The sequence below is a fragment of the Triturus cristatus genome, chromosome 12 (genome assembly GCF_964204655.1).
Source record: "Triturus cristatus chromosome 12, aTriCri1.1, whole genome shotgun sequence".
Classification (NCBI taxonomy): Eukaryota; Metazoa; Chordata; class Amphibia; order Caudata; family Salamandridae; genus Triturus; species Triturus cristatus.
Window position 1 is genome coordinate 89,091,484 of NC_140595.1, and position 121,896 is coordinate 89,213,379.

General features: G+C 46.0%; 1 protein-coding gene across 2 annotated transcripts; it reads left to right on the forward strand.

The window, feature by feature from the left end:
- Positions 1-28,249: 28,249 nt before the first annotated feature.
- Positions 28,250-116,917, forward strand: MTX1 (metaxin 1). Of its 2 annotated transcripts, none has more exons than XM_085637072.1 (8): positions 28,250-28,609; positions 88,086-88,155; positions 88,520-88,599; positions 107,910-108,002; positions 109,136-109,318; positions 110,755-110,831; positions 113,418-113,572; positions 113,983-116,917. In XM_085637072.1, exons 1-8 carry the CDS (start codon positions 28,490-28,492, stop codon positions 114,210-114,212), a joined length of 1,008 nt encoding a protein of 335 aa, XP_085493198.1. In that variant the 5' UTR covers positions 28,250-28,489; the 3' UTR covers positions 114,213-116,917. The 2 variants fall into 2 exon arrangements, with proteins under 2 accessions (XP_085493198.1, XP_085493199.1); XM_085637073.1 differs by lacking the exon at positions 28,250-28,609 and adding an exon at positions 82,222-82,251.
- The last annotated feature ends 4,979 nt before the right edge of the window (positions 116,918-121,896 follow it).

A 121,896-nucleotide genomic window follows, 5' to 3' on the forward strand; every position in this document is an offset into this window, starting at 1 on the left:
GGGGTTTACTAAGAGATTGGGGGGGAAACCAATGGAGGCTATCCTGGCCGTCTACAAAGCCAAGACAGTCGCGATCGCTAGATACGGGGCTGCAGTCTGGGGTTATGTTAATTCAAAATGCATCCAGATAGAGGAAAACAAATTTCTTCGTTCTCTGTTGGGACTACCCCAGTCAACTGCCACTCACTCTTTACATCTTGAGCTGGGTTTGGGCTATATTCTAGATATAATCAATCTAGCTCCACTCTTGATGTAGATTAAGCTCTGGCTTAACCCGAACCTCAGCCTTAACCATCGGATAATCAAAGATTGTCTTATACTAGATCACAGGAGGGATATTCAGTGGCTGTCTTATATTGAATCTACGGCCGCACATTTGGGACGCCCTGAAATCTTTAACAGCCCAGAATCCCTGTGTAAAGCTGATTTGCTGTGGGTGAAGACCAATTTCACCAGATTACGTATGGCCGAGCGTGAAGCGGATGATTTATGTAAACCCTCTGTGAGGGCTCATGTACTGATAACCCCATCTTTTGAGTTGGCTCCTTATTTGTCAGTGGTCACTAATTCTTTTCATAGGTGGCTACTATCCAAATTCCGTTTTAATCAAATCTATATGGTGCTGCGGGACGAGAAAGATTGGTGCAAGCTCGAGGAATCGTCCCCATGCAAATGCGATGGTTTCTCTACCCAGGATAATGCCCATTTTCTGTTCTTCTGTTCTTTTTATCACGAACCTCGTACCCGATATTTAAAATCAATTTTGAAGGAGCTGGGTTTTATGCAGTACAAGCCTGCGTTGTTATACTTACAGATGTTGCTTTCTCCTGTAATCATGTATTGCACTGCTAGCTTTTTGGCTGCATCTGTTAGATGTAAGAGATCAAGGTTAAGATTGGAATCACAGATGAGGACAGACACTTGAAATCATGTTTATTGTAGTGTTGAGTGCAAATTGTAATGAATTTTGTGTAAATAATGCCTTTTTAACGTGCTTTTTAAATCTACTTACTGTTTAATACTGTTTTAATCTGTTTCTTAAATCATATGAACGTAAGATATTTGTTGTAGAATACTTTTATGATTTTAATTAATCGAATAAAGTGGACTTTGACTTGACTTGACTTGACTTGACTTGACTTGATAAATCAAGAAATGATTAAGACTTTTAAACAACATGTTTAACTTGATGTAGTCTGAATTTCCAAATTTCCAGTCATTATTTTAGATCTAATACAAGTAACTGCAACGCATTTCGCAATAATATATTCATGGAGTCCACTGGGTTCAGTAGCCTTGAAGATATTTTCTAATTTAAAATGGTATTCTTATTATTTGCTATCCAATGTATTACAATTGTTTATTAAATTGTTGCTGCTGTTAATGGCGTAGTGTCCTGCCTCGATTGCTTTTGATGGTACCCTGGATCGAGAAAGGATGCTATGCCATTGGCAACAGTAAGAAATATCCTGTAACAATACAGAAAATATATTACAGGTGAATGTGGATCAGCTTGTTCTAACAATTTTATATCAGATAATAAGAACACAGCTTTGAATCAGGAAAACATAGTTAAGACTATTGAACCATGTGAAATCCTTAAATATTTGAAAAGTTTGTTGCTTATGGTCCTCAGGAAGCAATAAGCATTTACGCAAAACACATTTTGGCCTCAGTAGCAAATAATTGCATTAGGTTCAAGATATCAAAATCAAATGGAAATTTGTAAACGCAAAATAGATTGAGGAAAAATAATTGTGCGTCTATCTTTGTATTTTATTTGTCTATCTACTAAGGGCTTGTTAAGAATTACTATTATGACCCTCAACATTCAAGGTGGGTTGTTTCTCAAGCACCGACTAGATTAGAGGGTAGCGCAGCACCCGTAAAAGAACTGCTATAGCTTAAACAACTGAATCCATTTAGGATATGGTTTTAAGTATGGAGGTTCTACCAACTCCCTTGCCATAGATGCACATTCACCTCAAACATAACCAATCAGATCACTGCTTAGCATCCAACTAACTTCCAGATGTTTCTACCTGTTCCCTTATAAGCACTCTCTTCCTTGGTGAGGCATTTTTCTTCTTGGTATAGGGCACTACCCCAAAAGTTGTATGGCAACTCTCCTCTTAAGGTACTTGTTTTTGTGTGCCGCCACACACACAAAAAGTAAAGGGTTCTCTGTGCGTGATCTTATTTGCTCGCTTGGGCAGTTCAACGGAATGGCTACTTTCATGTGAAAAGATCTTGCTTGCAACATCTCCAATAAGCTGTCAAAGACTTGCAACTTGATCCTGGTTTTTGCGGGAATTACTGTATCTGCTTAGATAACCTTAAGGCCATGATTACTCACATGCTCAGCTCCTTAAGTCATCATTACTTTGCAAAGCCGCAAACAGAAGGTGTCCAGGTTCTTGCTGGTTTACCCATACAGTAGACATGGGGGGAACAGCTTCTAGTCAGGGCAAAAACTAGCATTCAGGACATTAGTCACAACATGCTTTTCACTGCAAATGCCTGTGATGACGTGGTAAACTAATATCTTCAGGTACTCCTCCCAGCGACATTATCACTTTGACCATTATACTGCATCATTGGTTGCTTTAGCTGTCCTCAGCCATGAGCTCAAAATACTAACCCATAATTTCTACTTCCAAGGCTCAAGGTTCTAAAGGCTACACAGTTGGACTCACCATGCTAGCACGTGTCCTTGCAGCTACATCAGCAACCTAGACTTCAAATGAGGAGTGAGAGGAAACAAAAAATCATTGCATAGGCTTACTTTTGATACAATAGTTCACTATGAATGCCACAATTCAACATGATACCCTTAATAAAAAGAAATATATTTGGGTTTGTCTTGAGGTAGTTTGAATAATCGTGCTCCTATCCCTGAGGGATACAGGGTCACCCCTTTAGCTTGAATGGCCCTTTCTATATCCAGCATTTTCTTTCAAAACACCATCAAAAACAAGCTCAGTCTATCCTGGTAGCACCGTCTTACATGCATGGGGTAAGGTCACCATTGAGGAACCATGCTACACAAATACCAGTGAGATTTCCTTATCCAGAAACACCAGTTACGTTGGGTAATTCCTTGTGCGGTTAAAGCTAGGCCATCACCTTGTTCGATGTTATTGTCGCTCAATGACCCACAACCTATGAAGATGCACACAGCTCAATAACATACATGCCAATAGAGCTGATTCAGGTGGGAGCCTCATGATTTTTTGAGCCAAACTGTCTTTCTTTTAGCTGTCTCCACCCTCTGCTTCATAGAAGTCACGGGGGAAAATTTGTTCCCCTGATTTTTTCAAAATCTCCCTCTCTCATTCTAAAAGGTTGGCATGTATGCAATAATAAATAAGTCTGACACACCTGGTGCACAACCCAGACTTGCCACTGGGCATGAACCCCCTTTTCCAGCTGAGATGGTAGGCAAAAATAGTTTCCTGGGATTGTGCATACTGATGAAAGAAGCCTGCATGATGACCAAGCATATTCTAGTTGTGGAGCAATCAGTCAATGTTTCTAGAGCTCTCTGGTGTGTTGACTCAAGTTTATAAAAATTCCCCCTTGGTTGTGCCAACATAGACCATGCATAGCTCCTTTATGGATTCTCTTCTCTGGAATTCAGTGGCATGTCTGCCCCTGACTTTACTAAATGTTTGCTTGCAAAGCCTCTCTTTTGGTTGTGAAACCCATGGTGTTTCGCCTGTCACTTATTTCGTATATTTCTTTCCGGTTTTAGCACTCTACTCGACCCTGTTTCTATTGTCTAACCTTTGGCTAAGGTACCATATGCCATAAACATCCTCTACTGTCACGTCAGACTGCCCAACAGTTTCTAGAAGCCTCTCTTGGTTTTAAGGCATTAGGGTCGGTGTTTCACCCCTCTTTTACTCCCTTAACTCTCCTTCTGGCATTAGCGTCATGTTCTTTCTAGAACGTTTCTTTGAGATACCAACAACGCCTAATGATTCCATAAGCTTCTTTCTTACTGTGGCGCCCAGGTACTCTCCCTTATAGGTCTTGGTCAGACAGCGCATGCCTTGTCTCAAACACACATATAAACAATCTGTGGGCTTCAGCCCACCTGTAAGCTTACCATGTGTTTCGTCACTCTTGCATCCTTCCTTCCCGTTGGTCCATGGCATGAAAGGGTCATGCCTCTGCTTTTGTTAAGCCCTCCTCTAGAGCATGGACCAAGTACTTCTATACGACTTGTATCCGTCCACTGCTTCCGTTGTAGGAGCTACTTTGTTCTTTGTTTTTGATCACTTCACACGAGTCCTCGTATTTTCACTTGCTCCTTTTGCTGTTGACTCTTTACCCCAAGGCTGCTGCTCCCTCCGTATCGCTTTATTTTCCTTGATTAAGCACTCTTCCGAGAGTGCATGTGTTTTACAACTTTCATTTCAAGTTTACGTCTAGCCTGCAACAGTGCACTTTTTCTTTCACTTTGTTGCCTTTTTCTCCTCCTACCAACACTTTATTTTTTACAGTTGCTTATAGCGGGAACTCTGCTAGAAAGTATTGGAGTGCTTTATACAAGCGCCAGTAAAATTATTTGGATCGATTATACAAGTCGTACATTTTGGGATTTTTAGGCCTAAGGAAATCGAATGATTTGCTCAGAATCACAGAATGTTGAGTCGAGACCGAGACTTGAACCCTTGAACGCCACATGCTCTCCCCTTCTTTTGTTGCTGCTTTTCAAATCACCTCCCACCCACCATTTCTCAGTGTTGCAACCCCCGTTCCCTTCCAAACTTAATTCATCCCAGGATATGGACCCCACACTGCTCGTGGTCACTGGCAGTGCATCATCTTGCTGCTGCCAGGGGAGTATGTGCTGTGCCCCCGATCCCCCCCAAGGGGACCACCGAAGCACCTGCCGCTGGGGATGGACTGCCTTTCAGCCTAGGCATCCGCCTGCTGAAGACGGCTTGCAAGTCTGTGAGTGCACAGTCCATGCCACCGGGACTAACTTTAGTCATAAATCAGTAATGTTCCGCAATATGTAATAGACAGCATTCTTTTACTTTATATCTAACCCCTATGCTGAGAGCCAATGACCATAGAGGTGCACCAGTCCAGTCCCTTCGCCATCTTCATAATAAACAATGTATAGCCCAGCCCTCAATCTACAGAAGCCTGTTTAAAGCGTGTAGCTGCTGCTGCAGACTCCCCCGAGCAAGGCTTTGATCTTCTTCTCAACCCCCCTTCCATTTCTCCACAAGGCTCCGCTCTGAACAAAGTCCTGCTTCTTCTTTATATATTCAACAAGGTATTTTGCGCATCACAAAAGTTATGTAGCCTAAATCATACATTAATGAATGTTTTTTCTTTTACGGAGTTTTATATAGCGCACACTTGACCCGGTATCGGGTATCAGGGCGCTTCACATAGCACCAGTTGCGTTACATGAGGACACATTCCTTTTTTTTGTTTAGGCACGGGAAGATTAAGTGATTTGCCCAGAATCCCATGATGTTCAGCGTCATTGCCGAGACTCGAACCCGGTTCCCCAGATTCGAGGTCGACCATCCTAGCCGTTTTGCCAACTCCTCTCCCCAATACAAAGACGCCTTAACAAGGAAACATTTTTATTTTAGAATGTCTGTTAATTTTATTAGAAAAGTTATACATCATATTTTATATTGCCACAGTGCTTTGCATGCTGAGATTTGTCAGCGCTCCCAAGTTTCCAGTGTAAATGCATGAGTAACAGGTTACTGCTTTGCATTCTGGTACTTATTCCTGATTGTATAATGGCATAGAAAGTGTAGTGACCTGGGTCAAGGGGCGCTAGGACCCTGCACCCGAGCATGGGGAGGGGCCAGGAGCCAGATACCACATCCGGTCACTGAGTGGGGAGGGCACTACTGGACACGAGGGCAAGGAGAACAGACGTGCATGTGGGCACGGCCAAGAAGCGAAATAAACAAGGCCATAATCAATAACCTACTAACCTGTCTCAGCGAGTATTCTTTAAAGACATTGAAGACACGACAGAAAGGACTAGAGGTCCCAGAATGCATAGCAAACACACAACTCGATGAGCTAATCAGGCACAGTCATCGAAACTTGAGAGTTCTGATGTTCATCCTATACTCAGCTTAAATCAAACCTTGAAGACCCGTGATGCAATCTACGGTTGGTTAAAAGTCAAAAATGTTTTAAGGTGTTGTATGTGGCACTCTTACAGAGAGCACTAGCATTTAGTTTACAATCAGCAATGACAGACATTTCAAAGAAAGAGAGAATGGGGCTTTAAGGCCAGAGCTGCCAAACTATACAATGACTGACCAACTCAACCTTCCTTTCCTTCCCCCTTCTCCTCATCCCTTTCCGCTCTTCCCCATCCCTCGCACCCTAAATTCTTCTCTTACACCTCCCATCTCTCTTCAACCTCCCCTTCCTCCTCCTATGCTTCACAACCCTGTCTCCCCTCTCGGTTAACTTACTGAGGTGTCGGCACCCGGATTGGAGCCAACAAGCCGTGGCAACAGCAAGTCTTGTGGAAAGTGAATAAAGTCAGTGGTGCAGACCAGCAAGGTCTGAGGGACTCACCCAGCGAGGGAGAGTGAGGGCAGGCCTGAAGCAACCAGGGGAGCCCTTTGGTTCGATAAGAAAGTCTTCAGGGGACCCACAAGCCAACGGGCAAGGGATCGCAAAGACACCTCGTTAGGAAATGCTTTACAGGAGCCCACGGTCACTCGGGACGGGGTAGGCCTCTGATTTTCGGTGCACAACCTGCTGGAGGCTTGGGCCACAAATGGTCAAATGCACAAGTTCGTAGAACGTCGTGAAGGGGTTGCACTCGACAATAGCGCACGGTACCCCGGTATTGCTGTTCCTCGTCACTCGTGGGGTCCACTCGCCTCAGCTCTGCTAGAGACTCACAATGATTGTCGAGAATTCAGGAAATCCACTTCCGGGGCTGCAGGGACTTCGGAATCCGGTGGGAGCGGGAAAGTTTGCGACCGTTGATTCAAGGTTTTGGTGCCTGCCAAGCAGGAGAGTCACTCCTTGAACCCAAGGGAGATTCTTCCGTCTTCCAAAGGTAGTGGAACGTCGAAGGACCAGGATTCTTCTTGTAAAGCGTCATCCAGAGATATCTAGTTTGCAATGGCAAGGGTTCCCTATCTTATACTAAAAGACAGGGAGGGACTAGCTCTATGACCACTCCTCTGGGAGGGTCAGGGTAGGGGGTGGTTACACCCACTTCCCTTTGTCCAGTTTCGCGCCAGAGCAGGGACAGGTAGCCCCTGAACTGGTTTGAGCTGGCATATGCACAGAGGAGCCTAGTGCTCCCCCAGTGCAGGACTTCAAAGCACTCGGAGTGCACCCACCCAGCCCCAATACACTAAATCCTGTCTGGAAAGTGGTGACACCTCCCTGTGACAGGATGCCTATTGTTTGGCCTCCTCCACTGCGAGTTTCAGTCAGTAGCAGGAGGGCAGCCCAGTGTCTGTGCTGGTGGCATCCATTTTGTGATGCCAGGGCTCTTTCAGATTTCTACCGTGTTTCCACAGTGGGTACATGTCGTCCCCTCTAGAAGGGTAGGATCATACTCCCACACCAGTTACTGGTGTGGGGGTATGATTCCAAGTTGTTTGACACCAAACACGACATGTTTTGATGCAGTCATTCCAGAGTTAGCATTTACCGGTAGGTTATAATGCAATTAAGAGTATATGGTTTAACCGCATCCACAAACAGCCACAGAGAATAGACTCTGCCAGCTGCAGAGGGGTCCTGCTCATGAAGAGGCACCCCCTCACATTGTAAACCAAGCACCCTGCCCTCAGGATTGATAGGGCCTGCCTTAGGGGTGACTGATAGGTTTATATGTGTGTGTATGGTGAGATATAGGAACCTATACCTCAGTGAGGAGTGCAAACACTACGTCACCCAGGCTGCAGTAGCAGGCCTGTGGTGTCAGATTTAGTCTGCTTCCCAGGGGTGGCATAATACATGCTTCAGCCCCTGGTAGGCCTGTGAAGTACCTATGCCCTTGGTACCTAAGGTACCATATACTAGGGGCTCATAAGGTACCACAGTATCCAATCACTAGTGCATCTAGTATGCACTCCAAGTTGTTTAGAGAGAACCGAGAGACTGGGGTTCTGATTAGCAGGGACCCAGCCAGACTATAGCCAGAAACCAGTGTTAACATCTGAAAAGAAGTGGGGGCAACATAAGTGCAGATTCTACTCTCCTACACCTCCCATTGCCTCTCAGTCCTAGGAGTCGAAATAGATAATGTCGCTCCACTCCAAAGCAAAAGGAAAAGACACACCCCCTCAGCACCTTGGTTTAATAAAGCTCTCTATGATGAAAGGAAGAACCTTAGAATCTTGGCGAAACATTGGAGACAATCTCCATCCACCTCCAATCTCTCTCATTTACGTTCAGCAAGATCCAAATACCACAAGCACATCTTCCATGAAAAAGCATCACATTTCAGATCCCTCCTCGACTCAGCCAAAAACAGACCCAAAAAACGTTTTGACTTTATCAAAAACCCAAACTGCTCTCCCCAAACCCTCAAGCCTGAGGATTCTTCAAAGAAAGCAGCAAAATTCGCAATATTCTTTGATGAAAAGGTCAAATCACTGAAGGATCAGGTCACCCACCCCCTTTGAGGAGGGAAAATCCTTAGTCACTTTTTCCCCTCGTTACCTGACGAATAAACTGAAAATGTCTGGAGGCTCGAGACCTTCTCGGAATGCGGAAAAGTTTCTGCTTGAGCCCCCCTCCTTCAAAAGGGAAAGATCGATGGCTCAATCGTTCTCAGATAATGCGGTGAGAATCTGGAACTCGCTTCCTCCATTGCTCAGCGCCACAACCTCTATCCAGATCTTCAAAGCTGACCTCAAATCTCTTCTCTTCCAAAGACACTTTCAGTACTAATACCTTCATTCTCAGATCCCTCTAGGAAGTTTGTTCATCATTGTAAATTTGTAATATTTTCTTGTACATTCCTCACCTTTGCTTGCTGTGTTTGATATTGTGTTCTTGCCTTCTGGTGCTTCTCGATATGTCGGCAGCGTTCGACACGGTGAGCCATCCAGTCCCATTGGAGAGACTGAAACAGATAGGTGTCAAAGGTAGAGCGCTGCAATGGCTCCAATCATACCTGGAGGGCAGACAGCAGGTAGTCACCATGACCCCTTTTTCATCCAGCAGGTCTCCAGTTGCGCACGGGGTGCCGCAGGGATCGGCTATCAGCCCCATCCTTTTCAACATCTACCTACGGCCCCTGTTTCCTCTAATTAAATCCTTTGGAGTCAGCCTGGTGAACTACGCCAGTGGTTCCCAATCTGTGCGCCGCGGCACCCGGGTGCGCCGTTAAAACTAGCCAGGGGCGCCGCAAATGGATGCGCACCAGTCTGGGAACCACTGACATTCTCTGTTCCTTCAGTGTTGCTGTTAGTTTGCATCGTAAGTTGAAGCTCTTGCTGATGTGGACAGTTCCGTTCCGGCTGAACTTTTCCTTCCGGTGTGCTCACCTCATTGGTAGGTTACAGCAGCACATCCAGGCAAAGAGCTGCCACTCCCACCCGCTCTTGGTCTTGCGCTACAGATGACATCATCAAAGAGACAGTGCAAGGCGCAAGGAAAGTAGGCAGTGCTGACGCTGCAGTGTAGCTCTTGCGCCTGCAGGAAAGCCACCGCCAGCATCATTCACAGGCAGTGAACAAAGATCGGATTAGTGGCCGTGGCAAGCATGGAAAGCACGGCCAGGGCACCTGACTTGCAAAGGTAAGCATGCGTGTGGTGAAAGATGTTTCATTAATCCAGAGGAAAGGACCAGAGTGGAAGCCCTTCCCGTGGCACGGCCTTTCAGTTACCTTGCATACAAGCGATTTCATCTCATCCCCTGTTATTAATTAATTTAATTGAACTAGATATTTAGTACTTTCTGAAGAGTTGTGCACTTGCCCTGCAGTCCTAAAGAGAAGAAATCCTAGGAGCGAAATTCCAGAGAGTTAGAATAAACATTGTTCCAAGTGCTAGCATTAACAGTTTCTTGCATCAGTGGAGTGCTTCAACTCAGCATATGACCCGTTTGTAAGCTGGCTGGTATTTGCAGCCACCCCTTGAAACCAACCACCTGAAGCAATCTAAATGTTAGATTCTCGTAATTAAAATACATTTTTATGGCAGTGGTTGTCAGTTGTCTGGCGGGATTTTAGTGCACACGCAGTTGGGGTCGTACAGACTATCCCAGAGTGAGACTGCGCTCCAAGATGTTAGACTTGCTCCCAGTCAGTGACACAACGTATCTTTGTATGCTGTTGCTTATAGGTTTTTTATAGCACAAAATCACATTGCCCTGCTCAGACTGAAGAGCATGCATTGAACCTGCTATTAATAACGAACATATTCTAAGTTAATTGGTTCTGACCTGTTTTTTTAATGCATTTTATGTAAAAGGTGAAGTGGTTTGGGATTTCTTTTTGTATGTCTGCATTTGTATGGAATTTTGAGTACGTAACTGGCATATTGCTTCATCCGTGTAATATATATACATAGTTTTAATTTTACACTGATAATAATACAGTTTTCATTTTATCAACATAAAACAAGCTAGAATCATAACAGCTGTTAGAAGAAAGTTGGAGCTGATAGTTTACTAGTCTTATGGAATAGTAGCAGAGGGGAGAGGGACAAAGGACCCAATGTAAGCCTCTCCTGCTGCAGCATTGAGAGAGTGCGACTGGCACTGTGAGGGGGAAAGACTGAACACAAGGCAGCAGTTCCAAGGTGAGGACCTCCTTTCCTGGACAAATTGATGGGGCTTGAGGTAAGAAGGAGCAACAGGCACAAGGGGAATACTTCCACACTGGGGTGTAGAATGAGGGCTGCTGGCATACGACAATAGCCTTACTGGGGAAGCAAGAGCAGGCCCAGCAAGGCGACTGCTCTACGTGCGCACAGTGTGCGCCCTGTGCACATACTGAGAGGAGGCCAAAGGTAAATACCTTGTCTGAGATGCTGTAGAAACACCACTGGGCACACAGTGTTCAGCAAAGGCTGGAGGGTAGGGCCTCACACCTGCATCTGTGAATGTGCACACTGCTGCCACTGTGGGGGCACTATGATTATAATACCTTCATCAGCTTCATCCCAATTATTTACAGGGAGAAAAATGGAAGTACTCCCGAGGCCAGGTGTCCATTCCCCCACCTGCAAAAAAACTAAAACATAACGGGGAGCCGCGGCCCACGGCCAATAGGTCAAGGGAGCCAGGGGTCGAAAAAGTTTGGGAACCACTGAACTACGCTGATGACACGCAGCTGGCCTTCTCTCTAGAAGGGGCTGATGCGCTATCCATGGACCGGTTCCAGCAATGAATGAAGCAGACCACGGACTGGCTTAGAAGGAACTCCCTCCAGTTCAATAGTGGTAAAACCGAGGTGGTCTTCTGCTCCCCATCCAGGGTCCCAAAACATCTAACTCCTGAATTAAGACTCTCTCCAGAGGAGGACCCCCTGATACCAGTCAGCAAGGTACGCAATCTTGGGGTAATTTTTGACGACGATCTCCCGATGGTATCCCAGGCTAGTAAGACCGTTTCGGTCTGCTTTGCCCTGCTACGACTACTGAGAAGCATCCTACCTTTACTCCCTAGGGAATTGCGAGCCACGGTAGTACGTAGCACGGTATTAAGCAGGCTCGACTACTGCAACTCCCTCTATCTGGGGGCTCCGCAGTATATTTTCCAGGGACTGCAGAGGATACAGTCAGCAGCAGCTAAACTAGTGCTTGATCGACGACGCAGCTCCTCGGCTACCAGAGCTTTGAGGGACCTACACTGGCTTCCGGTCAAGGAGAGGGTTTCCTTTAAGTCTCTGTGTCTGACATTCAAAGCAGTGCATGGACTAGGTCCTGCTCCTTTGCAGGATAAATTTGCTCGCCATTTACCAACTAGGCAGCTCCGTTCCTCCACAGCAGGCCTACTGGTAGTCCCGAGATTCAAACGCTCTCGGTTAGGTGGGAGGGCCTTCAGGATAGTAGCCCCCGGCATGTGGAATAAGCTCCCTATGAATTTGAGACAGTGTAGCTCTCTACTTGAATTCCGCAAGGGACTTAAAACCTGGCTCTAGGGGAGGAGCCTAGCGCGCAACCAAGATGGCCGCGTAGGTGCGAGGCTCCCGAGGACCTCCGCGACCTCCTATGACTATCCTGAGCATATCCTGTCCCAGATGAGGGGACTGTGTTGGTGAGCCTGAGCTGAGGTGGCGCCCGTTTTCCGCTTCCAAATCGGACCTCAGACACCGACTTTAGCACCGATTGAGGTTTGCGGCCTTCTCCTAGCCGAACCCCGGATTTGCGTTGTGGGGCGATCCTGTGACGAAGTGAACAACTGCGGCGGGCAGGGCTTGGTGGCTCGCGTAACCCGCACTTTCACTTTCGCTTTCGCACCCTCCTTGCTGTCTATGCGAGGTTGGGTCGCGGGGCTTTGTGTGTTGGTGTGGCCTCGCCCGGGGACCCTGCCTGCCCGCCGGCTGTGATCCGCCCCGCAGATCTGGGGTGGCACCCCCCCCGGAGCCCGTGGACCGGCTTACCCGCCCTTCACGACGTGGCTGGTGCGGCCGGGAGACTGGGACCATGGCCACGAAACAAGATGGTGATCGGGCAAAGGTAAAATCGACCCGGCGTGGCGCAGCCCATCAGTCCAACAGCATGGATCGCTATACCCTCCAGAAGGGATCTCCCGAGGTGCCACGCAGGTCCCCTGAGGGCCCTACTGATGCCCCCGATCTGCCCACGGACCTGACTCTGCGGGATGTCATGGGCGCCATCGCCGAGATGAAGGCCTCTGTGGGCCAGCGTTTTGATACACTGGCGCAGAAGATCGACTCGGTCCTCGTGGATGTTGGCCTGGTAAGGGCCGATCTCTCCAAGACCAACGACCGAGTCGATTCTTTGGCCCACACCGCATCGGGCCTTACGACAGATGTGGCGGCCCTACAAACGGAGGTGCGCCGGCTTGCTCGGGCGAGTGCGCTGATGGATCGCCGCCTGGAGGACTCCGAGAGTCGGGCCCGGAGGAACAACATCCGTATCATAGGGGTGCTTGAGGGACGTGAGGAGGCGGCGGCGGACCTTTTCGTGGAAGACCTGATTCTTACCCATCTCCAGCCACGGGGGCTGAGTAAATTCTTCGCTGTAGAGAGGGCCCACAGAGTTCCCGGGGGAAGGCCTAAGGTCGGAGCCGCTCCGAGACCTCTCATTGCCCGGATTTTTAATTTTCGGGACAGAGACGCTATCCTGCAATCTTCCAGACTACAGGGACCGATTAGACTTGACAATATGGACATCAATTTCTATCCTGATTTCACCCCTGCAGTCCAGAAGCAGAGACTGGGCTTCCTTGGTGTCAAGCGTCGTCTTCGGGACCTAAATTTCAAATACGCCATGCTTTTCCCAGCTAAGCTGCGAGTGGAGGTGGATGGTCGCACACACTTTTTTGATCGTCCCGAAGCGGCCGGGGACTGGCTGGATACTCTGTCTCGGGATCGGGATCGGGGTGGCGGGGGGGGAGCGGCCGGGGGAGAGGGCTCGCCGGATCAAGACTGAGGGACTAATATTAGGCCTCGCTCGGGACAAACATGATGCCACTTTTTGACCATACGTCGGATTGCTTAAGTTCCCCTCCTATGGAGGTTGTGTGGGGTCTCTTGGGGGTTCTCCCTCCTCCTCTGGGGGTTTAGTTAGTTTAACTATCTATGGGGCGACAGGCACACTGCACGTTGGGGGGGCTGTCTGGGCTCATGCAGGGGTGCAGGGAGGGGGGAGTTTTGTTGGGGTGGGTGGGCAGGGATGGGGTGTTGTTAGTTATTATCACAAGGCAACCCTTTTTTTGTGTTGGTTCTACTGTGCTCTCGGGGGGACGAATGATGGTTTCTGTGTATGATGGGGGGTAGGGAATTAACTTTGTTGTCTTGGAACGTTAATGGTCTGGGGGACAGGATCAAACGAGGTGTGGTCCTACAGTATCTGAAGCGACTCTCGCCCGATGTAGTTTTCCTGCAGGAGACACACCTTATTGGTAATTCCTTTTGCGCCATGAATCGGCGTGGCTACCGCCTCGTGGCCCACTCGGGCTTCACGTCAGGCTCGAGGGGTGTGGGTATCATGGTAAAGAACTCGCTCCCGTTAGAAATTGATGAGGTGCTCCACGACGACAGGGGACGTTACACTGTCTTGGTGGGGAGAATGGAGGGCAAAGTGGTTGTTTTTGTGTCAGTGTACGTCCCACCGGGGTTGCAGTCGACCACCTTTGCAGACCTGGGGCGCCTCCTCCTTGGCCTTCCGGGGGGGCTTCTGGTGGTGGGGGGGGATTTCAACGCGGTGGTTTCTGGGACTGTGGATCGTCACCCCCCTAGGGACCTCCCGCGGGCACAGGCGTGGCTATCCGGCCTCTTGGACACACTGGGATTGGTGGACTGCTGGCGCTTAAAGCATCCCACGCAGCTGCAATACACTTTCCACTCGGGGGCCCATGGTAGTCTCTCACGGCTTGATTATGTCCTTGTCCCGGCGGCCTATGTCGGGAGGGTGGGGGAGGTGCGCCATTTGGCACGGGGTATCTCGGACCACTCCCCGCTTCTGCTGCATTTCGATGTCTTTCCGAGGGGTGAGAGCAGGGTGGTCCCAATCAATTCCTGGTACCTGCGTGACCCCACCATTCGCGCTGACTTGATTAAATCCCTCCAGCGCTATTTTGATGAGAATGTGGGGTCAGTGCCTTCAGCTATCTCTCTGTGGGAGGCCTTCAAAACAGTGCTTAGAGGGGAGGCCCTATCCCTTATTTCCCACGCCCGGAGGCGCGAGCGGGAGGAGGTGACCCGGGTGGAGGCTGAAATAGCTGAGCTGGAGGGTAATCTAGAAGATGGGGTGACGGATGCTGCACTACATGTCCTCCAGCTCAAACAAGCGGCTTATAGGGCCCTCGTTACGGAGGCGGCCAGGGGCCTTAGTAGAGAGCAACAGGGGCGACTGTATGATGTGGGTGATAAGGCTGGTAAACTGATAGCGTGGTTGGATAAAAAGGAGAGAGCGAATCGTGTGGTCCCGCTGATTGAGAAAACGAATGGTGTGTGTGTAACTGAGCCAGAAGAAATTGTCTCCTGTTTCGCGGATTACTTCCGCGAGGTGTATTCCCCGGTCTCTTCTTGCTCGGAAGAGGATTCCCGTGCCTTGCTTAGGGATATCGCGCTGCCTTCCCTTTCTGGGGAGGACAGGGTGTCGATGGACGCCGCTCCCACCTCCGACGAAATCGCCCTCGCCATACGCTCGGTCGCTTCTGGCAAGGCCATGGGCCCGAATGGTATCCCTATCGAGTTGTATAAGCTGCGACCGGATACATTGGCGCCTCACCTCCGCGCAATGTTCCTCGCGGCCCACTCGCTGGGCTCCCTCCCGCTTGACCAGCGTCTGGCTACAATCGTGGTGATTCACAAGGAGGGGAGACCTCGGGATCGGGTTACTTCTTATCGGCCTATCTCACTATTGAATGCGGAGCCCAAAATTCTCGCCAAGGTACTCGCCAATCGGCTGGTCGGTGTGGTGGGAGATCTGGTTCATCAGGACCAGTCTGGCTTTATTCCCCATCGCAACACAGCCCTTAACCTGCGGCGTTTGCATGGGGTGCTCGCGCGCGTCCCATTTATACGGGAACCGGCCATTTTGGCGTCCTTAGACGCCACCATGGTGTTTGACACGCTTGAGTGGCCATACATCTGGGCGATGCTTGCGAAGTTCGGATTTGGCCCAGGATTCATCAGTTGGGTCAAATTGTTGTATGCGGGCCCCTTGGCGCAGGTGGTCGTGAACGGAAGAGTATCGGCCCCGTTTGAGCTGGGCCGGGGCACGCGACAGGGCTGTCCCTTGTCGCCGCTTCTTTTTGCGCTTGCCTTGGAGCCCCTGGCGGAGTGGCTGCGGTGGGAGCCTTCCATCCGTGGTCTCCGTTGGACCCCCGAGTATGAGGACCGCGTATCCCTATACGCTGATGACATCCTTCTGTACCTAGCCTCCCCACGTAAATCACTTATAGTGCTAGTTGATGTTTTACAATCGTTTGGTCGTAACTCCGGTCTCGTCATCAACTGGGCTAAATCGTGTGTGTATGTTCTCTCTGGGGAGGCTCCTATTCTCCCGCGGGGCTGTCCGATTCAGATCGCCCCGCAGGGATTTCGGTACCTGGGTGTCTTCATTACTCTGGACCCGGAGGCCCGGTATGAACGTAATCTGCTTCCCCCCCTCCAGCGTCTGCGGGTAGATGTCGCACGCTGGCGGCGCCTGCCGCTTTCGCCGCTCGGCCGGGCGGCATTGTTCAAGATGATGTCTCTGCCGCGTTTCCTGTACGCTTTGCAGAACACTATGGACTTAGTCCCGGCGCGCTACTTCCGTGAGGTGGAGAGTCTGCAACTCCGCCTGTTCTGGGACGGGAGGCCGCGCATTGCCCTGGCGAAGCTGACGCTCCCATGGTTTGACGGGGGGATTGCCCTCCCAGATATTAAACGGTACTATTGGGCCTCCCAGCTCGCTGCCATTAACCATGGCCTATACGGGCCCGCCTTAAACCCGGCATTTGAAATGGACAAGATGCTCCTGCCAGGTGGCGACTACAATCGAGCGCTCTACTCTGGCGCGCCCGATGCTCGTCTGACGGGCCCCACGCGTGTCATGGTGCAAGTCTGGCACGCGGCCAATGCAGCTATGGGGTGGAAGGACCGCTTGACCCGGGCGTCACCACTATACGCGTCTGAGCGGTTAGGCTCCCTGTGGACCTCTAAGGGCTTTGAGAAGTGGGACATAATAGGTATCAGTACAGTGGGGGATCTCTGGACGAGGGGAGGATTTAAAACGTTCGATATGTTGCAGACGGAATTTCAGCTGCAGGGCAGTGAATACTTTCGGTATTTGCAGGTCCGTCATGCGCTGGGCTCCGTCTTCTCGGACGTTGCCTCCATCCCAGAATATTCCCCCCTGGAGGATAGAGTGCTGGATGGACACGTCCCGGACAGCACGATCTCACTGATCTACAAAAAGCTGATAAACGACCGCTCGGGCCTGCTGACTGCCCTTCGTGCGGCTTGGGTTGCTGACGGGCTGGAGTTGGACGACGAGGACTGGACCTCCGCGGTGGCCTCCCCGAAGGAGGTGGCCATACCGGCTCGCCTTCGCTTCGTCCAGCTCAAGATACTCCACCGGGTCTACATGACGGGGCCAAAGCTTCTGCGTATGGGCTATGCTGGAGATGGGTTGTGTAAGCGTAGGTGTGGTGCTTTGGGGACCTTTCTGCATATTTTGTGGGAGTGCCCGGAGGTGGAAGGGTTCTGGCGTGGTGTACATGAGGTGCTGCGACTGGTTACGCATGTGGCGCTGTTGCCTGAAGCGAGAAGATGCCTGTTGAATGTGTGGGAACCGACTGATTACTCGGCGCCGCAGACGTGGTGGGTGACTCTGGGATACATGATAGCCAAGCGTGATATTGCTCAACTGTGGGGGTCCCAGAGGCCCCCGACGGTCTCGGCCTGGAAAGAACACATGGACTGGTGCATGTTTCGAGAAAAGGTGGTGTATGTGGCGAGGGGTAAGCCTGGGACATGGGTGAAAGTATGGGGCCCCTGGAACGCCTACCGAGGGGGTATCTGTGCACCACCGCTGCTGCCTGATGCCTCGCCAGCCCCGTCCCCTTAGCCGACTCATTCCCCCACTGCCGGGCATTGGGTTCCCCCAGTCCTCGCTCTGTTCTCTTCCCCCTCTTTATACTTCTGTGTATAGTTGGGATCCCCCCTCTAGGGGAGCACGTGCTGCTATTTTCGATTGTGGGTTGCCTTGTGGGTGTGGTTTTAATTTTTGTTGTTCTTAAGTTAAAATGAAACCGCATAATGGGGTCTGGACGATGTGGCCTTTGACATTGTTACCTACTGAGAAATGCTCATCCGTAATACCACGTGTTCCATAAATGTATGTCGTATGTTCCTACCATTGCTAGCGGCCGGCCGGAAGGTTGTGGGCCCATACTTGTATACTTTTAAGACCTGTAATAAACGGTTTAAAAAAAAAAAAAAAAAAAACCTGGCTCTACTGAAGAATACAGGTCCCAGCTAGGCCCGCAGAATACAAGGGTTCGCTCTTCTGTAACAAAAGTTAGAAGGAAGTTGGCACGGAAGCTGCAAATACAAAGACAAAGTTTATTAACCCTTAAGGGTGGTCCTACAACCTATACAACACTCTTCAGTATTGCATAGAGTAGCACAAAGAACTTGCGTACGCGGTCCCCTTTTATACACAACAGAGGGGCTCATAAGTGGGTGGATACAACATGAGGCAAAGTTCTTTACCTTTTATGGACATTTTCGATACAGAATCAATATGTGGGCGGAGACAGCGATGTCCTGAGCCCGCGAAAACATGGTCAAGCAAGGACTAACTGATAACAGATGTGGTCAAGTCTGGGCATGCGCCAGACGGACAAAGGAGCTATTTATAGACTGTTACTAGGCAGATTACAAGAGCAACTAGCGAGAAGGTAGGACTCTTCTCGTGCACAGCACGTGGAGACATGACGATACAAAATGGAGTCCAGACATTAGTCAACATAAGACAGGAAACGTTTTCTAAGGAAGGAGAATTCATGTCTTCATTTTAGTTTTCAACAGACGACCCTTTCAGCATTTACTGAAGACATTCGGCTTACTAGGATAATCATCATAGATATCAATTTTCATCATCTCTTCCACCTCTTTGGTTAAATATTTCTGATGGGTGACATTGGCAATAGCTTTCTTATCAGGAATACAAAATGACACACATAAAGAACAAAGTAAAGGACCGCATTGGACACAGATGCAACAGGAAAACAGAACTGCTACAATAATGCAGAGGCCAGTTAAAACCTTCCATCCCCATGTAGTGATCAATGCCCAGAACCATCCAGAAAAGGTCCAAGTACCATTTTCTGTATGAATCTCAGCTGCGATTTTATGCAATTTATTGATAGCGTTGTAAACTGATGGCGTATGATCAGGAATAAACACACACAACAACTACTTCCGATAATTTTACATGCTCCGCCTCTATCAGCTAACATAACATCTAGTACCATACGATTCTGTAATGCAACAATTCTAGTAATTTGTAATTCTTCCGTAAGATTCCCAAGAGCAGCAGCGGTTTGATTCGTCACAGCCTCTACGACTCTTGTCAACCTTCAAACCTTCCTACTATTTAGGGCAGCTCCAACAAAGAAAAACAATCCTAAGTTAAAATCAATATACTGCTGTAGGCTAGTGCCAGTTTGATCAACATCATCAATAGATAGAGTACGTTTATACCTATTTACAGTCACATTATTCAACAACTTCAAATCTTTATGATAGGATGCGGGTGCTAAGAATACAGGAGGTAATAAAAACGCTACATAACATACTCCGGACCAGCCGGCTGGTAAACGATAATAACCCTTATTCCCACATACAAAGTATGTATTATGGGAGGCTAAGAAAGTACTATTATTTAGCCCATCTATATTCAGGACAATAATACAATCACTAACACCAACAGGAATATGACCCACACTCTGGACACACAGGTCCGCTTGAGCTTGTGCCACTTGAATCACAAAGCGCTCTTCTTCTGTAGTGTCTCTGGTGTTCGTGAAGATGTAGGGGATCGATTCATTGTCTGGTCGATATTCTTCCCATTCCCATATTGTCCCATTCGCTTGTGGATAGCCATCTTTATCTTGATGACATTCCCTATTAAGTCTGAAAAGTAATCGTCCCACTGTGGGTTTCCGTGTGGCAAAAAGCAAAGTATACCATGCTCTACAAGAGCCGTTATGAGAGAAAGGAAGAGGTATGAATGGCGTTCCTCCTTTCTTCTGATGAGCTGGCATCATACCACATATCCAACAGTTCGTAGCATTCGTAGCAACATGGGTATGATGCAACATCTGGATGAAAGTGTTATTCAAATAAGACTGACGATGCTTCAATTCTTGATACGGAAGGGTATAAAAGTAGTGCTCCTCAGGCACTGGAGTAGTCAAAACAAGCAACTTACGGGCAGGAGTCACATCCTCAACAAACCATTGGTTATACCAACAATAGCTACAATGATGATAAAGCTTGTCGCACAAAGAATCTTCTTCTTTTCCATCTTGCAGTAAAAAGTCAATATCTTCCTGAAACTAAAAGTTGTCAGAACTCTTCCCCTTAGGCAGCCGTTGATTTCTTCACCAGCGGGCCAAGACGGGTGTCACTACACTAATGCAGGGCTGATCCCCCCCCCCTTGCCTCATTGGCTCTCCGTTTCACTAACCTAAGGGCCGTTCTGACAACGTATCTGAATACAGAAAAAGAGAAATCACTTCCTCGGTCGAAGATGATATCTCCCTCCTCCAGGGATCGCTTGGTCCGGGAAGAGCTCCTCAGTGTCGCTCGGTTCCACAGCACGGCCTTTCTCCGCAGTCAGGATTTCTCGATGGTCGGTCAGCACAGCAGGGTCCACCAATCCAGGCGGCACTTTACGACAGTGCAAGGAGTGGATCCAGTTCTTCCGGTTGGAAACTCGCACAGCTGTCCTCGTTGCGAGCAAGACTTGCTCAGGACCAACCCATCTCGGTTCCAGACTGTTCGTCCTTTCAAATACCTTTATCATGACATGATCGCCAGGTCGGAGGTTATGACCTTCACCTGTGGACCGATCAGGGAGCGCTTCTCGAACCTGTTGATGAATAGAAACCAAATTATCCGTTAGCTGTGCCAGATAATCACTCATCATTACACAAGGTACATCATACATTGTCTGCGGTTTTGGTGGACCCCAAATATTCATTGGGCGTCCAAACACAATCTCGTAGGGTGTGAGACCGGTCCGAGAATGCGGTATTGATCTAATTGACAATAATGCCAGCGGTAAAGCATCTGGCCAAGTCAAAGAAATTGAAGCTTGAATCTTAGCAATTTTAAGCTTCAGAGTACCGTTATATTTCTCAACCAATCCCGCAGACTGGGGGTGAAACACTGCATGAAACTTCTGCGTAATGCCTAGGCCTTTCAGGACATACTTGATAACGTCTGCTATAAAATGAGGTCCGTTATCACTCCACAACAATCTGCAAACCCCATATCGAGGGAAAAACTCCTTCAATAGCATCTTCGCTGTAGTCATTGCAGTATTGTCTTTCGTAGGGTATGCCTCCACCCATTTACTGAAGGCACAAACCACTACTAGAACATACTTCAGATTGTTACAGCGCTCAAGCTGAATGTAATCCATCTGCAGAACCTCAAAGGGTGCAGTGGGTGTTGCAAATCCTCCTGCTGGAGTTCGTGTACCCTTTCCTGGGTTATACCTTAGGCAAATCATGCAGGTCTGCACTACCCTCTTTGCCGTACTAGCGATCTCCGGATGCTCCCAAACTCGTGTGAGTAATTTGACAATTGCGGAAGCTCCGACATGCGCTAGTCCATGTGCCATCTGAACCATAGGTTGTACGAAAGCTGTGGGTAACTTCCATTTATCCATCTGCTTACTTCTCCAACACCCTTCATCATCTAATTCTCCATCATTGGACCATTGCTCCCGTTCCTTATCGGAAGCGGTCCTCTGTATCTCCAACACTTCTCTCCTGGCATCATGCCATTTCTCTGTCTGCAATTTCACAACATACATTGCAGTAGCCCCAGGCTGCATCGCAGTCTCTCGTGCCACCCGGTCTGCTAAAGCATTCCCTTCTCCCACTTTATCAACCACCTTCTTATGGGCACTACATTTAACTATAGCAATCTTCTTTGGATATGTTAATGCAGTCAAAAAGTTGTGAACTAACTCCCCATACATTATCTGGGTTCCATGTGACGTTAGAAACCCTCTCTCCTTCCATAGTAGGCCGAAATCGTGCGCTACTCCGAAGGCATAGCGGCTATCTGTATAAACATTCACACACAATCCTGCACTGAGCTCACATGCTCGTGTTAATGCTATCAGTTCCGCTGCTTGAGCTGATTTCTGCGGTATGCGTGCTGTCTCCACTATTGTTTGTAATGTGGTAATTGCATACGCTGCTGTAGTCGTACCATCTGGTAGCTTCAGGCATGATCCGTCCACCCACAGTTCTCCATCCACATTTGTAAAGGGCGTATCCTGGAGATCAATACGACCCTTTGTCTGTTCCTCAGTCACAAGAATACAGTCATGTGTTTTTCGTGCTTCAGACTGAGTTTCCGGAAATGGCAACAATGTGGCTGGATTTAACGTTGCACACCTCTTTAACGTAATATGAGGAGCCAAGAGCGTCAACTCATATCCCGTTAAACGAGCACTGGTCAAATGCTGCGTCTTTGTCTGATTAAGCAGGGCATCCACAGCATGGGGAACTAATACTAACAGCTTGTGAGATAACACAATTCCCTCGCTTTGGCGTATTGACACAGCTGTCGCCGCAACCGAGCGAAAACACCCTGGTAATGCTCGGGCAACAGGATCAAGTACAGCCGAAAAATATGCACAAGGGCGCTGCTTGTCGCCGTGCATCTGCACTAAAACTGATAATGCACATCCGTCTTTCTCATGCACATACAGTGAAAAGGGCTTCGTATAATCAGGGGTACCTAACACTGGTGCTGAACAAAGGGCTTGGCGTAATTGCTGGAAAGCAATTTCACACTCATTTGACCAGGGAAGAGGAATCGGAGTGTCTTTTGTCAAAAGTGCTAACAATGGCTTAGCTATGTGTGAGAACCCCAATATCCATTGCCTACAGAAAGAGGCCAAACCCAAGAATGCACGCACATCCTTCTGTGTGGAAGGTACTGGTGTGTCCAAAATAGCTTGAATACGATCTGGTGTAAGTGCACGCCCCTCCTTAGACAAAAGGTGACCCAAATAAGTCACCTTTGGTCTACAGAATTGCAATTTCTTCCTCGACACTTTGTGATTGTGAGATGCCAAAAAGGAAAGCAAGGATAACGTACACTTCTCACACAGCTCAGGAGTGTCGGCCGCCAACAAGATGTCATCGACATATTGTATGAGGGCGACACCCTCAGGCAGAACAAAAGAATCCAATTGCCTTTTCAATGCTTGACTGTAAATACTAGGGCTCTCTGTATAGCCCTGAGGAACTCTGCAAAACCTATAAGACCTATTATTCAAAGTGAAGCCGAAAAGATATCGGCTATCAGAATGAATAGGAATCGAAAAGAAGGCATTTTTCAAATCAATGACTGAAAACGTGGTCGCCGTTGGCGGGACCAAAGTGAGTAACGTAGTGATATCAGAAACCACTGGATACTGAGGTATCACTATCTTATTCACTTCTCTTAAGTCAATGATAAAACGATAAACCCTGGCGTCAGTATCTTTCTTCAAAATGGGTAAAATAGGACTGTTGCAAACATTATAGGGAACTTCCTCCACTACTCCCACCTTAATCAAATCCTGCACAATCTGTATGAGTGCCTCCTCCCCCTCCTGGGAAATACGATACTGAGGGAGGCGCGGTAACACCGCACCCTCCTGGACACTAATGTGGACAGGCGGAATCACCATCTGTCCCACATCAGTATCCGAAGTGGCCCACAAAGAACGAGGGAGGGAAGCTAATGCAGTATCCTCCGCAACCACACACATCCGGTCTGTCAGGGGGTGATTATCGTTTAAGATCACACGTACTCCCGTAGGGGAGCAGCGAATCATAGCTCTGAAGTGCTTAAGCATATCAAGACCCATAATGTTGTCGGGCGTGTTCGGAGCGAGCAAAAACGGACAAGGTGCAGAAAAGTGATCAACGTGGAAGACAAGGGGTCGAGAAAGAGGGCTGCGGGCGAGTGTACCATCAAACCCTACCGATGTAACCATTAAGCCAGATGGGGGAGCCCTCGGAACCAATTGTTTGGACAGTGCACTGCGAGTAGCTCCGGTATCAACTAGGAACCGATCAGTAGAACCCAAAACGCTTGCTGAAACATAAGGACCCGTCTGATCAACCGGTACTTCAACTGATTCCAACCCCCATCCAACGCAATCCTATGCATGCTGCGAATCATAGTACCCAGGGCGGTCATTCCCAGACATTTGATACTGATTTTGTCGATCAAATACATTAGGTCTATCTCGTTGCTGCACGTTAGAGTCAAATCGAGCACGATCATTGGAATTCCCTCTGAAATTCGAAAAGCCCCCTCTACCTCTCGGTGGTCCCTGACCACGTCCCTGACGAGATGCGTATAATACCGGACAATCTCTAACCCAATGACCCGACTGTTTACAATACGCACATTGATTTCTGTTAACATCTGACCGAACGGAAGGGGGACCATAAGATCCTCCTCTATCTCTGTCGACACCCCGACGAGGCGGACCATATACTTGTGCTAACATCACCTTAGTTTTCAAATCTTTCGATTTCTTCTCCTCATGCCCCTTCGCTTCTTGTTCCTGACGCTCATAATACTGAGCCATAGTCAGGAGGGATGCCGGAGATGAGGTAGACCAGGAGCTTTCACTCGCTTTTAAACGAGCTGCTATTCCCGGCAATAAATTCGCCACGTATTTATCGACAAAAAGATGTCGACCCGTATCATCCGTAAGTGACTGACCACTAAAATCATGAAATGTCTCCTCAAAACGTGTAAAGAAGTCGGAAACTGATTCGTCAACCTTCTGTTTACACGATGCTAACATATTCCAATCAATCTTTTTAGGGGGGATAATTGTTTTCAATTTAGTCAAGATAGCAGCAGGAAGATCTAAAATAAGCTGGGGTGGTTTTTGCGCGGGTTTTCTTTCCCTATCCACATCCTCAATCTCAGACCATTTGGCCGTAAAAACGGCTTGATCATCCACCTTCCGCACAGATCGCCACATATCCGGTGGTAAAATAAGGCCAAAGAACAAGTCTATATCTGCTAAAGTCATCGTACAAGAATTCAAGGCCCCTTCGACCTCTTCATAAAAGGCCGCTGGATTCTTGCGGGGGTCAGGCAACGCATTCTTTAATGCCATAACATCAGCCCTATGCCAGGGAGTATAAACCCAATTATACACAAAATATCCCTTAGCATTGGGGGAAGATATATCTGAACTAGTTCCTGCTCCTTTAGGAGGAACATACAAAGGTGCCGCCTCTCGCATCGGTTTAGCATGCACTAGTTCACTCTTATCTGAATGGGAGGTAGATGATTGGTCGCCGCCGGTACGGGAATCCGATTGCTCCATCTCCCCTGCCGTTAGGCGCGCTCTCTCTCTAAGTTCAGACGCCGCGTCCCGCAATGCAAACAGCCGCGGAACCGCATCGGGTACCTTAGAGTGAGAAAAAGTACCGTTACGTAATGCTTTAGCATCCGATACTACCTCATCAGGCTCAAAAACATCAGAATATTTCCGAAAGGCAGTAATCACATCATAAGAAAAGGTTTCAAGAAAATACAGCTGCTCTCTATCCCGCCAATGTTCCAAAGATTCCAATAATTCAGAAAGATATATCTTGCCCTTAAGCACACGAAGAGAAATTTTCCGAAGCTCACCCATACGGTCAGTTGATAACATGGACCGCGTGTCTACCTTATCCGAAACCGATCCAGAATCCTGCGATCTCGGGGCGGACGCGCCAACATAAGGGGGCGGAGAGCGATCTAATAAATAAAAATCATCTTCAAGATTAGTAAGGACAGGATAAAGTGGCTGGCGGACAGCATATTGACCCGAAACTTGCAACCTACGCTCTTTCTCTTGCCTCTCCGCCAGTTCTCTTTCTTTCCGACGCTTCGCTTCCTGCGCTCTCACATGATCATTTTTCCGTTGCTCTTTATCAAACAGCGCTTTCTCACGTTTCTCTCGTTCACGCACTTCCTTCACCCATAACCGTACACATTCAAACATGTCTTGCCGAGCACACCGTTTACACATACACTGTTCCACATACTCAATCTTACGCATATCAAACGATCCATACAAAGGCCATCGCAACTCAGGATCCTTTTTGGTGTATTTCCTCCACACTGTGCTGTACATTATAGAGGAAAGACCATGCTTCACATACATATCCCTATTAGGAGTCCCCTCTGGGGGGGCTGGAGCAGATTCCTCGAGATTTAACCGGTTTCCAAAACAGCAGCACCACTTACGGAGTGCGCTAAAAGCAGGCATGCTCAAAAATAATGCAAAATATGCAGTATTATCAAAAAGTGGCACTTAAACTTTGTGCCGTTCAAATTTTCACAGTTCCGGAGAAATATCTCCACATTACCTGCCTATATGTGTTGCAACGCATATATTCTCACAGTAATCAATACAAAATATGACCGGTCATCACAAATCAAAGTCAAATAGCCAACCCAGGCTTCAAAACTCGGAGCAAGTACCGTACAACGGTTCTTACCAATCAAGAGTGTCCAGATTCCAACTGCCAAGTTCCAAAATTCGCCCAAACGGCTGTCGCGGCAAACCGACAGAAGAGGTCTCAGTCGAGGACCGGCGCCACCCAGAAGGTCAGTTCGGAAGGGAAGGAAGAAACCTCGGGATGCCAGGACTAAAAATGCCGCTGGCAGTGATCACATCCCCGGCCAAATTCCTCACCTTCGTCACGACCAGTCCTTCGAGCATCCGAGTCGCCGATGAGCCCCACGTGACGGGCGCCAATTGAAGAATACAGGCCACAGCTAGGCCCACAGAATACAAGGGTTCGCTCTCCTGTAACAAAAGTTAGAAGGAAGTTGGCACGGAAGCTGCAAATACAAAGACAAAGTTTATTAACCCTTAAGGGTGGTCCTACAACCTATACAACACTCTTCAGTATTGCATAGAGTAGCACAAAGAACTTGCGTACGCGGTCCCCTTTTATACACAACAGAGGGGCTCATAAGTGGGTGGATACAACATGAGGCAAAGTTCTTTACCTTTTATGGACATTTTCGATACAGAATCAATATGTGGGCGGAGACAGCGATGTCCTGAGCCCGCGAAAACATGGTCAAGCAAGGACTAACTGATAACAGATGTGGTCAAGTCTGGGCATGCGCCAGACGGACAAAGGAGCTATTTATAGACTGTTACTAGGCAGATTATAAGAGCAACTAGCGAGAAGGTAGGACTCTTCTCGTGCACAGCACGTGGAGACATGACGATACAAAATGGAGTCCAGACATTAGTCAACATAAGACAGGAAACGTTTTCTAAGGAAGGAGAATTCATGTCTTCAGTAAATGCTTAATCATATCGCCATTTTAGTTTTCAACACTACCCCAAAGTATAATCCAGATTCGCTCTCCCTGTCCCCTTATCTGCCTTCCAGTATGGCTCCCTCAGTCTTAAGCGCCAAAATGCCCGTAGGGTGATAGCCGCGCTCTATAAGTATCCAATCAATCAATCAATCAACCATGGTTTTACCCTACCTCTTCCAGTCTCATGTTTATTTTTGTAACGTTCTATTTTGTAACATTTCTCTCATGTAACGTAACTGGTTCCATTGCACAACGCTCTGACACTTCATTGTAAAATTGTAATATTTTCTTGTACATTCCTCACCCTTGCTTGCTGTGTTTGATATTGTGTTCTTGCCTTCTATGGTTTTACCCTACCTCTTCTAGTCTCCTGTTTATTTTTGTAACGTTCTATTTTGTAACATTTCTCTCATGTAACGTAACTGGTTGTATTGTTCAGCGCTCTGACACCTTCGGGTAAAGTCCGCGCTATATAAAAATGCATTAAATATTTATTTTTTTAAATAAACATCATACTATACAGTGACTGGCCATACTATTTATACGACAGACCATACGCTAGCATACCGTACTATACCATCCCATCCTACAGGCATACCGTACCATACTATACAACATTTCTAAAAATAACTGACAAGACAAGGGATCTCGCATAAGCGAGGCCTATGCTTTGCCAATGCTTGTTTTCTTTACATGCGTCTATTCAGCCCCACTCAAGAACCATGGAAAGAGTTGGAACGACTAATTTTAAGAAGGCCCTAGACTCCCTAAACACATTTTAAAAAATCAAGAATTCTGCTCAACCGCCATTAATCCAAATATCGGTGCCAATTAACGAACTACGACGCACGTGCCTTAAGAATTGTCTGCGCCAGAAAAGTCAGTGGCGATACCTTTCTTAAGCATATCATTGGTCACCATAGAAAGAGGCTTTCCGTATAGGTCCCCTACCATTGGCTAAAAGCTGCCGAGGCAGGTTTCGTGATTCGGAAATCCTGGATGTGATTGGTTAAGCGCAAGTAGAACCTTTCCTGCCTTCGATTTGTTAACCGTTGGAAATGCGAGCCTTGTGCCTTTCGTTGTGACCTATGAGTGATATCGCAGCTAAGGCAGGCTTGTGGATTCTGTCTTTCCTGAAGTCAGCGGCGTAAGAGGCGGGCCTCTGGTGCTTGTGATTTGTTAATGCTTTACGTTTTAGTCTGTGATTGGTCACCCACTAAGTCGGGATGCCGGTGCTGTCAGAGTGCGGAAGAGGTAGTGGGAAGATGGCGGCGCCCATGGAGCTGTACTGCTGGGTTGGTGCCTGGGGACTGCCGAGTGTGGAGCCCGAGAGCTTGGCCGTGCTGGTGAGAGACTGAATAGGCGTTTAGGAGTTTTCACCTGCGAAGTGGCAAACCAAATATAGGGTCACCCAAACCAGACACAGTGTATGAGATCCACTACTCGTCAGTAGGGGACGGGGTCACCCAGCCAGAGAAGTTATGAATGTGCCACCATTGCCTATACAGCAGAGGAGTGGAATAATGATAGAGGGTATTAATACTTGTTGAAGCAGAACAGCCAACACGTGGAACTGGGTGTGGGTGGGTTTGTATCCTCCTTATATTTTTAGCATTGTTTATATCACTATCCGTAGCATTGGAGAGCTAAACAACAGCAGCATCTCAACAATTTGTATTCTGTCAAATGCAAAAAAGGATATGGGATAAAATATATTTGCAGCGAGTCCAAGTGTCTGGGTTTTTATAAGCAAAACTGATTGTCCATAAGTAACATATTCACCGAAAAAAAAGATTAAAGTAGCGTTATAGGTGTTGAAATAGGCTAAAAATGAAATCTAAAAAAATTGCCAGTTATAGTTCACTGAACTAACTATAATTTGGGCAGTCCTGCCAAGTACCCCTCATCAGGCGTTAGACTAACGCATTTCAGTGTGGTGATCTGCATCACTGCCCTGAAATGCATTGTCAGTCATATGCATGTGTCTCAGCTGTCACTGAAGTGCTGCAAACTGAGTGTGTTGTGGCAGCTTGCAGCATGCCGCCCGTGGCCTTCACGAGCTGCTCCCACAGGCTTGGGGCCCTTTTTACATAGCTGAGCTAAGGCGCTGGCAGGCTCACTGCTGCTAGTGCTAGAATGTATCTTTTCTATCAATAATTGTGATTCCTGCGGCGTAGCGTGCCTCTGAGTCACAGAGCCTGATGTCACAAGGTACTGCCCAATGGCTACTTCCGGGACAGCTGTGCCCAGTTGGTTTTGTGATACGTAAGGCTACCTATCATTTTTGTTCCCAGTTTTATAATTATTTGTAGACAAGATGTGGCCTAACGACCAGATCTGCAGACTTTGGAACCAGGGAGCCGTGTTCGAAATGCTGACATTTTCACAGCCACTGTCAGACATAGACCTTGATTACATCATAAGCAATGAAAAACTTCCTTCATTCTCCCCGAAAACGCAAAGGAGCTAATTTTTGATGTATCATAAAAATGATATTGTTCATAGCAACGTGGCATGCAAACAGTAAACTCGTATTTTACATTGAAATGTGAACGTTTTCGTGAGAACGCTGTAAGCTTGCCTGCATGTTTAACATTATAATAGGTATATTTAGCACCCCTGGTTTATTAAGGGCTAGGAGTCATCCTTTATTGAGTATGAGTAGGGGACAAAGAGAGAAGTGGAGAGAAAAGGAGCAGTGAGTGGGACAAAAAAGATAGGAATACGTGTGGACAAAGAAAAAAAAAGGATGACGAGAGAGGGGAGGTAGGAGGAAAAGAAGAGGAAAGACAGCAAGCAAAAGGAGGAAAGGAGACTAAGAGAACCCGAGAGATGGAGAGTGAGGGAATGTAAAGTCGACAGAGGAAAGGTAGGAGGAGAGATCAAGATTGCGAAAGAAGGGTGGGGAAGCAAAATGTACTGCTCTTTAACAATAAGGGAAGTGTGGATATTGTGACTAGGGCACTATCTCAGATCACATGCGACCCCACAGTCTATGGAACCTGACTTCAGGATAGGTTTTAACACAGAATATTCAGTTTTCTAAAAGTGGTTCAAAATCTGGAGGAAAATCCACCGGTGAAATGTCCCTTTTATAGGCATAGTACTGCAACGGACATACTACTGGTAGATTCTCCTCTGGTTTGATCACTTCCTGCAGAAATGGGATTTTTAGGTCTCGCCTAGGCAGCGCGCATACGCTGCTCTGGGAGATGACCTTTAGAAATTGGTCGGCTCTTTTGAAGTGCTTGTGCTGGCATTCACCTTGCGGGAGCGAGCATCGGCGCGCGTGGCCACGCTAATTGAAAACAGATGGCCCGCGCACCGCTACTCGTTCCTGCAAGGTAGATGCCAGCACGAGTACTTGAAAAGAGCTGTTTGCATTTGCCTGCTCCGAGAGCGTGCAGGGTGCCATCTGTTTCCAATTAGAGTGGTCACTTTCACCACGGTAATTCGAAACAGATGGCACCCTGCGCGCCGCGGCCGTGCTCGGGGTGCCAGGAACGGTGTGTGACCAGCGCTTGTTTTCTACAGGGGATGCACTGCTCTGCTGGCTCCAAGTGGAGCCTCTCCTGCCCTTCCTTAGCAGCTTTTCACACACGGCCTCGTCATGCTCACAGTCACCCTTGTTGGGCCTGTAGCCACGCCCCTTTTTCTTTCGACCGGGCCTCCAGCTCTACTCCATGCTGCCACTCGGCTCTTGAACTGGGTGCAAATGCCTTTCCAATTACTGCACACAAAATAACTGTGTTTTACCCAGCAAAATGCACAAGTCGAGATTGTTTTATTTTCTTATTTTTTTTTTTTTTAACTCTATGTTCCAACAGGAGGGACCGTGTGCTCTTTTCTAACTGTTTTTCTTCGTTTAACTTGGTGCCCAATTTGGGGGGAAAAAAGTAAAAATGCCTAGATTTGACTTTGCCTCCCGTCTGGTTTTTTTTTTTTCCCACCATTCCACACATCATATTTCTTGATATGTCTGCCTTGCAGGTTCTTTTTCCTCTCGGCTTTCCCTCTTTATCACTGTTGTCTTATCTTTCTTTTGTTCATCTTTCCTCCGTTCATCTTTCCTCCCTTTCCTGCCTGTCCCTTGTTATTGGTCAAAGTCGGGAGATGAAAAGCCATGGTCCCAAAAATTGAATGCCGGTGCCCACCTGAAACCACAGGAACAAATTAAACGCTAGTTTAAATGTATTGTTAAATGACGTTGCGAGAACCGAAAGTCGATCTTTCCCCGGCATCCTGTCCAAACTCTTTTTCATGCACTGAGTATTTTTAAATGAACTGTTTTGGGAAGTTGTCGTGGCAAAAATCCTGTCTCGGTTAGTGGTCCGCAAGTCCTTACTCTTTCTCCTTTAACAGAGGCTCACTGGCGTGGTTCCTGTTAGTGACACCTGTTGCCAAGTTGCAGTATCTGTGCTCCTGCTGCTAAGCTGAGCTGCGGCAGCTTCAGTCTCGCCACCTAGCCTGTGATCGGTATTTCAGTTATCTGCAGTATTTCCAGTCCTCTCTTTAGGTCTGGCATTAGCAAAGATCTTTAGATTTTTCTAAAATTATATGCATAATATACTTGGGTATAGAGACTCTCAGTTCGCCATGTAAATGTAAATTGATACTTGTATAGTGCACTACTCACCCGCAAGGGTCTCAAGGCGCTTGTACGATCAATAGCTGTCACTCAAATCCTGGCTGGGAGTAGATGTCAAGGGTGGAGGGGTTCTAAATTATTCTTACAGTGTGCTTTTGGATTCTTTTACAATTTAGGAAAGCCATGCCCCTAGCATGTTGACAATCCTGTATTTGATTGCAATTTTTATAATTGATAAATGCACAGAACTGCAGTGTTTAAATTGTTAAATCTGTTTTTAGAGCTGCCAATTTCACAGAATAATTATTAAAATGTTATTCTAAGGGGCCCCATTAATTATTTTTATGAAGGGTGACTCGTCATAAAAAGTTTGATAACCACTGCTCTAGATGCACACAAACATTTGCAAAGCCAGTGGGTGTGACTTAAAAATCACACAATGCAAACCAGACTTTTTGGCTCTATCAGTGTTTTTTTAGAGCAAATTTGGCCTACATGAAGCTTCTTGGAGTACCATTTTTGCTGTTTTTCAGTGAGCATGGTGGTAATGCATTTATTAATTAATTTTGCTATTATAGTGGACTTAACTGAAGAGGGCAGCGCAGCATGTCTCAAAGCCACTGATGAATTCTAATAGGTTATTCCTATGTAGAACTAATTCAAAAATATTGAGTTCTGTACATGGATGAAGGCTTTAACTAGAAGGCAACAACCCTAAGGGATATTTTTGTATAAAAACGGGGAAGGCTCAGAGTGTGAATATTTTGGGGGATTTTTTAAAGAGAAAGTTGTGAGAATTAAAGAGTGGTTCTGTTAAAATGAAAGAATACTGGTCTTCTCAAAATAATAAATGTTGTTGAGAATACATCTGGCCCGTTTCTGCGGCAAAGCAAGGCCTGCACCAGCCGTCACCCTCTGATGCGGCTCCAGTTCCCGCACCTCTCAACCTTCGGGACATGCGCGTGCCCTCCGGCGCGGCTCCCTCTCCATCATGGCTCGCTCGACACTGGGTAGGTACCCCTTCGTCGCAAATGCTCTGGAACTCTGTAGGTTGCACCTGTGTCTGTGTGTGAGTAAAGTTTGTACTCCCAGTGTCTGTGTTGCACTCAGCATGTTTGCCAGGAAAATGGCTACAGCTGCATCCCAGGCTATGTCTGTTTTGTATAAGTGTGACTATTGCTGTACCTGATTTGTATGTGTGAAGAAAGAGTGCACTGTTGTATCCCCTCTTTATCCGTGAGGGAAGCTTTCACTGTTATGCTGGTCATGTAAGTGCATATTTGTGTGTGTGATGGAAGGTTGGACTGATGTCTGTGTTGTTTCTCTTTTTTGTGCAAAGGAACTTGCACTGCTTCTCGCCTGTTTTTTCAAAGTGGCTCTGGACCTTGCAAACTTTTCTATTGTGGTCGCGTAGAGTTTTTGTCTCTTTCTGTTCCGATTATGGATGTGTCTATTTTTCCGGTTTGTTTTGGGGTTGTCTATTTGTATTCGTTATGCTTTTTATAGCACTCTCCTAACTCTTTCAAAGCTAATTTGCATTTTCGTTGTCTGTCCATGCTGAGCAGGATTCTAGATTGTATATCCTATGCTGTGTGCTCTGTATATTCTGTGTTTGCTTCTTGTGTTTGTTTCTAGCTTGTATCTTCCTTCCAACAGTGGTTATGGGTTCCTGACTGTTTTAAATGAACTACTGTTCTGTGAAAACGTCATAGTTACCAACAATTTGTAGTAAGATCAGATCACAAATCTTTCTCCAGAGCTCTGATTTACCCAGCTTAGTTGCTTATGGTGCGCTTAAGGAGGCATTACTTCTTTTTAGTGCTGCTAATCTACATAATTTTTATGTCCTGGAAGGAAACCACTCCAATAGGGAGTCTGTAAAATTATCACTCTATACATTGTTCTGTCTAGTTGGCCCCAATTACATAATCACCTGGTTTCCTGTCGAAGATCCTTTTTAATATCAACCTTGTGAGCAACACCCACAGCTACAACCTAGGTAACATATAAACACAGATGAAATACAGTTGCACTCCAGGGTACGCAAGCAAACATATATTCAGTGCCACACCATCGCTTTAGCACCCAGGATAATGTACTGCATGGCTAAATACTTATAAGGTCCCAAAGGCGAGACCTATTGGCTATGCCAATGCTTGTTAATTACATGCAGAAGAGGGGTCATTCCAGTTATTTACCTCATTACATGAACTTGACTGCTGTCTTCTCCTTAAGGTGTCACTCTTCTCACATATATGACACTGAATGTTATACATAAATGCACTGAAAATATCACCAATCTGTGAAGTGAAAACTTGCTAGCTATGTTAATTAATTTAGGACAGCGCAAATGACATTGGTTACTTCACTGGTGATATTGCCAGTAATATCATGGTTGTGCTGTTATTCACGTTACTCTTTTACCCCTACATCATTATTAAAAGAATGTTGTTAGTAGCCATGTGCAGCATAGAGTCACTGTGTGTACACTTGTTGGTGCATAGAATGGAAAAAATGTAAACCATGGAGGCAAGTGTGGTTGTGTTGAAAGTTATTTGGTGAGCGGTTTTTAACCAGTCAAGTTTGTGTTCAAGTAGTACTCCATGTTCAACAAGGTAAAGGCTGAGTGCACCAGATGTGGGTTGCAGAGGCATTCTTCATTGTAGTTTGTGGCGTAAAGCCAGTTGCAAAAAAATCTTTCAGAAAAGCCAAGGTCTTTGTTGACAATAGATTATCTATTAGTGGATGTCTGAGCAAATGGCTAAGTTATATATTTGTAATAGAGTGCTGTAGACCAGTTCTGTGTAACAAGGATGTTTATATGGTTTGGATGTTTATTCCCAGAACTTTTCTGAAGATTTTAAGGCACTGCAGATTGTAGAATATTGTAGTTTGTGTGGGTGACCCACTCGGAGGTGGTTTAACTCAGATTGGGGTTGTTCACATGGTTCTGAAGTTGTATGCTATTGTGCAGCTCTCAGAAATGGGTGTAGTGTATTTTGCCAAACTATGGAGTTCTGTACATGGGGCCTGGCTGAAGGTGTCTTATTAGTGACAAATGGACCATGTAAAAAATTGGATTATTAGGTGAGACGGGTGCCTAGCCACCTTAACTAATACAATCCTTTTCATGATGAGCTCACAAAGTCACTAGATTAACCTGAGCTCAAATCCCTTGGAGCTGTAGCGCAGAGCAGACAAACGTAACTTAGGGCAATGTGTAAAACATCTATGCAGTATCAAAACAGTAATAAAATCAAAAATGCAAAACAATAAAAATCCTGGATTAGAAAAATAGAGTAAAATGTAAACACAATGACATTGAAATGACAAATATAATTAGAGGAACCAGAGAAAGGAATGTGTAAGTATTGAGTAGAAATAGCTCAAAAAAGCACAAAGTGACGATGATGGTCAATGGTCGTTGTAGACTGGGACCTAGGCACAATTTGAGGCTGACAGCAATGGAGCACGGGTCGGATACACCAATCTGTTCTTCCTGGTCAAATAGTCTAGTTTCTGACTTACTCTTTTAAGTCCCAACCCACCTCAGGAGTACTCTTATAAAGGCCCCAGGACCGCAGGCGAGGCATTAGAAACTCACAGGGCTCAGAAAGCAGCCAGCAGCAGGGTCCAGTCCAGGTGCAGCAGGACAGCTGGGCAGTTGCAGGAAAGGCCTCTTGTAGCTTCCTGTAGCTTGAACAGAGTCAGCCTTATGACCCTTGGGGTCAACTTATTTGTCCTGGGTTTACGATGTGACTCGACCCTACTGCTGGCTGTGGTCTGAACCCTGTGAATTTCTAAGTGCCTCCTTCAGCAACTAGAATGTCCTTCAGCAACCAGACAGTATGTCCACAGGAATTGTCCTGGCATACTGTTCTCTTCCTTCTCAAATATGCTCCACGTCGGACCTAATTTGGGGGAAAAAAAATAAGTGCCATGGCACTTGTCAGGTCGTCACTGTAGCTTGCACCAACCATTGCCCCGTCTGCGCTGCCAATGACAGTACCAACATACCTACTAAACCTCACACTCCTCCAAGTGTAACAATTCCGACTATTCCAGGCCCCCAAAGCTATAAGAATTGGTTGGGAGGCAGTTATTAGACATTTTAGGGAATATTAAATTAGCAAACAACTGTTGTGCTCGACAAACAGTGCCACCATGTGGCAGACTTTCATACGTACCGACATTGACAATTAAAAGCCGGTGCAGAGCACCGGAAACCACTGGCACAAATTAAGCACTTCCCCACGTGTTATATTGGAACCCAGCAGGTATGTCAAGCTGGAATTGACACAGTAGTGTCAAAAAGGATGCCCACAGACACACCTCTTTCTGCTGAGCTCATAGGAGTCATCCCTTCAGATCAATCTGTCGATCACAGTAACCTATTATGTAGCTCCTGTGAGGAATTTCACACCTTAATCAGGCCAAGTAGAGGCTGAGAGAAGTTGGAGAATTAATGTAAATTAACCTCCAGGAACTTCTGGCAGGGAAAAGGTAACTTTCTAAAAGTTACTTTTCCTTAATATTTATTACGAATCCGACGTCACCATTGAATAGGGTTTTTAATAAGTAATAAAAATTATTATTTTTCTAGTTGGTCTGTTTCCCGGGAAACAATATTCGTTTTTAAAAATTGCTTTCTAGTGTTTCTCTATGGGCCAGCCAGCCTTCCTACAGTAAAAATAGCTTTTGGTTGCTAGTCACTGTAATTAAATGTTTACATTACATTTGTACATGCTGGCAGAAGCCCCTTGGAGCTTACTAATGTCAATGGTGCAGTTCAAGAATGTGCTAAAAAAGCAAAGGAAAACGGTTTCTTACCAGCAGACTTGGATTCCTTTCAATGCAAAACCCTTCTTCCAACATGGCCATTTCCTTTGTTGAGAATGTAACTCCGGGTTATCTGATCTGCAGCATGACTAAATAGGTGAGGCACGCCTTTATTCGTCTAAGGTTTTTTTTTATTTATATCAATATTGGAAATCTGTCATGCCTTGACTAGTCCTAACCACTCCACAATTAGTTGCCTTTTATGTGGTTACAAATTTTAATAATTGCCTCACATTGTATGTTTATGCCCCCATTTATTAAGGGGAATGAATGAAAAGCTTAGACCATCCTTTTTGAAAGGTGGCTGCCATAATGGGAATGAGGCTGTATCGCATGGGGAAAATGTGCAAGTGTCGTGCCCTCTGGCCAAATGTATGAATGTGGCCACCAAATTGTTGGCCACAAAGGAAGAAGGACCCTGTTCCAAAAGAGTTACCATTTGGTGTCCTGTTTCTTTAATTGTGGAAAGGTCTGCAACATATGTGATATCTAGACTTATTTAAAAATAAGTTTAATTTCAATTTGGGCTTCTTTCCAGAACAGGCATTTTAAATTGAATGCTCTAGACCCACATATGTATTAAGGTCCTACTATTTCTGATTATCCAGTTTTATCAAGCACTGCCTTTAAAATGTTTAGGATTTTAAATCTACACTTAAGGATGACTTACCTGTTTCTTACCCTTTTATTATTTTAATCTTTTTGCTGTGCACTGTATTCATATGTACTGTACCAATGTATCCTGGTTTTAATTAACTAAAAATTAAGATTTTATTCACTCAATTTCCACAGGGCCTACTTTTAAATAACATGCAGCTTGCCCTGTGGGCTGCAAGACCTACATTGGGGTGACTTATTAATATTTGAAAGGAAGGTTTTTACCTGTCAAAAAGGTTTATTTTGCCAGTTAGAATTGCAGTTTTTTTTACTGCTACAGCCAGGCTATAAAGGTAGGCATGAGGCTATGTTTGCAATGACACTGTAGTAGATGGCACAACAGGTGCTGCAATCCACCAGGGACATTTCATTTCCAGACCCTGGTACACCCTGTACCATATACTGGGGACCTAGAGATAAGTTAAATATGCTGATTAGCACTATATACCAAGTCAACCATGTTTAAAGTGGGAGTGTAGGCACTTTACTACAGGTTAGTAGGGGTAAAGGTCACATAGTTCTGTAGCCAGCCAAAATATGGCATCAAGTAAAAGGCAAACAAATCTGGGGTGACAGCAGAAAAGGCAGATTTCGTACTCGTACCCATCCATCTCTTGCCTTAAAATTGCAGATCATGTGAAGTGTTTAAGAGGGTGGTCCTGTTAAGGTGAATATAGTGTGCACAGTTTTTTGTAGGTTGTTCAAGGTTTAACCACATTAAAGTCTATTGATGCCTTTTGTTCGGCAGATGAATACCAGTAAAAACAGGGTAACCTCCACCAAATGTGGGTGACTGGATGGATATGATATGTGCCCACTATGTGGTCAAAGGTTATGTTCAGTATCATTAGATGAACAATAGAAAATTGGGAACAGGCACAGCTTGTTCAATTATTTCAAGTCAACAAACTCTATTCTGTGCTGTCACAATGAATGGATGATGTCATCAGTAATGTCATTTGAAATATCATCAATGATGTCATTTAACATGTAATTAATGATGTAATATGTGAGGTTATAAACAGTGCACAAAGGGGCCCAAATTATAGCTAGTTTACCAAACTAAATTTAGCAAATTTCAGTCCTTTTTCTTTTTTTAAATGTTCTTATGTCATTTTAACACCCAACTATTGCATTACTTTGGCCGTGCGCTGCTGGGAGTTGGACGTAAGAGCCTGGCATCTTGCTGGGCACTGCACCCAACCACCTGCGGGAACCCAGCGCCCGCTTTGCACAACCTCTGTGGGCGGCTAGGCTATTCTCCCAACTCCCCTTGGGTAGCCAACCCCCGCTGCCCATGGTTGTTGGCAATGGTCAATGGGGTGTTTGCGGAAGGCCTGACCTGAGATCAGGCCCTGCACTATACTACCCATGGGCATACAATCTTATCACAAATCATGGCCTTTGGCAGTGTACAGCCGGGATCAGTTGCAGGGCCTGCGCCCTGCCTCTGAAGGTGCCTATCCCCTGGTGCGCATTGCTTTTGAACAAGTGCAGCTGGGGGTAATCCCAGGGCTTGGCTGCCGGCAAGGCACTACATTCTACCTGCTGCGAGTGGCTGGTGTGGCCAAGCCCACTATGGTGGTGATAAAGAATTCTTAATACATTATTGTTTATGTCAAAAGGCTATGGTGATACTAAAGAATTCTCATTATTGCTTATGCCCAACAGACTAGGGTGATGCTGAAGAATTCTAATTAAACCACATCGAATTGCCCACGCACATATGCGTTACAAAACCATACAATTTCAGATAATGAGGTCTGTGTTTAAGATACGCGCAATATTCTGCTTTACCTGCACTCAAAAGTGCTTGCATCTTGTATTTGAACATGCAATTTAATTTCTTAAATCTTTCGATAAAATGAATGTGGGTGGACATACTTTGGGCAGATCTGAAATTTGAATATTGTGGAAATTGGCACGAAGTTAATGGAAATTGATACATGAACCTATTGGTATTGCCCCAGTCTGGTCTTCTTGCACCTTGCAACACACACTGATTTAATTTTACCCAGGAGGCTGCATTCATCCAGGGTTCATAAATTTGAGAATTTTGAAATCGGGAAATGCGTTCAACAGTAAAGCAGTTTAAAAGTGCCAAGAATTGTAACAATCATGAGTTGTTCATACAACCTTTTCTCACTTTTTTGTGAAACCCCCGTGGTGATGACACTCCAGTTTCCATTTTATATAACCATGTGAAGAATGAAAATAGTCATGGGCTTACTGCTGCTAGCATTGAGTGGGGAGGTGGCCTTTTTATGTCGAGCCTGGGCAGCGCATGTTCTGCGAGGCATGCTGTATTCAAGCATGGACTTGAAGCTCTGCCCACTCTCCGCCCATATTTCTCATTGGCTTCTGTCCTTTTCCTTTGGAAACTGTGACTTTTTTTTTTTAAACAGATTGTATTCGTTAAATAGCACATTTGTGTCAGAGCTCTGTAACCCAAAGACTTCTGTATAATAAACGTAAGGCATTATGGCTAGGGCTCCCGGTTTTATGGTATTTATCTTTTTGTTATTTCTGTCTGTATTTATCCATATTTATTATGGGTATTGTGAAAAAAATAACGCTGAAACTGGTATATTTCCACATTTATTCACCCAATAAATATGCAGTCATGCTTGAATGCCAGCCAGGTTTCAGTGATATGAACACCCGCAGAAGATAAATCAATGCAGTTATATGAAAATATGCACATTTTCAGTACCCGCATTGTGCATATCTCCTCCTGTTTAAGCTTCTTTACTAAAATACCTTTCAGTTTTAACCACCTTACCTATCAATCCACACAGTTAATGGCCTGGCAGTCATGGCAAAGTGTATTTAGAATCGCTCAAAAAGCACCCTATTTCGGTTTTTATCCACATTTAAAAATAAATACAGGCAAGAAAATAAATGGTTTTCTGTCTGTATTTATCTGTAAAAATCAGTACGGAAAACAGGGAGCCTTAATTATGACTTTGACATTTTCATAACAAGATCAAGGAAAAATGAAGAGCAATGCAGATGAAAAAAACAGGGATGTAGAATTCCTATAGCCCGACGCCCAGAACATATTGTTTGGGGTCAAGGGCAACAAGTTTTCATGTGTATTTTGCCCTTGGGACAAGTAGGCCCAACCCTCTGCATCATAAACCCTTTGGCTGCTAGTTTGCAGTACCACATTATGGATCAGGGAAAGGCACGACCTGAAGTAAAGGTAATATTTTTGTCCATATGTTAATGCTGTTCAAACTTGTATTTATGGTTCATTAATTGAAAGCCTTTATTATTAGGGTGAGAGCTCTAAGTAAATGTTGTAATCTCTGACTGCTCTACTGACAGTGGTTCCGGTATAAAAATGTGTACACAGATTTTCAAAGTTTAGCAATATGATGCTATGTATAATGCTTCCAGAACGCTCTCTGGTTTTATGCAAATATTTGCAGAAGCTTGAAAGCAAGATTGATAATTCTTTGTTTTCAAAATAGAATGTTGATAAAAAAATGAAAGCAGAAAAAAAAACATTTTGCTAAACTACTGCAAAACTTCAGGTACCATTTCTTTGCAGCATCATTTAGTAACATGAGTTGATGCATGCTAGTATTTCCCCAAATATTCATAATGGAAAATCAGTGTAACCAGTTTCAATAAGATTATGGGAAACAAAACAAAACGGGCATTGGCAGAGCCAGTAGGTCTGAAATTGGTGGTCAGCTTTTTAGGTTTTTTTTTTTTTTTTTTTTTTTTTTTTACTCCTCATTTAACCAAAATATGCTCCAACTCATAGATAGATTTCTCTGACCCAATTTTGGAACATTTAAAGGCAAGTTTTTACCGGTCTGGTCATACCCCGAGGGGAGGAAAAGGGTGCCTTATAACTCCAGAACCGAACCTTCAAATACTCATATGGGCCTCAACCTTTATCTTGAGAGTATGACAGAGCCACAATTCCCTCCTCAGGGAGAATTTTTTTTCTTCCTTCCCTAGGGTTTTTGTGGGGCATATTTTTAATCATTGGACCCAAAGATCACAAACAAGAAAGGATATCGTGAAAATACAATAAGATTGCAAAAAGAGAAATAAAAAAAAAAAAAAAAAAGTACTTTATATATATCTAGCTTCTGTCTCTATCCATTTATCCCAAATTTCCCAATATTTTGTTTTTTTTGTACTTTTACTAGCTTGATCTAAGGATGATACCCTCTGAATGGAATGAATCCATTCCTCCTTCGTGGGAGGGCAGGGCAAAATCCATTTAATACAAAGCTCCCTTCGAGCTAGTAGAGTCAAAGTAAAAAACAAGGTTGTTTGACTTTTTGTTAATACCCCTCCAACTACTTCCCTTGGGAGTAGCCCAAAAATGACCGACATAGTTGTTAATTTTATATCCAAGCCCATAATATCTGATATGATCTTACCCACATTATTCCAAAAGACGTGTATTACTGGGCAGCTCCAGAACATGTGTACCTCATTTGCCCTCTCTTCTCCACACTTAGGGCATTTCTTGATTTCACGGCTTCCCATTTTCGATAATCTCCGAGGAGTCCAGTAAGCCTTATGGACTGTAAAGAGATGGTTCTTTTTTAAGGGCGCAGCATTTATACAAGACCATAAAAGAGACATAGATACTTGCCCACTATTTTCGAGGTCTTTATCCGGTAGGTCTTTCCTCCATGTCTCCATGAATAAGACCTGCTCCTCTTCCCCATTTTGGACAAGTAGCCAATACCATTCTGCCACTTCTTTTACTTGTGTTTGTCGAGTGGATATCTTTAAGGCCAAGTTCGAATTTCCTTCCAATTCTTTTCTAGAAGATTTTGTCCAGCTTGACAGTTGATAGTATTTGAACTTTGATATCTGATCTTCGCAAATTACAGATATATGGGACCAGGATATAAGTTCCGCCTCAAATAAAAGTTGACCCCAGGTATTAATTCCATATCTTCTCAAAGGTGTTGCAAGAGCATCCTCTAGACATAAAAGCGTCCCTGGAGAGTCCCAGACTGGTGTGATATCATTGTAGTAGGGAATTTTTAAAAGACGGCTCACCTGCGACCAAAGCTTTACTGCAGATAGCAGAATCTTCAATCTAACTTTTAAAAAAAATTTTGGGTGACCAAATTTTAAAAGGAAACATCCAGCTTGTTGGGAGAAATCAAAAGTTGGCGCTTTGTAGAGGGGCGAGAACATAGAGCTTTCAATCATCAATTGTCGGAAATTTTTTAACTGGAACGCACACAGATAAAGATATAAATCAGGGGTTGCAATACCTCCATATTCTTTTTTTTTTTTCTCAGTTTTTTCAGGGCTATTCTCGGACTTTTATTTCCCCATATGAAGCTTGAGAAAAGTCCTTGTACCTTCCTAAACCAGGCTCTTGGGAACTCTAAGGGAATGGTGTTAAATAGGAATGTATATTGGGGAAGGATTGACATTTTTATTAGGTTAGATTTGCCCAGAAAGGAAATAGGCAGCGCTCCCCAGGTTTGTAGTTGGGAGCTTACTTTTTTTTGTCACTTTTTCGAAGTTTATCTGTGCAATCTTATCAATATTTTGAGCTATCTGTATCCCCAAATACCTTATTTCTTTTTTTGTGTAGATACTTTTGAAATTTGTGTTCCATTTCATTAATTCAGTTTTTTGTTGATTGAGTGAATATCCTGAAACCCTGCCAAATTTTCTAATTCAGACCAAATTCCTGTATATGATGTTTCTAAGTCACCTGAAAAGATGATCAGGTCATCCGCATATAGACCTATTTTTTTTCTCCCATCCATTACATCTAAATGGAATAATATTCTGGCTAGTTCTCAGTTTATATGCCAGTGGTTCCATATACATATTAAAAAGTAACGGGGAGAGAGGGCAGCCTTGTCTAGTCCCTCTTCCAATTTGTATGGATCTAGTTAATTTCCCATTCACCAAAATTTTTGCTGAGGGGTTTTTATAGATGGCTTTAATTGCTGTCATACATGTTTCACCCAGATCAAAACGTTGTATCACTTTAAATAAAAAAGTCCAGTGGACCCGATCGAAAGCTTTGGCAGCATCAAAAGTCATTACTGCCAAGGGGGTCTTGTATGTTTGGGTCATATCTATAGCTCCGATAAGGTCCTGTACTAATTTGCTGAGCTGTCTCCCTATCATGAAGCCCTTTTGGTCTGGGTGTATGATCGAACCCATCACTTTATTTAGGCGTTTGGTGATAATCTGTGTGTAGATCTTATGATCACAATTTAGGAGGGAGATAGGCCTATATGATTCGCATATTCGTGGGTTTTTGTTTGGTTTTAACAGGATTGTGATAGTCGCCTCTTCCCATGACGCGGGGGGGGGGTATTACCTTTTAAAAAAGAGGAGTTGAAAAGTTGGAAAAGAATAGGTGTCAGTTCTTTTTTTAATATACTGTATATCTCATTTGGAATGGAGTCCGGGCCTGCCGCGTTACCCTTTTTTAAAGACTTAATGGTTTGAGTTATTTCTTCCACAACTATGGGGCAGTTTATTTGTTCTTTTTCATTTTGTTGAAGTGAGGGAAGAGTCAGCTCCGATAAAAATTCATTAATACCATTTTCCTCAATTATTTTTTCCTCCGTATATAAGTTTTCAAAAAAGTGGGCGAAGGCTTCTTCAATTTCAGTATCGTTTGTTATTATGTTGCCAGTATCTACATTTCGAAGGTCCTTTATCCGATTTCTCGTATGGTCAGTTTTTGTCTTCCATGCGAGAAGTTTGCTACACCCCTCTCCATATTCGTGGTGAGCTAGTTTACTAGCATCCCACTTTTTTTTGATTATGATCTCTAGGTAGTCAGCAAGTTTATGTTTTGCATTCAATACATTTTCCAGAATGTTTGGATTTCCCTGTTCCTTTTCAAGGTTTTCTTGACATCCTTGTATCTTATTTTCTAATTTCTTAATATCTTCTTTTGTTTTCTTAGCCTGTGAGCAGGATATAGCTATTAACCCCTTCGCTGCTAGGCCTTTTCCCCTCCTGTGCTAAGCCTTTTTTGGGCTATTTGGGGTAGTGCGCGCTTAGGCCCCTGTAACTTTTTGACCACATTAGGTATCCATGCCAAATTTGCGTCCTTTTCTTCCAACATCTTGGGGATTCTAAAGGTACCCAGGGTTTGTGGATTCTCCTACAGGGTTCCCAGAAATTAGTCAAAATACAGCAAAATTTGTTTTTTTTTGTGAAAAATTGGAAAAACGGGCTGCAAATGAAAGCTTTTGGGTTTTTCTCTGCAAATGGTATCAAAAAAGGGTTTGTGGGGCTGAAATCACCATTTCTCCAGCTTTTAGGGAATGACAGAATTTTGTCAGAAAACCAACATTTTTCACACAGTTTTGGCATTTTTCTGGGACATACCCTATTTTTGCTATTTTTTGTGCTTTCAACCTCCTTCCAGTTAACGGTAGAAATGGGTACAAAAACAATAATGGATCCTGGAAAGCTATACATTTTTGAAAAGTAGACAAAATTCTGAATTCAGCAAGGGGTCATTTGTGTAGATCCATCAAGTTTTCTTTATAGAAACTTACAGGTAAATATAGGAAAAATTAAAAATTTGTTGAAAAAAGCAGCATTTTGAGTCAACGTTTTCACCTGTAACTTCTTCGAATTATGACATCTCTTTGAAAGCAATGTACCGTTACATCCGGTGGACCTTCCTGGTTGTGGGGACATATAGGACTTGTAGGTTCACCTAGAGCCCAACGAACCCAGAGTAGAAAACTGAGCAGCATTTTGTAATGTGTTTTTTTTTTGTTCCGGGTATATAGCAATTATTGTGGGAAAATGTATACATGGAAAAATCGGTATGAAAGTCACCTATGTATTTCTGAAATGGGAACAAATTACAGAGTTTAGAAACAGTGCATATTTGCACATTTTCGAAATTGGGAATACTCATATTTGCATGACAATTATTGGTCATTTTTCAAAATGACTTTTTTTTTACACAATGTCTTTCATTTGGAAGGGAGAAATGCATCAAAAATCAATAGGTAATAACAGTTGCTTTACAAATTTGAACTACCCTAAGTCTCCCGATAAAAATGGTACCTCACTTGTGTGGGTAGGCATAGTGCCCACGACAGGAAGTGGCTCAAAACCTAAGGTGAACGCACCACATTTTCACACTGAAAATTTACACTTTATTTGCGAAGAGTCTAGCTGTAGTTTTTGAACCCTAGCCCTGCCGGCACCTAGGGAAACCTAGCAAACCTATACATTTTTGATGGGGTGACTTGACTGCCTCCCACCATGGTCTGTTACCCAGAATCCCTTGTAAACGTAAAAAATTGACAAAAAAAACACATTTTCCCCACATTTCTGTGATGGAAAGTTCTGGAATCTGCGTGGATCCACAAATTTCCACCCACCCCGCGTTCCCCAAAGTCCTACGAGAAAAATGGTACCTCACTTGTGCGGGTCGGCCTAGTGCCCGCGACAGGAAACGGCGCAAAACACTTGTGTGGGAGGCCCAAGTACCCGCGGCAGGCAAGGGCCCAAAACGTAGTGAGGCGACATTTGGGATAGGCAATGTTGATGTCGCCTCACTACGTTTTGGGCCCTTGCCTGCCGCGGGTACTTGGGCCTCCCACACAAGTGAGGCACCATTTTTACCGGGAGACCTGGGGGAACGCTGGGTGGTGGTAAATTTGTGTGAGCCCGGTGATGCCAATACTTTCCCACCCCAAAATGTGTGAAAAAAGTGATTTTTTTGAGCAAAAATTGAGGTTTGCTGGGGATTCTGGGTAAGGAAACGTTGGGGGATCCACGCAAGCCATACCTCCCTGGAAGCCGCCGGGTGTCTAGTTTTCAGAAATGCGTGGGTTTGGTAGGTTTCCCTAGATGGCCGCCGAGCACCGGGCCAAAAACCAAAGTGACCCCCCTTGCAAAACCAGGTGGTTTTGCGATAGGCCATTTTGATGTCGCCTCACTACGTTTTGGGCCCTTGCCTGCCGCGGGTACTTGGGCCTCCCACACAAGTGAGGCACCATTTTTACCGGGAGACCTGGGGGAACGCTGGGTGGTGGTAAATTTTTGTGAGCCCGGTGATGCCACTACTTTCCCACCCCAAAATGTGTGAAAAAAGTGATTTTTTGAGCAAAAATTGAGGTTTGCAGGGGATTCTGGGTAAGGAAACGTTGGGGATCCACGCAAGCCATACCTCCCTGGAAGCCGCCGGGTGTCTAGTTTTCAGAAATGCGTGGGTTTGGTAGGTTTCCCTAGATGGCCGCCGAGCACCGGGCAAAAAACCAGAGTAACCCCCCTTGCAAAACCAGAATAACTATTGTTACTACAGCGTGAGAATTTTGGAATAATACTGCAAAGAAAATGTGGCAGACAGTTTGAGGTTTACAGGACAATGGGGATAAAAAATATTTTTCAATTCACTAGAGAGACATCACCATGAACTCCCAAGGGTTTTCGACAATATCTACAGTTGGTGGGTTATTCTTGCATGGAAAGTGTACCTTGGCAGAGAAACTAAAGACAAAGATTCCTGCACAACCATCTATTCCTCAAACACACACACATACTGGTTGGATTTGGCACGAGGGCGAGTCATGGTTCAGTGTATTAAATTTTATTAACAAGAGATTTCACAAAAATGAAATGCACTGTCAATAATTAAATTCACAAAAAACCAAACCAATGACTCGTAGCTCGTGAGCTGTAAAGCCACGTCAAGGCACCAACCACTTTACAGGCCATTCACACACCTTTCATACGTGATACAAACAAGACCATTCGCACCACCAGGCACAAAAGCAACACAGTACAAAAATCACCAAAAAGGGACAAGGTACAACCTGCTTCAGAAAGACAAATATTACTGCACAGCCATCTAATCCGCAAGCACACACACATACTGGTTGGATTTGGCACGAGGGTGAGTGATGGTTCAGTAGATAAAATTGTATTAGCAAGTGATTTCACAAAACATGAAATGCACTGGTAATAATTGAAAGGGCGAGAAACTGAACCATTGACTCACAGCTCGTGAGCTGTAAAGCCACGACAAGGCACCAATCTCTTTACAGGCTGTAGTGGGTTCGGGGTGACAGACACGCTGCACAAGAAGGTAAGGGGTTTCAAAGTAGGTGTTTATTGCCAAGTGTAACAGTCTTTCTCATCCAGTGAACCGGGGCTCCTCTGACGTGTTCAGGGTAGGTCGAATCACTGCAGGTGTTCCCGTCGTCCCTCTCTCCCTGTTAGTCGTTCTGGACAGGTTTCTCTTCCCCGGTATAACCCAAAAGAAAACAAAAGGAAATCACGTGTTAGGCGATGTCGCCCAGCGAAGCAATGAAGGGTCCAGGAGTGAGGGACACCGTGCAGCGAGAGTCTAATTGGTGTCTAAGTGCTCAGGGGAGGGGATTTGGGAATAGGGGGTGATGGCGGGTTTTTCGAGGTTATCAGTGCTTTAAGAGGATTTTCCCTTCCCCACCCAGCCTGCGACTTTCCCCCGTACCTGCTCCAGCCACGCTCCTCCCCTGGGAACGTGGCAGGGCGCCTCGCGGAATCGGTGGCCTCCTGGCTTGTCGTTCTCGGCTCCCGTAGGCTCTTCGGTCTCGGCTCTCGGCTCCGCCGTCCGCTCCAGTCTGCTCCTCTTCCGCCACTCCAACTCGTTCTCCTCCGATGTCCCGTACTCCTCCGCTCACCGTCGCTCTTCTCCTCCACTCCAGCTCACTCTCCAACTCCGGGGAAACGCCGTCCGCCAACTTCCTGTTCCTGTTCTCCTTTGAAGTCCCGCTACAGGACGCGTCATCCAGGGGAGGAGTCTCGTCGCATGGGATCTCCCTCTTAAAGGCACCCGGTACCTCTTTCTGAGTCCAGTCTGGCTGAGGGCTGTAAATCCAGTCCTGCGGTTGCTCTCGCTCCTCGCCAGCCTGTGTATGAACATAAAGTGATATAGAGGGGTCATGTGACCAATATGGCCAAACAGGTGAGTCCTCCTCAGTCATGTCCCCTGCCCCGTCACACAGGCCATTCATACACCTTTCATACATGTGAGACATACAAAACCATTCACACCGCCAGCCGCGGGCCCATCACATAACAAAACTCACACCAGCACACCGCGCCATTCAAGGGCCCATCACTTTCACACGCCCACAATCCAGACACAGCAACTACACAGGCTGATGGATTGCGTGGAGTGGCACTCAGCTAGCAGTGTGTGTAGTGACCAGCAGAAAGTCACTACTCACACACAGCCAGCCGAGCACCAGTCCACACACACCGCAAGCCAAACGCCAGTCCAGGCACACCGCTAGCCAAGCGCCAGTCCAGGCACACCGCCAGCCAATCGCCAGTCCAGGCACACCGGCAGCCAATCGCCAATCCACCTACACCGCCAGCCAAGCTCCAGTCCACGGACACCACCAGCCAAGCACCAGTCCGCACACACCACCAGTCCACGCACACCGCCAGCCAAGTACCAGTCCACGCACACCGCCAGCCAAGCACCATTCCACGCACACCGCCAGCCAAGCTCCAGTCCACGCACACCACCAGCCAAGCTCCAGTCCACGGACACCACCAGCCAAACACCAGTCCGCACACACCACCAGTCCACGCACACCGCCAGCCAAGTACCAGTCCACGCACACCGCCAGCCAAGCACCATTCCACGCACACCGCCAGCCAAGCACCATTCCACGCACACCGCCAGCCAAGCACCATTCCACGCACACCGCCAGCCAAGCACCATTCCACGCACACCACCAGCCACGCACCAGTCCACGCACACCGCCAGTCCATGCACACCGCCAGTCCACGCGCACCGCCAGCCAAGCACCATTCCACGCACACCACCAACCAAGTGCCAGACCACACACGCCAACAGCCAAGCGCAAGCCTACACACACCGCCATCACATTTAGGATTTTTTTTAGAAAAAAATAAAAACACAAACAAATTGCAAATAGATACAAATCTTCTAACAGAAAATCAGCAACTAAATACATTGCACTAACACCAACCTTGAAACAGAATCATATTTTCCAAAGAATACAGACCAGCCAGTTCACTTTACCACTCATGAATGTTCCCAAAAGTTTTTTCGCGTGTGGTACGCTCTGAAACAAGCAGGGAGACACAGTGCAGGATGAGAGGGACAATCGGGGCAGTACATACGACTCTCCTTCCGCAAACCTCTTCGCCAACAGACTCTACATCTCCTACTGGGAAAATCTTTTGCGGGTGTGGGAGGAATGTGATCTGGAAAGTGGCGTTCTTTCAATCTAGCAACATCCTCCACCACTCCAACTCTAGGAACACTTGCCTGTTCCACTACAACAAGGCTGCCTATTACAGACTCCTGAAACTTAGCAAAAGTCATCTTTGACTCAGGGCAAGAATCCTGGAACACAACAAAAGCATTAAACATTGCCAAGTGGAAAAGATGGATAGCCAACTTCTTGTACCAAATGTAAGCCTTACGAAGAGCAGTGTAAGGTTCCAACCTCTGATCTACTCTGTCAACACCACCCATGTGCCTATTATAGTCTAAAATGCACACAGGTTTGCGCGCTTCAGCGACCTGACCCCAAACAGTCACAGGTGCAGTGCTTTCATCATGGATGGAAGTCAGCATGTAGACATCTCTCCTGTCTGTAAACTTCACAGCAAGAAGCTCCTGGCAACGCAACGCACTGCACTGTCCCCGCACCAGCTTTCGACAAACAAGTTCTTTCGGGAAACCTTTACGGTTAGAGCGGATTGTGCCACAAGCAACAGTGTCCACTTTGGCCAATTCCCTGAACAACCGCACACCAGTGTAGAAGTTATCTACATATAAATGGTGGCCTTTGTTAAAAATTCCTCTACCAAGTTCCCAAACAATTTTCTCAGTCACTCCAAAAGTGGACGGACAACCAGGGAGGTTAAACCTAGATTCCTTACCGGTGTACACCCTGAAATTAGAGACATATCCAGTCCTACTGTCACACAGCATATACAGCTTTATTCCATAGCGTGCCCTCTTACTAGGAATGTATTGCCTAAAAACCAAGCAGCCCTTGAACAACACCAAAGACTCATCCACTGCAATTTCTCTACCAGGGGCATAAATCTCAGAAAATCGATCAACAAAGTGATCAAGGACAGGCCTAATCTTAAAAAGACGGTCACAATCAGGGTGATCTCGTGGCAACGCTAAACCATTATCAACAAAATGCATCATCCGAAGCAGAAGCAAATACCTGTCACGAGTCATGACTGCCGGAAAAATAGACGTTGCCATCAAGGGACTGCTAGACCAATATGAAGACATTGAGGGCTTCCTTAGCAAGCCCATCAAAAAAGTTAAACCCAAGAACTTCTTCATCTCTTCAACATTTGTGGGAGTCCACCGGGTAGCTCTAGAGTGTGGCTTAAGACTGGCACTGTTGTCCCTCAAAAACTGTTCGGCATACAAATTAGTCTGCTCAACAATCTCTGCCAAAAACACATCGTCCATAAACAACTGAAAAAAATTTCCCGGCAAAAAGTTTTCAGTATTCACTCTAGACCCTGGAACACCAGTAAACTCTGGCAATGCCGGCTGCACCATGCCAGGGGCAACCCAGAGGTCATCACTTTCAACGGGAAGCCTTGCAGCCCCAGCCTGCAGCCCAGATGCCTCTTGCCGCACTACACCAACGGGAAGCCTTTGAGCCGCAGGCTGCAGCCCAGAAGCCTCTTGCCGCACTACACCAACGGGAAGCCTTGCAGCCGCGGGAAGCCTTGCAGCCGCGGGAAGCCTTGCAGCCGCAGGCTGCAGCCCAGAAGCCTCTTGCCGCACTACACCAACGGGAAGCCTTGCAGCCGCAGGCTGCAGCCCAGATGCCTCTTGCCGCACTATCGGCACATCAGTCTCCTCCTCTAACACAGGCACTTCATCCGCACTAAGAGTATCTTCATCATCCGATGACCCCATACGGAGAGAAAACTCACTGCCAGAATCGTCCCCTGCCTCCTCTCCCTCAGATGCAGAGTCAGTCTCTGAACCATGGTCAGAGGAAGACTCAAACAGCAAACCAACAACCTGCTGAGCAGTAATCCTGCGGCTAGCCATTATACTTACTAAGATAGAAGACTGCACAAACAAGTCCACAACAACCAACAATGTGCAAACCAAGTAAGTAAAGAAATGTGTACCTTTATCACAAAGATCAATGTACTCAAACTATACAATCCAATTACAAGAGACAGCTGCACTCACCAGAAACAAACTCTGCAGTGACACAGCAAAAACCAACGATATCAAACTAGAAAGAAGAAAAAAAAACAAATTACTCACAAGACAACAAAATACACATCGAGCACCAATGCAAAAAGTTTTTGACACTCAAAAACCAAACATACTGCTATTATTACACCATTTGCAAAAAAAAAAAACAGGCAGAGAAATCAAACACATTTACATTGTACAAAAATAAGTCTCTTACCAAGCTACACAAACAGCAGAACCACCAGTCACAAAACGGCAATGTGAAAAGAAGAAAAGCCTTCACCTAGAACAAAAAAGTAAACAAAAAAAAAACATTACAATTGGAATTCACAAAAAATATAACAATAAACATTATAACATGCTATGTCACTACCCAAATGGTCAATCGGGTTGTGTGCCAGAAAACAAATTGCACCCTGGAAGCGAGGGGTCACTTCTATTTTTATTTGAACTAATTCCCTGGTGTCTAGTGGGCTTTTCTGCCCCCCCTGGGAGCAGACACGGCGAAAAAATAAAACCGATCTGCCCCCAGAGGGGGCAGAAAAGTCTACAAAAAAATTAGGGGCCCAAGGAAGCGACCCTTGCCCAAGGGGTCGCTTCCTACAACAAAAATTAGATCCCTGGTGTCTAGTGGGCTTTTCTGCCCCCCCTGGGAGCAGAAACGGCAAAATAATGACACCGATCTGCCCCCAGAGGGGGCAGAAAAGTCTTCCAAAAATTTGTGGGCCCAAGGAAGCGACCCTTGCCCAAGGGGTCGCTTCCTACAATAATAATAAGATCCCTGGTGTCTAGTGGGCTTTTCTGCCCCCCCTGGGAGCAGAAACGGCAAAACAAATGACACCGATCTGCCCCCAGAGGGGGCAGAAAAGTCTTCAACAATTTAGGGGCCCAAGGAAGCGACCCTTGCCCAAGGGGTCGCTTCCTACATAAATACTGATATCCCTGGTGTCTAGTGGGCTTTTCTGCCCCCCCTGAGAGCAGAAAGGGCGAAAAAAAACCACCGATCTGCCACCAGAGGGGGCAGAAAAGTCTTCTAATGATATATGGCCCCAGGAAGCGACCCTTACCCAAGGGGTCGCTTCCAAAATAAAAAAAACACACATCCCTGGTGTCTAGTGGGGCATCCCTGCTCCACGATCGCGAAGCTGTGCGCGATCGTGGAGCAGGAATGCCCTGTACTGAGACATCAGGGGAGAGGAAATACTCTTTCCTCTTCCCCCGATGCCTCAATACACTCTGAAAGGACCCCGCCGCCCCACCGGAGCAAACAAGACTCACCTTGCCTCTGTGGACGCCTGGAAGCAAATGGCTTCCAGGCGTCCGAGCACTTCCTGATGACGCCGGCGTGCGCTGTGCGCGCTGACGTCACCAGGAAGCGTGGGGGGGCTCGGGGGTGGCAGCGGAAACTCTTCCGCTGCCATCCCCGTCTGTGGGGGCACGATCGATGCCACAGGGGGGGAGCGCCAGCGCTTCCCCCAGGGGCTGTCCTCATGACGGAGCGGTTCCGTCATGAGCACAGCCCAACTGATGCTCATGACGGAACCGCTCCGTCATGAGCATCCAAGGGGTTAATAAACCCCTCAAGAAAGCCTTATATGTGTCCCAGACTGTTTGTATTGGGGCAGAGTTAAGGTTTATATCAAAAAACTCTTTAGTCTCTGCTTTTAGTTTTTCGACTATAGTGCTTTCTGATAGTAGTGTCCTGTTAATAGTCCACCTCCGTGTTAATTGAGCATTATGTGTAGCTATTTTTAAAATAACTGCTGAATGGTCTGACATATGCTCAGGAGCATGACTTATTTGAATAACATTCCTACTCACTACAGTATCCACTAAGAAAAAGTCAATTCTTGACCGGTGTCCACATTTTTTATTATGAAATGTAAATTTCCCTCCATTTATTTTATATTTATTAGCCATCTCCCTCCAAATGTCGACCAATCCTATATCAGCCATTAGTTGTCTTATAGCAGTTCTCATTTTTTGTGTTTTGGAGGCTCCTCTACGAGAGGTGGAGTCTTGGCCTGGATCTAGAACCAAATAAAATCACCCCCTAATACTATAGAGTCACTGACTCCAGTTAACTGAAAAAGTAGAGTATACAAGGGGGCCGGATCATCCACATTTGGTCCATAGTAACTTACAAAGGTTATCCACACCTCATTAATTTTCAATTTGGCAATAGCCCACCTCCCCTGCGTATCAACTATACATTCCCCTAATATTGCTGATGCTGTTTTTTTTAACTAGAATGGCTACACCTTTCACTGTGCAAGATTGTGTTGTGCAGATGCAGTATTCAATCCATTTCTGTTGTTTTAACATCATAGTCCATTCCTCTTTCAATAAATGGGATTCTTGGACAAGGAAAATCTTGCAATCTGATAGCTTCATATATTCTAATATTTTTTTCCTTCTCGAGGGAACCCTCAATCCATTTACATTCCATGACATGATCCCCAGGTCTTTAACTCCATCTTTTTTAGGCATAGATTTTTAGTTTTGTCAAAGTGTGACTTGTTTTGGTATGGTTTTTGTAAAACCTTATTGGCGTGGGAGTTGCCAGGCCCTCACCATTATAACAAACATAGGCAAAAGCAAAAATTGTTTTTGGTCTCAAAAAGCACACACTGCCACAGTAGTTACTGGCACTGAACAAAACTACTTTGTTCCGATATGCTCCTTGTGAAAGAGTAGAATACTGTCACTCGGAGTGATGCCAGCCGATACAGAGAGAGAGCACTTTAATAAACGCAAAAGGTCATGGTCCACGCCAGACCAAATTAGGGGCCCAATTATTAAAAAAAGTCTCAAAAGTGCACCCACGGTTTACGTCCTTGCATTAAGTGCAGCTATATGGCTTTCTTGAATTCCCAAGAATTTACAGAAGTAGGACAAGAAATAGTACTCCTAGAAAAATATCTCGAATTGCATTTTAGCATGAGCAAATATGCAGGTGTAGATTTGCTCAAGCGAATATCTGAGTGTCTGCAAGTTCACCTTCCCTCCAACCACTTTTTTTCCCCAACTCTGGAAGAAGATTTAGGTCTGTCATTGTCTGGAGTAAATTTCCAACATTTCTCAGTATGGGAAAAGATTAGAGAAGAGTTGTTAAAACCCTTAAAACATGCAAGTTAGTGGGTTTGCACGGACTCAAAAGGGCATTCTAACCCTGGAACTATTGCTTACCAGTACCTTCAGCCCCAGTATGTAGATCTGCCTGCGGAAACGTGGCAAAATTAGGGGATTGCAAGTATTCAAACACTACTATGGTATGAGCCATGGCATAATCAGAGAGGCTATATCAGAGCTCTTATAGAATGAGATTGCTGCGAAAATTCGTCGCCGCACTACATGGCACCAAAGAGACAAGTGGCTTTTGTTACAGGACAAGTAGATTTATGAAGAAATCTGCCCCATGGACAAGTACATATTTTATTAAATTCCACACCCCTGAAAAAACAATATAAAAACCCCATCCCAACAATTCCCCCCCCCCCCCCCCCCCCAAAATCGGGAAACTGACTTTTCATTGGTCAATAAGCTTAGTAGTCCCTCCTTATTACCGCCCTGTCTCATTTCATAACCTCCCATCAGAACACCCCCTGTAACATGTGTTATTACTTGGTAGGCTTCAATTACAGCCTCCCAGCAGTATTTGCTTATGTTTTTATCCTGCCTGCTGTTTCAGGCAGGACACGCTCTTCCCCCAAGGCTTTATTTCTTTTCATAGCTGGGCACTTGTTTCGGATTACAAGCGCCCCCATATGGTGCTTTCACTTTAATGTCGGCCACGCCCCTTTCTTTAGATGAGCCTGCTTTTCCAAAAATTGCATTTGCAATGCAATAGGTCTCACATTTGCGAGAGTTTAAGCTATTGGCACTGTCATGTACAATGCCAATAGCTCAAACTCTTGTATATGTGAGAACTGTTGCTATTGCAAATGCTTGTTTGTTTCTAATGGAGCAACAAGCAAGACTAAGGACGGTTCCTGTCGGAGGTGGCATGGTAGGCAAAAAAAAAACACAACACCGTCCTGAGTAATTTACCAGTTGCTGTGAATAACTCAAGTATTCCACCCATGACTTTTTTTTTCAGTGGAGTAGTGTCCTAGACTGGGATGGCATAGAGTGGAGTAGTGTGTCGTAGAGAAGAGTGGAGTGGTGCAGAGTAGAGTAAATGGTGTGGAGTAGTGTTGTGGAGTGGCATAGAGTGGAGTAGTGTCGTGGAGGGGCATAGAGTGGAGTAGTGTCGTGGAGGGGCATAGAGTGGAGTAGTGTCGTGGAGGGGCATAGAGTGGAGTAGTGTCGTGGAGGGGCATAGAGTGGAGTAGTGTCGTGGAGGGGCATAGAGTGGAGTAGTGTCGTGGAGGGGCATAGAGTGGAGTACTGTGTCGAGGAGGGGCATAGTGTGGAGTAGAGTGTTGTATAATGGCGGTGGAGGTCGTAGAGCGGGGTGGAGTGGCGTAGCATACAGTGGAGTGCTGTAGAGTGGAGGGGCATACAGTGGAGTAGAGCGGAGAAGAGTGTTGTGGAGTAAGTGTTGCAGGGCTGTAGAGTGAATCTAGTGTTGTAGAGGGGAAGGGCATAGAGTAGAGTGGCATAGCGTACAGTGTCGTGGAGTGGCATAGTGTCGTAGACTGGGGTGGCACAGAGTGGAGTAGTTTGTCGCGGAGTGGAGTAAAGTGGAGGGGCATGGTGTTTCATATAGTGTCGTGGAGTAGCATAGAGTGGAGTATTGGGTCGTGGCGTGGACGGTCTTAGAGTGGCGTGTGGTAGAGTGTAGTGGCGTGTGGTAGAGTAGAGTGGAGTGGAAAAGAGTGTTGTAGAGAGGTGTGGAGGGTTGTGGAGTGGCGTAGAGTGGAGAGGCATGTCATGCTGCAATGTAGAGTGGTGCAGAGTAGAGTGGAGTGTTTCAAACTACAGTGGAGTGGTGCAGAGTGGTATTCAGTGGTGTAGAGTGAGTAGTGGCGTGAAGTAGTGTTGTGGTGTGGCACAGAGTAAAGTAGTGTTGTGGAGGATCATAGAGTGGAGAGCCATAGAATGGAGCATCGTAGAATGGGGGGTTGGAGAGCGGAGGGGCTTAGAGGGAGGGTTGTGAAGTTGAGTAAAATGTCGTAGAGGGGTATACAGTGGAGTAGAGGGTCATAGACTGGAGTGGCACAGAGCAGCGTGGAGTAAGAGTGTTGTAGAGTGTCGTGGAGGAGCCTAGAGTAGAACAGTGTCATAGAGCAGAAGGATGTAGAGCAAAATAAAATGTTGCGGGCTGGCATAACGTACAGTGGAGTAAAGTGTTGTGCAGTGGCATAGAGTGGGGTGGCATAGAGTGGAGTGGTGTATAGTGGCGTGGAGTGCTGTAGAGTGGGGTGGAGTGGAGTGACGTGTTGTAGTTGGGCGCAGAGTGGAATGGAGTGTTGTAGAGCAGAGGGGTATGGACTGGTATCGTACTGTGGAGTACAGTGAAGTGTTGTATAGTGGCATAGAGTGTCGTGGAGTAGTGTCATAGAGTGGAGGGGTATACAGTGGAGTAAAGTGTCTTGGAGTGGCATCATCTGGTGTGGAGTGGCATAGTGTTGTAGACTGGGGTGGCATAAAGTGGCATAGAGTCGAGTAAAGTGGTGTGGAGTGGCGTAGAGGGAGTTGCGTAAAGCGGAGTTGAGAGTTGTGATGTGACAGAGTGGAGTAGAATATTGGCAGAGTGGTGTAGTGTTGAGGGCATATAGCGGAGTAGAGTGCAATAAGGTGTTGCAGAGTGGCGTACAGTGGAGTAAATGTTCTGGAGTGTTGCAGAGTAGAGTGGGGTGTTGTAGACTGAAGTATTGTTACAAGTCGAGTGATGTGGACGGGCATAGAGAGGAGTAGAATGTCGTAGAGCTGGGGCATAGAGCAGAGTAAAGTGTTGCGGAGTAAAGTGTTGCAGAGTAGAGTAGCATACAGTAGAGTGGAGTGTTGTGGCATAGAGTGGAGAGGCATGAAGTAGAGTGCTGTGGAGTGTGGTTGATGGAGTGGCATGGAGTAAAGTACATTGGATTGGCATTGAGTGGAGATGTGTAGTGGCAAAGTGGAATAGAGTGTCGTAGAGCGGAAGAGTATAGAGTGGGGTAAAGTGTTGTGAAGTGGCATAGCGTACAGTGGAGTAAAGTGTTGGGAAGGGGCAAGCAGTGGTGTAGTGTGGAGCTGAGTAAAGTGTAATGGAGTGGAGTAAAATGGTGTGGAGTGCAATGGAGTGGAGTGGCGTATCGATGAGGGGATTTGAGTGGAGTGGGATAGAGGTGAGTGTTGTAGAGTGGAATGGCATATTGGAGTGGCATAGAGTGGAGTATGCATGGTGTGATAGTGCACTGCCATTGCAGACAACACATTTTGAATTTAAATGACCATTACATTTGCACAGATATACAGTTTTCTGATAAAACGACAGCGCACTAACGATAATGTGAGGAAATGGCATCACCTAGTGTATTGAATTGTTTTGAACATATTCAAATGTTTCCAGCACATTTCAGAATTACAAAAATATGTTCTTTATTTGGGATTTCCTAATTCTGATATATTCTGAAATATTTGCACAGTTCACTTACAGGCTTTTACATTTTGTTGTGTGCTAGAAAAAAGCCTTTAGTAAGTAAGTAAAATATATTTGTAAATCACACAGTACCCCAAGGTGTCTTAGCACTAGCAACATCTACAAGCTGCGACAGAAACATGGATAGCAAATGAAAGAGACAAGAAAACTCTACACATAATCAAAGAGGAAAAGGCCACCCCTTTTCACACCCCACAGATTGTCAGATAAAGCCTCTCACTTTGAAGAGAAAATGAAACCTCAAGCTCCCTCGGAAGACGGAGCCTCACATTTGACCCCTGTCTTTGAATGAAAGATGAGAACAATATTTAAAGGCCTGTTTACAGAAAGCTAACCCTCTAGGAAGAATACAAGGAACGCTGGTACATAGGGGATGCTTCACAGGAGGGACAAATGTAAGCTGGGCAGCCTAAAACCAATAAAGCTAGCAAATAGAAAGCAAGCAAATGTGGGTCACAAAGTCACTGGTAAGCAGTGGGCCGAATACATTCCCATTGAACCTTTCTGAATGTCCTTAAGATGTCTTTAGCAAACCAGACAGCTGTTCTGTCTGGTAGACTTCGACCAAATAAAAACTACTTATGCTGGCCTATTAAGTGTAGGGTTCTTCTTTTCAAGTGTGGAGAAGTGTGGCTCACTGGTTAGAGTAGGCAGACCTGGCAGCAGAGGTCAGCCTGGGACCACGGTTCAATTCCCGGCTCGGCTGGGTCTTGAGTCCATAAATTGTCCATGGACTCTATTATTCTCGCTCCAGTGCATACTCAATTCATGGGTTCACACTCTGTGACTCTGGGCAATAGCTTGCTTAATCTCCACAATGGCCCCTCGCGGCGGGATGCCTGGCTTTCACCTTGTGGATGCCCTGCTGGGTTATCTCACAGGGGAATACCAGGACGGGTTCCCTAAGCAAGCGCTTAGAGACCGGTTGGTGATTTGCGCTATAGAAATATCTGCACGAATCTGCTGCCAGCTAAAAGGCATCTTGTAATCGCAGGAGATGGGCCCCTGTGAAGATGGTACCCACTACCTAAGCTAAACTAGGGGTACCTAATGGGATAGACTCTGAGGCTGAAAAATGGAGCAAGGATGATTAAATTTCAAGATAGTGCATCCATTTCAGGGAGCACACTGTTTTACTTGTATGGCACTGATACCCCAGTGCCCTCGAAAGATGTCACTTGGCACGCCTAGCAATACTTGTCACTTGCTTTGAGTCCCAGCTGATGCACGTAACGCTGGTCTGGTAAGTACGTAAACCCTTAGGTATACTCGAATTTGTATGCCAATGCTGCCTCCCGTAATGTAGCACTGGAAGGGAGTAATCTCGACAGACGTCCTCCGATGCACAGTGTGAGCTTGGGATTAGTGACACATTGGCAATACAGGGTCTGTGGGGAGAGATGTACACAAGGGACACGGCTCAAACACACACACTCTAAAGGAGTGCTTCATACAAAACAAAATAGTGCTTAAAAAGCAAGTAGTGGAAGCAGAGGTGCTAGCCAATCAAAGAGATTATAAAAAAGCAATGCAACATGGGAGGGACAAACACAAGAGTGACAAACTGGGACACGAATAAGAAGCAGGCATATGAGTGACGACAAAAGCCAGCTAATGGCTTGTTCTTGGCAAGCCACGATATGCTTCACAACAGGCACAGGGACAACGTTCCCACCTGGTGACTGGAGAGTCAATGGCTAAGTTGAAGGGCTACCATGAAAGGCACACTGGGGGCCATATGTACAAAAATGAGGACTAGCGATTTCCAAATTGCGATTCTTGTTGAATCATAGTTTAGAAATCGTAATTCCTAATGTACTAAAGAATATATTTTAAAATAGTGATTCCTAGTGGGGTCTCAAATCGACCTACCTTATGAATATTAATGAGGTAGTTCGCAATTTGTGACTCACTAGGAAGCACAGCATTCACAGGGATGGTGGCCTGCTGGGGTCTTCAGACCACATTATCTGATCGCTTTTTAATAAAGCAAACATTTTTTCTTTGAAATGCAGCAAGTAACAAGTTACCGAACTGAAATTTGGCTTTTATTCATAAAAAAAAATGCTTTTTGTGGTCGTAAACGGCCAGATTTTGCAAATCGGCCGTTTGAAACCTGTTTGTTATTTTTTATTATTTTTTTTTATAACATTTCGTATAATGCGGTGAACAGTATAGACTTCCTTGCCAGTGTTGCCCACTGCCACCAAAAAGCCACTTGTTGTTCTTTAGGGCATTTCAGCTAATCTCTGGGTGTGCATGCGTTCATCATTCAGAATGTTACCTTCGAGCAAGCCACTGATGGAAACGAGCCTCCTCGGAAATAAGTGACAGTAAAAACCCTTGGGTTGCTGAAACCCAGTCTTCCCTCCCTTCTTCCCTTACCACTCTTAACAGAAAAGATACGAGTTTTTTGGTAGTCTCGTTTTTAAAATCTTATATTAGCCCTTTGGAGTGCCTTAAACGCAAGTTACAGGCTGGTGTTGGTATTTTCCAGTGTGATAGAAGCACTAAAGGATGCCAGAGTGAGCCTGGACAGAAGCTTTCCCCCAAACCCCAACTGCCCGCTCCCCAGTTTGTGACCGTGAACATGTACTGTTACAAGCCCAACAGTGATCTCTAGTAAGGATTAGTCTCTCAGGAGAGTTCCATGTGAAAGTTCCACATAACTTCGGTCTTATCCCAGCAGCTGGACAAGCTTGTAGTCTAACCCAGAACTGGACAAGTGTCTGTGCCCAAAACCAGGACTGGTATGTCCCTTGCTGTGCGCCTTGGGCTGGGATGTGCAGTGCAACAAGATTGCCATCAGGATGGGGTCTGTTTGCAGAGTCAGTGATGCGGCGGTGTCTACACATAGAGTTGTGGTATGTCCATGCCAAGAGCCTTATGTGCACTTAGAGCCAAGCTAAGTCCCTACCTTATGCCACAGTCTGCACGCCCAAAGCCGGTGTCCATGCAAGAGCTGTCCTACAAACTATCGGCACACAGAACACAGCTGCAGTCCATGTATAGAGTCCAGGTTAAAGGACAGAGCAGAATTCTGCCCCTAAGACCGGCTTGACTTGGCTTTCTGGTGATGGCTGGACTTGTCTCCATTCCCAGAGCCAGGCTATGGTCTTTGCCCAGAAGCCTGCAGGTTACTGCAACATGAAGTGGATTGGAGCCTATACCAAAATCCTGATGAGGTCTATATTTGGAGCCCAGTTACAGCCTGAAATCTGAGACCGGTTCTTCGCCTGGTGCCAGGTTTGGTTTAAGCCCAGAGCCGAACATCGGCTTTAGAATCAGTGAGGTTTGTAATGGCAACTGGAAGTATTTACCAAGAGCCCAGTTCACATCTGTCGTCCACACCAAGAGTTTGGGTCACGTGCCCAGACCCAGGGCCAGGGCCAACACTCAGCGTTTTGGCCGATGTTCTGAGCCATAATCCATATCTGAGAATCAGAATTGTGTCCATTGCTGCAAGACCCTGCCAGTAGCCATGGTCCACAATGTATGTCCTTACCATGACTCCCTGACTTAGGGGTGCATGCCCAGAGCCAGGAATAGCACCCCGAAGAGGTTGGAGTAGGTGTCCAATATATCAAACGCGGTCAAGACCAAGGCTCCATCTACATAAGCGTAGATATTTGCCCCAATCTTGAGATCCACACCCATGCTGAAGTTTGCATCCAGAGCCAGGGTCTGCACCAAAAGCGCTCTGCATTCATCCCACAAGCGGAAAGATTCACATCCTGGTCTTTTTTTTTCCCTCTACTCAGCAGTTTGGATTCTCCAGCAAGCTCCTCCATTACCTCATCAACCACAGTAAGAAAAACAAATCGCGCCTTGCCAGCGAGGGTGCCAAGTGTGCAGACCCAGCCACAGAGCCTCGCCTATAGCACATGTTTTCATTCATGCTACCGCAGTCTTGCTAACAGTACGTCTTCATCACTGCAACCACAACCGTCTTCCCTAATGCAAGGGTTTCTAAACCCACATGTCTCCATGCCAGCTCTCACAACACGCCTTCTGTAGAGAAATGCAGGGTCTTTTATTCTCCACAGTGGACCGACCCACTTCTGCATTCTCTAAACTGGCGAAAGCCCCCTTCAGCTGCTCCTTTTTGTTAGTCACAGAAAACATGACCGCCCTTGTTGGTGATCCAACCGTACAAATGTATCAACTTAAAGATTTATTAAATCTTTACCTCAGCCACCAGGAAAGCCAAGCACTTCTTTTATTTAAAGTTTAAACTAGGGAAGTAGGAAATTACATTTCTTCGAGCAAAGTTCATAAATGTTCTTTATGAATTTGCAAAAATTTGAAAACTTCATAGTTTCACCAATGGGCAAAGTGTTGTGCATAAAAAGATTGCATTAAAGCAGGTTTTTGCACAGTTTTTCTCATCAAAACCTTTTTACATTTTTCTGTACATTTGGTTTCCATTTGTTTTTATTGAGGACGAGATTGCCCACCGGTATCCTAGTGCTAAGTTTTAAAGAATTACACGCAGAAGGAAGCTATCACGAGTTAAAGAGAGAATAGCCAAGTTTTAAGCTGTTTCCTAAACTTCAGCAGATCGGTTTCCATTCTTAGAAGTAAAGAAAGGAAGATTCACTAGCTCTGTGGCTGGTGTGCAAATTTAAACTTCTCAAATCTTTTCAAGTTCACAAAGTTTTAAATATATTTTCACCAAGTTGGCAGAAGTGAGGTTCCACATTCACCTAGAGCTCTAGTTATGCGACAGTTAGATACCATATCATAAAAGACCTGGTCCCATAGAGAAGGTGCCAACATCGGAAGTAGGTCATGGTTGTTATTCCCGTTACTGTCTAGTGACTAAAAAGGATGGTAGTCTTCATCCTATTCTAGACCTGTGCCCTCTCTTTTTCTCCCTCAAGAAGGAGAAATGCTCATGTTCGCTCAAGTCTGGTCTACCCTGACCCGGGAGACTGGATGGTAGCGTTGGACTTACAGAATGTATATTTTCACATCCCCACCCTGCCTGCCCACAAAAGTTACCTGCAGTGAACAGTAGGCCTTGAGTGCTTTCAGTTCACCATGCTCCCTTTTGGCCTTACCAGTGCCCCTCAGGTGTTCAGCAAGGTGATGAGTGGTTGCAGCTCATCTGGGACTATCAGAGTTACTAGTCTTCCCCTATCTTGACAACTGGCTGTTGAAGGCGGGACCGCCCCAGGCAGTTGTCTCCCACCTCCAGACTACGGCGGACCTCCTGCACTTGCTGGAGTTCACTATCAATGTGCTGAAGTCACACCTGACTCCTTCTTAGATGCTCCCTTTCATCTGGGCTGTTCTGGACACTGCGGTTCCAGGCTTATCATCCCGAACGGTGAGTCCAGGATATTCGGGCTATGATACCAATGATTCAGTCTCTATCCTGAGGCTGCTGGGCCTCATGGCCTCCTACATCCTGCTTGTAACACATGCCCGCTGGCATATGCTGAATCTGCAGTGGGACATAGAGTTCCAGTGGGCGCAGCATCAGGAGAATCTTTACAATATCTCGGAGGGCACAGCAAAAGATCTGCAGTGGCGGTTAATAAACAGCGATTGGGTCAGGGGCATATTCTCTCCCTTCCACTACCAGATCAGAAGGTAGTGATAGATGCGTCACTCCTGGGATAGGGCAGCCATCTGGAAGAGGTGTAGATCAGATGTACCTGGTCTCCGGTGGAATCCGGACTCCAGATCTTCTGTTGTAGCAACAGGAGAGTGTTCTCCACCCGAACCTGTCAACGCTCCACCTTCATACATGGAGATTGAGCGGTGACAGTCGACAGGTTTTGACCTTCCGCCGGAAGACTGAAAAGTTATCTCGGCAGCCATGCGTTCCTCTACCAAAACAGTATACGCCTGTCATTGGGGCAATTTTGTGGCATGGTGTGCAGAGAAACAGGTTGAACCTCGTTCTGCTCCCCTTCCTCAGGTCCTTCTTTTTATTTTTTTCTCTTGCTCAGCAAGGCTCTGCTTTGGGCACCTTAAACGGCTATCTTTCTTCCATCTCAGCCTTTCTTTGGTTACCGGATCAACCATCCCTTTTCAAATACCCTCTTGTAAATTTGTTTTTGAAAGGTCTCAGTGGGACCTTAATCTAGTGCTCACTTTTCTGATGTGCTCCCCTTTTGAGCTGCTGCACAACTGTCCTCTCAGACTCCTTACCATCAAGATGGCCGTCCTAGTGGCAATAGCATGTGCCCGGTGAGGCGGTGAGCTTCAGGCTTTGTCATTTAAGCCCCTGTACCTGAAAATCTACCCAGACAAGCTGGTTCTTTGCATTATAGTTTTCTTCCTGCCAAAAGTTGTCACCCCTTTTCATGTAGGCCAGTCCATCAACCTGCTTACCCTTTATGCTATGCCGCATCCCTCAAAGGAAGTGGAGCGACTCAACTGTCTGGACCCAAAAAAGGGTTGTTGTTCTAACTTGATGGCACAAAAGAGTTCCAGGTGAATGACCAACGCTTTGTGAAGTATGTCGGAGTGAAGAAGGAGAAGGCTGTGCAGAAACAGACCATCTCCTGATGGATCATACTCTGCATTAAGATCTGCTATGCACTGGCCAAGAAGGAATCCCCTGAGGGCTTGTGTGGTAATTTCACCAGAGTTTAAGGTGCTACCACTACGTTAGCATGCTGCGTTCCGGTCCTTGACATCTGCCAGGCAGCAACATGAGCCTCTCTGCACATGTTCACAAGACACTACTGCCTGGACAGTTGGGTCCATCAGGATGGGCACCTTGCCCGTTTGGTCCTGCAGAACATTTTGGTTTGAAATTATTTTGCAGACCCACCTCCGGTGAGGTATTGCTTGGGTATCTGTTCTAAGGTAAGGAATCTGCGCCTAGACTTCTCTATCAAATGAATGTTACTTATCCTCGGTAACACCTTATTGGGTAGAAACTCAGACTAGCTGCAGATTTCTTAATGACCCACCAATACGCCCCGCTCTGCGAATGGATTTCTAGGGCCAGGGCTGTTCCCCCCCCTTTTCATGGCCCTTGTTTTCCACACCAATTGTCAGTGTTGTTTGGGGCTCTGCGCTCCTGGCGTGAAAAGTCACATAAAGAAACTGAAATCAGTGCACTGGGGTGGCGCCTATATAGGCAACTTGTTCATCTGGAGTTATCCGTGGTATCTGTTACAACAAAAGACTTCCTTGAAATTTGAATAGTGGCATACAGGCATGATCCGTAGATAGCTGTCTTCCACACTTAGCACTTGTACACCCTAATCGCCACCCAAAATACTTGGTGTGTACTTTGTTGAAAGCTTACAAAAGCTATAATATTTCTTCCACCTTATAACTCCTCTCTCAACTTAAACAGGCCATCTGTTCATGGCCATCTAATGATGCCAAAATAGGTTTTACAACCTAACTTGACTTCATCAAACACACAAACATTCCAGAACCCTTGTTGTTGGTGATTGTTGATGTAAGAATGAGTTAGAGGGCACGCTTAATACTTTTCACCGGTTGGCTCCTTCAAGGCAGTGCTGTACATTGCAAGTGTTGCGGATGGAAGATAGTATAGTAGTTAGTAATCAGCAGCTCCCGTAGTAAACAAATGAGGCAGTATACGTCTTGATAGGGGAGGGGTTGCAATTTTTTGGTGGGGCATTTTTCAATGGTCTTGGATATTGATGCCAAATTCTCCGAATGGATGCATGCAGAGCTATATCCTCTGTGACGTAAAAGTATTTTGGAAGAAGAAGGTCCTGGTGATAGAGATCAGGGTGCATAAAATATCCCTACTTCCACGGATAGAGTAATTCACAGTTACACGCACATACACTCATCATACACTAGGGCCCATTTCACTAACATACGCTCAAATACTCTACCAGCATTGAACCTGTGGAAAGAAATCTCCTAAACACCCCGCATCTATATCGAGGTCGATAAGACCTGGTTATTGTAACTGTCCTGAAACCTAATCTAAACAATCTATACAACTACAACAATAATCATCAAAATAGAGTACTCAATAATTGACAAGAAATAATAACCAACACCGTATTCAAAGTTATGGTACTTTATCTAAAATTAGTCAAAGAAAAGTAAATCAGAATAAATCATCATTCTCATAATTACCTATTCTAGCTAAATGTCAGAATGGGTCAGGACAGGTCTCTCAGTAAAAGTCTCTCGAGTCGCCGTCCTCTCAGCATCGATCCTGGCAAAGTAGCAAGTGGCCTAAAACCCTCTCTAGGCTAACAATTTTTATAGTGTTTTGAACAAAGGAAAGAAACAAAAGTATTCATCGCGTCCGCTGAACCTCTGAGCAAAGCGAGAAGGAAAGGATGTAGCATCGCTACATTTGGAAAATCTCCGCTCAGGAAAAATCACAAAAATAAAAAAACAGAACAGGAACTGAATATTAAAAAGTATCTTCTTCAACAACCACATTTCCTCCGGTGAGCTCAGAGTTCAGAGTCTTTCTTTAAGGCTCCTTTGTTTTCCAAGGCGGCCAAGGCTGTCCCAATGCATCTGGAGACTTGCCCAAAACTGCTGCTGTCCTCACGGAAAGTTTTAACCAGGCAAGGACTGTGGACAGATGACTCGCATCCATATTCAGCAAGGCCTTTTCCATCACAAACTCTCACTCGAGGCTAGGCTGCAAACGGCGGCCATATTTGGTCAGGCCACAATAGGCCACAATAGACCATCTTAATTAAAAGAGACAAAAACAACGTTACCACAGCATAGTGATTAAACAGTGTTAACCCCACTAATACCTTATGTGTGTGTAATTATCTAGCCTTCGCAACACAGAAAAGCATTAATTCGAAAGCGTTTTGTGCTTTAAAATAAACAGCACTCAGCAACATTTTAAACACGTAAACATGCACATTGTTAATATGCAACACATACGCATTCCCACGTGTAGTTCTCTCTTGTTAAAACACACATGTTGATAAGTAAAAACACTTACACAAAACAAGTAATTAATAATTAATGATTAGTGTTAGTTCGACAAATAGACAAACCAGAGCTTTAAAAACCCAATTGATTTTCAAACAGAAAATCTGCTCTAGCAATCCCCCCTTTGGTGATTTTATCACCAAATAACCCAAAAACACAAAAAAAATCTAGTGAAATTTTAGTCCCATTTTAGGAGAAATTGGAAATGTCTTTTTCTCCTTACACAACACTACACACCAGTCACTCTTTCATCATCCTTCTTTGTTTCTAAGTAAACACTCTCCCTCAATTCTTCTAATTCAATTTCTTGTGGTTCTCTTTTCAACCTTTTGTTTCTCTTTTCATTATTTCTTTTAATTAATCTCTTTTTCCCTCCCCTGTTTTTACAACACAAACACACTAATCTGAGTATCAATAAAGCAACAATTATACAAGATAAAGGAAACAATATCTTACCTATAATAGTACTACCTATTTTTGCAATAAAACTCTTAACAGCTATCACCTTATTAACTAATTTAATCCAGATACTTTCAGCTTCAAGTGGTACTAATTCTTCATGCAAATCAGTAATATTTTTGATATAGACCTTCAGGTCTTTGCTTTCGTCAGGAATGTAAGTGCAACAATGTTGAACTTTCAGCATTCCACAAACTCCACCCTCCTTGGCTAATAGAATATCAAGGGCAAGTCGATTTTGCATTGACATGGCACGTACGGCAATCAACTCCGTATTTACCAAAAGAAACCCTCCAGCGGTATTTGTCGACAAGCGATCCACCACTGTTGACAGTTTCCGAATCCCATGAGCATTTAAAGAAATTCCCACTGCTGGAATTAAAGCTCCAAAAATATCACCTACTATTTCAGACCAAGTTTCTCTCTTGAAACGCATTAGTAAATTAATATGTTCTACATCTTCTATTCTATCTATATGAAAGATCTTTGGAAAGACCAGGCCCACATAACATGTGCCATACCAATGGTCAGGCAACTTGTAATAAGCCTTGTTCCCAGAAACATAATACACTCCTGGAAAAATTGTATCTTCTCCACCTCTAAAACCCTATCCTGTTGCAATGAAGTATGTATCATGACATTCACTAGTCCCAACAAAGTATGTATCATATTGAGACTTCCTTCTTGTAATGCACAGCTTACCCTTCTGTGGTGCATCTAGAGCTAAAGTTGGACTAGCCCCATTTCTCAATTCTTTTCCCATCTCAATGTCCCAAATTGTCTCACTCACTTTATATTTCCCTGCTTTCTCATGCATGCTCAATCTCCTTTCTTCTACCATATTTAGGAAAGCGTTCTCCTCTTCTTTCAGACTGCAAGTTAAATTATTCTTAAAAATGTAATCTAATGTTAATTCTTCTTTTTCAATAAAAATCTCACCTAAAATGTTAGCTTCTTTAGCTGGATTCAGCTCTTTGTTCATTGGCAAGTGCCCAAAAATACTATCTTTGTTAGACATCTTATAATCTATTTTCCCTAGCAAATAAAAAACACTACTTAACACACTACAAGAAACTCCATACGTAGCTGGTAAATGGTGATAAGTAACACCCTCTGAAACTGATGCAGGCAACTGCATACAGACATAGCAATCCCTAACTTCCATTGTCTTCACATATTCGTATAACAGCTTCGAAAAAACATTACTAGAAAAATCATTAATTGACCTATCTTTATGTACGTAAGCATTACTAATTCTAGTCGGGACTACTTTTTGTGAACTCTTCTCTGCAAAAGTCACATTCTCAGTGTGTATTCCTAAAGTGTCTAATGTAACCCTAAAAGTAACTAATAAAGCTAAAACACCCCATAATAGCATTAATAATCCAGTACAGCAGCAGCACATTCTACACCATCTTTTTAAGAAGGCACATCTACTTTGATTATTCTCTGTGTTAGCCATTTTACTACTTTGACCGTGTCTTTTGACTTAGCCTCTTCTACTCCACTACCTGAGACTCTAAAATTTTGATTACTTCAAACAATTAATTCAGTTTCTTCTTTTTTTTTACTTTCTCCAAGTGATTTCTTTTGTTCACTCAATTTGGATATTCATCATTTTTCACTCCAACTTCTTCGACATCAAATTGTATTAGATCTCCAACAATATTATCCTCAGTATCCGACTTTTCATCAATGTCAGTCAAGATTACTTTCAGGATTTCTCCTGTATCTTCCTCCACTTCTCGTACGGTCTCCTCTGGATTTCCTTGACTTTCTGCCTCTTCACCTTCAGACAGTGCCACGTACGTCCATTCCGGCGACCTATACTTCTGGTTAGGTTTTCTTATTCTCTTGATCCCTTCTGGTTCTTGTTCTTTTGACTCTTTCCTCTTTTCACCTTTTACTGGATTCTGACTCGATACCTCATTCACTTGTTCAGCTTTCGAAGTATTTGCTCTTATCAGTCTGTATCTCAGCCTCTTTATTCTGTTGTTAGGCCAAAGATCTCCTCTCACAACCTTTTTCGGTCTCGTTTCTGTATTATTTCTCTCTCCAATCCAACTTCTCTTTCTCAGAACTCGACCCTCTGATTTCTCATTTTCACTTTCATCCGATTCTGTCTCAAATGCCTCTTGTTCTTCAGCAGTTCTCTTTCGCTCCACAGTCTTTTTCACCACTGTTTGAGACTTCCCTATTTCTGTCCCTCCTCGGGTCTCCGACACGCAATCTTCTTGCTGTCTACTTGTCCCTTTACCTAGCTTATTAGGAATGTTCCCTACACCTCCTCGGGGGTCTTCCGCAATCTGTCCCTCTCTATCTTCTTCTGACCCTGCTTCTTCAGGTATAATCTCAAGTGGTTCTTCAATCTCCTCCTCTTCTGATTCAGGAGTAGTCTCTGTGGAATTGCTCTTTTCTTTTCTTTTTCCTTCACTGCTTTTCGGAACTTCAGGCTCTTTTACAGAATCTGATCTTTTTCCCAAGACTTTCAATGGTTCTCTTGAAGACTTCCCTGACTCTTTTACTGGTTCTGTTTCCTCATCATCACTGGAATCTGACTCTTCAAAATACTCTCTACCAGTTCCGTCTTTCGGGTTTGGAACTCTGAGTATGACTCGCATGCACCCAATTTTTCACACCAGCACACTTTACTGCAGTTGTCGTAGTTAAAATGACTTGTCTCGGCCTTCCCCACCTTGGAACCAACAAATTTCTTCTTCTGTGCACTTTAATCCTCACCCAGTCCCCTGGACTCAGATCATGAGCTTGCTTCTTCTCAAGTGTGGTAGCTTCTTCTCCAACCTGGTGAAACACAGAATGAACTGCGTCAGCCAGGCCTTTACAGTAATCCAAAATCATGTCATCAGTTATTGTCATCAACTTATTTGCAGGTACATATGCATGTCGCATTGCACGTCCCATTATGATTTCATGCGGACTTAAACCAGTAGTTCTATCTGGAGTAGATCTAATAGTCATTAGCACTAGAGGCAAGACATCTGGCCATTTCATGCCAGTGGCTAAACACATCTTACCAATCCTGTTCTTGATTGTGCCATTAATCTGCTCAACCACACCAGAAGCCTCTGGCCTGTATGCACAATGTAGCTTCTGCTGTATGCTCAATGCTTCACAAATCAAACTCATGAGTTCATTATAGAAGTGTCCACCTCTATCAGACTCAATCGTTACTGGAAACCCGTACCTAGGAATCAACTCTCTTAACAGTAACTTTGCCACTGTTATTCCATCATTTCTCCTAGTCGGATAGGCCTCCACCCATCTTGAAAACAAGCAGACTACCACTAAAACATACCTCAGTCTGTTCACTTGGGGCATTTCAATGAAATCAATCTGCATTCTTGTAAAAGGACCTCCTTCTCTGCCTATTGTTCCTAGACTCACCACTGTCTTTTTCCCAGTGTTAAATTGCTGGCAAATCAAACACCTCTGACAGATGCTCTCTGCAATTGTCCTGAACTTTGCATTGTACCAGGTCTGCTTAAACGACCTGATCATCGCATCCCTTCCCAAATGTCCCTGTCCATGATACATTCTTGCCATTGACGACAGCATGGAGTTCGGCATTACTGGTCTGCCATCTCTATAGACCCAAACATGGTCTGTTTCTCTTGGAGCACAACCTGCCTTAATCCAGTCTTTCTTCTCTTCCTTTCCTGCCTCATCCTGCAACTGTTTCACTTCATCCCACGTCTCTAGGACATTAGTAAACATCACAGAACAAAAAGACATTTCACTTTCTCGTTCCCGATTAATGGACTGGTTGTTTTTCGCGCAATATTGCGCAATGTCATTGGCATAACGATTTCCAACTGTCACAAAATCATCTCCTTGTCCATGAGCAGCACACTTCACAACTGCTAACTCTTTAGGCAACTGTATTGCTTCAAGTAATTTCCCAATCACTTCAGCATTCTTTATTGGAGTCCCACTCGACGTCAAGAAACCTCTTTGTAGCCAAAGCTGGCCAAAATCATGCACAACTCCAAATCCATACTGACTATCAGTCATCACAGTCGTCCTCAAATCTTTCCCAATTTCACAAGCTTTTGTCAATGCCACTAATTCAGCAACTTGCGCAGATTTCACTCCTTTCAATGGTGATGCTTCCATAACCTCTGAAACCTTGCACACTGCATATGCTGCACACCGCACACCCTCATCATTCCTCAGGCATGATCCATCCACAAACAACACATGATCACTCTCATGCAAGGGAAGATCCCTTATGTCTGGTCTCGGTTTTGTACAGTAATCAAGCACATCCAAACAATTGTGATCATCTTCTGTTTTCACACCCACATTTTCAATATCCGGCAACAATGTCGCTGGATTCACATTCACACATCTTTCAAGAGTCACATTTGATGCTCCCAGAATGACTTTCTCATATTTAGTCAGCCGACTATGTGACATGTACTGGGTTCTGCTTCTTGTCAAAAGAATTGCCACATTATGAGGTACGAATACCCTTACAGGATATCCCATTATGATTCCCTCACTCTGTTCCAGGCTTCTGCATGTTGCAGCCACAGATTTCAAACAACCTGGTAAACCTACAGCTACAGGGTCAAGTGTCGATGAGAAGTACGCAATAGGCCTTCTCAGCTGTCCATGCTTCTGAATTAACACTGAAAGTGCACATCCATTCCTCTCACTACAGTACAATTCAAACTCTTTTTCGTAGTCTGGCATACCCAAAGCAGGGGCTTCACACATTCTGCTCTTCAGCTCTTCGAATGCTGCCATTTGTTCCCCATCTAGTTCCAATGGGTCTGTCATCTCACTTTTTGTCAGCTTAATCAGTGGCTTTGCTATCAGAGAAAAATTAATTATCCACTGACGACAATAACCCACCATACCCAGGAACATTCTCACTTCCCTCTGGGTCTTTGGGGCCTTCATTCCCCTGATGATTTTGATCCTGTCATCAGTCACCTTTCTCAGACCTTTTTCAATATTGTGTCCAATGTAATGCACCTCTTTCTTACAGAATTGCAATTTGGCTGGAGATAACTTTAACCCTCCATCTGCCAGATGATTCAGTAAAGCTATGGTATCTACTTCACAAGCTTCACGTGTCTTTGATGCCACAAGTAGGTCATCAATATACTGCACTAGTACTGAGTTTTCAGGCATGATTAAGCTCTCCAAAGACTTTTTCAATAACTGATTGAATATCGAAGGACTCTCTGTATACCCCTGTGGGATACGACACCATGCTAAAATACGCTGGCCAAATCTAAATGCAAAAATCGGCTGGCTGTCATGATGCAATGGAATTGAAAAGAAAGCATGACACAAATCAATCACTGTATACCACTCAGCATCATGTGGAATCTGATACAAAATCACTGATGGATTTGGCACGATAGGACAACACGCCACCACAATTTGATTAACCTTTCTCAAATCCTGCACAATCCTAAACTTCCCATTAGGCTTCTTTAGCCCCATTATCGGTGAATTACACGGGCTACTCAGTAGTTCTCTCAGAACTCCCTGCTGAATCATCTTCTCAATTATAGGAGTTATTCCTTCAATTATTTCTGGTGTCATTTTATACTGAGGAATGTTAGGATAAGTAATTCCCTCTTTCACTGAAATTTTCACAGGATCTACATTATTCATCAATCCCACATCCTCTCCAGTAAAATCCCAAACTGCCCTTTTTACTGTGTCTCTCAGCTCTTGAGGCAAATCCTCCGGATTAAACACAGCAAATGCACCAACCATTACACTTTCTCTATTTCCTAGAGTCATTCGGTACAAAACATCCTCATCTGGTGTTTCAAAAGCTATTCCATCCGGTGTACAGAAAATTGTGCAGTTCATCTTTGTTAGACCTGTCAGCCCTTTGGGTGGTCCCTCCTCATCATTATTTATTTTGTCCCACTTTTGCCTCAAACCCTGTTTGAATTTTTCCTTTTTGGGAACCACCAGACTTTTTCGTGTTGCTGCAGATTCAGGGAGCCATTTTACCTACCCCTGAAACTTCTGTCTGAGGGCCTGAAGCACAAAATGGTGGCCTCCTGTGACATCACCAGCATCCACTGGAACCTACCAGCACCTTCCAGAACCTTCCAGGAGATTCCAGAACTGTGTGACAGTTGGAAACCGTTTAGAATGTTGGGAGGATAAGAGAGGCAGTTGGCAGTTGGAGCTGGCAGTTGGCACCTGACTGGTGAAGAGAGAGGAGCACAACAGTGAAGGAGGAAGGAGTGAAGCAGCAGGGGTGGAAACTTGTGCCTGGAGTGGGGTCCATAAACCCACCCTTGATACTTGTCCCTACTGATGGATCCCAGCCTATAGCCCTGTGTGGGAAGAAGTCAGAAGAAAACCATCCTAAGGACCTGGACAGCAGGAACAGGCCTTAGAACCAAGAAAGCAGCAAGATTCTGACCTGAGAACTGGTTTCCCTGGAGCCTGGCGTCGAGTAGCCGAAGACCTGGAGCCCGAGGTGGAGAAGCGGCGCTGACTGAGGTAGCAGACGTCGTACCCGGAGCCGCCTGAGGTCGTAAGAGGGCGCCGGCGGAGGTCGAGAGGAATACCAAAGGTCGAGAAGGAAGTGAACCGAGGTCGAGCGAGCGGCGTCATCGGAGGAGTGAAGTCCGCCCTCCGGAGTCGTCGGAGACCGAGGTAGAGGAGCACCGGAGGTCGGGAGTGAGGATCGCACTCCGGAGTCGCCCGGAACCTGTGAGGAGGAACACCGGAGGTCGGGGGTGAGGATCGCACCCCGGAGTCGCCGGAAGTCGACAGCGAGGCCAGGCCGGCCGACGTCATCGGAGCTGAGAGCGCCATCGGACCGGAGCCGCCCGAAGTCGACTTCGTGAAGAGACTGCCCGACGCCGTCGAATCGGAGGTCGAGATCGAACCGAGGCCACCGACGTCGGACCGGAGCCGCCTGCCGGCGTCGTCAAAGAACTGACATTGTGCCGAGGCCGCCGAGACCGAACCGGAACCGCCTCACGGCGTCGACACGACTCCAGCGGCGTCGGAACATCAGAAAAGGGCAGTAAGTGGAGTAGAGGGCGCCTAAGGCCCTGTGGAGACCTGAGAGACTGCTCTAAGGGGCTAGGGAGGTGCTGAAACCCACCTGACTGTGCAAGGGGTGAACTGGGACTAACCTAGAGAGGTTGTGTGGAGAGAGAAAGCCAGGGCACTGGTATTCCCCCCTTTGATCTACCTCAGATTAGGCCTCAGCCTTGTCCTAGCCAGGGAGTAGCCCCCCCCCCCTCAAGCCTTCCACAACCCTACAAGCTGTGCCTGGGCCAAATCAGCCCTTAAGAAGTGAAGTGTCATCTGATCATATGAGTGTTGCTGTATACTGTTAATTATTTATTGGGGATACTGTATTTATTGAGTTTTTACCTATTTATTGCTGCACTATATTTATAGGTCCACAGGACTTGATGGTGTACAATATTTATTGGTACAGTATTTATTGCCTCAAAGTATTTAATTGTCTGTATATATTGCACTTGTATTTATGCCCTGTTATTTATGATCACCCCTATTTATTTCATCAAACAGCCAATATTTATTTGACCTGCACTAATTGAAACTTGTATATTGTGATTGTCTTATTTATTTTTCCAATCAGCAACTAAGAGAAGAAAGATAAAGAAGAATATTTTCATAATTTTTACGGTGTAGAGTCGTTTTTGGAACGGATGCACGCATGGTTATTGTTTGGGTATGTTGTATGCTTAGCACTGCGCCTGTTTCCTGACCACTCGAGCCAAGCTACCCCATTGTGTCGGGAAGGTCCACCACCACCCTGCGGAGTGGGAGTGGGCTGTTTCCAACATAAATTGGTGTTCAGTGGTGGGATAGAGCTGTGCCTACGTATACTCAACAATAACTGTGGGTAGTCCATAGGCCTACACCGGGAGTTTTCTCAAAGCGGCCTTCCTAATTGTGGGTTTTTGTTTTTTCCAAATTTACTCTGGTGGTGGGAGGAGGTATTACTAAAGGTACCCCCCTGCATAGTTACTGCACAAAAACCTGTCCTCTAACCTGAGTGGGCAAGATGGAGTTTGTACTAGAAAATCTAGAAACGTACACTGTGGCCCAACTCAGGGAGTTTTGCCAGCGGGAGGGGGTGTACTGTCCCCCAGGAGCAAAGAAGGGTGCACTCCAAACCAGCTTAAGGGCTTGGGGGGAGGCACGCAGGGAAAGCAAGGCTGAGGAAGAAGACAGGGATGGAGAGCCTGACCCCGAGGGGGCTGAGATGTACCAACCTGAGGTGGGGAACCTGTCCGCAGGGCCCAGGACACTTTCTAGGAAGGGCAGCACCGTCTCTAGTGGGGGCTTATCCGAAGTGGAGTTAGCAGACCGGAGAGAGAAGAGACAGCTCACATGGGACTTAGCAAGGCTGGAAAAGGAGAAAGAGGAGCAGAGGATGGCCCATGAATTGCGACTGAAAGAAATAGATCTTCAGATTTTGAGAATCGGGGCACAACCTGATCCTACTGGTGGCAGCCAAAACCAAGAGTCCACTAGGGAATCCAAACCTTACCTGCCAAAGGACATTGTAGCGAGCTATGGGGCGGGTGACGACATCGCCAAGTGGCTAGCAGCCTATGAGGTCTCATTGAGGGCCCATGGGGTTCCAGTGAAGTATTGGGGAGGGGGATTGTATAAGTACATGCCTCCAGCTGGTAGGGATGCTTTATTGGCCCTCGAAGAGGAGGAGCAAACCCACTACCCCACCATGAAACTGGCGCTCATCAGAAAGTTTGGACTAACTCCGGAAAAGTACAGACAGAAGTTCAGGGGTAGTCACAAACTGGGCACACAGAATTGGGTGGACTTTCTGGACTATGCAAAGAAGGCACTGGAAGGTTGGATTCAAGGCAGTGAAGTAAGGAACTACGAGGAGCTGTTTGACCTAGTATTGAAGGAACACCTACTCGAGAAATGTTTCCCTGAACTGCGGCAACACCTGGTGGATAGCAAGCTGACCAGTCCCCGGAAGCTTGCTGAGGAGGCGGACATTTGGGCTAGTACCCGGGTGTCCACAAGGGGGACTGGAGGGGATACTCAAAAGGCCGGACAGGGCGCCCCCCAGAAGAAAGAAGGAGGGGAAAAGAAAAAGGAGTTCTCCAAAGGCCCCCAAAATAACTTCCAAGGGAAGGGAACAGGATTCACCTCTAAGGCTAACCCACCCAGAAACCCTAATCCTGGCCAGAGTCAGCAGCCAAGGGTTGTCCATTGCTACGAGTGCGGTGGCGTTGGACACTATAAAGGAGATCCGAAGTGTCAGAAACGATCACCCCCTCCCACTGGAGGAAAGCCCCCCGGAGTAGCTAGTGTAGTGCTCGGGGAGGAGATGCCCTTAACTAAGGGAAGGGAGTGGGCGGGTGTCACTTTAGTGTCCCTGGGAGAACGGGAGATGGTTCCTAAGATCCAGGTGCCCGCAAATACCGCAAAGTATGGGCAGTGGATCACCATCAACGGCCAAAGAGGGGAGGCTCTGAGAGACACAGGAGCCAGTATGACTATGGTGCGTAGCCAGCTGGTGTCTCCAGAGCAGGTAATTCCCGATGTACTCCACCCAGCCGCGATGGCTGACGGCAGAACCGGCCACTATCCCGTGGCTGAGGTTCCCTTTGAATGGGGGGGGGTTGCAGGTTCACTTCGAGTTGCCGTAAGCCCTGCCGTGCCAGTCGATTGTCTGCTGGGCAATGACATGGAGCACAACGCTTGGAAGGAGGTGGAATACCGGACTCACACCGAGATGCTGGGTACACCTGACTGGGCCTGTGTTAGCACAAGGTCCGAGACTACCCGAAGAGGGAGTTCATTCCGGCTGGAGCCTGGAACAAAGGCCCAGCCAGCTGCCAGTCAAGGGAAGAACCGAGGACAGGAGGAGCCTGCCTCGGCGTCTCCACCCCGTAGGACGGATAGGCCACCGGAGGTGGTGGACCAGGAGTCTGCGGAGGGGGACGTTACCAACCTGGAGGACTTACCCATCCCGGCCGAGTGGCACGTGGAGGGAGGCCCGTCCAGGGAGGAATTCTGCCAGGGCCAGAGGGAGTGCCCTACCCTTGAGGGGCTGAGGCGACAGGCCGAAGCCCAGGCAGCAGGGAACGTTGAAGGGAACTACAGTGTTTACTGGGAGGATGGCCTCCTCTACAGTGAACCCAAGGCACCCCTACATGGATCGTCACGAGCCTTGGTAGTCCCTCAACGTTATCGAGCCTTCCTTTTAGAGTTGGCTCACGAGATACCATTGGCAGGACACCTGGGGCAAGACAAGACCTTCGCCCGTCTTGTCCCACACTTTTATTGGCCTCAGATGAAAGTGTCGTCCGATACCTACTGCCGGACATGTGTGTCTTGCCAAGCCAGTGGGAAAACAGGGGTGAAGCTGAAAGCTCCCCTGGAACCACTTCCTGTCGTTAGCACCCCCTTTGAAAGGGTGGGCATCGACATTGTGGGTCCGTTAGATCCGCCAACTACAGCTGGTCACCGGTTTATCCTGGTTCTGGTGGATCATGCCACACGGTACCCAGAGGCAATACCTCTGAGGACCATAACAGCACCTGTTGTGGCTAGGGCCCTGATGGGAATCTTTACCCGAGTGGGTTTTCCCAAGGAAGTTGTGTCCGACAGGGGGACCAACTTCATGTCAGCATATATGCGGGCAATGTGGAAGGAGTGTGGAGTGACCTACCGGTTCACAACTCCTTACCACCCCCAGACCAATGGTCTGGTGGAGAGGTTTAATAAAACCTTAAAAGGCATGATCAGAAGTCTGCCTGAAAGCCTGCGGAGGAAATGGGACGTCCTCCTACCCTGTCTACTTTTCTCTTACAGGGAAGTGCCACAGAAGGGAGTGGGCTTCAGCCCCTTCGAGCTTCTGTATGGGCACCCTGTACGTGGACCTCTTAACCTGGTGAGAGACGGATGGGAAAGAACTCCCAGAAAGCTCCCCCAGGATGTGGTGAGCTACATGCTGGCCTTCCGGAGCCAAATGGCTAAGTTGTGGAAGCAAGATTCTGACAACTTGGAAGCCAGCCAAGCAGTGATGAAGGCGTGGTATGACCACAACGCTCACCCGGTGGAGTTGGAGCCTGGCCAGAAGGTGTGGGTGATCGAACCAGGAGAGCTTAGTGCCCTTCAGGATCGCTGGTCAGGACCCTTTGAGGTGTTGGAGAGGAAGGGTAAGGCTACCTACTTGGTGGACCTGAAGACCCCTCGTCAGCCCCTGCGGGTGCTGCATGCCAACCGCCTCAAACCCCACCACGAGAGGCCCGAAGTCATCTTGATGATGGTGACTGACGGAGGAGAGGACGTGGAAAGCGAGCCTCTCCCTGATCTGTTTGCGTCTCAGGAAAAGGATGGGTCGGTGGAGGGAGTGATTCTCTCCCCATCTCTAACTCCTGAACAGCAGGAAGACTGTCGCCAGGTCCTGGGGCAGTACTCTTCGTTGTTCTCCCTTGTCCCGGGTAGGACTCACCTGTGCGTCCATGACGTGGACACAGGAGACAGCCCACCTGTGAAGTCCAAGATCTACCGGATGTCAGACAAGGTGAAGGCCAGCATTCATAGTGAATTCACTAAGATGCTGGAGCTAGGAGTGATTGAACCTTCTAGCAGCCCCTGGTCCAGTCCGGTGGTGTTAGTACCAAAAGCTGCACCACCGGGTGCCCAACCAGAACTGAGGTTCTGTGTGGACTACCGGGGACTGAATTCAGTGACAAAGACTGATGCTCATCCGATCCCTAGGGCGGATGAATTAATTGACCGGCTGGGAGCTGCCCAATATCTAAGTACCTTTGACCTTACTTCAGGGTACTGGCAGATCTCTTTGACTAATGGAGCAAGGGAAAGGTCAGCCTTCTCCACACCCAATGGCCACTACCAGTTCTGTGTGATGCCCTTTGGGCTCAAGAACGCACCTGCCACGTTTCAGCGCCTGGTAAACCAGATCCTCACCGGAATGGAGAGTTTCTCTGCTGCTTATCTGGATGACATAGCCGTCTTCAGTAACAGCTGGGAGGATCACTTGCGTCACCTGCAAGCTGTTCTCCAGGCCCTGAGACAAGCTGGATTGACGATCAAGGCCAGCAAGTGCCAGATCGGGCAGGGGTCGGTAGTGTACCTTGGACACTTGGTGGGTAGGGGAGCGGTGCAACCCCTCCAGGCGAAGATCGAGGCCATCATGGCCTGGGAACCCCCCAAGACACAGACTGAGGTCCGAGCATTTTTGGGCCTCACGGGATACTACCGCCGCTTCGTGAAGGGGTACGGTACCATCGTAGCCCCCCTCACGGAGCTCACGTCCAAGAAACAACCTCGACGGGTAGTCTGGACGGAGGCCTGTCAGCAGGCCTTTGTGAGATTGAAGAAAGCCATGTGCGAGGCCCCGGTCTTAAGGGCCCCAGACTTTTCCAAGAAGTTCATTGTCCAGACAGATGCATCAGAACATGGCATTGGGGCAGTGTTATCGCAACTCAACGAAGAGGGTCTGGATCAACCCGTGGTCTTCCTATCCCGGAGACTACTTCCCAGGGAACAGAAGTGGAGTGCAATAGAGCGTGAAGCCTTTGCAGTGGTATGGGCTCTGAAGAAGTTGCGGCCATACCTGTTTGGCTCGCACTTCCTGGTTCAGACCGACCACAGACCCCTTCGTTGGCTGATGCAAATGAAGGGGGAGAATCCCAAGTTGTTGAGGTGGTCTATTTCCCTACAGGGGATGGACTTTCAGGTGGAACATCGGCCTGGAGTGGACCACGCCAATGCAGACGGTCTCTCAAGGTATTTCCGCCTTAGTGATGAGAACTCCCAAGGGGTTGGGTAGCTCTCCCCACTTTCAGCTGGGGGGGACGCGTGTTAGACCTGTCAGCCCTTTGGGTGGTCCCTCCTCATCATTATTTATTTTGTCCCACTTTTGCCTCAAACCCTGTTTGAATTTTTCCTTTTTGGGAACCACCAGACTTTTTCGTGTTGCTGCAGATTCAGGGAGCCATTTTACCTACCCCTGAAACTTCTGTCTGAGGGCCTGAAGCACAAAATGGTGGCCTCCTGTGACATCACCAGCATCCACTGGAACCTACCAGCACCTTCCAGAACCTTCCAGGAGATTCCAGAACTGTGTGACAGTTGGAAACCGTTTAGAATGTTGGGAGGATAAGAGAGGCAGTTGGCAGTTGGAGCTGGCAGTTGGCACCTGACTGGTGAAGAGAGAGGAGCACAACAGTGAAGGAGGAAGGAGTGAAGCAGCAGGGGTGGAAACTTGTGCCTGGAGTGGGGTCCATAAACCCACCCTTGATACTTGTCCCTACTGATGGATCCCAGCCTATAGCCCTGTGTGGGAAGAAGTCAGAAGAAAACCATCCTAAGGACCTGGACAGCAGGAACAGGCCTTAGAACCAAGAAAGCAGCAAGATTCTGACCTGAGAACTGGTTTCCCTGGAGCCTGGCGTCGAGTAGCCGAAGACCTGGAGCCCGAGGTGGAGAAGCGGCGCTGACTGAGGTAGCAGACGTCGTACCCGGAGCCGCCTGAGGTCGTAAGAGGGCGCCGGCGGAGGTCGAGAGGAATACCAAAGGTCGAGAAGGAAGTGAACCGAGGTCGAGCGAGCGGCGTCATCGGAGGAGTGAAGTCCGCCCTCCGGAGTCGTCGGAGACCGAGGTAGAGGAGCACCGGAGGTCGGGAGTGAGGATCGCACTCCGGAGTCGCCCGGAACCTGTGAGGAGGAACACCGGAGGTCGGGGGTGAGGATCGCACCCCGGAGTCGCCGGAAGTCGACAGCGAGGCCAGGCCGGCCGACGTCATCGGAGCTGAGAGCGCCATCGGACCGGAGCCGCCCGAAGTCGACTTCGTGAAGAGACTGCCCGACGCCGTCGAATCGGAGGTCGAGATCGAACCGAGGCCACCGACGTCGGACCGGAGCCGCCTGCCGGCGTCGTCAAAGAACTGACATTGTGCCGAGGCCGCCGAGACCGAACCGGAACCGCCTCACGGCGTCGACACGACTCCAGCGGCGTCGGAACATCAGAAAAGGGCAGTAAGTGGAGTAGAGGGCGCCTAAGGCCCTGTGGAGACCTGAGAGACTGCTCTAAGGGGCTAGGGAGGTGCTGAAACCCACCTGACTGTGCAAGGGGTGAACTGGGACTAACCTAGAGAGGTTGTGTGGAGAGAGAAAGCCAGGGCACTGGTATTCCCCCCTTTGATCTACCTCAGATTAGGCCTCAGCCTTGTCCTAGCCAGGGAGTAGCCCCCCCCCCCCCTCAAGCCTTCCACAACCCTACAAGCTGTGCCTGGGCCAAATCAGCCCTTAAGAAGTGAAGTGTCATCTGATCATATGAGTGTTGCTGTATACTGTTAATTATTTATTGGGGATACTGTATTTATTGAGTTTTTACCTATTTATTGCTGCACTATATTTATAGGTCCACAGGACTTGATGGTGTACAATATTTATTGGTACAGTATTTATTGCCTCAAAGTATTTAATTGTCTGTATATATTGCACTTGTATTTATGCCCTGTTATTTATGATCACCCCTATTTATTTCATCAAACAGCCAATATTTATTTGACCTGCACTAATTGAAACTTGTATATTGTGATTGTCTTATTTATTTTTCCAATCAGCAACTAAGAGAAGAAAGATAAAGAAGAATATTTTCATAATTTTTACGGTGTAGAGTCGTTTTTGGAACGGATGCACGCATGGTTATTGTTTGGGTATGTTGTATGCTTAGCACTGCGCCTGTTTCCTGACCACTCGAGCCAAGCTACCCCATTGTGTCGGGAAGGTCCACCACCACCCTGCGGAGTGGGAGTGGGCTGTTTCCAACAATCTTGCACAACAGATCCCTACCTAACGGGTTCACTGGACTAGTGTCACAGACGATAAATCTGTGCATGTCTGAAAATTTCCCTATTTGTACCCTTACTGGTTCAGTAAGACGTGTCCTGATTTGTGTATTTGCTACACCAACTACTTGGATTGCTTCATCCGAGAGAGGAAGATTTCTAATATCTGTTGACCTGACAGTTGATCTTGTCGCACCTGTGTCTACTAAAAAAGTAACACTTTCTTCATTTATTTTCCCATCTACAAATGGTCCTGCCTGGTCTATTTCTAGAGTTGCACCAAGTATGCACTCTTCCTCCTCTCTTCGGCACCGTCAATAATCACCCTCAGATTCACTCCCTTCATTCTTTAACAAGTACTGCTGTACCTGGTTAGAACGCCTTGGTTTGGTTACCTGTTCATCATTGTAGAATCCTGAATCCTGATTATACTTTTGTAACCCTCTATTCTGCGGCAAGGGCGGTTTTGGCTCTTGACTCTGCTGTCTCACAACTTTCTGTTGTTGCTGCTGTTGATTATTTCCTTCGTTCTGCACCTGTTGATTCAAGGATTTTCCCTCATTATTTACTAATGGTGGATTGGTACATTCTGATCTCCAATGTCCCAGTTGGCCACAGTTGTGACATGGGAACTTCTTTTTAGCTTCCTCAAGATTCCCCTTTCCTTTTCCTGCATATCTAGGTCTATTCCCTGCATTATTTCCTGCACTATTCGCCTGTTCCACCAACTGTGCTTCTTGTCTTTCCGCAACCTTCACTTGTGCCCACATTTCTTTCTCTTTCAGCTTTCTCTGTTTTGCTTCAATTTCATCACTGAAGTATTTCGCATGTCTCAGAATCTCATCTATTTTCTTACTCTGCCAATCCACTGTGTGTTCACGAATTCTCTCACTAATCTCAGGTCTCAGGCCATATACAAATCTGTATACAAAATGACTCAAATCTTTGTCACCCAGGTGTTCATCTCCACTGAATTGTTTAAAAGCCAGTATCAGCCTCTCGTAAAAAGCATGAACTGATTCTTTTGCTTCCTGTTGTGTTCGATCTATTTTAACCCAGTCTGTCTCTTTTGGAGGTACTTTACTCTTCAGGTATACCATCACCTGTTCATACTTTCTCATTACCTCTGGATCTGGTGCTCCTGTTCTCTGATCTCTTGGATATTCCTCAGTAGGCCAACTCACAACTATTTTACACTCAGTCCACAAGTCTGCTGGAACAATTATATCAAACAGACTATTCAGGTCAATCCACAGCACTTTTGACAATTTCACAAACCTATCTACCTGCCTATACCACTCGACGGGCTTTTCTCTCAATCGAGGGAAATCATTCGTAAATGATAAAATATCCTGTCTGGTCCATGGAACATGTACATATCCTCCTCCAGGTATTTCTCTCATAGGATAATTATCCACTGGTTTCTCCTTTTCTCTCACAGGAAATGCTGAATAAGTCCTATCCTCTGATTCTTCTCTTTTCTTGTACCACCTATCCTTCCACTTTTCTACATCTCCCCATCTTCGCAATAATGCGACCATTTCTTTAATCTGTCCTGTTCTACCAGCACCATTCAGATTTTCTATGTCTTTGTCTGTAAAATCTACCCTGTAAGACTTCTGCAACGCTTTCACCTTATCGATGTCCACTCCCTGTTCATTCGCTATTGCTCTTAACCTATCATGTGTATTTCTCGCTCTCCAGGTAATGTTTTTACACATAAACAACAGCTCACCTTCATGATGATTTTTAAGAATCTCTGTTGGAACTGTCCCTGCAACAAGCTCTTCTAATTCTACACGTAACCTAGCCACATCAATTGCTTGTGAATCTTTATCTCTCTTCTGAAGAACTTTCATCCAATCATTCAAATCTTCAGCTGTAATTTCAGTAGTTTTTCTCACTGGAACCACTTTCTTTTGCGGTTCTAAAATCGGCATCCCTGAACAACTAGCTTCACTAGCGTCCAGTCCTTCACTACATGTGTCATGTCTGGATTGTCTCAGATCACTACTCTCCGTCCTTCTTCCTGAATCTCCTGAGGGACCAGCTGAACTTGTTAACTTATTCCCAACATATGGAATCACCAAACCGTTTTCACCTGTTCTCTGGTTATCAAACACAGGCATTATCGGACCTATGGTTACAGGTACCGTAACAGCTTCCAGATTCTTTGTTAACTCCCTAATCTTTTCAGTTAACTCTGATGTAGTTCTGGCTAATTCTCTTGTATTCCCGTTACCACATCTATTCTCTCTCTCCCTGAAAGGATTACCACTTCTTAACTCAGGTGTCATATTTTCTGTCTCAGTGATACACACTGTATCTCTTATCGGAGAAACAATTGGTGTGCTCTCTTCTGGTTCTGGTCTATATGGAGGTGGTCTCTTGTAAATCATGTCATTCAAGACCTCATCCTCATACTCATTAACTCCATATCTTCTCACTTCTGACTCAGGAACCCTCTCTGCTCCCCCTTCAACTGTTCTCATCGGATATAATCCCTCTGACATACTAGCATCTCGCCATCTTTTCATTCGATCATGATGAGTTTCACGATCATGTCTCCTCCCGAACATGTACCTGTAATGTCCTCCAGACCTCTGCTTTTCTCGCTCATGTACTTCCTCTTCCCATTCCACTAAAGCCTCAAACTGTGTCGGCCTTGGTTTTGGGTCAAGACATAACATCTTTTCCCGTAAATTTCTTAACACGGCCAGATTAAATGAACCATGTTCTGGAAATGCTAGAACACCATCCTCTTTGGTATACCTAACCCAGTTATCCAACCATATACAGGTATGATACCCATATCTTGCAGCCATGAAGGATGCAGGTGTTTTCGCTGGAGGTAACAATTCACCCTCTCTCGTCTTAACATCTTTATCCTTGTCAAACCACCTTTTAATTCTTCCAAAGAATGTTTTCTTCTTTTTCTCTTCTTGGTAATACATTTTAGCGTTTACCAAAACTTTCCAATCCCTTCCGTATTATAAATATACAATACGATTTTTAAGCCAATAACAGCGCGACTCACACTAACGCACCAATCCTGGAGCGTCTACGTCACTAGAATAGCTCATCCAATCCTTGCGCGGCTCACACCAACACACCAATCCTAGCGCGAGCACTATTCTGATCCACTATCCAATCAGAGCGCGGTCTCTATGACGTCAGCAGCCGCTGCAGTCTCTGTCTCCTGTCTCCTGTCACTCGTCTACCCCTCCTTTACAAAACTCTTCAGTAGACTTCGTGTCAAAACTTCTACAAAATCTATTAGTTACAACATATAAACATCTCCATTGTCTGCTTCGCTAACCACAGAATAGTAAAGAAAAATCTATTTCACAAGAATCAACGGACTTTCATACATTCCTTAACTGTTTCCTCTAGGACTTGTCCAAAGAGTCTTACAATCAATTAAATGTATATACATTCACGCACATTCATACAAGAAAATATAGTACATACACACAGAATCCTGCTTCCCGAGAACAGCGAACAATCTGCTCCACTACAGAATTATAACACACATCAACTAAGCAGCTTACCTCTGCCCAGTTCCTCAAACAAGCTCAGAGAATACCTATTACTTCTCCCGCGATAAGCTTTAACGGTGAACCTTACGGATCCCTGGGACTTAAGACCAGAGTTTCACAGATAACCTTCGCTACCATACGCACTCCTTATATACCAGAAATATATCTAATAGTAACATACAACAATGTCACTGATTCTGAACCCAGACAATGTGACGCGCAACTTCAATTGTCACACGTTTTCCTACAATCCCGTCTTTCCCGAGAGCAGCATATACTTCCCTCTGCCCTACTACGGAACTGCTACTAGCTCCCAAATTCCAGAAGCACTACATATAACTCAACATGACGACTCCAACATATAGTATTAGTACATATACCAATAATCAATAATCAATAAGCTAATGTACAAGCAATCTAATCAGATCAAGACAATCATCAATAACCATCCTCTGCTACCAGGAAATTGATAGAGATCAGGGTGCATAAAATATCCCTACTTCCACGGATAGAGTAATTCACAGTTTCACGCACATACACTCATCATACACTAGGGCCCATTTCACTAACATACGCTCAAATACTCTACCAGCATTGAACCTGTGGAAAGAAATCTCCTAAACACCCCGCATCTATATCGAGGTCGATAAGACCTGGTTATTGTAACTGTCCTGAAACCTAATCTAAACAATCTATACAACTACAACAATAATCATCAAAATAGAGTACTCAATAATTGACAAGAAATAATAACCAACACCGTATTCAAAGTTATGGTACTTTATCTAAAATTAGTCAAAGAAAAGTAAATCCGAATAAATCATCATTCTCATAATTACCTATTCTAGCTAAATGTCAGAATGGGTCAGGACAGGTCTCTCAGTAAAAGTCTCTCGAGTCGCCGTCCTCTCAGCATCGATCCTGGCAAAGTAGCAAGTGGCCTAAAACCCTCTCTAGGCTAACAATTTTTATAGTGTTTTGAACAAAGGAAAGAAACAAAAGTATTCATCGCGTCCGCTGAACCTCTGAGCAAAGCGAGAAGGAAAGGATGTAGCATCGCTACATTTGGAAAATCTCCGCTCAGGAAAAATCACAAAAATAAAAAAACAGAACAGGAACTGAATATTAAAAAGTATCTTCTTCAACAACCACATTTCCTCCGGTGAGCTCAGAGTTCAGAGTCTTTCTTTAAGGCTCCTTTGTTTTCCAAGGCGGCCAAGGCTGTCCCAATGCATCTGGAGACTTGCCCAAAACTGCTGCTGTCCTCACGGAAAGTTTTAACCAGGCAAGGACTGTGGACAGATGACTCGCATCCATATTCAGCAAGGCCTTTTCCATCACAAACTCTCACTCGAGGCTAGGCTGCAAACGGCGGCCATATTTGGTCAGGCCACAATAGGCCACAATAGACCATCTTAATTAAAAGAGACAAAAACAACGTTACCACAGCATAGTGATTAAACAGTGTTAACCCCACTAATACCTTATGTGTGTGTAATTATCTAGCCTTCGCAACACAGAAAAGCATTAATTCGAAAGCGTTTTGTGCTTTAAAATAAACAGCACTCAGCAACATTTTAAACACGTAAACATGCACATTGTTAATATGCAACACATACGCATTCCCACGTGTAGTTCTCTCTTGTTAAAACACACATGTTGATAAGTAAAAACACTTACACAAAACAAGTAATTAATAATTAATGATTAGTGTTAGTTCGACAAATAGACAAACCAGAGCTTTAAAAACCCAATTGATTTTCAAACAGAAAATCTGCTCTAGCACTGGCACACTAGAATGATTGTTTTCCCTTGTGCTGAATTGCTTATATGTGATTGTAGGCCCTGCCAGCCTGTCCATTTTCCACCCAGGCTTGAGAGACCGGTCCTACAAGCCTTTAGCTTCACCCTCACTTCTCAGTACTGAAGTTGAAGACCTAACCTGATGTACTTTGACATAAGTAGCGCATGCTCCGTGGCCTTACAAATAGTGCTTGATTGAGATGTTTCATTGGTTTTCTGTAGGAATCGAGGCCTTTGCCCCCTGACGTCACTGCTTTGCCCCCTTTAGACTGCGACCTTGCTCAAGACAGGGGGCCCCATGACGCGCAATCCACTTTAACAGTATCATTTTCCTCACTGTTTTCTTTATTTCCTTTTCAGACATATGCTCGGTTTGCAGGAGCACCACTCAAAGTCCACAAGATCAGCAACCCCTGGAGAAGCCCCTCTGGTAAGAAGTGTACGAATAAGAAAGAGCAGGTTTCATATGTGCACAAACTGTGAGGGAATAAAAAGGGCAAAGAAAGTGTGTTGGAAAGAAGTTAAACTGTTAGACATTGTGTTTGAGAACAGGACTTCCATATTTATACATTTTTTGTGTGTATACTAAGTAGGATTTGAGGGTTTAGCTGCTACAAACCCCGTGAATCGCTGTTTCACCAGGAACGTGTGTTTGTGACCATGTTCCAATCTGCGTGTTATGCGTGGACCTCTGTTCCTGCCTGTGTTGTGTATGTCTAGAATAGTGCTCTTGGTCAGATGTATCCAAGTTAACTGCTCCTGCTGAAGAAAGCCTCTCTTTCTCCTTTTTGTAGGCACCCTGCCCGCCCTGAAGACCTCGGACAATGGTGTTGTATGCCAGACTCACAAAATCATTGCACACCTCAGAAAAAAGGTGAGAAAGACAGCATTGCTCTGCTCTCGCACTGCCTCTTCACATGCAACCTCATTCAAACTTGCACTCCCCTTATGTAACAGTCTGGCACAACCTTGCCCTTCACCCCCGCTCACATTCACTCTGTCTGAAAGACTACCTTCTCATCTAGTACGGCTCCAATAAACACTCATGCATACACCTTAGTTAGCTATGTTTTTGTGAAACTTGACCATCTACTTTTGTGACCTTGTTGTCACCTCAAGGGTTTTGTCTTATTTTATTTATTATATTTTTAATGAAGCACTGGCCTTCCCAAACTTATCTCAAGTAACTATAACTCATGCCCTAAGGTAACTCTAACTCGCAACCACACCATGCACAGTTTTCTCATCAATGCCTTTATTGCAAATTTTGCAGTGATATCAATTATGTCATAGAAGATGTCATGACTGATGTAATATGTGAGGTCATTAGCAGTGCATGGTGAGGGCACGAGTTATAATTTCTTGAGATAACTATAACTGCTGTATTTCTATGGGTTTATGTGTGTAAAATCTGAACCGAACAATAAAATCCCTGTAACCTTTGGATTTTTAGTGAATTGTTAAAAATTCTATTTCATAATTATAACATCCCTATAACCTTTGGTTTTTACAGGTCCTGGCCTGCGGCCAACCCCCCTCCCTCAAGCAGCCAGCAGCAGCTGCTGCCAAAATAAAATGGTGGGGCAGTGTGGGAGAGCAAATATTAATTTAAAAAACACACTTACCTGCTTCTCCCGCTTCATCTACCGGGCACCTCTGTGCTCTATTCTTTCAGAAGTCCTTGGGCCAGGCTCCCAGACTCCCCACCCAATCTCATGCTGTGAGAGCAGTGCCTGGATTGGTCTGAGCGGCCTGATTAGGCTCTCACGAAGGGACTGGGAGCTTGTGCTATTTCTCCACCCTACTGTACAATATAGATGGGTGGGGAAACTCTAAGTGCGAATGTCTGTTTGGCCGGCATAAGATGGCTGGCCAAACTGACATGTGCACTTACAAGTGCCCTCCACTCATCCTCCCAGTCCCTGGCTAGTGTTAAGAGGATTGCCTGGCCCTGGCCTAGACTCAGCAGCATCAGCTGCCATTGAAAAATAAAACGATAATAAAATTGTTCTATTATCATTTTCTTTTTCATTCTCAGTGCGTGTGACCCTCTTCTGTCATTGCGGATGAGCCGCCGCTGCATGCAGCCAACCCCACGCGGTGCAGGTCTTTGGTGTCTGAGTGGGTGTGAGAGTGGTTTTCTGGGTCTTGAGTGGGTGTATGTGTATGGGTGTGAGTGCCTGTGTGGGTGTGTGAGTGGTCCTCTGGGTCTGAGTGGATGTATCAGTGACTGTATGGGTGTGCGAGTGACTGTATGGGTGTGTAAATGGGTGTGTGAGTAGGTTTCTGGGTGTGTGTGCCTTTGTGGGTCTGTGAGTTGTTCTCTGAGTAGATGTATCAGTGAATGTATTGGTGTGTGAGTGGCTATATGGATGTGTGAGTGGGTGTGTCGGTGGTTATGAAAGTGGGTGTGTGAGTGGATGTGTTTGTCTTTTTTAATTGGGGTCTGAATCTGCAGTTCCGCTGCAGATTCACATGGGGGAACGCGCTGAGAAATGCGGTGGACCCGCAAGTCCTTCAGCACAAAGAAATAAAACTTATTTGGACTATTTCTTGCCCATGAGGGGTCCCTAAAAGGCACGTCCATGAGTCCCATGTGGTCAGGATTCCTCTATTCTGACTCCTTATATCATGTTATTTCTCCTTCCTCCATGGTGGATCCATGTCTCTAGAAATACATCTTTTTTGTTTAATATCTCCAAAACCACTGAACAGATTTACACTAAATTACAAAAAGCACTATTTCTGGACCAAGTTTTAGGTTTCTGCCAAATTTGGTGCAAATACAGTTCGCTTGACGAATCACCTCGAAACTTTCCAGACAGCAGCAGAAGTGGCTGGCAAGCTAGTTTGGAAAAATTAGTGAAACTGCGCCAAAGTTATTAGCAAAACAAATAATGCTTTTCCTATGGAAACTACGTCCTAACTGTAACTACCTCCAGTAGGAGAAAAAAAAAAATATGACTCCCTCCGTCATGAAATAAACCCATTCTACCACACAATAGAGAAACATTTACATACAAGACTAGGATCCCACACATGGCTGCAGCAACATCTTTTGTAGCTAACAAGGGTGGATGGCATAATTCCTGTAAGCTTTGTATTGCACACAGAAATGTCTCTTGGTAGCTGCTTAATTTAAAGATCTCTCTTTTTTTCAGCTGAGGTCTGTGTGTAGCGAGACCAGGGGGGTCCTGTCAGTCAGGACCCTATGATCCTGCTTAAGACCCTTTGTGTGCGCCACTAGACCCCACAATGCGTGCGCGCGCCTCTGAAACTTCAGATGATTGTGTGTGCCTCTCGAGACCCTCAGATCACTCAAGGGTAGTACTTAATTTGTGGAATAAGTAAGCACCAGATCCCAAAATGTTTCTTTTTTTTTTTTTTTTGATCAAATTTATTTGCATTTGAAAAAACCAAACATACAAAGAACAGCTCATGATTGCATGTTAGAACAAATTCCACTGTTGACCGACAGTACAAATCCCAGCCATTATTTAGCGCCTTCGAGAAAGCCACCCCACTGGAAAGGCAGTGTAAAGAGGTACAAGGAAAAACAAACACACTTCTCAAGATAGTAGATTCAACCATTTGCCCCATACCCTTTGAAATTTCTGAGGGCAACCAGACCGCAGTGATATCTCGCTTAGCCACTGCCACCGCTGTGCCCAAGAAGTTGGTCTGCACTAGAGCCGTCGAACCCGTCAAAGACTCCCAAAAGAAGACTTAGAGGATCATGAGGGACCTGCCACCCCAGAGTTTGTGTAAGTTCAGACTCCACCCCCGACCAGAAAGGAGCGAGATTGGGGCAGAGCCAGACCACGTGATAGAAATCAGCCGGGGCTTGGCCGCATCGTGTGCAGTCTGGGGAGGGGCGCAATCTTGCCCTATGGAGGCGCACGGGTAAGGTAAGCCGTGTGGAGGTAGTGGGATTGGATGAGGCGTAGTTTGGAGGAGGTCGTCAAGGTTTTGGGAGCCATAAGGGCATCACGCCAGTCTGCCTCTTCTAGGGGACCCAGCCAGCCCTCCCAGCGGGTTCGCAGCGAGTCTAAGGTGATAGGGCTGTTGTTGACAAGGGAGCGGTAGATCCGTGACACCCCACCTCTGCCCAAATTTCCCATCATGACCTGGGCTTCTAGTGGGCTGAACTCAGAAAGCGAAGTGCCTGGTGGGATATGCAAATTAAGGGCATGGCGGAGTTGTAATACTTGTAGAATTGAGTAATTTGAAGAGAATGACGCTGCTGCAGATCGGAGAAGGCCCTAACGTGGTCTCCTGCCAGACGTCTCCAAGGAGTGAGATCCCGATCCCTCCGCTGGAACCCCCTGAGAGTCTATGTTTCATGGAGCCATGTGCCATGCCACAATGGTGTGTGTTGGGTAAGTCTCTTGTCCCATCCCGTGTAGCGCAAGGCAGAGCGCCAGGCCACAAGAACTGCTCTGGTGATATATGGGACTCCCATTCCATAAGCTATCCCTCCTAAGTATGCCTGGATTTGCTGGAAGTCCATATTGTGAAGCTCAATCTGGTAGGCCGGGTCAGACCAGCCTCCAGTGAACCAGTCGTGGACGACTATAAGTTTGGTGGCCAGATAGTAGAGCTGAAGATTAGTCATGCCCATGCCCCTATCAAAGGGAGGGATCCGGCAGCAAGCCATGGCTGTACGAGGTCGCCCCCCCAACAGGAACCTGGTGATTACCCCATCAAAGTCTCGGAACCAACTACCCTGGAGGTGAAAGGTGGTATTATGGAGAATGTAAAGGAAGCGGGGAAGGATCCTCATTTTAAATAGTGCCCCTCTTCCAAGGGGGTTGAGGGGGAGGGATTGCCAACGCTTAAGGTCGGTTTTGGCTTTCGTGATCAGAGGTGTAATATTAATGGCCCATTTCAGCTCCAGGAGCAGAGTCACCCATATCCCTAGATACTTAAACAATTGTCTCCCTAAGGGGATAGTGTATTGCCAGTCGAAGCAAGCTTTCGAGGGATGTAGGGGAATCAGAGTGGACTTCATTGGGTTGAGTCGCAGACCCGAGACTGTCTCAAAGGCCTGGAGCACCTCCAGACAGCGCAGACCGGAGGTCTCCGGGTCTGATAAGTAAAGGAGAACGTTGACCGCGTACAAGGCAGTTTTGTCCACCTGGTGGGGGTCCCAGGACCATGCTCTGATTCGGGGATCATTACGTATAAGGCAGGCCAGGGGCTCCATTGCGAGCACGAACAGGAGTGGCGAAAGAGGGCACCCTTGACACGTGCCCTTTCGGATTGGGAACGCCTCCAAGAGGGCACCGTTCGTCAGAACTCTTGCTTTGGGGTCGGAGTACAGAACCCGAATGAGGCGTCTAAAATTGGGGCCGAAACCCATCGTGGTGAGAACATCTTCCAATTAACTCCAGTCAACCGTGTCGAAAGCCTTCTCAAAATCAATAAGGAGCAGGGCCAAGTACGGTGTGAAGAGATCACGGTTGGCCAAGGCACGGTGGAGACGCCGTATGCAGTGCTGAGTGCCACGTGCCGGCATGAAGCCACACTGGTCTGGGTGAATCAGTTTGTGTAGCAGGGGGCGGAGACGTTGGGCCAGGACTGTGGCAAAGATTTTCATTTCTGTATTAATAAAGGAAATCGGACGGTAGTCCGCACAGGAGAGAGAAGGTGGTTGGGTCTTCAGGATGACCACTATGGTGGCCCTATCCTCCTCGCCCACATGCCGGAAGAGGTCGACCAAGTGGGGCACCAATAAATCTCGAAATGTCGCATAGTACTCTTGTGGGAAGCCGTTTGGTCCCGGTGTCTTCCCGGAGTTCAATAGGGAGATAGCCCCATGTACCACCTCTGGGGTAAGGGAAGGTCGAGGTCCGTCGATTCGGCCTGAGCAAGCCATGGTAGCTGGACTACCGCTCGGTCTAGCAAGTCGACCAGAGAAGCCCTAGGGGGCCGGGCTGAGTGGAGCTGGGCGTGGTAACCTGCGAACGCCTGAGCAATGGCTCTCGATGTGTGGTGAAGGGTTCCAGTGGCGTCCCGGATCTCGGGAATAATTCTGTTGGCCTTGGGATATGAGACCAAGTTATGGAGCAGTTTTCCATTTTTGTCGCCCCACCCGAACACACGGGCCACCGAGGAGCGCCACAACATTTTGGCAGATTCCAGGGAAATCTGACGGATCTCGTCCCGGAGCGCTGCAAGTTGTCTGGCGGGGTAAGCATCATCCTTACCTGCAAGAGTCAATTCCAGCTTCGTGGCCTGCACCTCTAGCTGGGTCAGTCAGGCACTCTATGCCGCTCGCTTTGCGTGTACCAGGCCTCTGACCACGCCACGTAGGGTAGCTTTACGAGGCTCCCAGCGTGTGCCCGGGGAAGGGACCGAACCTAGATTAGTAAGGAAATAGTGCCGCATCTCTACAGCAAGGGCGTCCTTAATCTCTGTGTCCTGTAAGAACCACGCGTTCAGTCACCAGACCGTCCGCGTCTCACTTGGTGCCTCCCAAGCGGAGGGAAATGGCGGAGTGGTCTGAGATTCCGTGGGGTAGAATAGAGATGCCCAAGACCTTTTGGCAGTCGGTAGCGGGCAGGAGGACCAAGTCAATTCGGGAGTGGGTATGGTGATCTGCTGAAGTGAGTGTATTGCCTCTCCCGGGGGTTCCAAATCCTCCAGGCGTCACGCAGACCAAGGGCAGCTGACCAGTTTGATATCCACTTCGAGCCCGCAAGGCGCGACGAGGGTGGGTCACCCGTTGTGCCCAGTGTTGGTTGCGTTACTGCATTAAAGTGTCCTCCAATTATTGTCTGACCCTGGGGCAGGGAGGAGATTACCTCTGTGAGGCAATGGAGAGTAGAGGGAAGCATGGCAGGAGGGATATATGCTGACAATGGGTTTAGGACCTGGCCTTCAAGCCTACCGGACACAGCCACATAGCGACCCTGCGCAGCTGTCGTCACGTTCACGGGGGTGAAGGGAAGGCCTCTCTGGGTTAACACGCCCCCCCCCAGGAGACCCGCGTGAAGCCGGAAGGCCACACCTTGTGGAATCCATATCTTGAGAGAAAAGAGCAGTGGGTTCCCATGAGATGGGTCTCTTGAAGGAGGAACACGTCGGGCACATGGCGTTGGGCGTACTTGAGGACTGCTGCGCGTTTGATGCGGTGCAGGAGACCGTTCACGTTCCATGACAGGACATGGAGGGGTCTACTGTAAGTGTGTATCTGGACAGTAACTAGGGGGGGACATGGAGGACCGAAGGGGCCCGGATCCCAGGGGAAATGGTGCCTCACGGCTAGAGTAGAGAGTTGTGATATGTTCAAGGTGGTGTGTCGTCTGTCAGTGAGTGTGCAAGTGGTAGGCTGTCCGTGAAAACAAAAAAACAGTGGCTCAACCGAAGGTGAAACGAGTGCGTAGGGCAACGCTGTGGCTTGGGTGGAGATAAGGGTATCCGTGGGGGTGCCAACAGGGTTGGGGGAGAAGCAGGCAGGGTCCGCAGGGGTCACTCCTACGTGAGCCAAGCCCAGGCTGCCTGTGGGGTGTCGAAGAAGATCGCCTTGCCCTGGAAGACCACTCTGTTACGGGCTGGGAAAAGGAGACCGTAGCTCAATCCCAGGTTGCTGAGCTTTTGCTTGACATCTGCATATGTACGACGTTGGGCCTGTACTTCCCTTGTGTAGTCTGGGAAAACCATTATTGTACTGTTGTGATATTTCAGGGGACCGTGGGCCCTCGCCTCTCTAAGGATAGCGTCCCTGTCCTGGAAGTTGAGGATCCTGATGATGATTGAGCGGGATTGAGCTCCGGGGGGAGACTTGGTCGCCAGGGAGCGGTGGGCGCGTTCAATTGCAAGCCACATAGAGGGAGCATCTTAAGGTATCCATGACTGCACCCAAGTCTCCACAAAGGTGTCCGTGTGCCCCCGCTCGTCCCCCCTGTTCCGTAGCGGGTGGTTTTCTGCATGTTCAGCCCGACAATGTAGTTCTGAGGTCTGGGTCTTCAGGCGAGCCACTTGGGTTTTCTGCTGACCCAGTTCGTCTTCGGCCGTGGAGAGGCGTGACTCTGCCTCTGTAATTCTTGCCGTGGCGTTGCGGAGGTCTTGACGGATAAGGGCCATGTCCACCCGTTCCTCGCTGATCCTACCCTCCACTGAGGCTTGGGAGGTGCCGATCGCATGTAGGATGGTCGAAATGTGTCCTCCAGTGACCTCCAGTGAGGGAAGGACCACCAGACGCTCCCTCTGCTGGGTTCCGATCAGTGGTAGTGTATTGGTCCATTTTGGTTTGAGTCTCCGGAGCCGGTGTTTTCAGTGCACGGTCTCTGCCCATTTTTGCTGAGGACCCAGGCCTGGACGTCTGGTTGGATGGAGGGGGAGGCGCACAGGTGAACAACCCTGGCCGCAAGGGGGGCAGCACCCAAGCCGTCAATGCTCCGGCCCGGGCGCCGAGTTCACCCCAGGCGGAGGGCGAATCCATAGGTCAGGTCTCCGGTCCTCAGAGACCGTGGTGCGGAGCAGGCGCAGTGGGGGAGCCCACGGAGACCCAGGCAACGCGGAGAGCCTCCCTGCACTCCCAGGCGCCGGATCGGTTAGGCACCCGCCTCCGCACAGGATCCACTGGAGTCGGGAGGGCGTATGGAGGGCCGCCTGGCGGCAGGGGAACCCCACTCACCGTCCACTGGAGCTGCACAGGCTCCCTCGCAGCCCAGCCGAGGCACCGTGTATATCCCCCCGAATAGGGCGCCTCTGTAGGTGTAGCAGGAACCAGACAGAGCTCAGCCGATCAGCGGGATCCTCCGCACAGTCAGTGGCATGAATATTGAGCCTGTGGTGAGGGAAGGCGTGGGGAGGACGAGCACCAAGGGCAGGCCGGGTCCGTGAGGCTATAAAGGCGACCACGTGGAGAGCTAAGGGAGCAGACAGGAGAGACACTGCGGCTGGCCGGCGCGAGAAGCAGTCCTGAAAGAGGCCCAGAAAGGGGCCAGGTTGAGGGCTGAAATCTAGGGGGGACAGCCCGGGTGCCCCAAGTGCAGAGCCGATCTAGCGTGTAGGCCGCAAGCGCTGAGGCGGTGTGCCAGAGGAATGGAGGAGAGTAGGGGAGGGGGGCAGGTGGCAAAGATCCCCTCCGGCAACCCCGCTGCTCGAGAAGTGCAGCCGTTACCCCCTCACTGTGTAGGACGACTCACCACCCCGCCAGCACACGCCACTGAGCCCCCAGGAGGCGGAAGGTGGGTCCCAGCTCAGATGATACGTGGGCCACTGGACTCGAGGGCAACAGCAGGAGACCAAGCCTTGAAGCGTCGCTGGGGCGCAAGAGGAGAAGGGTGGGGGGGCATGCGCAAGTCCTGCCCGCTGCCCGAACCCCGAACCAACGGCCGATCCCCAGCTCCAACCTGCTGACCGCAGATCGATTGCCACCCGACTCGGGTGAGGACCAGCTGAGTTATCGTGCAGTAGGGCCTGGGCCGTGTCAGGAGCCGCCGTGACGGCCGATCACTAGGGGTCCTCACAACGTAGGCCCCGGGCCGGCCGAGTTTGCGTGCATTAGGCCTTGGGACGTTTCAGGAACCGCTGCGCCGTCCCCTGCCGATCACCAGGGGTCCCCACCACATAGGCTCCCGGCGGGCAAGTCAGCGTGCACCAGGCCCCGGGACGTTTCAGGAGCCGCCCCGCCGTCCGAAATGAAAGCTGTTCACCAGGGGTCCCCACAGCGTAAGCACCGGGCTGGGGCCAGCACCGCCAGGTCGTCAAACCCTCAGCAGGAGGATGAAGGGCAGCGCCAGACGGAGACCGGGAGCCGAACCGCAGCCCCGGTGCCCCGCTGCAAACACAGGTCTCTCCGTCCTCCCTCCCCCCCTCCCCCACACGGGTGGGGTACACTGCTGGGACGCCGCGGTGTCCGCAGTACCCACGATGATTAGATCCAGTGAGGAGCGATCGCTCAAGGCCCGGCAACTCAGGGGGCGAGCACCAACATGGCTGAGGCAAGGTGGGAAAACAGGCGAGAAAAGGTCACTGCAGGCCGGTCTCTGCAGATGAAGGCTCGAACAGGCAGGGCAAACTGCTAGGAAACAGCGGCTACGGATCCGGGGGCCACAAGGCAGCAGATGTCAGCGGATGTCGGTACGGATGACGGAGGGGTCCGGAGCACTCCTAGAGTGCGACCGCCATCTTGATATAACCGGTTATGCCACCTACTTGTGACGTCTTAAAGCATTTAAGGCTCGTGATCACCAGCATGAAAGGGTCTACTTGACTTCAAAATTATAGTTGCTATCTGGCTGTAAAGACCAGTGACACAGCTGATGACATTCCGAAAGTACTACATGCGGTGTGCATTGAAGGCGGTGGATTTGGGGACCTTTTACTTCCTGCAGTGGGGCATCACTGCATAATTTATACCTCAGTTTTGCCTGGGCAAATAACAATAAAATGACCACAATAATCTGAGAACTGACTTGTATTGAGATACATAATTGATGTGGTCGCGCTAGAGGACTTTTCTTTGCATTTGGTATTCTCGTCAGCATCTACCCTTAATCGTTGGGCCCCGGATTGACCTGCATGGCCCTGTTGCTCTTGGAGTGAACTTTGGGCCGCTGGTTGTTGCTGCTAATCCCCGCTAATCCTGGTGGGACTCCCAGTCCCAGGGTACACCACAGCGCCCGCACTGACAACAGTTGCCGCTGGGGGAGGCGTGGTCATCGCGCTATAAAGCGCTACCTCGACCGGCGCGGGTCGAGCCCGGGCAAAGCCCGGGCCAAGGGCAGGCCCGTCTGCGCCCGACCGTGACTGGACTGGGCCACCCCTTTAAGAATTGACTCAAATTGTACTATAGCGGTAAGCATTCGTTGTAGCTGTGAGTCTATAAGAAACTATACGGCTAACTGTTGTTTATTATTGTAATTGTATCCTCGTTTGTTCTCGGGAATAAATATATTGAGTTAAGTAAAAGGAAGAACGGAAAAATTAGCAAGCGAAACGGTGCTGCCGGCACCCTTGATGCTTTTATTATTAGAGCAGAATCTCTTTTAGCACATGAAATCGAGTTGGCAGAGAGACGGTTGTCACTCGATCCGGCTAGGCTACCTACTTATAGACAAGTTTGTTCACCAAAACCTGTTGATAGGTTGCAACTAAACCTAACCAGTCCAACACCAACTGCTTCTAGCAAGTTAATAGTCCCTGTTGCATCACCTACTCTGGGTTCTCCTATGATATCTAATTTGGTTGATTCAAGTAAGCTAGGAATAACCTCGAGATTACGAACTTCGAAACAAGTAGGAATTTTAAAAGTAAAAGCTAAACGGCCTCAAAAGAATAGTAAAAGTGGCTCTAAGAAAACTTCCACCAAAGGAAAAAAAAACACAGGTGGGTTTGTTATTTTGCCCAATGAAACTACTCATTCACATGAACAAGAGGGAACTATATGCAATACAGTTGGTACCCAAACCGAGTCTGACTCTATTTCATCTTTTGTTTTATCTGGTGGGGGCATCGACCAGGTGGAGCGAATAGCTTTATCAGTCTTTGAGGCTGCATTTGGCCGAATGTTATCCCAGATTGTCGAACGTATTGATACAAAACTTAGTACTATGGATACAAAATTAGAGCAGTTAAACTCGGCAATAGAACAATCAAATATACTAAGTGAGGATCTTAAAATTACACTTAAGGAAGGAGTACAGCAAATAACAAAACCTAAAGATCCACCGACACACACCCAATGTAGAACAAAGGGCACATGTAGTGGGCAAGCTGTAGAAACACCTTTGACTGAAGAATTGAACAGGGATGGAATCCTAAAGGGCAGGATAGAGGCAGTGCATGCTAGCGACGAAGGTTCCAATGTTAGATTGTGCGCTCAGGTAGCCACAAACCCCCTGGAAATGATTAGAGGTCCAGAGATAATGCACAGCACTAAAGGAACTGATCCCACTCCCAACACAGATATTCTATGTCTACCCCCAGCTGCATGTCTGTATGTTTTGGTCTTAACTGGGGTTCCTACCCTTAAGAGAGAACAGAAAGAGTCATGGCTTAACCTTAAAAATAAAACTGTTGATTGGTTAACCAAGTTAAAAAAATTTAAGCCACAAAATATGAATGATATTTTGATGGTTCTCAGGGTAGGGTGGGTAGGCAACTCCTTAAAGAATATAGAAGGGGATTGTATAGTCATAAATTTCAGACGGCCGCACATGGTCTGTAGCTTGTTGAGAGTCCAGGAGGAGATGTTCCTCCAGAATTCTTGTATCCACGCTTTACCTCTGGGATACTTTTACAGACCACAATTTGGGAGGCTTGGAAGTGATACTGATGGCTTTCCTTCAACCTGGAATAGATACCAGGAATTCTCATCTTTAGAAGCCGTAGATTGACAGCAAATGATAGAACTTCATGGGAGGAAATCATATGACGTAAGGAAGGAAAAGGTAATAGTGAACCAGGACACTACTGGTAGGAAAAAGGGACCAGGGGTTTATCAAAATCAGGTATATGAAGTAGGTTTACAAGAAGGAGGTTCACAAGAGTAGAACAAGCAAGAAGGGGGGGGAAATTTAATCTATCCCCCTGTCAATTACTTTTGACCGCTTAGATGATGCTACAAGTATCAGTGATGCTAGTAGCATCAATAATAATATGAGAGATGCGTCCCAACTTGCTGGTACAATAGATAAGTCATCAAAGCTATGTTTCATTTCATGGAACGTAGCAGGGCTCAATCGGAATCTTGGAGATTCAGATTGGCATGAGTACATCGAACAGAGCGACATCTGTCTCCTACAAGAGACTTGGGCCCTACAAACCCCCATAGAGTTGGTTAGAAGACATTTAGTGCGGATGCAATTCCATCGGCAAGTGAGAGGCCATCTGGGGGCCTCGTGATATGGATAAGGGTAACCTTAGCAATTGAAATAACCCAATTGAGTATAATATCTCAAGATATTATTGGTGTGAGAATTACTACCAAGGATGGAAGAGTATTATATCTATTCAACCTCTATAACAGACCCAGCCTAGCCTCCAAGGAATCATTGACTATAGATCACTTGGATTCCATTTTAAACTCGTTAGAGACAAAGGCAAGTGTATTAATAGGTGGGGATCTAAATTGCAACTTTGAGCCAGTGACAGGGCTCGGTAACATTTTTGAGGATGAAGATATGACCAATAACATGGATTAAGAGCCTGCAATGGGCGTTTACCTTCGGACAAGCCAAAAGCGCACACATTCTGCAGAGATAACTCACAGAGTAATATTGATTATATACTGATATCACTGGAACTTTGGTCTCGTGCAATTGATTTAAAAATTGACCCAAGAATAGAGAGTGATCATCACCCTCTTCAACTGTCCTTATCTAACCAGCTTTTTTCCTTGAAGTAGCGAGGATTGTAATATCATTTCTGATGACCTTCTAGTAAGTAACAACCGTCGCTCTTTGAAGTGGCCACATATCTTTGGGAATATTGATGCCCTGGCAAATATTTATAATATATTTGCAGACACTTTTGAATCCCATATAGATTCAATAATAGAGAAGGATCATTTTTTGGAATTGCACAAAGATCTTTTGGTAGCACTGATACCGATTGTGACTAACATTCCAAGGAAAAAGAAAGGAGGAAACATAAGCCATAATAAAGAGGTGAATCCATGGTATGATAAGGGCTGTCGTGATGTAAAGACTGAATTGATAACTGCAATAAAAAATGGAAATACAATTAGCATTAAGGAGACCAGGACTAAATATAAGAAAACACTTGACAACGCAAAAAAAAAAATTGGGACGATGACATTTGGTCTGATCTACTCAATGCAGCAAAGACCAAGGACCAGTTGGGCTTTTGGAGGCTTGTAGCTAAAGGGGACAAGATGGGGAAGGATATTAAAGACCTATATCTTGATGCAGACACATGGGTAGACCATTTTACAAGTCTGTATGCAGTATCAGGAAATAGTATTCCGCATCCTAACGATGGACTGGTAGCCAATACAAATGATTTTAAAATAGTTTTTACCTTAGAAGAAACAATACAGGCAATTAGTGCAGTCAAACCAGGGACCTGATAAAATTCTGGGTGATTTATTGAAGCATGACATTAGCGTCTGGGGACCATATATCAATCATCTATGTAATGCCATAGCTTCGGGTGCTTCAATCCCGGAAACTTGGAAAGGGCCTGAAATGATTACAATTTTTTAAAAAGGGAATCGTTATGACCCAGCAATCTATCGCCCAATTAGTTTAATAGATGTTTTACAGAAAATGTTTGCTAGGCATATTTTAAAATCGAATAAACACTTGGATTGAGGAGAATGACGTCATTACTAAATTCCAGGCAGGTTTTAGATCAAAACTCAGCACAATGGACCAGGTTTTTAGGTTCATGTGCTTGTGTTGGAAATATGTAAAACTAAGAAAAGGACATCTTTACGTTGCCTTCGTAGACTTAAAGGCAGCGTTTGACCTTATTCCACGGACCTTATTATGGGATACATTGAGATGCCAAGGGGTGCCTGATGACTTACTTGAGCAGATAATAAGGCTACATGAAGACAATTATGCAAAAGTAAGGTGGGGTCCGAGGGACGAACTTACAGAAGCAATCCCTATAAGAAGTAGGGGTGGGCGGAATTTGCGAAATTCACTTTCGCAAATTATCGCGAAAATGTTAAAAATCTCCGCAAACACGTGGAAATATCGCGAAGATGCGGAAGTTTTTTTCCCGCCCGTTCACAGTATTTTCTGCGTGGTCGCGGCTCGCCAACTTACCCATGCGGTTTCTCGCGGGCGCGGCCATCTTGTTTTCACTTGTCTCGCGGTGCATGATCGCGAGAAGAAAGATGTGATCGCGCGACGAATGACGTTACTGCGGGCGCGAACTGTCGCGAGACAGCGCAAATGGCTACCAACAATCCAACATCTCGTGGAGAACGCGACCGGATTGGGAAAACTTGTCGGCGAACGTGGGGATTCAGGTAAGGCGATCGCGCGCACGCGAGAATGTATTATTTTACAGCGCGAGCAAGCAAAAAACTTCCGGTAAAATACGGATTACGGAAATTGTCAATTTCGTGCTTTCCGCGGAACGTGAAAATGTCAAATTATCGCAATTTCCGCGAGCGGAATGGAATTTTAGCCCAGGCCTAATAAGAAGAGGTGTACGCCAAGGATGCGTACTGGCACCAACTTTATTCTCGTTGTACGTAAACGATGTACCCAATTTTCTGAATGGTGGTATGAATGTTGCACCAAAATTGGGGGGGGGGGGGGGGGGGGAGTTGGTGCCAGCGCTCTTATTCGCTGACGACACCATATTAATATCCCAGACACCCAAAGGATTGCAAAGCCTAATAGACTCCTTTTACACATACTGCAACGCGAAAGGTTTACAAATTAACACTAGTAAAACCAAATACATGGCCATAAATCCTCATGAAACCTTTAGGAAAGACATAGCTCTGAATGGCCAAAAGTTGGAGTGTGTACAGAGTTTTAGTTATCTGGGTATATCCCTGGATACAAAGCTGTCATGGAAATTACAAATGGAAAAAAGTAAGGTAGCTTTGCTCCAAAATTCTTTACCTATAATGAACAAGCATTTGCAATGCAATAGGTCTCGCATATACGCGAGTTTGAGCTATTGACATTGTAAATTACAATGACTTTTATTTTTGTTTTAGTTTTTAAAACCTAAATAAAAGGCATTGTCATTTACAATGCCAATAGCTTAAACTCTTGTAAATGCGAGACCTATTGTATTGCAAATGCTTGTTGGAGTTGTTAGTCATTGGTTACTGACTATCTGGTTTCATACACAATTACTTGTGCTAAACGTAGCTTCAAAAAATTCTATTCAACATTTTGTAAGGATTACATATCCAGAGGAAAAAATACCACATGCTGGTCATTTTATTTTTAGACTCCCAAGTCTAATATTGTTTGGCTGCTGCATTCCACAAAACGCAATGTTACCCTCTAAGACAATATTGATTGAAGACGATGCATCGTCACTGCTAACATTCATTTACTAAATAGCGAACAAGTGAGGATTTTAGAAACCGTAGCTGTCACGTTTCCTGTCACGCTGTAGGCAAGTGGCTTCTTGAGTAACTACCATGAGACCGATCAACTAGGACAGTTCAGAACCCCGTCATTAGCCCTGGCTAGTTAGTTTGTGGCCCATTCTGACCTCGCTCCCATGGCAGGCATGCAGCTCATACCTCTTAAAGGGCTGTTTAGTAGTGTGCACTGCCAAAGCGGCCATCAGGTTCTGAGCAGCTTCTATCATGGCGGGGTTGCTTCATGCTAAATACCATATCACTGGTATTGCAGTGGTACTAGAATGCTGTGTAGGTCAGACCCACTTCTACTCCTTTCTCTACAAAATGGTGTGGGCTGTGGTGTCCAGCTACTTCCCCAAAAAATGCGCAGAGCTTCAGAAGATGCTGGAAGCGCACAGCCCACTTGGCGATACACAGTGTTACCCTTGTAACACCTTTATGTGGATAAAAGCGGTTAGTGTAGGTGCAGTGCTTGGAGCGGTCTGTGAAGCAGTGTGTTAAAACAATTTGTGGAGATGACTAGATGTTTGGGTGAGCATGTTCTGTGGAGCAGGTTTAAGTATTCAGTGACAGCTACGAGTCTGTGCGGTCCGTGGAAGTGGTGACAAACGGTAGGTACGCGTGGTTCACAAGGGTGGGCTGTGAAAATGGTGAGCGCATTCTGCAAAGTTAGTGACAGGAGAGAATGAGCATGGTTGGTGGATCCGGCCTGGAACAGATGCTGCCGTCTCTTAAGTTCACATCCATTACCGATGTGAGACGGGTGCGAAACAATAACACGGATTTTACAGTAATTATCCAAAATGCACTTCTAAATGAGAGAGCTGAAACCAACAGCAACCCAGAGCGTCACTGACGGAGGGAGGGTGAGGGATTTAGAGAGAGCTCTGTTGAAAATAAGTCAGAGCAACCCCGAGAGTGTTAACATTTTATAAATAGACATGTACACGATAGACAGAATAGAAGACCATCGCTTACATGGTTGCATCATGAATGTGGACAGGATCCTAAACGGGGTGGGAGCAATTCAAACAATCAATGAGAGGTCTCCCAGAGAAACTAGCAACTTTGCTCGCTTTGCCGTACACACTAAGGGGTCGAGTGCAGACAGGGAGGAAGTGCCGATGGAGGTCTGCGACGGGAGGAAAACAACAATTAATAAGACAATCCCGGCGGAGCGTGGCGCGCGCGCGCTTGGGGGCGGGGGAGCGCCTTCCAGGCGGGGGAGCGGACCCTTTGAAGTGCTCCCAAAAAGCAGATTGCATGGTGGCACGATGCGCGTGATTGTGCGCGTGCTAGCCATGCAATCCGCTTTTTGGGAGCACTTTTCAAACCCGCTTACAATAGACTCGCTTTGCGATCGCTTACGCGATAGCAAGGCGAGACCTAAAAAGCATAGGAATAGTTTTTCTAAGGCAGTTTCTCTCCAGCACTGGAGGTGTTTAAATACAAAGCACAAACAGCAGCATTGTACGGGGCTGAAATATGGGGGCCCCACTGTAAAAGGATCTTTGAGGTGGGGGAAAATACATTTTATAGAATGCTCCTAAGTCTCCCTTTACAAACACCATTAACTCCAATTATTCTGGACCTGAATGTAAAACGAACTGACCATTATGCACTTTTAAGACCCCTTACATTTTGGGTAAGGCTATGGTCAACCCCAGAATTAATACATTCCAAGTCTGGTTTAGAGGAAATTATGGAGTTGGACCAGAATAGATGTATTTTGTGGTTTAGACACGTCTTCATATGGCTTAGAAAGTTGGGCCTGTCCCAGTTTTGGGACGATCCAACAGCACTGTCTTCGGGTTCTAAGAAACTGCTAAAATCTACTTTCTGGGTATATATTCAAAGCTGTGTGTCACATGGCCCATCTAACGGATCGCTAACGACTAGATTTTTTTTGTTTAAGGACACAGCTAATTTTGAGCTTTTTCTTGATGAAGTGCGTCCTCAACTTGCAAAAACCTTATATATGAAATTTAGATACGGTGTATTGAATATAAATGCAATTACATCTCGCTGGGCCGTTAATTATGATGGAACTGACAATGATTTGTGAACTTTATGCCCAGATAAAGTTAAAGAAAATGATTTGCATGTTTTACTCTTTTGTCCTGCATATGTTAAGCCTATGAAAAAATGGATTATACCAATTTGTAAAAACCTAGGAACACGATCTAGCAAAGAAGCAGAAAGAATACTAAAGACCAACACAGCTCAAGTAATTGTTTATGGTAAATTCTTACTAGCTGTAAGCTTCGTAAGGGCCAAAGCAGGCCTAAAGTTATAGTGAACCTGATTAAGCACCTCGGGGAAATCATTGACTAATTTATTTTGCGTATGCTGAAGGGAATTATGGAGTTTTATTACTGCAACAAGGTATTAATTTGGAATAATTATTGAATTGTTTTCTTCTTTTTTATCTAACACATGGAAGAACAATCAAATGGACGATGCAATAGGGCTTGCCAATACATCATATCCTCATTTTAATCTTTTGATGCCTTTTTAATATATTTAAAATTGTATTTATATTCTTAATTATAGGGCGTTAGGCTATTATAAGCCTCTTTCTTTTATATTTTTCTCATAACTAGTTGAAATGGTATTGATGCACTATTTGTATTATGCGTTGTATGTACTGTTCTATCTTTTATGGTTTAAAGGAACCGAAAGAAAGATTTTCTGAATTGATGTATTTTATTTTGTGACTGTGGAAGGTGTTTATTTTGGAAAAAAAGGCAATATTCTTTTTTTGAATGCCTTAATCGCGCTTTGAAGTGACTTCAGGACAGTTATTTTCTTTCTTCACTTTTTAGAAGCCTGAAAGTGGACAAGAATCTCTTGCATTTCCTCTGATTATTGTTGGAATTGTTTAATCAGAAACCGACGGCCAAGGCTGTTGAATGCTTACTATATCATTTTGTACAATGAAGTGAATGCCTGTGGACACCAGTGCTCACTGGAAAAGCACAGGGCTAGGAGATATACACAAGAAGACGAGGGAGCGGAACTGCTCAGTGAGGTGAGGAGTCGCGGCACCTCAAGGAGCGGAGCCACCCTGGTGCAGCAGTGACTTGTTGATCAGCCAACAACAATTGCCCTGCAGCCACCAGCCCCATCAGAGCTCAAGCAGCTGCAGAGTTGCGTTCCGCCTGTTGAGCTTGTGCTGTACCCTAGGGGAAACCATTTGTACCCAACACTTCACTTCCTCTTTAGCCTAAGCCTCAGAGTAGTGTCCCTTTTACTACAGCCACCTCTCCAAATTGGGAAAAGATTAAATAATCTTGCTTACCCTAACAATTCAGAATGTACGAACTGTGTAAGGCCACTGACTAAACAAAAACCACAAAAACAGTTCCCAGTCTTTGATGGTTGAGCCGATCAAAGCTTGTTGCACCTGGCTAGGTTTGAGATACAATCCACTCCCGTTTAGTAGCTCCAGGGGGACATTGTTGTGCATGCCCTCTATAGCACATCGGTGATCCCTTCACTGGTTTCTCTCCTCCGACAGCTCTTAGTGCTCCAGAACCCCTACCTGTCAGACCCTCGATAGCGCTGTCACCTAGGCACCAATATTGTGTGTGAACTCGCCTTTGGCACCCTTACTTAAGAACAGTTTGGGATTTTGATAGGAAGATATTGGGCTATCGGGTTTACTTTTGCCAGAATCTCAACCATACAGACGCAAGCTCAATTTGTTCTTTCACCTTGCACCAAGGGCTGCCAAGTAATTATGCCGGGCTTATAATAGCAAGATTGATACTATATTGATTTTTGTTTTTCTAGTAGCTGTACCCCATTGACTGAAGTAATACAGAACATAGTAGCATCTTCTGTTTTTGAATGAATGTCTTAATTTTAAGTGACTTATTGCATGAATATAAATAGACGCTATAGCTTAGGTTGGGCATTACGTTTGTGTGTTCTATCTTGTTCTGTATCTGAATTTCTAGCCCACAATCACATCCTAGAGTTAGCCTGGACTACTCACCTATTCTTTCTCTGGCCAGTCATGTGCCTAAATCCATTTTCTTTGTTATCAAATAGAGAACACAAACAGCCATAGCCCCTGGACGCATTGTTTTTCTTCTCTTGATAGTTTAAAAAATCCTGTTTTTATTCTTTTTTTTCAGAAATATAATGCAGACTACGACCTTTCGGCTACACAAAGTGCAGATACCATGGCATTTGTGTCTCTATTGGAAGAAAAGCTGCTTCCGGCTTATGTAAGTGTCTGTCATGACAAAAGACTCGACTTGACACAATTTAGAGGGGCGGGAATGAAAATATTCACAGTAGACCGGGGTTGACACCCTGCCTGCCCATGACTTCTAGACCGCTTTTCATAGAAGGCATAAATTATTACAGAGAATTTAGGGATCACATCTTGTAAGTCTATGATCTTAATACTGCAGTAAAGTAAGATGTTCCTTACCAACGTTGTGTTACTGCACACCTACCGTAAACTTCTTTTGATGCTTCTCTCAAATTGCTGTCTGCTTAATGTTCAGCTTTTTCTCCTCAATCTCCTCACATTGCACGTCTCATACTTCCTGGAAAAAAATCTCTTTCCACATGCTACTGAAACCATGATCATAAACCTCTTTAAGGGCTATTCCAACTGTTAGCTTTAGCTTAACACACTTGACCCACATTTAGCTAACTTAATCAGAAAGTGCAAGGAAACACTGGAAATTGCTATCTGCAAAAACAGGTTTGATGTTCCATATTCCTACTCCACTCGCATGCTATATTACAATAATATTGCCCAGGATTTAGCTGTCTTTTAGACTTATTTGCACACAATGTATGTCTTTCTCTGGGGACCAAGATAAAGCTGATGTCTACACTTGTCACAGCAATTGCATTAGAGCATTGTATAGATGGGTTATTCACATTTGTGTAGCACCATCCACCTTTGTCATGTCATTGTAGTGTGTTCTCTATCTGGGAACCCTCTCGTTCGGATCTGGAAAGCCATCGATCGAACCAGATGAGCCACTGTTCATTAGAGTTTTTTGTTTGTAGGCACCTCTAGGTGAATAATCTACTAAACGGGTCTGGTTTTGGAGAAAGGATGGGCATGCTCTGGTTTCAATTCTTTACACCACTCTCCCAGAGATCCTGGATCTATATGATGGTTCCCACCGTAGCCTCGGTCAGACAATCGTTCAGTGCTAAACTCTGAGCCAAGTGCTTTCCTTGATTTTCTTGCCTATGCACAACTGCCTGTAGGCATTCCCCCTGCACTGGTCCTTTAAAATCCTGCTAAGAGGTGGGATAGCAGCACTGCTCTCCTGGGGCCTCTCTGGTTTCTACAGTTTTTGTCCACTCTCAGACCTGTTCTGTCCCTCTGCAGATCCATACCTTCTGGGTTGATTCCAAGAATTACGTGGAGCACACCAGGAAGTGGTATGCGGAGGCCATCCCTTTCCCTCTGAATTTCTTCCTTCCCAATCAAATGCACAAGCGGCACCTGGAACGACTGCAGACACTAAGGGGAGACCGGTGGATCGAGGACGAGGAGGAACTGGAAAAGGAGGTGTGTATTGGTGGACTGCATAATCTACGCAGCTACTGTACATCAGCCTGCTGGAATATGTGTCCTGCATTGTCACTCTCTGTTATGTGTGTCCACTAAGTTGGTGTTTACACCTGTTTATAAATTATACTATGGCTCAACTTCAGGCCATCTGTGTCTCTGGCACCCATTCCCGGATTCCAGTTGTTCCCTCACCTCTGGGCTTGTCATTTTTTATTTGTTAGGTTTTTTTTAAAAAAGTATAAAGCATGAGCCTAGCCAGAAGAGAGCAGAGGAACACTATATGTAGCAACAGGAATACATTCCACCCTTGCCTCTGGATGCATTTACGCAGCAGACACATACAAATTACATTGAAGGTGGGGAGAACAGGGAAATGTGTTCATGGGTAAGAAGAAAATGGCAAGGGGGTGAGTTTTGAGGTCCTCCCTGAACGTTTGTAGGGCAGTCTCAGGTTTCAGGTGCAGGGTTAGGTGCCCTGAACTGTCAGGCAGGGGCAGCTCTGCAGAAAACAGTCAAGAGCTACAGAAACGTAGCATCGCAGGCCAGTGTGAACCTTCATGCTACTTCTGCCCAGAGACCCTTTTCTGCAACTTTTCATTTAAAATTTGGTAGCTCTATAATTCGTAAAGTTCACATGTTCTTATTTTTTTTCTTGCAAAGTTGCAATGTGTAGGAATTTAAATACCTCTGCTTTGAACTAGTTTAATCTTTCCAACCAGAAATCTCTCGTGGATTGAGAATCCTTTTTCACTTGAGGTTGGTGAATGATGTGGATCATCTTAGCCTAGGCTCATGCGCCATAAGCAGGCACATCTTAGCATACAATATATTTGTATCATTGTCGCTGACTCCTGGAGCCACAGAGAAACATAACCCTTGTTTCTGTGACCCAAACTATTATAAAAGTGATTAAGCTCATAACTAGGCCTCAGAAGTTGTTGGGAAATACTCTTATTTCTTGTTGAGCATATATTTAACAGCTCTACTTTACCTACAAAAAATATCTCTTCTTTTTAACAGCAACTGCTGAGACAGGGTATTGTTTATTAAGTGTTATTATCGCGTCTTACTGGATGTGCTCGTGTCTAACATACTACACATCATGGAGTACGTCTTGACTGATCAATCTAGCCATAATTGGAGGGTCAAGAGTACAAAAGGAGTGACTTGGTTGTTTTTAAGAGTGCACTGGTACCTGTAGCTTCGGTGGCACCAGTGGTAAACGGATCTACCACGGCTAGTGCTTGGTAACAGCTGGCCTCCCTAGTATGCATAGAGAAGTCCTAGCTCCACCTGCATTACACTTGTTCCCCAATGATGCCTGCTCCCACTTATGGCCCACAGGGTGAGTTATAAGTGCTCTGTGAGCCCTCATGTTCGGCGAATGCACAATATAAATCTGCTAAACTGACACATCATCTATTTGTCCTTAGCTCTACAGGGACGCACAGGAGTGTTTGACCCATCTCTCCCAGAGGCTAGGGACCCAGAAGTTCTTCTTCGGGGACGCGTAAGTACTGGCAACATTATGGATTGCTTATGATGAGCCTATTGGCGCAGGGACTTTTGAAAAAGTATGTGTGTATGTGTGTATGTGTGTGTATGTGTGTGTGTGTGTGTGTGTGTGTGTGTGTGTGTGTATATATATATATATATATACATACACACACATATATGTGTGTGTGCATGTTATAGGCCATTTATACAGTGCACGTTCATGATAAGTTCTCTTGGTGCTAACTATAAATATATATATGTATGTATTATTTTTTGGGGGGAAACAAAGTTTAAAGTGAAGTTATTGTTTGCTTTGGTTATAACAAGTTGACATGTTTAAACGAAACTTAATAAACTCAAACACAGTTAAAGTGAAATTATGGTTACAAATTTAAAAAAAACACCAAAAAACTGAGTTCTGATTAGGACCAAAATTCATAACTCGCACAACAGCCGTGCCAACCATAACCTGCACACCAAATGCAGTCCCAGAGAAGGAAACATCCATTTGATATTATGGATGAATAGTTTTTGTGGTCTTTGCCCTCACCCCACACAAAGATTTCAGCGTTGACAAAAGTGCGGGCCTGGAAGAGGTGTTGCGGGCAGCCATAAAGCAAATACTTTGAGGGAAGCTGTGGAATTCACATGCAGGCATTTTGTTGGCTTTGCAGTTGACCCTGAGATTCACGTGCACTGCATGGATACCTCGGCTAACAGCCCAGAAACAATGTATAACAATTTTGTTTGCGGCCTAGAGTTTTTGTCTCTTCATATTGTAATTAAACCATTGCTTTGCTTCATAAACTAATTAGCTCACTGCTATTGATTTAATCGACCTTTAAATACGATATGACTGGGTATGCCCTTTATGGAGATTTGATCCTCAGGCTTGCAGGTTGCGCACACATCTCTAAACATGCAAATTAACTAAATGAGATTTTTAACTTAAAAACTGTATCTTAAATTTGGCCTATGCTGTCCGAGGAAATGGTAGTTATTTCGGGAGAGTAAGTCCTGGTGGGTTACCACGCTATTTCCCCCCATTCCGACAAATCCTCTCTGCCAGGAAGCTGCTAGCCCACCTGAGCCGCAAGCTACCTGAGCGCTGGGCTCATTAGAGGGATCCTTGTCAGCTTGGCCCTAAGGGAGCTTGAGTTATGATCTGAACCCTGCCAGGTGAATTAGGCTGCTTGTGCAGGGCAGAGAGCTGACTAGTGGTGCAGTATGATCTGTGCACAAAAGTGCTTATTCAGGGACCACAGGTGAGAGAGCGCGGGAAGGCCTTCAAAGCCAGCCTCTAGAGAAAGCAAGCGCCTCATCTGGGCCAGACGCCCATTAATAGGTTCTCTGTAAACACCCTTTCCCTCTTTGAACCCAGGCTACCAAATGTAATGTATGCCGTAGAGCAGTGGTTCTTAACCTGTGGTCCGCAGTCCCCTGGGGGTCCACGACGCTTACTCAAGGAGGGGTCTATGCTGTTTTAGAGACTTAAATAAAATTAACAGATTAATAAAGTGCGAATAAATAAAGAAGCATAATTGAAATTGGAAGCTAAAAATTAAGTTGGCATTCTCATTGATTTGTGGGTGCAGTGAAACTGCATCTAGCAGAATATACTATGGATGAGTGGCCTCAATTGAATTTAGAAACGCTCCAACCTTTCTATTAAAATGTTGATTTTTTTTTTTTACCCCAAAAAATTAAATAAATATTTGTTTGTGAATTAAGTAAAATATTTCACCATTTGTGCATTTGTTAGATGGATGCTTGTTTCTGTATTTGTGTGTAGTATTGTGGTTCAAATAATCGAAATTGCTTAGGCCAGGTTCCCAGGATTCCAGTAATGATTCCAAAATTGATTCAGTGGGGGGTCCCCGGAGTCCATTAATGATTACGTGGGGGGGGTCCACAGCCATCGAAATGTTAAGAACCACTGTCTCAGAGCGCCATAATTGGGAGCTAAAGCCCTTTACTAATACCGACTTCCTGAACCAGGTAACCCAGACCCCATACTTTTGAAAGTCTGCTGCGGAATTATCAACAGACCGAAGACTGTTGGACTCCTGGAGCGTTCAGCCGCACAATGATCTACCAAAAGCCTCCTGGAAATTTCTGTTTTGCTCCTGACTCCGCCAGCTTCCCAAAGAATGCTTCATGGGCTGCTGACAACAAAAGGCATCTTTGAGAGTTCTTTAGGGAACTTCTACCTCCTGCAGCCTCCTGGAGAAATCTTCAGGGGACTCCTAGTTGCCTCCAGCTTCCAAAAGCATGGCATCAGTGACTGCTGACTACTGCCAGCATCTTAGGGAATACCATTGGAGGCCCCTGACGACCACCAACCTCAAATGTTCTAGTATACTGCCAACTACTTCTGGAGAATACCCTAGGGGACTTCGGACTAGTCCGCCTTCTCAAGAACGCTCTAACAGAAGACTACTCACTGTCAGCCTCCTAGAGAAGTCTCAATGGACACTATCTGGTTTGCATTTGCCATTGACCATTTTTGTTGTTCTTTCAACCTGTAAGTTATCACTTGTAGCCCATTCTTTTAGTTTGTTTTTCTTGTGCCTCCTGATCGCTCTGTTCTCTCTTGCAGACCGGCCTCACTCGATGCACATGTCTTCAGCTACTTGGCCCCTTTGCTGAAAGCACATCTGCCCAGCAGCAAACTGCAGCAGCACTTGAGGTCTCTAGACAATCTCTGTAACTACTGCACGTCCATTTTGAACATCTACTTCACCTGGGACGGAGGTAAGAACATGGCACTCTACAGTATTCTTCGATATGCCGAGTACATAATGATGGTGTGAGGTTGGGACAGAGTCCATTTTATTTAGGACATTACCATGAAACGTGACTGATTCTGGCCCAGCTCTTCTATTAGAGAAGCTTCACCTTTTCTCTTTAGTCTGTTCTCCTAGATCTTCAGTTTTCCTCTTGAATTATTTGTCTAAGTCCCACCCACTCTCCAAGTTCTAACTTGTATTGCTTTCCATACAGCACGCAGATAATTGCTTCCTTATAGAAAGAATTTCCCATCCAATCACCCTAAACCACAGCCCTGTAATGGGGTTTACCCCAGATTCAACGGGCACACTGTTAAATGACATTACCTTTCTGTGTCTCTAACCTATCTCTCTTTATTCCTTCCTTGTTTATAGATGGTCCACAGGCACCCCTGAAGACGCCTTCTGGAGATTCTGCAGAGACTGCAGACTCTGAAGAAGAACCACACAAGAGGCGGACCCAAGTGCTGTCTGTCATGGTGGGGGTGTTGGCCATGATTGGATACGCTTTGCTCAGCGGTATCGTATCCATCCAGCGGGTGTCGGAGGGTGACAGTGGGCGCCATGCAATCACCATGGAGGACGATGATGAAGAAGAGGATTGACCTACAGTGAGAGCCCCGAGGGCTGGTGTTTGGTTCTGGCAGTTGTCATGTCCAAGCCACTTTTACAACTCAAGATGGAGGAATCGACTGCCTGGCAGAGAGTACACACAAAAGGGGACCATCTGTTGGAGTCTTCTCCTGCTCAACAAAAGGGACATCTTCTGGTCGTTTCACTAAGCACCATCCTACAAGACAAAAGCAGACTATGCTATGTGTTACTAGAACAAATGACGGTTCCATACCAGGAAATTCTTAACAATCCCTGCTTTTACCAGAGGGGAATTGCCCACCTACTTGTAGACTTGCACAGGTGATGGGAATCCCCACTTCTTTTTGCCTGCCAGTTTGCCCAGTTGACTGAAAGCTCTGCCTCACTTTTTTGCAGGGAGCTTGCTTGCCCTCACCTCCTGTTTGTCATGAAGTTTGCAAATGTGACAATCACATCTACCTTAAGCACCCTATTCTAAAATAGGTGCTTACCCAAAGAACTTTCAGTGGTCAACAATTGTCCGGAAGAACCGCAGACAAGAGGTTCACCGTAAACAGCAAAAGACCCCAAACATCCGGCCCAATGCAATCGAACAAGTCACCAAAAGATGGCTACAGTATTCAGATTTTACAGTGGAATGGCTCACTGCAGGCAGGGCGCTGACACCCTAGGCTCAATTGTCACATAGACCATGCAGGATGGCAGTGATTTCGTGGTACCTTCCCAAAAGTGACCGCTTGCCCAACTATTCACCATTTGTGTGTTTATATGACAGGCCTCGTGCTTAACAGGGTGGGTGTTGCGGATGTGAGGCGTGGGGTGCCGGTGGCAACAATAATTTTCGGAGATGTGTATGATCCAAGAAAGTGTGTTATGTGGGTATTTTGAAAGAAGAGCTGAAACCATGAACTCTTTATAAAAAATAAATACAAAAAAAGGCAAAATCTTTCAAGGAAAAAGTTTATAATTGCACGTTTCAGTTGGGGTGTTCACTTCATGAAGTCCTTGTTTCTTGACACGCATTAAAGATCCATCACATTTATCTATTTTTGGTTACATTGTCGCGCACCACCATGGCTTGAGATGTGGTTGCCTACCTCTCAGTAAATGCACGTCTGTGGAAGGCTCACCGGTAACCACACCCACTCTTCATGCTCAAATACCAGCGTACATGTGGTTCACCACAGGCCGTCCTGCCTTTTCCCTAGGGAGGGTCGCACAGCTTCATAATTTCAGGCACCAAAATAGGTCTAGCTGTCGACCACGCAGGCGTTTTATATCCCACATGTAGCGCATGTGGGATACACACACATCCTCTCCCCCCCCCCCCCCCCCCCCCCCCCCTACCACCACAGCCTTCTCCTTATTGACAGCCCAGAAAGGGCTGACAGATCCTTCCACACTTCTCTTTCTCTACAGACATAACCCCTACCCTGATTAACAACTCTGTGTATGTCCTGCCCACTTTTCTTGATGCATCAACCGCATTGATCACAGGTTTTACCATCGAGTTATCAGTATTTTTTGTTTTGTCATTTTCCTGTGTTTTTAATTGATTTACTTTATTTTGCTTCACTGTTGCTCAGGGCTGTTCTGTATTTCCTTTACGTATTAGGGCGTCTACTTTCTTCCCCCCCCATCTTTTTATCAGTCTTCACCCATTTACGTTCTTGAGCCATCCAGTTTGCTCATCGGTGTCCGATGAAGGTATTTTGTGAGTGAAAGAAGTGGTGTCCCAGCCCACATCCTGTCAACGTATACTGGTCGGATCTTTTTGTGCCCTGTTCCGCGTTATGTGTTGGTCGAGAGGGTGGTCACCACAATCACACTGTCCATTGACACAATCATCATTTGTAACTCACCCTGTCTTGTACCAAATAGTTTCTCAATTCTGCCTGTCTAGTGACCGATGCCATCTTTTCACATGGCTTAACAAGTGATGGATGTCCCACACCACTCTACCTTGTCTAATGATATTCCTCTACACACATCTTTTCATACTTTGACTGTCTAGCAACTTTTTTCTTCTTGAGCTGGACTTCATTGCTTTGTCCAGTGACACACCTCCACTATTCCACTGAGGCCATTGAGTGACTTGCTCTCCATTTCCTGCTCAGTGTCCTGTAACCAACTAACTCCCTCACATACCAGTCTAGTCATATTTCTTCGCTTTGTATATCACATGTTGGAATTATCTGCCACACTCCTCTTTTCCACAATCACCCCTTTGCACACATTCTTTCAAACAAGGACTGTCCAGTCAACCCTTTTCTTGACCATCGACAGACCCTTCTTCACTACTGTCTACCCCCCGCCAATATCCTGCAAAAGACTCCAGATATGCCAATTCTGGATTACCATTTCCTGGTCCACAACGCCAGGGAGGAGCCTCTGTCTGTGCTGGATCATGTGGTACTGCCGGTTTGTTAAAGTTTCTTTGTTTCACTGCATGTGCTTTTGCATCTAAACAGTTCCAACGTATGGTAAAAGAGGAGTCAATAATACGGCAATACGCCTGTCGTAAAAATACATGTCCAGCTTGGAAGTGACTGGTTTGTAGTCCTCAACAAAAACCTGCTAGCAAGCTGTATGTAAAAGAAACAAGTGACAGGTGTGCGCGGAGATGGGCCAACATCCATGGGATAACATAAAGCAGTCTGTAGCAAGAACACGGTCTATACCCTGACTCAACATTCAATAAATATTGTTTTTATTACTTGTTTGTACCACTTTCGTTTGTTAAGATTTTGGGGATTTTTTTAATAGGCATCAAGAGGTTGCCATTAGGAGTAATGCGAGCTTGTGTATGTCTATAAGAAGCAATCAAGAATTTCTGTCATTGGTCAATCCTTTATCACGTCAGTCAGTAGTTCTGCACTAGGCTCCCAGGGCATAGACTATGTTTTACACTAGGAGCATTCCATCCATTTTTAATGGTGTAGCACTGCCCAAGCTTCTGACTCATGAAAAGATAACATGCCCTTTCTAAAATATTTTTTTTCAAATGGAGCACCCAAAAGTGCTATTTTTTTTACATACAGGAAGGTACTGAATTGTATAACACTATACATTTTTGCAGAGTTTCACAATTTTGCCTTCAAATTATTGGTCGTCACTAAATGAAGAAACATTTCTTCAACATGTGCTTTTCTGCAAGAGCCTATGTTGGTTTGAGCCAAGATTAAAGGGACTTATTAATTTTTAAAGATTTTTATATAGCGTGTACTTGACCCGTAGGTATCAGACCTCTTTACAGAAATTAAACAACCTATACAAGGAATACATAAGAAGAAAAATTAAAGATAAAAATACAATATATGGTGTAGTAGATGGACAATATAGTTTGGCAGTAGCAATGACAGGCCTGGAATATTTTAGGAGGGAAGGTTCAAGTATTTGTTGAGAAGGAGTATTTAAACTTTTTCTCTTAAATGTAGGAATTATTGAGTATCACGTAGTTCCTGTGGCACGGCATTCCAAATTCTAGGCGCATTCCGAGAGAATGAACAGGCAAGTAATCTTTCTTAAATTTAGGCGGAATCAGGAGCAGTGTGTTTCAGCCTCGCAAAGGCCTCTTGCGGCTAGCTTTTGATAGTTTGTTTGCGAGGTAGTTAGTTTTTTCAGTGTAGAGAGCTTTGAGTAATGCAGGCTGTTTTGAATATACTTCTTGCTTCGATTGGTAGCCAGTGTGTTTTTGAAGTGTGAGAGTTATGTGATCCTAGCAGTTCTCACTGAAGAGGAGTGTAGATTTCATGGGGATAAGGTAGATTTTTGGGGTACCGTGATCGTTGCATTATTGTAGTCCAACTTGGAGAGGACTAAGAATTGCACTAGTCTTTAGGTCTTTATGAGGGATTCATGGTTCGATTTCTTTTTTTTTTTCTTTCTTTTTTAGGTATTTCAACATGTAGAAGGCACTTTTTGTTGCGGCACTGATATGGTCATTCATGGTCAGGTTTTTGTCAAGTGTAATCCCCTGTGACTTGATAGTATTAGAGATGGATAGTTTACAGTTCAATGAAGTTAGGTTGTCTAACCAGTTGTGGACTGGATAGGGCTTTCCTTTTGGTTGGATAAGGAGTTCAGTTTTGTTGGGGTTATGCTTTAAGCGGTTGTTAGTCAGCCAGGAATGTACCATGGAGAGGCTGTTGGTTGTCTTTAGATGACGAGATTTTAATGTAGAGTTCGGTGTCATCTGCGTAGAGATGGTAGGCTATTTTGGCTTGTTTCAGAATCATTCAACCTCAATAAGGAACCCCTTGCAATAAGGCAGAAGACATGATTTGATCCTTGATGGACTCATACTGCTGGTGAGGTGGAACTGTTTAGTTTGACTAGGTGTGATTGTTGGTTCAAGTATGAGGCAAACCACCGAAGGACAATACAGTTGATGCCTGCACGTTGTGAGAGGGTGTTTAGGAGAATGTTGTGGTTGACTGTGTCAAAGGCCGTGGAGAGCTCCAGGGGGATTAAGAGGCAGGCCTGACCATAGTCCAGAGATCTGTATAGGTCATCCATGATGTTCAGTATTGCAGTCTCCATACTTCAGCCTTTCAAGAATCCGAATAGGTGTGTAAGTTGAATTTTGCAATGTGGTTAAGTTCTGAGATCACACATTTTTCAATAGTTTTGGCAAGGAGAGGGATGTTAGTTATAGGTCTGTAATCGTTCGGGTCAGCATCTGGCTTTTTTTTTTTTTCCCAAAAACCTTTATTCTTTTAAATCAGTGACACAGCTATTCAGCCGACAACCCGGAGGCACGGCAGCTTTAGAAACACAACACATGTGAGCGTCCACATTTCACTGACAGGAGAATCAAAGGTTCTGTTTTAAATAAACACAAACCCAAACCTAAACACAAGCAAGGCGATAAGTACTGAAAGCACAAAAAGGGTTCCCATCAGGGGGAGCGAGCCCCATTTCGTCCATCAGACACAGGTCTATAGTAAGGGAAAGGAGGGGAAGTCAGAGACTCAAGAAGACAAACACATACCAGCAAGGAGTACAAAGCCGGAAAGAAAGCTAAGGGGAGAGCTGCTCCTCAGGCGGGTCCGGGTCTGGGGGCAGGCATATGCCCCCTCTGTACTGGTTCCATGGCGCCCATACAGAGTGCCATTTCCGAGGGCGCCCTCGAGCACAATACACTGTCTTCTCCCTGAACATGCTCCAGTCCATGTTTTCCATCCACGCTGTCAATGTAGGAGGCCCAGCAGAGCCCCACAGGCGAGCGATGTCGCGCTTGGTTACCATGTTCCCTAGGGTCACCCACTGAGTCTGTGCCGCGTCGTGGTCAGTAGGACCCCAAACATTCAGGAGACAACACCGCGCCTCCGGCTGCATGACGATGCCTGTCACCTCCCCCATCACATCGTGGATTCGCTTCCAAAACTCCATAATCGCACCGCATTCCCAAATAATATGTAGGAAGGTGCCCACCATACCACAGCCTCTCTTACATAAGCCCTCCTCAGAGAAACCCATATGAACCAGCCTGGGCCCCGTCACGTAGACCCTATGGAGTATTTTAAGCTGCACCAGCCGCAGGCGCGCGGGGATCGCGACCTCTTTGGGAGAAGAAACTGCATACTGCCAATCCTCATCATCTAGTTCGAGGCCATCCCTGGTCCATTGATCGCGCAACCCTAGAAGAAGATCCGCCCGAACATTAATTAGTTTCTTATAAATGAGCGAGATCGTACTCTCTGGCATATGGCCATCCAGGATCCGGTCCTCTAACGGAGAGGAGTCAGGCACCTTCTCCCCCTCTACAAGGACTGACCGCAAGGCGTGGCACACTTGAGCGTATCGGAAGAACTCCGTGCTCCCTAGCTCATATTCCTTCTGCAGCTCCTCGAATGACTTTACCCTACCCTTAACCAAAAGGTCTCCAACCCTGGATATACCGATCAGGTCCCATTTCTCAAACCCTTTTGTATGCCAGAGCTTTCCCAGAATATCGGAGTCAAACAGAGGGGTGGCAAGGGTAAGCTTACCCTTCCAGCCCAGTGAATCCGTCGCCACCTTCCATACATGCACGGCCACCCTGGTGGGCCCCGTAAGGGTTAAGTCCGACGACTTCGAGTACAACGCTCTGTGGTAATTACCCCCACGCAGCAACCATCTGTCCATGGCGTAGCCGGGGCTCAAGCATCTGGCTTTTTGATTGGGGGTGGCTTTAACAAGTTTAAGGGAGGCAGGCATAGAGCCGCTGGATAAGGAGGAGTTAATGATTTTAGTCCATGTTGGGGAGATTATGTGTCTGAGATTTTTCACAAGATGAGGGTCAGAGAGATGCAGTGTCAGTTTTAAGCATGCAAGTATTTTGATGATTTTCTTAATCGGAGAGAGTTTCAAATTTGGTCCAGTTTTCATTGTATTTCAGTTGTAAGTGATGGCTCATTGAGGAAGTGAGTTTTTTTGGGTGGGGGATCACCAGTGCTTGGAGGTGTGGCAAGGGGGGGCATCTATAGTAGAAGGGGCATATTTGGGGAGAGGAGGTGGAGGGGTACAGGGAGAGTTTATTTTTTCAGAGAAAAACTTGGTGAACTCTTCACTGCGCTTTAGAGTCTTCAGTTGGATGTTGCAGGAAAGAGGCGTTTTGCTGATTGATGATGTTAAGAGGTCTTTTGGTCCGGTAGTGGGAGGTGAGGTCGTCGGTGGAAGTTAGGTGGGGAGGAGGTCTAATTTGTGAACTGTTTAAGGATTCTAACTGATTGAGGGATTGGATGCGTATTCCTCGCCCAGTGTTTGGGATGATTAGTTTGGGTGCTGCATTTAGGTTGGTTGACATTGAGATCAAATAGTATTAGGTGGTGGTCTAATCAGTGGGTAGCATGGAGTGGAGGGATATGTTATTAGGGTTGGAAATTATTGCAGTGGGTACAGCCTTTATTGTGCTTTTTTCTTTTTTGCAGTATTGAGCGTGGTCTTTAGTTCCAAGGAGGGTGGATAAGGCTTCTGCTGTTATATCTTTAGCATCATCCAGATGCAGGTTTAAGTTTCCTAGAATAATGTCTATGGTGTCGTTCAGGGAGCTTTGTGTTATTAGGTCTGTTAAAACACTTTTTTTCAAGGATTGGTCACCTGGTGGATGATAGATGATATGGAATGTGATAGAGTTGGAGTCATTGGAATAACAGTATTCTTGCTGGGGGCTCTAAGGGAAATACCCCAAAAATACCTTAGTTGCCCACTTGTGGTTCCATAAGCATTTTCACTTGATTTGAAGCCTTCAGCATCGGTCTCTTTCTTAAAAGCAACCTGACCGCTGAATCATCCTCTTCATGCAAGCAGCACATACACTACTGGTTAATTGTTGGAAACAATAATAGACTCCAGTTTAAATCAAATACAAAAAATGTGTTTAAGGACCTGGGACGAAGTAAATATAGCATCTCCATGCCCCAGAAGCTGCGTCCATCCAATCTATGCATAGAATCATGGCTTACCTGAAAGGGATGCCTGTAGGATTCTGTCTTGGGGGACAATATGCAAATAGAAGTGCATTTAAAATTTTTAATTGTAGCAAGAATCCCTTCAAGAGAAAACTCTTTATACTGCCGAATAAAATGTAGCAAATAACCATTCTTCAGTAACTGAAAGTGAGAGATGTTTAATGTTTGAGACTTGGATTGCATGCTATCCTTCCAGTCTACACAAAGTTATTTGTCACTATTAAGGTAATTTGAACAGCAT

Excerpts from the sequence above, each read along its gene's own strand:
- MTX1 (XM_085637072.1), top strand. The coding sequence starts at position 28,490 with ATGCCGGTGCTGTCAGAGTGCGGAAGAGGTAGTGGGAAGATGGCGGCG. Across the intron at positions 28,610-88,085 it reads CCGAGAGCTTGGCCGTGCTG|ACATATGCTCGGTTTGCAGG; the intron begins GTGAGAGACTGA and ends TTTCCTTTTCAG. Across the intron at positions 88,156-88,519 it reads CCCCTGGAGAAGCCCCTCTG|GCACCCTGCCCGCCCTGAAG; the intron begins GTAAGAAGTGTA and ends TCCTTTTTGTAG.